At 30.8% G+C, this 125,812-nt stretch overlaps 1 protein-coding gene across 7 annotated transcripts; it reads right to left on the minus strand.

Annotated features, from left to right (window-relative positions):
* Positions 1-46,711: 46,711 nt before the first annotated feature.
* Positions 46,712-120,335, minus strand: LOC119609715. 7 transcript variants are annotated; one of them, XM_037964625.1, is made up of 9 exons: positions 119,983-120,335; positions 119,703-119,854; positions 89,702-90,432; positions 74,543-75,699; positions 74,307-74,474; positions 73,950-74,229; positions 50,367-51,148; positions 50,084-50,313; positions 46,712-50,017 (listed from the first exon to the last, which is right to left on the minus strand). In XM_037964625.1, exons 3-9 carry the CDS (start codon positions 90,420-90,422, stop codon positions 49,534-49,536), a joined length of 3,822 nt encoding a protein of 1,273 aa, XP_037820553.1. In that variant the 5' UTR covers positions 90,423-90,432; positions 119,703-119,854; positions 119,983-120,335; the 3' UTR covers positions 46,712-49,533. The 7 variants fall into 7 exon arrangements, with proteins under 7 accessions (XP_037820553.1, XP_037820560.1, XP_037820546.1 ...); XM_037964632.1 differs by having other exon boundaries at positions 119,703-120,027; positions 120,126-120,334; XM_037964618.1 differs by having other exon boundaries at positions 119,703-120,184; positions 120,286-120,310.
* Between the last annotated feature and the right edge of the window lie 5,477 nt (positions 120,336-125,812).

A 125,812-nucleotide genomic window follows, 5' to 3' on the forward strand; every position in this document is an offset into this window, starting at 1 on the left:
CTAATTCTTAAGTAGTTTTCTTAGAAACTACCCAAGATATTTCCATGAATTTTGCCACACGTTATTTATTTTGCCCAGGGATCAATTATGTTCTATCTCAAAACAATCGGTCCAAAATTTCCCATTGCCCCTATACAATACAAAGGTCCATATTCCCGAAAATGGGTTTATCGTTAATAACTTCGCCAAAAACATCGGTATCACCGCGAAATTTTGCACATGTGTATATAATATGAACATAAATCATATTACTAACATAAATCTGTATCGGTCCATAAATGATCGTAGCTACTATATAAGGTCCACTTCCCAAAATAACTTAAATGCACATAACTAATTAAGAAATATTGGAATAATGCTCGACATAAATATGTTTTGTGTATACATGTATGACTCTACCAAATTTTTTCCGGATCGATCATTAATTGGTCATAGCTACCATATAAATGAATATATTTCATTACTGAATGAAGATATCGGTATAAATTTCGTAATGAATGTGTTTAAAGTAGATATGAACCATACTCAGATAATATTTCATTGATAAATAAAGATACCGGACTCATAAATAAGTTTTTGATATATAGAAATCACTCCTAAATTTTTTCTGGATGGGTCCATAATTTGTCTGGTCTCCGATATACTGTCCACTTCCAAAAATTACTAAGCCGCACATATTTCATTGACAAAAAGAGATATCGCATTAAAAATTGACTTGAGTATTTTTTGTATGTATAAATCATTCTGAAAAATGTTAGGATCTGTCCATAATTGGTCAAAGCTCTCATATAAGATCCATTTCCTTAAGTCACTTTACCACATATATTTCATTAACATGCAATTATATATGGACAAAATCCGATATAGTGTATTTTGTGTATCGATAAATCATTCTGCGAAATTTTGATCATATTGGACATATTTTCCATAACATGTCCATAAACTAATTATAGACTTGATCAAAGTTAGTCCCATAGGTGTATAAAGCAACTGCTAATAAAATTTATTAAAACTATTTAAGCCCCCTTCATACGAACAAGATCATATTACACAAGTAATATGATCTGTCAAAATTTTGTATAGAAGAGAACGGATAGGATCATCTAAACGCAATATGTAATGAAACCATCACACATTGCGAGAAAATACGGATGGAAAATTTGACAGTCGTATGGAAATTAGAAATAAAAAATGTGGAATTTATTTACTAGATACAAGAATTCACAGAAAGAATCAAGATGATAAACCATACATTCATTAGAATATTCGAATCAGAGGTATCATTTAAAAGGAGTTTTAAAGCTGAATCCAATGGTTCCATGATTAGTACACCATTAGAAGCGGATTCAAAAAACCTATTAAATTATTCTCATGTTGTATATTTTTTTTAGAAAAACTACAATTAAAAAAAATACTAAAAAGTGTCTTATTTGTAACCACTCATCGGCCATCGATAGACTCAGAATATTTTGGGAACCATGATAAAACATAACAATTGTCTGTTCTAACGATATTTTCATAAAAACGGTCCAGCTCACAAACGGACAACATTAAACCCAACACAAATCCCAAATATTTTGGATAATATCATAAGCTGCATTTTTGCGAGTCGGTCTATGGTAGTATTCTATTGAAGATCCGTCGAAATCTAGAGGTTTTTGCTTGGCATGTGTCTTAAAGTTAATCCGAAGGCCCTATTTGGAAACAGAATTTGATTAATTTCACAGAACAAGTTCTTGTTGAATTTCATCTTTATTAACATTAAACTGATTTTATGCAAGATGTGTTATTTGTGGGTTAAATTTTTGACCAATTTCGGCTCCTGATTAAGTTGTTTACGTTGAATTTTGTCCCTATTCTCGCAATATTATCTACGTTAAAGCATTTAACTGAAACATATCATCATCGGATTTCCACAAGTCGGCATAAAACTAACTTGAAGTTGGGTATAAAAACGACACAGGAAGACACCTTCTTTACAACGTTATTGCCGTTCGACATGGACATGTTTGACAGCGCAAGATATGTTCATCCCAACATACTCATAAGCGGAACACTCATAAGAACACAAAGAAGAAATTACAAAAATTCATATCTGTTTTACAGAGAATGGCCTGCACTACTTACAAGCAAACTTCCGAATAGTGAAGAACTGTTTTTAACATTTTTATTATTTGAATTTTATGTTGAAGAATATTTGAAATTCAAATTTTGAATTTAGTTTGAAAAATATTTTCTATTTTATATTGAAAGAAAAAAAAAAACATAAATAATAAACAAAAAACTTGTATTTATAAAGTAAATATGGTAACACATAAAAAAATAAATCGCTTAAACGTCAAAAGTTTAATATGGCTACGAAAAGAGAGAACTGTTATACCTTTACTTTTTCTACTATGGTTTCAATTGATTAATAATAAAATTTTTCAGTTAAACTACATAAAATATTTCATTTTTTTGGTATTTTTTCATTAAAGCCAGAGCTCATATAAGTAAAACGCCAGGATATCCCACGTTGGTTCAAAGAAAATACTTAAAATCGGTCTATATCTTCATATAGAAAGCAGGAAACCCTCAAATACTAAGTATATCATGAGTTTTCGATGGTACTCCTCCAGTAAGGTTGAAGAGTTTTAATGGTCTCCACCAGGGTATAAACGGTTTAAGTGTTCTATAGTCTCCACCAGTCAAAACATAAATTCACTTCGAGGTAAAACGACAGCACGAAGCTTATGCAGACAATGTATAACAGTTAGACAAAGTAATGCATCTGTCTCCATTTTAATTTCCAGTCAAGTATTACACCTAAGTACTTAACTTTGTCTGTCACCGGTATCTTCTTGCCCTGGAAGCAAGGTTCAGTATACGTAGAAATTTTTGTCTTTCTTGTGAAAAGACAGATGTCCGTCTTCGCCGGGTTAACATTGATGCCTCTCGGTTGAGCCCAGCTCAAGGCCGTATTCAGAGCCTCCACGGCTCTTCTACACAAGTAATTTGGATCCATTCCCTTTAAAAGCATAGCAGACAGGTCTAAGTCCTTTCTCGGTTAGGGTCCTTAGGAGGCTATTAATCGTGGTAACCCAGAGTAAAGGTGACAAAATGCCACCCTGTGGTATAATGCGAAATACCTTTTTCCTGATATCGTACATCTCGCAGCTTATCCATCTGTTCCTTAGCATGTAGTTGACCCAGTTACGGAGCGCCCGGTCAACATAAAACTGGTCTAGGGATTGGATAAGGGTATCAGTGTGCACGTTATTGAAAGCGCCTTCGATGTCAATGCATACCGCCAGTGTATACAGTTTGCTATCGAAAGATTCACCTATGTAGTGGACGACTTCGTTTAAAGCGGTTTCCACCGATCGCCCCTTTACATAAGCATGCTGCTTATATTTAAGGTCTTTGTATGGTATACTGCTTTTAACCATGCTATCGACTATCCGTTCCAAGGTTTTAAGTAGGAAGGACGTAAGACTTATGTCAAGTATGTACATATGCCTTTTTTGTTCGAAATTTTTAATTCTTTTTGTTCATTAAAGATAAAATTTTAAATTGGAGATCCCCATGGTCCTATTCAGATTTTTGTATATGTTGTCGTTGAGATTATAACCTAATTTTCGAACGAAAAAGTGTAAATAATATTTTTATATCCTTCAGAATTTTCAATATATTTTTCTCCAAAAAATATATGTATCATTATTACTTAAGTCGCTAAAAAATACATATATTATTACTTTAATACAAAAAAAAAATAATTTCTTGTTAGTAAAATACTGGACATTACTTTTTGGACTTAAACAAAACCAAATACTCGTGAAAACAGAGATTACATACAGAAGAACTGGGTACTCAGTTTTCCACTTTTAACATTTAATTAAATGTTTTTATCCTTATATCAATATGGGCATCAAATTAAAGTGAAGGATCTCTGAAAATTAAAAAATATATTGTTTTCATTTTAAAGATTGTAATCGATGTCTTTTAAATATATTATTCCTTCAAATTTCTAAGAATTTTCTAATACATATTTTATATGGTTTTTGTTTCTGTTTATCAGGACGAAAAAAATAATTTTAATTTTTTCTGTTTTCATCCTTTATATGGAAGGATAACATTTTAAAATGATATTGCCATTTTCAGAGACGTCCTACTTAATGTGACGACCATGAACACAAGGATATAAATATTTGAATAAATGAAAAAATAATATATCCTTGAAAATTAAAAGTCCTTCAAAAAGGCAAAGGGATCAGAAAATGGAAAAATGATAATATAGTTCGATCTCTACTTTCACTCGTATTTGGTTTTGTTTGAAGGATGAAATTTTCAAAGGATATTACTTAAAATTTTTCGTTCTTTCATTTGATACCCACACTGACTAAAACTATTCAGTTAATAGGTATATTTTAATAAATTTGTATATCCTAAAACTTGAGGTATGTACTTTAAAAAGGAGAAAATATCAGAAAATTCAAAACTGAAAACGCAGTTTCAGTTTAAATGACCTTTAGTATCATATGTAAGTATATGGTCTCGTTCAATTCCAATAAAAAGCGTAAAATTGTATCACGGTGTAACAATACAATTTTTTAATAGTTTCCAAACTAGAAACGTAACTATAAAAAACCAAGAATAATAAAATCGGATATGTAGTTTAGAAAATATGCGGTATTAAACTTCATTCTTCAAAAATTTGAGAATTTTGGAGAACTTAATGCAAAAAACGTATATTCGAAATTGCATTTTTTGTTCGAAATTTTAAAAAATTACCCATATTGATATAAACATCAGGAAGATTTTCGGAATAGGTTTTTTAATTAATTTCCTAGAACAAATCTTTTTTGTTAAATGTTATCTTTGCCATGTCCTTCTGTTGAAATTTTCTGAAGACCACAGAATTCTTCGGAATCCAAATAATTCAATAATTCTGTCAGACATGCTTTCGAGAAGTTTCCTATTTAAAATCAACAAAATCCGTCCATAAATAACGGAGATATGAGCAAAAATCAGAGACAACCTATAAAAATTTCATCATGATTGCCATTCTTTACAGTATACTTTCAAGGTACAACTTGTCCAAAATTAATGATTGCTTAATTAATATATACATACATGGCTGTTTTGACTGTATTCCGGTGGCCTATTTGGAATTAAATTTCGATATTGTGCTTTTTAAAAATCAAACAGTGCCTATCAGTGGAAAATATTTGTGTCGGACGGACATAAGAGTTTTTCATGAACAAATTTTGGGGAAAATTGTAGGGAATTAAATTTAAAAATGGGTATTTTTTGGGGACAACAAGCTTAAGATTGGGGACATGAGTCAAAATTTTTCTGGCAAAACAGCATACATACAACATACTTGTTTGTTATGGTTGCTGCGTTAATAACGGTTTGTATGTATGTTGTTACGTACAATATTATGTAATGCTTTGGTAGGCTTTGATAAATCCAAATTAAATTCGTTCCAGATTGAATTTTGATAAACTGAAAGCTCCGTTTCGGTAAAATTTAAATAATAAAATTTCAAACACTTTCACTGTAGCACGAACATGTCTGATACAAAAATGTATATCTTTTCTTTGGAAAAATGTGAGAAAAATCATGAAATCCCTAAAAAGAACCTGAGAAACGGTATCTTAGAGTCGTTCCAACGTCTCAGAGGTAGAAATACACATTATATACTCGCTTATCTAAGCGATATTTTGTGGCAGTCAGTGGTGGTGCTTTCATTTATTCTTCCACTTATATTTAACATAAAGTGTCCTAGACTGCCACAACGTTGAGCTCTCGCTTAGAATGTAAGCCACAACATCATTAGGGCAAATTAAAATTTCACTTACATAATGTGTGGAGTTCTATGCGAAGCTAGTGAGACGCCTCCCAGCAAAAATAAAACGAAGTACTTCCAAAAGAATAACATTTATCACCACTTCAAAAGTAGCTCTAAGTGAATTTTTTACCTTCTGTGGATAATTATATTTTTTCAATGATAAAAAATTTTACTTTTGCGCTTTTGTATTAAATGTGTCTATTACCCTTATTAGTGTTTAAGTCAAATTTGTTGTATTCTATAATACTACAATTTCACTTCCGAAAAACCAAAGAATAATAAGAAGTTGGACTATGACATTGTTTTACAACAATAACATTTCCTTCTCTTCACAAACGAGTTCTGTGTAAATTCAACACACTTGTGAGAATTCAATTCTCTCACAATACTTCAAAACTTTTTCGCAAAAATACCGGGATAATAGTACTTGAACGACGTTTTTTCACAAACACATAACTATTTTTTAATTTTTTACACAATTTTATCGCATTTAACAATCCGAAATATTTTTATTTTTCACAAAATAAAAAAATATTTTTTTTGACAACTAATTTTTGTGTGTTGAAATTAAAATTGACAAAACAAAGTTGTATATTTTGGTATTGAAAATGAAAAAATTATTTAAAATAAACTTATTTTTTTTTTGCAAAAAAAGAGATTTTAAGTCCGAAAAATATATTTATTAAATGTTTACTGATTAGATGTGGGCAAAATAAATTAAAAAATCTGCGAATATAGAAATTTAAATGTTATTTATTTTTCCTAAAATTTTTATGTACGATTTTATGCAAGTATGTATGTTTGGAAAGTGTGGTGAAAGTGGTTGGAGCTCCAATACTAATACAAAAATACTACCAATACATACTTAGAGTTAGGTACCGAATGACAACTGCTTTATGTACCAACTGACAAGCCCCAATTTCTTTATATTCTTTGCGAAAAACTTTCAAAAAAAGAGAAATTACTTCTTGAGAATGACTTCAGAACAGGGACGGAAAATTAGATTTTCTTTCAGTATCAAAAAATATTTCTGAGGGCACTTTTTTGGATCTCAGAGTACTAACCATGATAAAAATATGAAGGTAGTGTCATTCCTCTCTCTCGAAAAAACTTTTTGAAGTTTGCATCGTTGCCACATATGAAAAAGGGAAAAATAGTTTCTAAGAAATTTGTGTTGTGATTGTGGAATTTATGTTAATAATTTTCAAAATAATTTAGGTCCAGTGGTAACTGTTGTCGAGCTGTCCCTATTAAAAAAAGGTATTGTTTTAGTTTGTTATTTAAATTGTATACAATGTAGATTATCATTTGAAAGGGTTTTGAAGCAATGTATAATTGTGTCCTCAGGTTTAGGTTAAGAAGGTTTATGTGCCATAAAAAGGACAACATCCACTCGGAGACCATAAGGTTCATTGTAATTCCCTTCAAAGAGACTGAAGATCCAAAGACAGAGAAACAAGAACACAAAAAGAAAACAAGAATGATATAAAATATATAAAAAGGAATGATGAATTGAAACTGGTCCATTCTCATGGCGTTTCAACCCAGAAGATTTACCGAGTCAATTCCCTAATTGAAGCAACGTGAGATAAATTCCAATCGAATGATAACAGCAGTAGACTGCGGGGGTTAAATCCCGCAATTTCTTCATGTTTGTTATGGAACCTATTCCCCAGCCATTTCAACCTAATATTCTGTGTCCATATTAGACAATAAACTGGAAGCAAAGTACATAAAAATTTCGTGAATGATACATTTTTTCACTTGAAGAAAACCGTGTAATCATGGACGGGATGGAGCACTAATTGCAATTGCTTGATACGGACAGCAACAGACATTCAATTTGATATAGGACTTAACAGGAAGTTTATAGTAATGATTGAATTTTTTGTACATTTATTTAAATTTTTATTGAATTTGTACATTTTAATTTTTAGTTTAGTTTAAATTGAATTTTATTTTTGATTTAATTTAAAAATAAACAAACAATAACCGTCCTGTCTATACCCGAGCAAAATTACGTACATCAATACCCAATATACCCGGGTGTGTCATACAATTTATATGGCTATTTCATCTTTTTATACATTTTTAGTATATTATAAGATAATTATTAAAACTAAGATAAGATAATATTATAAGATAATTATTAAAACTAATTTAATAAAACGTCTGTATATATAAATTAAATAGTTTTTGATCATAAACCATTAAATTTAAGCAATTTCTTTTAAAGTTTTCTTATTGCTTTCCTATTAACAAAAATATCAAATGCAAAAAACCAAAGAAAAAGGCCTTCATAACGTATAATGTACATTATGCAGAATTTGACTTTGTAAAATTTTGACTTCAAGAAGCTTTTACTCACTGCACACTGTTCCAGTGTGCCGTGTTTATGGCGAAAACCAAACTGGTGATCAGGTATTATAGAATTTTCCTCTAATATAGGTAATAATCTTCTAAGAAACAATCTTTCAAATATTTTAGAAAATATTGATAGGAGACTTATAGGTCTATAAGATGACACATTATTCTCAGGCTTATACGTTTTGTGTATCATAATAATTTCAGCGCATTTCCATTGAATAGGGAAATGCTGAAGTCTTAAGATAGAATTAAATATCAACGTCAAAAAGATTATTCCTTTTTTAGGTATTTTTTTAATACAAAAGGGTAAATTTTATCATAACCAGCAGGCTTTTGGTTATTTAGCTTCAAAATTTCTTGTGTAACTTCCGAAGGTGAAAAGTGTTTTATTGGCAAATACATTTGGCAAGCAATATCTAAAAAAGACTTAATTTGCGAATCATTTTGATTGAACACGAATGGTTTAAACGTTTCCTCTAAATATTTATATAAAAGTTGTTGCCTTATTTTTATCCGTTCTTTTCCAATGTCCATCCACGTCTTTTATTGGAATGTTTCTTTTAATTGGATGTTTTAAGTATTTAGTTGCACTCCAAAGATTATGCTGACTATTTTATGCATTTATTTTTAATTTGTTAAGATAATTTCCAATCTCTTTATTTTTATGCTCGGATAGTCGCTCTTTTAAAACGTTTATTGCTAAATTTCGGGAACGTTGCCATATACGACGCAGTCTTCTTTTATTTCGGATTAGATCCCTTATCTCTTGGGAAACGTATACGTTTCTCCCATTAGAAACATTTTGTGTTGGAGTTGATAGAAAGGCAGATTCGTGAATTAAATTAGTAAACATTTCAACAGACTTCTCTAGTTCCTCTGATGTTTTAATTGAACTATTTAAATTAAGTTTTTTTTTTTGTATCCAATAACCAAAAGAGTTTAAATCTGTTTTAGATGAGAGTAACTTAACATTTTTATCAACAACTTTAATAGTTGAATTAAGATTTATTATTAACGCTGTATGGTCTGAATCAATCACCATTCACTATATCTAACGATGTTCTTGAAATGCCACTGAATACGGCAAAATCTAAGAGGTCTGGGATTTTGTTGGGGTCAGTTGCCCAGTACGTAGGTCGACCTGCAGATAATGTGGCATTTTGATATACATTTATATAATTCCCGTCCTTTTGGATTTACTAACCTAGAACCCCACCAGGGTTGTTTAGCATTGAAATCTCCCGCCACTAAAAAACGGTAACCGATTTGATTAAAAAAGTTTTCAAAATCTTGACAATATATGTATGTTATGTCTGGGTGGAAGATATATTGAATATATAGAAATTTTGTTGTTGTTGCATTTTATTTTAACACCGGCAGCTTGAATAAATGGTTTTTTTATATCTTCGGATATTTCATAACTAATAGTTGATTTTATTAGTATGGCTGCTCCAGCGTGACATCTGTCATCCGGATGATTTGCTGTAATTAAGTCATATCCCCTTATTTTAAAATGAGATTTTCTGTTCAGATGAGTCTGAGAAATTAAAAATATATTGATATATTTTGTTTTGAGATAAAGTTCTATTTCGTTAAATTTTTGCGAAGTATCGTTGGCATTCCATACTGCTATTCTGAGATTTATTTGCATAATTTGGTTATTAAAAGAGACAACATGCTCATGAGCTGACTAAACATATTTTCTATGTTTTTTATTGCGCTGGATTCACTTTCTTGGGTTTTATTATTGTTCTGCTTTAATACATCAGAATATGTAGAATGTGCGGGAATATTATTGAAATTATTATTTATGACATTAGGTTGGCGACTATTTCTATAATTATTATTTAATCTTTGTCTTAAGGCTTTATAAATTTGACAGCCTTTATAATTAGGCGTATGACTTTGTAAGCAATGAATACATTTCGGTGGAGCATCTTTAGATTTGGTACATTCAGCGGTTGGATGATCCATTCCGCATTTCACACAAACAAATGGTTTTTTACAATATGATTTTGTAAGACCATATTCTTGACAACGGTGGTACTGTACAATGACATTTGTTTTGCGTTGAGGTTCAATTTTAACAACAGCACTATTAATATATCTTACTTCATATATTTTGTTATTGTCAGGAGAAGGATCCAAATCGACGAAGAACATTGGCAATGGTTGCTTTGTTATTTGGCTTCGAATATTGGTAACGCTTCTGACTTTATGACCCAAAGCTAAAAGTTCAGATTTAATATCTACATCCGATGTAGTATGACGAAGTCCTTTGAGAACTACTCTATAAGTTCGTTCATTCTTAAGCTCATAAGTGCGAAAACAAATGTTCTTTTCATCTAAATATTTTATAAGTTTCTTATAAGATTCTATAGTTTTAACTATTTGGCCATCTCGTAATGATTTATAATTAAAATCTGTGTTAGGAATAACATTAGCGAAACATAGTATCATTTTACTTATATTATCTACACACGGAATAAATATTGGCGGTGGTTTTGGGGTATTTTCCTCTGGCGGTTGGGTTTCAGCTTCTTCTCCTTCTTCTTTTTCTTCATCAAGTGCGGAAAATTTGTTGTTGTTGCTTGTGTTAGGTTCTTCTGGTTTTGACTTCTTTTCATTGCTTATGCTTATTGTTTTTTTTACGTTTGCTACTATTCATCACTTGTCAATTCATAACACTGTCTTCACTGTCACTATTACTAGACATTCTTAAGATTTGTTTTTTTTAATCTTGTGTAGAATTGTTATTGTTAACAAAAATTTTTTATTAATGTTTATTGCTTTTGCCTCAAAGAATTTGTTTATTTTTCAATGTGAAAGCCATATAGTAGGTGGATATAGGCGAAACTGAAGGGGTTGTTAAACAAAATTTGTTATTATCTTCACACAGACGAGTTCTGAGAGAATAAAACACTCTTGAGAGAACTAAACGTACTCACAAAACTTTAAATTTTCTTCGCGAAATTGCGAGGATTTTAGCAATTAATGTTTTTTTTATCACTTAAACTCAATATTTATTATTTTTTGCCACACTTTTAATGTATTTAAAAACCCGAAAATAATTTATATTTTACAAGCGAAAAAAAATATTTTTTATTCTTTGACATTTCATTATATTTAAAACTGAAAAAAGAAAAGTTGTAAATATTCGTATTGAAAATGAAAAAAGTATTTCACATACTTTTTTTCTTTTTCTATTAGTGCAGAAAAAAATAACAAAAAGACGTGTTTATAATATGTTTTAAGATGAAATATCTTCTGAAAAAAATTAATTAACTATTATTTTCATTCACTAGTATTTAAATTCCACTAATAACATACAAAGAATAACGTATCAGAAATTCATTTATTATTTAGTACCTTTTGAACAACTGTGTTTATTTTTTTGCTTCTACTAATACATTCTCACCAGTTAGGTTTTTGACAGGGGACTTAGGTCTTTGATAATCCCTTTCGCATATATGCTACTATATGGTGAAAGCACTATGTAATTGTTTTTGTTTTTAATTTTTTTTGTTTTTAATTTTAACTGAGAAAAATAATAAGTGTACAGAACACGTCTGGTCACTTACAGAGATCAATCGTGTTATATTTTAATAAATCCTGTCTTAATGAAATTCAGGCCACATTTGGCCCTACACAGTGATGAATTTAGAAATACAACCCAGGAAAAACTTACATTCAAAAGTAATGAGTTAAAGCTAATAAAACCCCTTTTCACTTCTTCTTCATTAGTATTTTAAGTGATTATTTTAACACGGTGATGTCATAGAAGTACGCTCGCTTACAAATAGGGAGTTAAAGAAGTACTTGCAATTTCTCTTACAAAACAGTTGTTGAGTAAGTTGTTTTGTTTTTTAATAATAAAAAGAGCCAGCTAGAATACGAACCAGGGACTTCGGTTTGTTAGTCACATGTTCTACTCACTGTACCACTGCTTAGCTATTTTATTGCGCGTCGAATAATGGTTTTCACATATGTACGTGGTTAGGTTAGGTTGATAGGAGGATGTATACTACATCAAATCCGAAGAAATACACCTAGGCCACTATCGGGCCTATTGTGCGCTCCTTATCATGAAAAAAAAAAATTTTCACTGAATGAATTATTTTTCAGTGTTCAGAAACTCAGTTTCCTGAACGTAATTCCTAAGAATCTTCCAATCAGTGTTAGTCAGGAATGTTATTTCCGGAATAACATCACTTCCAAGATACTTGGATCTAACTTCGACGAATGCCTGGCAGTGGCAAAGAAAGTGCTCCAGAGTTTCACTGTCCTCTCCACATGCTCTACATTCGTCTGAATCCGCACGTCCAATTTTGCATAGATGTGCTAGTAATCCTGTGTGTCCACTCAGAATACGTACCACCATACTAACTTCAGACTTGCTCATTTTGAGGAGATTTTTCGTCTTGCTCTCATCAGGGTCACCCCATAGGATCTTCGTGGTTCTACCCACTGTTTCATTATTCCAAGAGGCCTTATGGGATTCTCTCACCCATATTTTTAGTTAGATTCAACCAGGGCATTTGTGAACGTTTCTACTTTGGCATCTATATCCTTCTTATTTCGACATTGAAAAGTGTCCTGACCTAAACGGTTCTTTAGTAAGGTCCCGAACATTGTCCAATTAGTTTTAGACTTATTCCGAAACTTTATCGCCTTTGGTGGTGGTCTTAGTATTTTGAATCTTATGTACCGATGTACATACAAATCAAATTTTGTTTTCTTTTTTGTAAAACACAATTCTTAACATGCAATTAAATGAAATGTGCAAACAAAATGACAAAGCCGAAAGTAAAGTACTTTATCAGATTATAAGAAAGTCATTAATAGAATATTTATAAGTAATGCAGACGATAAGTAGTAGTCATTGAAAAGTAAGTGGTTATGGAAGTGCAACCCATTACCGAGTTTTTGCTAGGAACTTAACGCTAAATATTAGTAACGATAGTTTATTGTGAATAAATCTCTTATACTTACATATATGTATGTGTTATTAAATTAAAATATCAATAGTCATATCAAATTCTACACATGAGACCATATATTTACTTGTTCATCCGATTCAGAATATGACATGAAACAATAATTAGCTTTAAAGTCCAAATAATTTTGACCAAAAATTTTATATATTATCTATGGTTGAATTCTTAATTTCAAAACATATCGTTCTATATTAGATAGAAATTCAGTCCTTCGAGCTTCTATCATTTGGAAATAATTAGTTTTAAATCATTGTTGCCCAAAATCGCGATTCCCTATCACGCGAGATAGGGCAAGAATATTCTGCTGACGTTGCGTTGACTCACATACACTATAAGCTTACTTGTGTATTTTCTTAATTGAGCATGTGTTAGTTGATTATCTCTCAACTTGCAAAACAAAATCAACTCAGTTGCTTGCTGATCAGCATTTGTCGAAGTAAGATCTGTATGCAACTTTTTTAAAAACCACACAGAAATACAACAACAAAATTTTTAGAAAGCCGAATTTATGTAGCTAAATGAGAGAGCACAGCTGATAGTTTTTTATATATGAACTTTAATGTACGCTGTCTGTCAAAATCCATAATATCAATTTGACAGTTAAAATATACTTTCTAGTTTGCAGTCATTTTATTAGTACAGTTTTATTTTGGGTTACATTTTGTTCTCTGCTGCTTTACCAATACAAATGAATGTGTAACAGTAAGTGTATGGGCAAAACTGTTTAAAGTCAAATATTTTTTCAAAACTGAAGCAATGGAATTAGATTAATATTCATATAATGTCAATCAAGATAAAAATTCGAAATTCTATTTCGAAATGAGCTGCATCGGTAATTTGCAAAGCATACTTCTTAAATAGTGGCTTTTAAAACTAGATTTCTTTAATTCCGGTACTATAAAAGATAATTCCATTACTCTATAAATTTAGAACTTTTAGTTGATGCATTTTTGATAATTTATGCAAATATGTGGCTAAACATTCTTAGAATTTCAAATTTGAACTTATAAGACTCGGGAGTATCACGGTACTTGTGAACATCAAATAGTATCTAAAAAAGTACCATCGTACCAATTTTCGAACTATAATGCATTATTTTTTCATTACAATGACATTTTCAATTCTTAATATTTTTAACTCCAATACATATAATGTCGCATTTTTTTTCTAATATTAGCCAAGAGTACATAATTTCTGTTATATCCCTTATCACAGCATCACTCTCTGGCCCATAGTGCAATGTCCGTCTATCCGACATTTCCGATGGAGTCACAGGTCACAATTACGATTAATCTAAAAAATCGGGAATATATGTATTTCCACCAAATTTCATTGAAAGCAGACTACGACTTCAACTAGCTCTAATATAGAAAACCGACTTTAATTTGTTTCCAATATTAATAAAAACCAGTGTTTTTACTCTTTTGAAAATTCAAAAATTGTTTCAAAATATTAAAAGATAAGGTATGATTTTAACAAAATTTGGAGGAAATATTAATCTAAATATGTGGATTGTGAACACCAAAAGGTCATAGAGCGAATCTCTGATGAAAAGTATAATAGTGTAATAGCATATATTAACTGCTTATGAATAACGTAAAAATTGTGACTAATTTATTATTAGTACAATCTATATTAATATTTGAAAATATTAGTACAATGAAAAAATAATGCACTATAGCTCGAAAACAACTAATGATACACAAAAATATTCTTCAACCAAAATGTAGGAAATTCAATTCGCAATACAATTTCTAATAACATTAACATGCGTACGCCGCATATGAAGCAAGATATTCGGCAAAAACTAAAAACTTTGACCTCCAATATATCGCTTAGCGCACAAGATACATATTTTCGGTGTTTTTTAATTCCTTACTAATCATTTAGCTATCTAAAATTCTATAGATTGCTCATTTTTTGCCAAATTTTCCTGGGGTATAGTTAATTCAATAAAAATATAATTAAACAATTTTAACGAAAATAAACAAAATGAATCTTAAATTTCTTTTGAAATTTTCGGCCATGTACCTATGAAGTAAATTTACCCTAATTTTTAAATCCGTTCCCGCCATTTATATCATCATAATTATTTAAAATTTTTACAATAAAATATCTTTTTAACAAGACATAACATCACTTACAAAAGATCATATTGTTTTACACTTTTCAACCTTTCGGATTAAGTGAGAACCTATAAATGGAGACATTTTGGTACTTTTTCGTTTTCCAATAGCTACTTTTTGAACTTTCTATAATATAGAACCTTTAAACCACTGAACACTAAGAAGTGAAACGCTGTCATTTTTTTACAACAATAACGTTACGCTCTTCTCACAGATGAGTTCTGTGTAACTCCAACACATATGCAAGAATCTTACTCTCTCTCCAAACTTCAAAACTCTGTCGCGAAAATTCGTGGCTTATAGCACATGAAAATATTTTTTATCACTTAACGTTATATTTTATTATTTTTTTGCACACTTTAAGTATATTTAACAGCCCGAAAAGATTTAATTTTTTACAAACGAAAAAAATATTTTTTTATTTTTTGACATTCAATTTTTGTTGTTGAAATTAAAACTGAAAAAAAAAACAATGTTGTAAATTTTCGTATGGTACAAGAAAAATATATTTCAACTAAACTATTTATTATTTCAATATTGCAGATTAAAAAGCAAAGATACATTAATATATAATGTTTATAGATAAATTATGTTGCAAAATATATAAAGAAATCTTGTAAAATATAGATTTAAATTTAAAATTTTTTTCAATATTTTTAAATCCGATTTTTTGCAACTATGTTGGCTTGAGAATTCTACTAATACATTCTTAGAGTTAGGTACCGACTGACAGTAGACTTAGGTACTTTTTGACAGCGTTTCACTTCTTAGTGTTCAGTGCTATAAACATGAAATTAAGCTTGTAAATCCCGGATTTAGTGATAACACATAAAAGGGACTTTTTGGTACTTTTTCGTTGTACAAAAAGTACTTTTTTTAAATTTCAATAACATTAAACCTAGAAATATGTAATTAAGCATGTAGAGCCCGGATTAAATGAGAAATCATAAAAGGGGACTTTTTGGTACTTTTTAAATTTTCTATAATATTGAACCTAGAAACATGAAATTAAGCATGTAGAGTTCAGATTATCTGAGAATCAGTAAAAGGGAATATTTTGGTACTTTTTTGTTTTACAAAAGGTGCTTTTCGAATTTTCTATAATATTGAAGATAGAAAAATGAAATTAAGTGAACGAGAACATGTAAAAGGGGGCTTTTTAGTACCTTTTTTCTTCTTCATGAACCTAGAAACATAAAATAAAAATCTGCAGGAAAGGACTTTTGATACTATTTCGTTCTATGACTGGTACTTTTTGGCTTTTATGCCCACAGGTAGCACCCAGATTGATTGAAAATCTTTAAAATGAGACTTTCTGGTACTTTTTCATTCGTTGTAATAAAATTCGTACTGGTATATAATAGGTGATAGGTATATAAGATTTGACACAGACGAATATACAACTCTTTTATTAAAAAATATTCGTTGCTTTCTAATCTGCATCTTAGAATTCTAATGTTTGAAGCATTTCGGGTATTAAAATGGGTTTGATTTTGATTAACATTTATTATCGATTCACCTATTCTATGCATATTTTTAAAAATATATTATAAAATCTGGTATTCATGTAAACCAAAAATTGGTAAACCAGTTTTCGCAATATCCTGGTATAGATGTATTGTGAGTATGTTCTGGGTAAATTATGTATGTATATAAAATTTTCAATGCTGTATTTTGGATAAGTTGTAAGGATTTTTGGACAATATTATTTTTATTGAATGCATAAACTTCGATTTCACATTCAGTTTATTTTGAAATTTGTGCAAAATACCAATACACTGAAAAAATTATCCTTCACAATTACAATGAATCGATTTCATTGAAATGAATTTCATTATATCAATGGAATATTTCATTCCGTGAGTGAAATTTCACTGATGCAATGCAAAAAATTCATTAAAACTGCTTCATTAGAATCGAAGGTTACATTAAAAAATTTCATTGAATCAGTGAAATCATTTAAAAAGAATCCTGGTTTAATTATAATATAAAATTTTAATAGATATCAATATAATGACTCTAATCGATTGTGTATAATTGGTGAACATTAAAACATTATGGATAAAAATTAAAAATATTTTTTTTCACAAATACAATGAAATATTTTAATGTAACTATGAAGAAAAAAAAAACATAATTTCCAAAGACTTAAACAGTTATATTTTGAAAATTGTTTATTAATTATTTTAAAAAATTAACAAAATTTAGATTTTATGCCTAAAAATAAAAAGTTTAAGTTAAAAAAATTTTAATGAATTATTTTAATAAAAATATATTTTTTTCACAGTTCCTATGAAACATATTTTTAATGAAAAGAAAGGAAAAATATGTTTATGTTAAAATTTAATTTAAAAATTTCACTATTTTAATGATTTTTTTCATTAAAAAATTTTGTTTTCATAATTCCAGTGAAACAATTTATTATAACACATGAAAAAATATTTAGAATTCATTTTAAATATTTCCTAATATTATTGAATTATTTCATTACCACTTTCATTAGATAAATGACAAAATCCACCCCTATTTTTCAACAGTTAAACAAAAAGCATCCGACAAGAAAAATCTTGTTACTATACAATGTATAGTATACATACAAGCTTAAAAAAGTTAATAACGTTGTTGTTATGGTAGAGATCATCTCTTACGCTCTTTAGAAATAAATGCGTGTAAAAAAGGCAATGTTTTTGTTTTTGTTATTAATTCAACTGCTGCAGTTACACTCTTTAAGAAGAGAATGCATGTAAAATCTATGCTTTTGTTTTTGTTTTCTAACGGTTTGTTAAAGAATATTATAGAACAAACAAGTTTAGCAAAGAAAAAGCAAATTCTTTTTCATTTGCAAAAGTGATTGAAGTGAAGGAAGATCTTATAATTTAATAAAAAAACAAGCTCAACTGTACTAAAAAATTTAAAGTGAAAATATTTAAGTGGAACATATTAAAGATACAAAGTGCCTAATTGTTATTTTAAAATAAAGTGTTTTAAAAAATATTGTATTGAGACGTGTTTTAAATAATTATATGTAAATGGAGTGTTTTAAGTGTAATAAAATGTTTTGTGACAACAAAAAGTATTTTAGGCATCTCAGAACCACCCATTTCCTAAAAATGAATGATTCCTACCGCTGTTGTGGACACAGTTATAAGGATTCATCCACATTTCAAAGACACGTCAAAAAGAAGCATAATTTATCCAACAGTACTGAAATTAACACAATTAATAATATGGAAATGAGTTTCGATTGCCAAATTCCTGAAGAAAATAATGAATTTCATAAATCTAATGAACAAAATAATGATATTCATTCATCGTCATCTAAATCAAATTTGGAAAAAAGTGTAAAATTCGATGAACTTTTCATAAACTTTATGAAATTTCAGACAAATATGCATTCAAAGAATAATTTTTGTAGAAAAGACGTGCATTTTATTAACAAAAATATTATTGATTATGTTTATGAACCACTGTTGGATATATTACGCTCAACAAAACAACAAAAAAAAATTTTTGATCAGGAAGTTGAGCTTCCCACAACTTCAAAATCTATATCGAATTTCGAATTTAGTAAGTAATTTTATTTTACTTCTATATATTTTGAAACTAATTATTCATAAATATGTATATTTAATTGTATAGTTCCAGAAGAAGGAGGACAAATTATTGCTCAAAGTCTTTTTCACGACAACCTCTCTGCAGATGAACACGAGTCAGCATGGAGTGCATGCAGCAACTATAGACTCCAACAAATTTTCAAGTGCGGTAACCTTTGTGAGATTTTTAAAATTTGGCCCCAATACAAAAACCCAAACGGATTCAAATTGGTAAGTAACCACTATCAATACATGTACATTTAATTTAAATATATTTAAATAACTTACATTTTATTGTTTCTTTAGATTCATAAAGACTTTGCTTTTATTTATGGATCTCATGATTCCATTCTAAGCTGGGGAAGTGAAAAAATTATGAAATTGTATATTGGCCTTTCTAAGCTGAATAATGGGAAAAACATTGATAAAAATAAGAATTTGGAAAACATTAATATTGATGATGCTAAAAAAGGTAATTTATTAAAAAAATGTATCTATCTTAAATATTGAAATAAATTTTATTTTTTTAGATCCTGATATGTTTGCCCTTAAAGTGTTATGGGTATTACACTATTGGCTTAGCCCAACTGGAAAATACATGCGGAAAATGTGTTCGGTAAAAAAGAGATGTCACGCTTCACTACCAAAGACTCGCAGGAGACATTTCTTTTCATGGGAAGTACCATGCAAGCAGTGCAAGACCATATTGATTTCATCCAAAAAAGGGGTGAAAGTATACAACCGTTTATATTAGTAATTGGAAATTTCGAAAAAATCAATAATTTTTTTATTTACTTAGATGGTAGTTTATTGCCAATTTCTAATTTTTTAAGATCTTTAGATTTGTGCTTCAAAATTTTTCATTTGTTTAATTTAGAATATCCCAAAGCTTGAAAATCGGTTTGGTCCTTTATCGAAATTTATTTTTATGCTTTAAACTCAAGATGTAAAAAAAATTCAAAAGTTAGCATTCTTTTAGAAGACTTGAAAAAAATGATAATTAGTAATTGAATTTAATTTATCAAATCAAATCAACTTTATTTTATTGTATCAAATTGAAATGTTTTCTATACATTGATTTTCAAAATGCATTTAAATAATTTAAATTAATTTCATTATTATAAGTATTATACAAAATGTAGAAAATGAGTGTAAATACTATAAAATAACTTCTTTATTTTATTATATAATATTGAAAAATTTGTATACATTAATTTTCAAAATGCATTTACATTAATTTATTTATTATAAATGTTATTATATAAAAACGTACTGAAATGTACAAAAATACTATAAATTTTATACAAAAAATGACCTTACTTTAATGTATATATTGAATTTTTTTCTATACATTAATTTTCAAAATTTAATTAATTTAAACTTATCTGGAATATAAATATTCATTAATCTAATGAATTTCTATCGTATATTAAATGAAATTAATTCATTGAAATTTAGAATTTTATCATTAAACTAATTAAATAATTTCATTGTTATTCTGAATATTCATCTTTAAATCAATGTTACATTTCATTGCATTGATGGAAAATAATCATATTTTTTATGAAATACATAACGTTATGGTAATGAAAAATATTCATGAATTTCATGAAACATTTCATCAGTTTTATTTTAATGAAAATATTTCATTGAGCCAACGAAATGTTGCATAGGTTGAGTTTTAATGTAATTTTTCATTAGACCAATGTCAAAATTCACGGAAATCATGAAGAAAATCTTTTCAGTGTAGCCGGAGCTATCTTTTTCTTTACTTCTTTAAAGTGAAGATCCCAAGATATGTTGCCTTGTATTGTTATACCTTTCGCATACGGACGTTCCATCAACGTATGTATACAGAAACAAGTAAGAAAGTATAGTCGGGCGTGGCCGACCATATGATACCCTACACCAGTTATGAATATTAAATGTGATTTATTTTTCATAATAAAGCATTTATCTTCAATATTCCCTTGTTCCGATACTTTTAAGCAATTTATGGATGAAAAACTAATTTTCTGAAAGAGGCTTTATATGGGGGCTAGGGGCAAATATGGACCAAGCCCGATAAAATTTTGTGAATATATTTATATTTACATAATATTTGATTGTGCTGAATTTCAACGCGATATTTGTGTTTATAAGTTAATTTGGGACATTCAAGTAATTTTCTGAAGGGGGCTTTGTATGGGAGCTAGGGTCAAATGGGGCCCGATCTTTATGAAATTTTGCAGGGTCATCAAGACTTCTATAAAACTTAGTTGTGCCGTATTTTATCGATATATCTGTATATTTAACATAAAGTGGTGTATGGTATAAAAATATTGTTAGAACTAGTTGAATGAGGTCTAAAACGAACCAATTTAGTTTTGTTAGAGTTAATTAATAATAATTTATTAATTAGACTAGCTATACCCAGTGTGCTTTGCTGCCCTAAAAGCACTATAAATAAAAAACCCATTTAACGATTTTGAAGATTCTAACTACTATATCTTTCCTGATTTACAATATGTTACATATGAGAGCTGCCAAGCAAGTTATTGCAAGTTCGCCAATTTCTATCTATCTATAAAAATTTGAATAATCTAACAGTTTTTAAGATATACGAAATTTTGTATTTAATTCATATATGTGGTGCCAAGCCCCCCATTGAAAGTCCGCCCGTTATTCTCTAAATGTTCAGATGAATGTCAAAGTCCTTCAAGTAAAATTTGAAGATTCTAGCTCTAATAGTTTCTCAGATATACGATTTTTTTATTATATTCATATGGGAGCTCCTAGCTCTCCAGATGAAAGTCCGCTCTTTTCCTCCAAAATGTTCAGATGAATATTAAAGCAATTTGTGCAAAATTTGAAGAATCTAGTTCTATTATTCTGTTAGTCTCCCAGATAAGCGAAATTTTGTATTTAATTCATATGGGAGAAGCCAAGTCCCCCATTGAAAGTCCGCCGTTATACTCCAACTGTTTAGATGAATGTCGAAGTTCTTCAAGTAAAATTTGAAGATTGTAGCTCTAATAGTTTCTCAGATGTACGAATTTTTCTATTTTATTAATTTGGGGGCACCAAGCCCCCCAGATGAAAGTCCGCTCTTGTTCCTCTGAAATGTTCAGATGAATATTAAAGTTCTTCGTGCAAAATTTTAAGAATTTAGTTCTATTAGTTTCCCAGATAAACGATTTTTTTTGTATTTAATTAATATGGAAGTTGCCGCTCCCCTCATGGGCAGTCTTCCAATTTATTACCCAAAATGTTTACATGGATGTTAAAGTTATTCGTGCAAAATTTTAAGATTCTAACTGTAATAGTTTCTAAAATAAAAGATTTTGTGTATTTAATTTATATGGGAGGTGCCACACCCCCTAATGCTAGTCCTGTAGGACTGTAACTGTTATATTATCTCAAATATACGGATTTAATATTTTCTTAATATGGGCGTGGCTCCTCGCCCACTTCAAATTTAAAAATAAGAAGTAGCCTATTACCTATTCCAGACACACAGGAATACGCTGTGAAAATCAAGAAAATCGGTTCATATATATATATATATATATATATATATATATATATATATATATATATATATATATATATATATATATATATATATATATATATATATATATGAACCGATTTTCTTGATTTTCACAGCGTATTCCTGTGTGTCTGGAATAGGTAATAGGCTACTTCTTATTTTTAAATTTGAATATATATATATATATGAACCGATTTTCTTGATTTTCACAGCGTATTCCTGTGTGTCTGGAATAGGTAATAGGCTACTTCTTATTTTTAAATTTGAAGTGGGCGATTCAATATGATTATTTTGGACCAAAAGTGGGCGGACTAGCATTAGGGGGTCTGGCACCTCCCATATAAATTAAATACACAAAATCTTTTATTTTAGAAACTATTACAGTTAGAATCTTAAAATTTTGCACGAATAACTTTAACATCCATGTAAACATTTTGGGTAATAAATTGGAAGACTGCCCATGAGGGGAGCGGCAACTTCCATATTAATTAAATACAAAAAAAAATCGTTTATCTGGGAAACTAATAGAACTAAATTCTTAAAATTTTGCACGAAGAACTTTAATATTCATCTGAACATTTCAGAGGAACAAGAGCGGACTTTCATCTGGGGGGCTTGGTGCCCCCAAATTAATGAAATAGAAAAATTCGTACATCTGAGAAACTATTAGAGCTACAATCTTCAAATTTTACTTGAAGAACTTCGACATTCATCTAAACAGTTGGAGTATAACGGCGGACTTTCAATGGGGGACTTGGCTTCTCCCATATGAATTAAATACAAAATTTCGCTTATCTGGGAGACTAACAGAATAATAGAACTAGATTCTTCAAATTTTGCACAAATTGCTTTAATATTCATCTGAACATTTTGGAGGAAAAGAGCGGACTTTCATCTGGAGAGCTAGGAGCTCCCATATGAATATAATAAAAAAAATCGTATATCTGAGAAACTATAAGAGCTAGAATCTTCAAATTTTACTTGAAGGACTTTGACATTCATCTGAACATTTAGAGAATAACGGGCGGACTTTCAATGGGGGGCTTGGCACCACATATATGAATTAAATACAAAATTTCGTATATCTTGAAAACTGTTAGATTATTCAAATTTTTATAGATAGATAGAAATTGGCGAACTTGCAATAACTTGCTTGGCAGCTCTCATATGTAACATATTGTAAATCTGGAAAGATATAGTAGTTAGAATCTTCAGAATCGTTAAATGGGTTTTTTATTTATAGTGCTTTTAGGGCAGCAAAGCACACTGGGTATAGCTAGTCTAATTAATAAATTATTATTAATTAACTCTAACAAAACTAAATTGGTTCGTTTTAGACCTCATTCAACTAGTTCTAACAATATTTTTATACCATACACCACTTTATGTTAAATATACAGATATATCGATAAAATACGGCACAACTAAGTTTTATAGAAGTCTTGATGACCCTGCAAAATTTCATAAAGATCGGGCCCCATTTGACCCTAGCTCCCATACAAAGTCCCCTTCAGAAAATTACTTGAATGTCCCAAATTAACTTATAAACACAAATATCGCGTTGAAATTCAGCACAATCAAATATTATGTAAATATAAATATATTCACAAAATTTTATCGGGCTTGGTCCATATTTGCCCCTAGCCCCCATATAAAGCCTCTTTCAGAAAATTAGTTTTTCATCCATAAATTGCTTAAAAGTATCGGAACAAGGGAATATTGAAGATAAATGCTTTATTATGAAAAATAAATCACATTTAATATTCATAACTGGTGTAGGGTATCATATGGTCGGCCACGCCCGACTATACTTTCTTACTTGTTTCTGTATACATACGTTGATGGAACGTCCGTATGCGAAAGGTATAACAATACAAGGCAACATATCTTGGGATCTTCACTTTAAAGAAGTAAAGAAAAAGATAGCTCCGGCTACACTGAAAAGATTTTCTTCATGATTTCCGTGAATTTTGACATTGGTCTAATGAAAAATTACATTAAAACTCAACCTATGCAACATTTCGTTAGCTCAATGAAATATTTTCATTAAAATAAAACTGATGAAATGTTTCATGAAATTCATGAATATTTTTCATTACCATAACGTTATGTATTTCATAAAAAATATGATTATTTTCCATCAATGCAATGAAATGTAACATTGATTTAATGATGAATATTCAGAATAATAATGAAATTATTTAATTAGTTTAATGATAAAATTCTAAATTCCAATGAATTAATTTCATTTAATATACGATAGCAATTCATTAGATTAATGAATATTTATATTCCAGCAATGATAAAAATGCTTAATATTTATGAAATAATTTCGTTATTATAATGATATAATATCATAGTTTTTATGATATTTTTTCATTATTTATATGACTCTTGTTTATCCTCATACTAAAATAAAAATAATAGATTATTTATTTTTTAAAAATACATAAATACATTTTTATTGATAATAAACTTGAATAATAAAATAATTCCAGTGCAATCTTGTACAATAATACACATATTGATGAAATAAGTTTAAATTAATTAAATTTTGAAAATTAATGTATAGAAAAAAATTCAATATATACATTAAAGTAAGGTCATTTTTTGTATAAAATTTATAGTATTTTTGTACATTTCAGTACGTTTTTATATAATAACATTTATAATAAATAAATTAATGTAAATGCATTTTGAAAATTAATGTATACAAATTTTTCAATATTATATAATAAAATAAAGAAGTTATTTTATAGTATTTACACTCATTTTCTACATTTTGTATAATACTTATAATAATGAAATTAATTTAAATTATTTAAATGCATTTTGAAAATCAATGTATAGAAAACATTTCAATTTGATACAATAAAATAAAGTTGATTTGATTTGATAAATTAAATTCAATTACTAATTATCATTTTTTTTTCAAGTCTTCTAAAAGAATGCTAACTTTTGAATTTTTTTTACATCTTGAGTTTAAAGCATAAAAATAAATTTCGATAAAGGACCAAACCGATTCACAAGCTTTGGGATATTCTAAATTAAACAAATGAAAAATTTTGAAGCACAAATCTAAAGATCTTAATAGTTTCTCAGATATACGATTTTTTTTTTATTATATTCATATGGGAGCTCCTAGCTCTCCAGATGAAAGTCCGCTCTTTTCCTCCAAAATGTTCAGATGAATATTAAAGCAATTTGTGCAAAATTTGAAGAATCTAGTTCTATTATTCTGTTAGTCTCCCAGATAAGCGAAATTTTGTATTTAATTCATATGGGAGAAGCCAAGTCCCCCATTGAAAGTCCGCCGTTATACTCCAACTGTTTAGATGAATGTCGAAGTTCTTCAAGTAAAATTTGAAGATTGTAGCTCTAATATTATTTTATTAATTTGGGGGCACCAAGCCCCCCAGATGAAAGTCCGCTCTTGTTCCTCTGAAATGTTCAGATGAATATTATAGTTCTTCGTGCAAAATTTTAAGAATTTAGTTCTATTAGTTTCCCAGATAAACGATTTTTTTTTTGTATTTAATTAATATGGAAGTTGCCGCTCCCCTCATGGGCAGTCTTCCAATTTATTACCCAAAATGTTTACATGGATGTTAAAGTTATTCGTGCAAAATTTTAAGATTCTAACTGTAATAGTTTCTAAAATAAAAGATTTTGTGTATTTAATTTATATGGGAGGTGCCACACCCCCTAATGCTAGTCCGCCCACTTTTTGTCCAAAATAATCATATTGACACTAAAGTGGCTCCGACAAAATTTGAGGACTGTAACTGTTATATTATCTCAAATATACGGATTTAATATTTTCTTAATATGGGCGTGGCTCCTCGCCCACTTCAAATTTAAAAATAAGAAGTAGCCTATTACCTATTCCAGACACACAGGAATACGCTGTGAAAATCAAAAAAATCGGTTCAGCCGTTTAGTAGTCTATAACGTTCTAATATACAAACAAACACACATTCATTTATATATATATATATATATATATATATATATATATATATATATATATATATATATATATATATATATATATATATATATATATATATATATACAAACACACATTCATTTTTATATACACATATATGTAGATTAATTAATAAGATTTAAACGAGCGAATTCAAATATCAAAGCTGAGTCTCTTTCAATATTACTTTTCAAAACTAAATCATTATTAAAAAGACAAGATCAGCAAACATACACAATTGAGCTATTAAATTTCAAATTTTTAAATCATTTAAGTAAATTGAAAAAACTAACGGTCAAGTCCACTTCCTTGTGATAAACCATTGTTAATTTGCACAATTTGCTTTCTATTAATAAAATAATTTTTGAACAAAGACATATCACGACCCTTAACACCATAATATTGCAGCCTTTGAAAAATCAAAAAACATTCCCGCGATTCCTCCGAAACCATCATTCAAACCTTTACAAATACACCTTACAACATTTGATACAGCATCTTGAGTACTAACACATTTTCGAAATCCAAATTGATTTTTGTATAACAGATTATTTCTCTCTAGATAGAGTAGTATACTACTATAGGTTATTACACAATACTTTTTCAAAAATTTTGTCAAAAGTTGAAGTACAGCAATCGGTCGATATTTATCAACTGTAGATGAATTTTAAAAACATCAGAGTATTCTGATATAGTTATCACCTTGTTGAAAATATTAACTAAAATAAGTAAAATTTCACATAAACATTCCTTTAGAATTTTTGTAGAAATGTTATGAAAGCCTTGGTGTTTTATTAATATCCATATATATATATATATATATATATATATATATATATATACAAACACACATTCATTTTTATATACACATATATGTAGATTAATTAATAAGATTTAAACGAGCGAATTCAAATATCAAAGCTGAGTCTCTTTCAATATTACTTTTCAAAACTAAATCATTATTAAAAAGACAAGATCAGCAAACATACACAATTGAGCTATTAAATTTCAAATTTTTAAATCATTTAAGTAAATTGAAAAAACTAACGGTCAAGTCCACTTCCTTGTGATAAACCATTGTTAATTTGCACAATTTGCTTTCTATTAATAAAATAATTTTTGAACAAAGACATATCACGACCCTTAACACCATAATATTCCAGCCTTTGAAAAATCAAAAAACATTCCCGCGATTCCTCCGAAACCATCATTCAAACCTTTACAAATACACCTTACAACATTTGATACAGCATCTTGAGTACTAACACCTTTTCGAAATCCAAATTGATTTTTGTATAACAGATTATTTCTCTCTAGATAGAGTAGTATACTCATCAACTGTAGATGAATTTTAAAAACATCAGAGTATTCTGATATAGTTATCACCTTGTTGAAAATATTAACTAAAATAAGTAAAATTTCACATAAACATTCCTTTAGAATTTTTGTAGAAATGTTATGAAAGCCTTGGTGTTTTATTAATATCCAAGGTTGATACTATATTACTAATACCATTTTCGTTGATTTCATTTAATATAAAATTTGAATGAGTCATTATCTCAACCTCCGATTATCGTTTATCCGGTAGATATAACGCCGGTTAAAATAATTTGTGTATGAAAACTGTCAATTTATCGTTAGGATAAAAATTAATCAGACATTGAGAAAATGGGGGTAATACCCCATTTACACATACACGAAATCTAGTAGATTTTATTTAAAAACTTTTTAAAAATCTAGACCGTTTACACTTACCATTTTTGGCATTAGGAAGATTTAATTTTTTCTAATATTTCTTGAAATTGTGTTTGATATGAAAAATAAGAAGGAAAAATGGGATATTTATTAACATTTGATTTACAATAAAAAATTAGATATTTAAATATAACATTACCTTCTATTTTAAATAAACTTTTCATTCATGTTTTTCAATTTATTAAAATGTTGTTGACATTTGAATTTTTTTGTTTGTTTTGTTTTTCTCGTTTTTCTTGGAGTAGATTTTAAGGAAATCTAGTTACTAGTTCGATTTTGTTTTATATGGGAAATCTTGTTAAAATCAAATAGATTTGGCTCGAAATCTCATAAGTGCTAGATTTCGTGTATGTGTAAATGGGGTATAAGTGTTATTAAATATTTTTATATTTTAAGTCAAAAAGCATAGTTTTTGAGTTAAAATATAAAGGGTTTTCATTTAAACGTTTAAGTTTCATTTGTGCAAGTTTTTTCAACTTGTTTCATGAAACCCCTGTTCAAATTCTGTTCAATTGAAATATTTGTAAACATTTTAAAAAAATGTCAAACGATATTAAAAGATAAAAACAAAATATTTAAATAAATTTTTTTGGAAATAAATTTGGCATTTCTAAACGGCTAGTATGATTGGGATAAAATTTGACACGAAAGTAGCCAAGGAACATAAGTTATGAATGTGGATTACACAAATGCTCCAGGGCCGTCTCCATGGTGGCTCAAAGTAGGGTACCTTCGACATGTACAATTTAGAAAGATCCTAAAAAGGAGATCAACTCCTTCGGCAAAATTCTAAAAAGGACATCAACTCCTTTGGAAAACCCCAATGAAGGAGATCAACTCCTTTGGGGAAAACTTTAAAAAGGAGATCAACTCCTTTAATAGACTAAGTGAAATAATAGTAGGGCTGCGCCATGGTGGCTCAAAGTAGGATACCTTTGACATGTACAATTTAGAAAGATCCTAAAAAGGAGACCATCTTCTTCGGCAAAAAGAAGATCCTAAAAAGGAGATCAACTCCTTTGGAAACCCCCAATAAAGGAGAACAACTCCTTTGGGAAAAACTTTAAAAAGGAGATCAACTCCTTTAATAGACTTAGTGAAAAAATAGTGTTCTTAAAAAAGTATCCTGAAAAATGAAAATAGTATCCTGAAAAAAATAGTATCCTGATGAAAAATAGTGTCCTGAAAAAAAAAATAAATGATAGAGTCCTGAAAAAATAAAGTGTCCTGAAAAAATTGTACCATAAAAAAGTGTCTGGTGTTCTGAAAGAAAAGTGTCCTTAGGAAAAATACTAAAATAAACACAAGTGATGAACAGTTATCAAATTTTTTTTAACTGAATACTTAGAAAAAAAACAAACCATAAATCAAACAACAATTTTAAACAAAGAAAAAAACACTACTACTTACAAAAAAAAAACTCGGGGGAGTTTTCCCGTTTTTCCTACCGAGCGCGTCCCCGGGTGGCGGATAGGGGGTGGTGATGGACCATCTGTCCTCCTCAGTTTTTAGTTTGAATCAAGCTGAGGGAGGGCAGATTGTCCACCACCTGGGAATATTATATTCCCCGCGGACCAAAAACTGGAAAAAAAAACAACATGGAAAATAAAAATAAAAAGATGAAAGTTACGGTGCAGGGCCTAAATAACCCAGTACCGGCGGCAAGTGTTGATCCACTCGCGAGTCACGTGTCGTCGTCATCCTGCAATCGTGCGCAAAATACTACTACGGAGGTGGGTACCTTGGTACCAGTCGAAGCCAAGCCATACTTCACTCAAAGGAACCTCAAGTCAGAATCCTGAGAGTAAGGGTGACAACGCCAAGATAGATATCCCGAAGACGACCACGTCGGCGAAATCAACCTCGTAGGTAAGGGTACCGGAAAAGCGAGGAAAGATAAGCTTGACAGTGGAAAAGGAAAAGAGCCGCCATCTTACGCCAAAGTTGCCAAAAGAAGACACCGGGACGATCTCTGTTATGCAGTTTACGATGCCGGTAATCCGACAGGCAAAATTCCAATAGACCAACAGAGTAAGCTAGAAGATCTGGTGAACAATAAGATAGTGGACCAATAGAGAGCGTGAGCTGCGAGTTCAGAATGGGCGTGATGTTGATGAGGTTGGCATCTCACCAATGTGAGAGCACCCTAAAGAATTTGGTGGAAAGTATCCCTCCTCCCTGGGACGGCGCTAAGTTGGGACTGGCAAAGAAGAGCGAGCTTCCGGTGCTCTTAAAGTCCACTGTCTACATAAAAGGATGGGGCAGTAAACTGGCTAATGAACGTATACTGGAAATTCTTGGTGGTCAAAATGCTGAGCTGGCCGTGGAAAAATAGGACGTCTTTTACAGGAAAGAAGAACCTGAGGGAACTTTATTTGTAATAGGTATCGACCAGAAATCTATGGCTAGTCTTGCCAAGAATAAAGGTAGGGCTTACTTCGCCTCTAAAGCTGTCATATTCAAAATTGGGAAGGTGACGATTGGAAGAGCTGTTACAACAAGCCTCGAAAAGGACACTAAAATACCTAAGACCACAGCATCAGTAGCAACTACTGATAACGTTAAGGAGTCAAATCCTAAATGCGAGGAAGATACCACTAACTCGCCAAAAGAAGGTGCAGCTGCCCTTTCCAAAATTGGGGAGGTGCCGATTGAAAGGGATGTCAAAACCGGCCCCGATATGGACACTAAAACACCTAAGACGGTACCCAAAGCATCATTAGCAAGTACTGGTAATTTTGAGGATTCAAATCCTAAAAGCGAGGGGGAAATCACTCACTTGCCAGAAGACAGAACAGCAGTGCTGTCCAAAATTGGGAAAGTGTCGATTAAAAAGAATGCTCTTCCTATGCCTGATAAGGCCACCGCAGTGCCATCAATGGTACCCACTGCATCAATAGCCACTTCAGGTTACCCGGAGGAGTCAAATCCAACGAGCGGGGATGTGATCACTAGCTCGCTGGAAGACAGTTTAAATGGATGACAATGATTGAGGTTATCCAAATAAACCTCCATTGGAGCGAGACAGCTACCAACGCTCTGATGACTAAAATCAACACAGGTAAAATATATATAGCTTTAATCCAGGAACCTTGGACGATTCGCAACAAGGTTTCTGGATTAAATCACGTAAATTTCCAACTTTTCTATGCTGATACAGGGTCTCGACCGAGAACATGTATCTTATTTCACAAGAATTTATGTTTTGTCCTCTCAACAGGATTATCCACATCGGATGCAACTGTACTGAAGCAAGGTCGTGGCAACATATACCTTGCATCTGTTTACCTGCCTTTCGATTCTCCGACACTACCACCAACGTCGGAGCTGATGAAACTGGTCGAAGAGGCACAAAGGAAAAATAAGAAAATTGTAATAGGTTGTGATGCCAACTCCCACCATGTAACTTGGGGTAGTACAAACACCAATCGCAGGGGTCAAGCCCTTATGGATTTCCTTAATACTAAAGACTTAATCACATCGAACTTAGGTAATAAAGCTACCTTCGTCAATAGAATCAGAGAAGAAGTATTAGATATAACTATATGTTCAGAAGAGCTTATAAACGAAATTCAGGATTGGAGAGTTTCGGACGAGCACTCCTTTTCTGACCATCGGTACATAAGATTCAAAATACTACGGCCGCCGCCAAAGCCGATAAAGTTTCGGAATAAGTCTAAAACTAATTGGACAATGCTCGGTTCCTTACTAAAGAACCGTTTATGTCAGAACACTTTTCAATGTCGAAATAAAGAGGACATAGACGCCAAAGTAGAAATGCTCACAAGTGCCTTGGTTGAATCGTTCGAGGACAGCTGCCCTCTGCGAGAGCGGAGATCTGCCCAGGAGAAACCCTGGGTAACCGGGAAGATCCGGAACCTTGGTAAAACTCTTCGCAAACTATTTAACCGGGCACGGCGTAAAAAGACTGCAGTATACTGGGATCGTATCGTAGTAAACTTGGTGAATATAAGAAAATCGTTCGTAAAGCCAAACGAGACTCCTGGAAACTTTTCTGTGAACAGGTAGACAGCGTAAATGACGTATCGAAGATAAAAAAATTCCTATCCAAAACTCTTGTCCAACCAGAATCTATGGTGGATGATACGGGCAGGAGGTTGGAGGATATGGAGGAGACAATGAAACTCCTAATGGACTCTCATTTTCCACCCGGTATATCGAATAACATAGATGAACCGGAAATTGTAATTACATCTAATATGGTTAAAGGGGCAATCAAGAGCTTCGCTCCCTATAAAGCTGCAGGGCAGGATGGCATTTTCCCGGCACTCTTACAGATGGAGGCGGGTTTCCGTACAACTGTCTCAGATATTTACTGCATGCTTGAAATTCACATATACCCCCATTAAATGGCAGGATGCAAGGGTAATATTTATACCTAAACCAGGGAAACCTAGCTATTCGACACCTAAGTCTTATCGACCGATAAGTCTTACGTCCTTCCTACTTAAAACTTTGGAACGGATAGTTGATAGTATGGTGAAAAGCAGTATACCCGACAATGACCTAAAATTTAAGCAGCATGCTTATGTAAAGGGACGTTCGGTGGAAACCGCTTTAAATGAAGTTGTCCACTACATAGGTTCATCCTTTGATAGCAAACTGTATACACTGGCGGTATGCATTGACATCGAAGGCGCCTTCAATAACGTGCACACTGATACTCTTATCCAATCCCTAGACCAGTTTTATGTTGACCGGGTGCTCCGTAACTGGATCAATCACATGCTAAGGAACAGATGGATACGCTGCGAGATGTACGATATAACTATCAGGAAAAAGGTATTTCGCGGTATACCACAAGGTGGCATTTTGTCACCTTTACTCTGGGTTACCACGATTAATAGTCTCCTCAGGACCCTAACTGAGAAAGGACTTAGAGCTGTCTTCTATGCAGACGATGTCGTAATACTTTTAAAGGGAAAGGATCCAAATTACTTGTGTAGAAGAGCTGAGGTGGCTTTGAATACAGCCTTGAGCTGGGCTCAACCGAGAGGCATAAATGTTAACCCGGCAAAAACGGAAATCTGTCTTTTCACAAGAAAGACAAAAATTTCTACGTATACTGAACCTTGCTTCCTGTGCAAGAAGATACCGGTGACAGACAAAGTTAAGTACTTAGGTGTAATCCTCGACCGGAAATTAAAATGGAGACACCACATAGAGGATAGGATCAACAAGGCACATCGGTGCTGAGCGATATGTAGGAGAACTATAGGCATGAAATGGGGTCTTAGTCCTACTATGACAAATTGGCTTTATAAAAGTGTAATTAGACCAATTCTAGCTTATGCTTCAATAATCTGGTGGACTGTTTTGGACAAAAAGTGTAATAATGTAACTACTACAGGGAGTTCAGCGTACATGCTGCTTGGGTATAAGTGGTATTATGTGTACTACTTCAAACAAGGCTCTGGAAACGTTGCTAGATATTCCACCCATTGAAACATATTTAAGATATGAGGCGGCGCTTACAGCCGAACGGCTCTTTACTTTAGGCGAACTGGCCAAAAACGGTTATAGGACACGTCATCAATGTATACTGGATACATTGGAAGGTTATACACATTCATCGGACGTGCCTGATCGCATACCAGACACAGAATATGTCGGAAACTTTGAAACTCTAATCCCTGATAGAATGTCTTGGTTAAGCGGAACATTGGAGCAAATACCAGTAGGAATCCGTTGCTACACGGATGGCTTTAAATTAGGGGACAAAGTGGGCCTGGGGTTCTATATTCAAGACCCAGAAACAGAAATATACCACCGTTTACCTAATCATAACACAAGCTTCCAGGCAGAAGTACGAGCAATAACGGAATGCGTAAATTGGATTAGAATAAATATGGCGCCCACAGCGCTTAATATATTTACCGACAGCCAGAAGGCAATTAGGGCGATATCAGGAGATAGAACTAAATCTAAGACCGTATTGGATTGTAAGAAAGCTTTAACTGAATACTCTCCCAGAGGTAAGGTTCACATCATATGGGTACCAGCCCACTCGGGTGTAGTCGGTAACGAAAGGGCGAATGTAATAGCTTTAAAGGGAAGGGAGCTCGAGGCAGTTAACCTGACAAACGCAAAACCATTCGACGCAACAAAAGCTGAACAAAAAATATGGGTGAGAGAATCCCATAAGGCCTCTTGGAATAATGAAACAGTGGGTAGAACCACGAAGATCCTATGGGGTGACCCTGATGAGAGCAAGACGAAAAATCTCCTAAAAATGAGCAAGTCTGATGTTAGTATGATGGTACGTATTCTGAGTGGACACACAGGACTATGAGCACATCTATGCGGATTCAGACGAATGTAGAGCATGTGGAGAGGACAGTGAAACTCTTGAGCACTTTCTTTGCCACTGCCAGGCATTCGTCGAAGTTAGATCCAAGTATCTTGGAAGTGATGTTATTCCGGAAATAACATTCCTGACTAACACTGATTGGAAGATTCTTAGGAATTACGTTCAGGAAACTGAGTTTCTGAACACTGAAAAATCATTATTTTTTTTCATGATAAGGAGCGCACAACAGGCCCGATAGTGGCCTAGGTGTATTTCTTCGGATTTGATGTAGTATACATCCTCCTATCGACCTAGCTACCTACCTACCTACCAAAAAAAAACACAAGTGAAAGGTATACCTTATTTATATATACAAAAATGAAACCAACAGAAACTTTACAACAACAACTTAACAATACCTACAGCAACAAAAACAAACAACAACAATACCTATATCAAGAACAACATGTACCAGCATACGTTATATGTGATGTGTATGTAGTATTTTAAGATGAATATATCAGAACATTTTGAAATTGAATAAGAATTAGAAACAATCATTGAATTATTTATACTTAAGGAAGAATATAGGAACATATTGAGAAATTATACCACTAATTAAGATACATACTTATCTTCTAGAAGTAAATATTTAAGCAACAGAAAAACAACATAAAAATATAAGAGTATAAGAAATTTCAAAACGAAAACAAAATATAATATATATATATATATATATATATATATATATATATATATATATATATATATTATTATTATTATTATTATTTTATTTTTATATATTTATTTTTTAATTTTAAGAAAAATATATATTGTAATAAAAACGTTATTTTTGTTTAAAAATGGTGAACCAAAGTCATATCAATGTCAATAGACTTACCATAGACCCTTTTAACTTTTAACTTTCAGACTTTCACGACTCTCGTCGACAAAATACACCCTCATCTTCAGACCTATGACGAACTAGCTCAGATGCTCTTTTTGGACGTAATAAAATCTAAACTTAAGGGTAAGGCAAAACAGGCTATTGAAATATATTGAATATATTAAGGGCATACTCCAAAATAACTTCGGGGACAGACGATCTTGCGATGAGCTTAGGAGTGTGACATTTAAAACAAATAGAGAAGAATTTTATAATGATATTAAAAACAAGTTACATAAGTTGAATAACAAACTAGTTATTATACAAGGAGAGACTGAGGCAAATAAGGAATCCGCGACTAATAACATGCGCGCCACGTTGAATATTTTTAAAAGCAAAATTCCAGAACCAGTGAAGACGATTCTGTTCTGCAGAAATACCACAGTCTTGGAACAGGCTATAGATATTCTGTTTCAGGCAGGGTACTCACATACTGGAGATGATAATCCCCAAACAAAAAGTAACGGCAATAGACAGATAAGGAATAACTCGCACCAAAACAGACGTTTGAATTATAATCCTCAACAGGACTATGAAAAGAACTATCAGAACCAACGAAGAAATGGTATGCAAATAAATCATTAACAGAATAAGCATTACCAACAATCTTTTCAAAATCAGCAAACAGCCTTTCAACAGCCCTTTCAGAGATAATATAGAAACCCCCACTCACCGTTTCAAAACCAAGGAAGTTCCCGTACAACCTTACCACTACCAACTAATCCCGAACTTTAAAAATAACCACTATCAACCAGTTACAGAACAAATGGATATACATAAATACAAATAGAAGAACTGCAAATTTTCGAGACACTGACTCGGGCAGAAATTACTACATATAAAAATAAAAACAGACCTAGGACATATAAGATTAATACTAGATACTGGGGCTCTGTTTTAAGGTATTTGTAACACAAAATGGGCCAAGGAAACTAATCTAATTTTTATCAAAACTTTTCAACGCCAAGTAGTAGCAAAAAAATTAGAAATACCCGTCTTCAGACTAAAAAACAAAATGTTACAGTTTTATATAATAGATATTCATAAACATTATGACGGGTTATTGATAGGGATACTTTAATGATAGGGATGACCTTAGGGATCAGGTCGACGAAAATAACTACATTATGGAGTTACAAAAGAACAGAGTTTATGGAACGAAAATTTCATTTTCAAAGTCAACCTTGTGTCAAACTCTGATTACCTTGATTTCAAATTATTTGAAAAGCAAATCCGTATAGAACATCTTAATTCAGAGGAGAAGGAAAAATGTTGTAGGTTAATAAGAAAATACGAAGACTTATTTTACAATCCTAATTTATAATTAACATTTACTAGCGTTAAGGAATAATAAGGTGATCCGACATTCTACCTCACCTTACTCGACGCCCATCTGGATCGAGCCTTAAAAGGAAGACGCCAGCAGCGGAAAAATGGCGTCTTGTCATTGACTATAGGAAGTTGAATGGGAAAACTGTCGATGACAGGTACCTTATTTCAAATATGGAAGAAATATTAGACAAGCTAGGAAGAAGCATTTATTTTACATCTCTTGACCTGGCTAAAGGCCTTCACCAAGTCGAAATAGACGAGAGAGCACAAAACTGCATGCTCTGTAGAAGGCGGTCATTATGAAATTCTAAGAATACCCTTCGGATTGAAAACAGCACCAGCTACATTTCAGCGATTAATGAACGTGGTCTTGGACGATTTATTAAGTAATATCTGTTTGGTATATCTGGATGACGTAATTATTTTATCCACTTCGCTCGAGGAACATTTGACCTCTCTTAGATTGGTATTAAACCGAATAAAAGAGGCCAACTTGAAGATTCAGCCAGATAAATGTGAATTTTAAAAAAGGGAAACAGAATTTTTATCGTAACCTGCGAAGGGGTGAAACCAAACCCGCGAAGGGGTGCCAACTTAGAAGTAGATCAAACAATCTAGGTCTTAGCAGTTACTTTAGTTCATTAAGGACTACGCTATGATAGGAAAACCTATGAATAAGTTCCTTAAAAAGGATGCTAAACTGGACATAAATGATCCAGAATATCTGCCCAATTTTAGCTTATCCAGATTTCAATAAGAAGTTTGTATTAAACACTGATGCTAGCAATTTTGCAGAATTCTTAACGAGCATGAAGTAATCTACAGTACAATCGAAAAGGAGCGTTTAGCAGTGGTATGGGCCGTGGCATATTTTCGTCCATATTTATTTGGAAGGAAATTTCCTATTTAAACGGACAACCAGCCATTACAGTGGTTGTTCTCAATTAAAGAACCGAGTTCTAAACTCATAAGGTGGAGGCTTAAACTGGAAGAATATGATTACGATATTGTATACAAAAGAGGCATTAATAACGGAAAGCAGATGCTTTATCCCGAATCACTTCCAAAACCCAACAGATCTATTGCTGACATTAGAGAAATATCGCCACCGATAAATTTTTATAAAAATCAAATTATAATATTTAGAATTGGTTCAGGTTCTATCAGAACATGCATTAAGAAGGTGTTTCAGAACGTTAGGAAAACTTTCCATGTTAAGGAATTAGATTGTGTCACAACTGTAACATAAATTAAAATATACTTCAATCCATCCCAGGTTAATGCAGTAATGATTGATGAATACCTATAGTGAAATCTCTGCAGAAACCAACTTAAAAGTATTAAGATGTAAAGTATTGCTTGATGATATAGAATATGATACCAAACTAATGGAAATCATCCAAGCAGAACATCTTAGTAAGAAACATAGGGACATCCAAGCTGTTTATGAATAATTTAAACGAAAATTCTATAACCCTAATATAAACACAAGTTCAAGTTCATAAATAATTGCGAAACTTGCATTTTGGAAAAATATGACCGCAAACCACCGAAGATATCTTTTAAAGTCACTGATCCCAAAAACCCTCGACATTCATGACCTTACAAGTAACAATGGATATGTGCCAATCAAAATCGATGAGGAGGACTTGCAAATATAATAGGAAAATGACTTAAATATATAGCAGGGACAATGGACAGCGAAGACGAAAAATATATATATAACGCACTAAATTCATTTTCAGATCAAGTAGATAATTTAACAATATTTAACAATTTTATATCTTCCCAAATACGGAATATAACGGATCACATAAATAATAGGCTATTACCTAAATAATTTCAAAAATAACATCCAGAATAAAATTTCAGATAAAAAGAATGAAGTGACATTCCTAACTCAAATTTACCAGATAAATAATGACATGTCACTTTTAAAAGACCATGTTGACGATATTGGACAAATAATTTTCTCCAGTAAATAAAAATAATTCCGACAGTCATACTTACCAAGACCGAACTAAACCGTATAACAAATTTTGACAGGGCTGTAGCCCTCCATGATGAGAATATTATAATAGTACTTATGATTCCCCAATATTCGGACAAAATATTGTCAATAATTATATTTGAACCAATACCGAATGGAAACAATAAACCAATCTTAATAAAAAATAACAAAATGTTATTAGATGTAGAAAACATAATATATGACACAAATATTGCAGAAAATTTAAAGAAAAATTTAATTACAATTAATAATAATTTTTAATTTTAATTAACAAGACTTATTTCAGTGGCCACAAAGGCCCACTGTGATAAGCAGGGCAAGGATTTGTATGCAAATGCACGTTTGTAGTCAGTAACTCAAAATTTGTAACTTTTAACTAGTTTTCTTTTCGAATCAAAGAATTTGCAACAAAATGGCATCGATTTGTTGTTGCCTATTTTTGCATATTTTGTTATAAATGCATAAATTGCATATTTTGCTTTAAAATACATATATTTTGCATATTTCTAAAATTTTTATAGCATATTTAGCATATTTTTTTAATTTTTCGAACACAAATTTTGTTTTTTTGTATTGTATATTTTTAAAATTAAAAAAAAAATTTGTAAACAGTAAAGAAATATCTACGGGCAATTTCGTGTCAAGTGACCCAACATTTAAAATTGATGTCTTCCGATTTCGATGAAATTTGCACCAAGGTTAGTACTATTGTATATTGCAAATTTCATCAAAATATATTTTTTGAGTTGAGTCACTTGAAATGAAATTGCCTCTATCTAAGCTCCTTTTAACAATTTTTGCTAGGACCAATAGATAGGTGAAAAGTTACACTCATTTAAAAAACCCTGTATGACCAAAATATCCAACTTTGATTTTGACCCCTCTAACTTCGGCAGTATTTGACCGATGTGTCTGGCATACAATCCATTAGTATTGGTGAAAAGTTCATCCCAATCGATATTTTGAGTTGGGTCACTTGACACGAGATCGTGATTCTGTTAAATCGGTATTAGAGTACATAAAGAGGTAGCTCTGTCATTAAGAACCCATATATTTGTTGTTAAGAACTAAAGTTCTAAATATCTATACAAATTTACTTAAATATGATAAAAGAAAAATTAGTGATAATAAATAAATTTCACAAATTTAAACGCCATTTAAAATCAAATTCGGTCCATAAATAAGGAAGATATGAGCAAAAATCTGAGAGCCCGGATTAAGTGTGAACCTATAAAAGGGGACTTTTTGGTACTTTCTCGTTCTACAGAAGGTATTTTTAGATTTTTCTATAATATTGAACGTACCAACATGAATTTAAGTATGTAGAGCTCGGATTAAGTGATAAAACATAAAAGGGGACTTTTTGGTACTATTTTGTTGTACAAAAGGTACTTTCTTAATTTTCTATAATATTGGACCTAGAAACATGAAATTAAGCACCCGGATTATCTGAGAATCTATAAAAGGTCACTTTTTGGTACTTTTTCGTTGTACAAAAGGTGCTTTTTGAATTTTCTATATTGAACCTAGAAACATGAAATAAAGCATGTAGAGCCCGGATTAAGCGAGAACACATAAGAGGGGACTTTTTGATACTGTTTCTTTCAACTTAAGGTACTTTTTGAATTTTCTATAATATTGAACCTAGAAACATGAAATTAAGCACGTAGAGCCCTGATTAAGTGAGAACCTATAAAGGGGACTTGTTGGTACTTTTTCGTTTTTCAAAAGGTACTGTTTCGGCGTCAATCCGATATGGTTCAGTGTAAATGCACAAAAAGAATAAAACACAAAGAATTATTAGTTTTATAAAAGGAGAAGATTTGTCTTCCTTTATTTATATATTACCTTAAGCATGTATGCACAACAAGAAGTGCTCTTTAAGGCTTCTATATGACGAGTGAAAACAACTACTTATTTCTAAGTATGGAGGCTAACAATGTTTAAATACAGTTAGCGGTTTACTCGTTGAATTAGTAATAGTTTTCCATCAAAGATGTAAACTAAAGTAGTAAATCATTAGGATTTACACTTAGAGGAAAAATACCGCAAATAATATATTTGTACTTAAACATTGCCGGCCCCCTTGCAACACTTAAGGTGTTGTAACTAAATAAATGACGAGTCATTAAGGACTCTCGTGGACTGTTTTTTCCAAATTAAAATGAGCCATGATCAGACTCCAGTTTTTTCTACTTGGGTCATTATGGACCCGTTTGAGCCATGATGAGACTCTGGTTGAGCCATAATGAGACTCTGGTTGAGCCATTAAGAGACTCTGGTTGAGCCATGATGAGACTCCGGTTGAATCACTAAGGACTCTTGCTGAATTAAAATTAATTTAGGAAAAGGTTAGTAAAGTAAATTGATATATAAGTAGTGATCATTTAGGAATTCAAAACAACAAGTCGGCCATACAAAGCGATCAATAGTAAAATTACTTAAAAATTCTTCTTTCCATCTTTTACGTTTCTAGTAATACAGCGTTTGGGATAGACGTAAATCTCGAATTATCTATATTTAAATATTACCTCGTAAAAGGTTACAATAAGTGTTTGCACGTAGTGCCCTGTCGTAGACGAAATGAAAAAATAATGATTTACAAACATTTTAATTAGTAGCGGTTCTATTATAGATTGATAAACTAACTAGTTCCTACATCATTTGGGTTCATTACGATTCCATGTTGGAATGTAGCTATTTTTAGTTGGCCTATATCTTTCCTTCGTAGGAGATGAAATAATACTATTTACAGGACCGGTTAATATCCAACCAAATACTGTATTTTGAGCCAATAATGATCCGAGTACTTTTTTCCTAATTCCGGGTAAAACAAGCTGGGGGTATACATCAGCTCCTAATAATAATTCCACGGGTCTGCTCCCGAAGGGATTCGAATCTGCCAAATGAAGATTTGGCAATTTGTCGGCATTAACCGAAACCGAAGGCAGATTTCCTGAAATGCTTGGCAAAACAGATGCCGAAGTGTTTAATAAAAATGATGAATCAGTACTAGAACCTATCACCAAATTACAAGTCTTCATCGAAATGGCCGAAAATTCTTCATTTACGCCTGAAAACTTCGCTGTTTCGGAAATTGTTGGAAGCTTTAAACTTTTTCTCAACTTTTCAGAAATGATAGTGCATTCTGAAGCAGGGTCAATTAATGCTCTAACTTGATACCTACAGCCATTGTGTATCAAGTCGACTGTTGCTGTACCCAAAAGAACAGAATGATTCCTACGAGTATGGAATACTTGTCGTTCAGTCATGGTGCATGTCGTAGTAGGTCTTCCAGCTGTTGTACCTGACAAAGTGGGCAGATAGTCATTAGGAGTTGGATTAGTGGGTCGTAGAACCACACTAGAATTGTCATCTAATGAAGTAGGAGGTACATTGCTAGTCAGTGTACCCAAAGGAGTAGAATAATTTTGACTAGTATGAAATACTTGCCGTTCAACTATAGTGCCTGACGTAGACGGTCTTTCTACCAATGCAGTTGACGTGTTAGTAGGTCGTTGGTCATTAGGAGTGTGATTGTATGGTCGTAAAACCAAAGAAGAGTTGTCATCTAATGAAGTGCATTTCTAGAGTTTTGCGAAGCTGAAGAATCCCGATGTAGTGAAGTATGGTGCCGCTTATTACAAATAGAACAACGATGTTCACTTAAACAATCATTAACTTCATGTGAGTTAGCTAGACAATTTATGCAGCAATGAAATTTTTTAACCGTTCTAAATCTCTCAGGAATAGACATTCTATCAAACTGACGGCAAAAACGAAGTAAATGACCCGGTTTTTTACATAAAACACAAGCATTCGTAGGACTTGTATTCAAAACATGTGTCTTTTCCTTGCGTTCAATGCCTTCCTTATCAGTATTGGAACTCTTAAGATCGCGTATGCAATCTAACGTTTGGATTCTTTCGGTCAAAAACATGTCCAAATCTTTCCATAAAGATAAGGCAGTTTTGTCCTTAACACTTTGTTCCCATAGTGTCACTGTCTGAGAGGGCAGTCTTTGTATGCAAATAAAAACGATAATTGGATCCCAATTTTGAGTGGGAATCTCATATATCGACATAGCAGTTAAAAATCCATTGATTCCGCGCTGTAACCTTTTCAAAGAGGAACTAGTCTCTTCTGTTATTGTCTCTAAACCAAACAAACACTTTAACTGATTATTAACTAGCATTCGAGGATTTTCGTATGTATCTTTTAAACTTTTCCACGCTATATCAAACCCAGCATTAGTCAACGGACATTTAGATACAATTTCTCTCGCTTCGTTATCTGTTCTTTTCACTAAATAACATAATCGTTCGATATTACTCAGCCGACTGTTATTAATATATAAAGCAGTGAAAAGATCCCTAAATGTAGGCCATGAGAGATAATCGCCGTTGAAGATGTCCGTATCACATGGCGGAAGAGGTAGATTATGACTAACATTATCAAAATTTGAATCATTGTTTGGATGATGGGAAACTTTAGGCTTAGTCTTTGCTTCCAATTCATCAATCTTAATTTTAATCGACTTTGAACATCGCGCATAAACATTAAGGGTACTCTGGAATTTACTTTCAGCCACTTGAATATCTTCTGGCTCAGCGTCTTCAGAAGATTCAAGATCGTCTAAACACTTATCGGAAGTAATTTTCACCTTTTCCCAACACATCTTCAATTCACTTTCCAAAACATCGAAGTAGTACACGTGATGTTCTTCCTCGCGTATATTATTAAAGTTTGCCTCAAATTTTATAACGGCGTCTGAAGCACGAGTGAAACGTTCGAGGGCTGTCAAAGGCATTTTTCACAATTTTAAGATTGGATTTATTTTGGTAAAATACTATAAAAATAGGAAGCAGCTTTCAAAAATCACAAAAAATCGAATTTGTATTGTTACTTTCCAAACAAACTATTAAAAGTCAAATCGACCGACCGTAGGGTAACTAACAATAAATTAGTAAAAGGAGGAAGAAGAAGAATTTTATCTTTCACAACACAATTACTAATATTAAATTTGTGTGAACAAACCTTGCATTAAATGCAGTCACTAATTATTTTGATCACTATTTATTTCACTCAAAAATTAACACCAAAATAATTTTCTTTAAATAGTGAAAAGTTAATTTTTTATTAATTTGCCGAAAAACAAATGCAATTTTTAATTATCAATTATGGCTGTTGTCCAATGTAAACAAACGCAGCCTTGATTAAAAAAGTACCGATCACTATCTGTCAACAGGTACTGTATAAAATATAATCGCGCAAGGATGTATTAAATAGGGATTAAAATTAATTCACAATAAATTATTATAAATTATTAATTCCCTTTTTTTAACAATAGACACTTGTTGTTTTATTTGCTTTTTTCTTTATAAGACACACACACGTATATACATACTATGTATTTATGTATGTTTATATACTTTTCCTTTTGACACAATCACTTTTATATCAATTTACTAACCTTCAAAAAAAAGCGATCTTAAAAACTCTCCAAACAAAAGGGCACGTAAAATTCCTTGGCAAGGGGTCTTCCTTTCATATGCTGGAGGATGAACTTCTTCGTGTTTTATCCGCTTGATTAAGATCAAGATGTGTAGATTATCCTCGATTCGAAGCAACAATTTAATTAATCCGGTTCGAAGCGACCAATGTTTCGGCGTCAATCCGATATGGTTCAGTGTAAATGCACAAAAAGAATAAAACACAAAGAATTATTAGTTTTATAAAAGGAGAAGATTTGTCTTCCTTTATTTATATATTACCTTAAGCATGTATGCACAACAAGAAGTGCTCTTTAAGGCTTCTATATGACGAGTGAAAACAACTACTTATTTCTAAGTATGGAGGCTAACAATGTTTAAATACAGTTAGCGGTTTACTCGTTGAATTAGTAATAGTTTTCCATCAAAGATGTAAACTAAAGTAGTAAATCATTAGGATTTACACTTAGAGGAAAAATACCGCAAATAATAGATTTGTACTTAAACAGGTACCTTTTGAATTTTCAACCATATTGAACATGGAAAAATGAAATTAAGTGAGCGAGAACATAAATGGGGACTTTTTATTACATTTTCCTTCTTCATGAACCTAGAAATATAAAATTAAACATTAAGAGTCCTAAGATAGCGAAAATCTGCAGGAAAGGATTTTTGGTACTATTTCGATCTATGACTGGCACTTTTTGTTTTTATGCCCACAGGTAGCACCCTGATTGGTTGAAAATCTTTAAAATTAGACTTTCTGGTACTTTTTCGTTTTACGACTGGTATTTTTTATTCTTTGTAATAATTTCGAAGTTACTGTTTTTTAACACATCATGGTGAAGTGTATATAAGATTCGGCACAGCCGAATATACAACTATTACTTGTTTTAATTTAATATCAACAGGTTTTTTTTCTAATATCAACTATTCGAAAACCGGATTTGGAAAGTTTCGAATAATCGATTAACCAAGTAGATAATCTTACTAATTTAATTTTATTCGCCAAGCAAGAAATTTGAAAATTTGATTTTCTGGAGATCCCCATGGCCTTATTTCGATTTGTTGTTGCTGATACTAAAAAGTAATTTCAGTGAAGAAATAATGAAAATGGGAGATACCGTTGATACAAGGACATTTTTTGATATCATCATGATAATATAAAGGTTAATAATCCTTATTTTAAAACGATTTTAAATAAAATCGAATAAATATATTACAAAATATACCATATAAAATGTAATGATTTTTAGAAAAACTCTTAAAAATATGAACTTCGATAAAATCAAAACCGTCATAAATTTGTAAATTTTAGAGTACTTAAATTTTATTATGCATAAAAAGAATGTGTGCACCAAATGTTCAAAATTGTTTGAAATTACCCTATAAAATACATATGGGGGATTTCATGTTAAGTGTCACACTTTTGAAACCGATCCACAGTGGTTGCTCCTATACGTCAAAAATAATAAGAATGATACTCAAAAATTAGTCTTTTAAAGAAACAGCCTTTCACTAAAGACATAAAATTTTATTCAGATTTTGTTTTGCCAATTTTAAATAACACTTGTAAAATATGTGCATTCAAAGTGAGAAGTAAAAAAATGAGCAAACATATTTTATTGTTTAACTCGTTTAATTCAAATCTAAATTCTGAAAATAATAGGCGATGGTGAAAATTGGTTGTGTCTTACATATTTTATTTTTTTTGTCGAAATATAAGTCCAATTCACAATCTAGTGTAAATGGTCGTGTATCATTGCATTTACCAATGGTTTAGTATATTTTTATAATACACTAACAAAATATACAGAAATACTCATGCTACGGTTTATAAAATATACTACACTTAAATACGTAGTTTTTATTTACTCAACATTTTGCAATACAAACTAACAGCTCAAAAAATAAAAAAAATTATATAAAAACAAGAAATAAAAAAGCAATAAAAAAATAGTAAATTAAAAAAAAATGGACCAAAGGCGACAAATAGGATTATAATATATATTCTAGAAGCACCGGAGATAGAGGAAAGAACGAAAAGCCAGCAAAAAGCCGTGTATTTTGTGTGTTTGCAATTAGCTGTAAACAAAAGAAGAAAAAATCGTTCACAATTAATAGTAAATATTTACAATACACTAGATCGTGAATTGTGTTTGATATGTTTGTTAAATTGTTTGTCAATCGAATGCAAAGATCAAACATCTATATACATACATATGTGCATTACTGTTATAACACAGCACTATCATATTGCCAATACTGTCATTCTCCCGATAGCCGATTCTACTGGAATGACCCGAAATTATCGAGCAAGGGCTGTCAACCCCAACAACAACTACACAAACAACAACCCTCGTTGCTGACCCCATCGATTGCATTCCAGAGACCTGGGGTGATATCCATATTGCAGTTTAACTGCAATGGCCTCCAGAGTAAATTACCCGAGATAACCAGATTTATGCAGCAAAACAACATCGTGTTCGCTGCGGTCCAATAGCCTAAACTGATGAGTAATTCCAGTCTGCAACGTTCTCCGAAAAGACAGCATCAGAAGCAACGGTTGGCGCATAGCATTCATCATACACAACACAACATCTACACCAGCATAACAACATCGTGGTCGCTGCAGTCCAAGAGACAAAACTGACGAGTAATTCCAGTCTGCAACGTTCTCCGAAAAGACCGCACCAGAAGCAACGGTGGGGGCATAGCATTCATCATACACAACACAGTGCAGTATAGAGCCCCAACACGGATTATGGGTAAATGCGCAAGCTTCCCAGACATAACAATAGCGAGCCCTGGTCTGGCGCAAGGTGGAGAACAGTAGTTTCTCTAGCCTCAGACCACCATAATCGTATGTCTGAATCGTCCCAATGACTTTATCGTTTCTGAACGCCGACACTACATAAACCAAAAGAAAGCAGACTGGCATGGTTTCAGAGAATTTACTGTTCGAATATCCAATGATCTTCCAGCTTCTGGCAACGTACACCAAGCAGAAAGCAAATTCCGCGAAACAGTCATCGCAGCAGCAGCCCGCTTTTTTCCTGCTGGTCGGCTATCAGTAGTGCTGCCGCATTTCCCAGCAGAGGCAGGACCTTCGTGTATACGAAGATATGTGCAGGAACCCTTGGATCGGATTTCGTATACAGCAGCTTTGAACGACATTCATACAGACGTCAATAGTACCGCGGTTTCAGGTTACCGCATGAATGTCGTACTTGGAGGTCGCCCACCGCCTATAGCAGAAATATAAAAGAACCTGCCGCGGAAAACAACAGTTGGTCTGGCACAACTAAGATCGGGATGGAGCAACTTTCTCACCGCCTACTGGTCACGCATAGACCGTGCCGTCCTTAATATATGTGGACCCTATCCACATGATACCAACCTCATATCCAACTGTCCAGCCCACACTACTTTACTTAGCCCAATGGATTTATGGACTAACCCTGTAGAAGTAGCCAATTTATTAGCTTCGACCTTAATACAGAACCCCCGGATTAAAAATTGCATAGTTTAAGCTGTTACAACATCAACAACAATTGCCAATACATACTGTCCTCATAATAAAAATCTATTTTTTAGTCAATTTGGTAAAAAAAAACTTCCCGCACCGACAGCAATTTCCAAATGGTTTTGTTCGTTATTTTTATTAAAATTATTTTAATAAATTTTATATAAATGTTTCATATTATCTTAAATATGCAAAATAATCGCGATTTACTAGAAATTCTTCCAAATGGTTATAAATATTCTCTTTACGATAATCTAACAAAATTGTTGCCCAAAATGTTCACACTCTACAAGGGGTTGCTATGATATTTTTGATATTTGCAAAAATTGCAAAATGTTATAATCCTAATAAAGTGTAACCCTAAGTACATTTGTATAGTTTGCGAATATGTTTGATTTGGCCGAGGCCACTTGCAGATATTTTGGTCATACAGGGTTTTATTCAAATGAGTGTAACTTCTCACCTAATGAAAAATTTCATACAATTTAGGAACTTATTCTTAAATATTATTAACTTAAGGCAATGAAAGCAGTTCATAATATTTATGATGAAACTTTTTTCTGTGTACATATAAATTTTAAAGAAACGTCCAACAACTGAATACTTTTAACACCTTTGTATTTTCAAAATCTTTTGCCTTAAACATGCTTCAAATATTTTTTACAGTAATATATATAAAGTGGGCGTTTGGTGGGAGAGGTCAACATTTTGTAAAATAAGTTATTATAATGTGAGAAAATTTTATATAAGATTTTGGATTTTTTCATACTGATGTACATAAATAAAATGGGTATTATTAGGTGGGCGTGGTTAATATTTAGTGAAATTAATTCTTATACCATCAGGACTATACTTGAGAAGTTTCACGGCAATTTTCCTTTTACTAATACAATGCTATCAGTGTGCAATCACATGCAAAAACTTTGAGACCAATATCTTTTCTGAATTGGGTGCCCCAGTAGACTAGTTGGTAGTGTGCTAGCCTGTCAGTCTGGGGTGTTCGGTTCCCACCACTCTGGTCTGCTGCATTACAACGGGCGTATGGTCATAGCCACACTGATAGGTAAATAAGGTTAGAATATAATTTGTAATTGTATTGTAATGGACAAATAAATAAATAAATCTTTTCTGAATTCAAAAACAAGCGATTTGAATTTAAAAGAACCTTATCTTGAATTACAAAACATATATTTTGATACATATCCCACTGGCATACCACTAAGCGACCAAAAGGCTCTTAGAGGAAAAGATATAAGCTTTCTTTTGAGCCATTATTGAGGTAATTATGTACATAGCTACATAGATAAGAAGAAACACATGTTTTTTCAAGTGTCAAACTTTGACCCACTGTAACTCATAGAGTTTTTGACCGATCTTGTGTCTAAACTACTATCCCGATCGGAAGACATCGGTTGGATCACTTTACATGAAATCCTCTATATATATGGGAAAATTTTCCTGAAAATAGCTAAGTTTAAAATGCCTATAAACAAATAATACAAGCTAACTTTTTAAAAACCGTTGGGGTATTTTGTCTATTGACTGAGCACTATCATTTTCCGTCGATCTCATTCGGGAAAGTTTCGATAACTCCAAATTTGTTGCATAGTGTAATTGAATGAAAGAAAATTTTAAATAAAATTGATCATATTAAAATTATGAAATCAAATAGTCATTAAATTTAGCCGGCATATTTAATATGTAATTATGCTTTCAAATGTTATCTTAGATCACAGAAGTTGAATTTTGATTAGAATAATCGTCGATAGCGGGTGAACTTAAATTTGGTGGTTCAGCATTTTCAACTAAATTTTCGATGGAACGATATACGGATTCGTTCTGTGGATTTATTGATTGCGATATTCTTCTTCTTCCTAGTGTTGAAGATCTGAGAATGGTTATAACATCTTCAGCTGTATATGGACGGTCGTTTAGTGTTCGTGACGATCTACTATTAGAACTAGAACGAGCTGATGTTGGCCTTCCATTTTCCTCCTTCAAACGACGTTTATTTACTATTTGTTTGCGTCCTAAAGACAGGCTGCGACCGTAAAGTAAATTATGTGAAGGTCTATTTTCAATTTCAATGGTTTCACTTGTATTAATTTCATTTGTAGTTTCAGAACGGCTAGACAAGACCGATGGATTAGATTGGCTTTCATCTTGAATTGGGAGTGTTGGCCTGGGTCTTTCGGATTCGCCCAAAATGCTAAAAATTAGAAAAATAAAATAATGTGATATAGCAGTTAATTTAAAGGTATGTATTAACATCTACCGTCTAACACTGCGTCTTAAACTCTGACGTAAAATTTTTGCTAGTCTGGCACCTGTTGCTGTTGTATATGATGGAGGTGGTGTATATTTGGGTGGTGCATCGTCCTGGCATTGCCCAATTACAGAATTTTCATTGTTCTCGTTGCGATATCTTGGATTCATTATATTTCTATTAGTTATAGGTATGCCACCTTCCACTTCATCCAAAGGTCTATAAAGCATCTGAATTCGCTGAAAATACAATGTTATTCGATACAACTGGTTGATATTAATTTCAAACTTACGTCTAAAATGTCGGGAGGTCCCGAAGTTAAATAGCGGTATATTTGTGCAATTGCTGAGATAGGTACTAAAAGTAAAAAACCTATTTGTGTTAAAGCACCCACTTTTCTCGACCAGTAACTAAAATATGATTTCCCACGCCAATAGTATAATTGACTAGTCATTGAAGTTTTATATTCAATTACAGCCAATGTTATAAGGCCGATGGGAAGCAAAACGTTCCACGATAGTGCTAAAAATGCAGACATTGATCCACACATTTTTAAGTCGTTTACAAGGTCATCGCCATTATATGGACGACCGCGAATAAGAAAAACTCCAAAGATTTCAGCAGCCCACAAAACCGGAATGAACCAAGCTCCTCCCAATAAAATATCCATATAGTGAAGTAATGTAATACCTACTTCCGTAGCAAAAGGAATGCTTAACAGAAGACCTGTTACACAACTCAGCAAAACAGCGCTTGTTGAATTTCCCAAAGCACAAGAAATGGGCTTCCACATAACACATAATTGAGATACACCAAATATCAGTAATGTTATGAATATAATTGATGTCCAAATCCATGAAATGTTTTCAGTAGAAATTGCTATTGCGGCTGGTACTAATTCAGTGACAAAGCGTAAAACCTGATAACCACTCACATTTTGGATATCTGAATGACGTCTGTACACTTCTCCGATTAAAGTCGAATAATGTGGTACAAATTTGGTGGGATATGAAACAAGGTCACTATTAGGAGAAGATTTCAAAGAAAATATTGATGAGTAATAATCCGGACTTTCTGAAAAAAAAAAAAAAAATAAATAAATAAATAGTTAAGAAGAGTATTTGTTTAATATGTTTCGAGGGACAATATTATTCAGACATTTATCTACGAAAACAGACATGTATATTAGGGTGGGTCGAAAATACGCTTTTCACTCGGTATTTTAAGGTCAAATAGCAGACTGTAAAATATCAGAATAAGAGCCCGCGTATATGGAAAAAGTTGCACTTTTTAGAGTTTTATCAAAAAATGAGGAATTAATATTAATTTTAGCACCATATTATAGTAAAATCGTAATGTATACAAAATTGTCTTTCCAAAAAGTCAGAATAACTTAATATTGGTTAAAAAATGTTTGAGTTATTAAAACTTTGTGGTTCTGACGATACAAAAAAAAATATATAAGATTCATAAATGTGCAAAAACGATTATTTGTTTAAATCGAATAACTGTGGTCAAAAAGGACCACTATTTTAAACGCATCTTCTAAACTCCATTTTCAAACTTTAATTTTTTTCACTGGATTTAAAAAAATTGAAATTTTCTATATTGGATTTTATAAAGGAGTATATAAGAAAACATTAAAATAATGTACTCAATACCCCTCATAGTTTTGCCGTACCTGCGATGAGAAGTTGAAGGATTTCGGGAAAAAGTAAATTTTTGTCAATAATTAATAAAAATTATTTTATTACAAATTGTTGCATAATTTTGATCAAGAAATTGAGATTATTATTTCTGAGTACATAATAAGATATTGCTGATAATTTTTCTAAAATCGAGAATCGTTAACCCTTTAAAAACCGTGTTCAGAGTCAAGTTTTAGTATATTTGATATTCTTTATTAAAAATAGCATAATATTGTGTACATATTTAATTATGAATACATTATGGCTAGGGATGCCAATCGGGACTGATTTTTAAAAATCCCGGGATTCGGGATTTTTAAATAAATCCTGGAATCCCGATATTGGGATCCCGAAAAATATAAATAAATTTTCAAAAAATCTTAATAAATTGCCGACAAGAATAACATTTTCTATTTTATATTACAATACCCAGCAAAATATTTGCTTACAAATTCACTAGAAAAATCACCAGAATTCATCGAGTAAAGTGCTTACAATTCTACTAGAAAAAGTACTTATTTTTGTTTGAGATGTTCCAAAAGTAAGTCAATATTATTTGGTTGGAAATAAGTTGTTTTTTTAGTAGAGTTATTTATAGAATATTTATGAAAAAATAAAAATAAAAAGTCGACACAGACTGGGGTTGAACTCAATACCTTTCGTCCGCCAGTTGGATGCTCCACTCACTACACCACTGCTTGGCTGTTTTATTGTGCGTCAAATAATAGTTTTCACACACAAATACTATTTTATTTTCTGTTTGTCTAAAAATATATATATATTTGATATCGTGTGCACAAAAAACGGAAAAAAAGAAAAAGTAACTGTTTTATGTTTGTTTGTTTCTTTATTTTGATTTTTTTTAGATTTTACATACAAAGTAAGTCATTAATAAAGTACTTAATGGTAATCATTGTAAGCAAAGATTTTGCTGGGTATGAATACACTTAGTAGGTATGTGTTTACTAATACAGAAAGCTTTCCCATAAGTACTTTGTGAAATTTTTGGAAAACAAATTAATTCAAAGTATTAAAAATAATACAATAGATATTTAAATACAGTACTTTCTAGATACAGCGGTACAAGGGTATACTCGGTCAATTTTTCAATATCAGTTCATAAAATTTCCATCCCAGGTACTGAATAGTAGAATAAAAACCTACTTATGAAGTACCATGCGTCTTGCATGGTTTCCAAATTTACAATTTGTTGAAACCTACAATTTAGGTAGTATGTTTTAAGAGGATTCATACGAGGCTACAGCACCTTAGCAATTGAGCAAGTGTACTCATGTGACCAACCGTCTTGAGCTAAATATCGGATATATGGTTTTTAATGGTCGTAAACATTACATATATCAAGTATAGCCATCGTAGTTCCAGCTTTTGCCAAGGTATGAGCAATCTTTTTGACTCTAGCCCCATACAAAGCCCCCCTTCAAGAAATGACTTTAATGTCCACAATTCGCTTAAAAAGACAAATTTTTTGAAATATGAATGCAATGAAATTCAGCATAAATACATTTTATGTAACCGTAAATTCATCCTCCAAATTTTATGAGGATCGGCTCGGGTAAACCCTCATATAAAGCATATTTCAAAAAATTTGTTTTTTAACCATAAATTGCATAAATATATCGGAGGCGAGGTACAAATCAACTCAAATGCTTTATTATGAAAACTAAATCATAATTTCCTACTTGTTATTTTTAGGTATCCGATAGTATCTATGCCTATTTATTGTCCTTTTTATTTTTGATATTTTAGCTTGTAAGTTAGTAGAGTCATCTTAAGTCTGAAAAATCCCGGGATTTTCGGGAATTCCCGTTTGGCATCCCTAATTATGGCAAACTTCACTAAAATAAATCCGGAGACCTTAGAATCAATCCTTTTTGCGTACTTGGGGTCAATTCAAAACAATTTTTAAACACTTTAAATTTTCTCAAAAAATTAATGGGTATACAGCGATGGACATATAAATGGCACACATTTTAATTAAGAAAAAAATTTATGTTTTGTCAACTAGAAATTTTATAAAATGCTACAATTATCTCTTAAGATTGTTGCTTTAAGAATTTTTGTTTCAGCAGCACTCAAATATTCCGTTTTATTCTGCTAATTATTTACCGTTATTATTTTTTCGTAAACAAAGCTACTTTAAGTGGACATGTAAATGGCACAATTTATTTGAAATAGTTATTACACGTGTAGATATCATTCGGATCACTTGATACTTTGTTAGAGTTAAAAAAACAAAAACAAGTATAAAGAAAATTTTTTTCAAAATGGGATCAGACAAGCATACAACAACCGAGGAGAGGCGGATCATATGGAAAATGCATGAAAATGGGAAAAAAGTGTCAGAAATTGCTAAAGAACTGCAAGTTTCAAGAAAAAAAGTTTACAATGCTATTAAATCATGTGAAGAGAATCCCGATGTATTGATTAAGGGCAAAAGTCGGAAGCCAAGACCTCGAAAAACAAGCTTGCGTACAGATGCAGCAATGGTAAGAATGGCAAAAATTGATCCATTCAAATCTTCACGACAGATAGCGTCTGATATTAATGAATCTTTTGGCTTGGAAATATCCAGCAGGCTTGTCAGAAGACGATTAAACGAGGCAAATTTGTTTGGGCGCATTTCCAGGAAAAAACCATTGCTCTCAAAAAGAAATGTTTCAAAACGTTTAGCCTTCGTCAGAACCCATAAGGACAATCCTATTAATTTTTGGAAAAACGTCTTATGGAGTGATGGGACAAAAATTAATAGAATTGGACCAGATGGCAGAACCTTTGTTCGTCGTCCTAGATACCAAGAATATAATCCTCGGTGCACGCAGAAGACGGTAAAACACGGCGGTGGTAGCATTATGGTTTGGGGTGCATTTTCTTGGCATGGCGTAGGTCCACTTGTAAAAATCAATGGGAAAAATGGACAAATATCAATATTTGGATATTCTAAAAAACCATATAGAACCATTCGCTTTCGATTCTATGCCAATTAAGTGGAAATTCATGCAAGATAATGACCCCAAACACTCGTCAAACCTAGTAAAAAATTGGTTTCGTTCGGAACAGATTCCCGTTTTGGATTGGCCAGCCCAGAGCCCTGACTTAAACCCTATTGAAAACCTGTGGAATGAAGTCAAGGTTGAAATCGCCAAAAAAAGTTATAAAAATATGGACGAATTATGGTCAGCCGTTCAGGAAGCTTGGTATGCCATACCCAAAACAAAATGCCAAAAACTTGTGGAAAGTATGGGTGGTAGATGTGAAGCTGTCATCCAAAACAAAGGTTACAGTACAAAATATTAATGGTAGAGCATTTGTACATACCAAAAAATCAACAAATGCAATATTAAAAGTACTTTTTTAAGTTTGTGCCATTTATGTGTCCAGCTCAATCCAATGTTCTTTTTTATAAATTATGTATATTTTTTGTTAATTAATGAATTTCGACTTAAGTTTATATCATTCATAAATACAAATAATAAACCTTTGGATAAGTCCAAAAATTTGTTTTTGATTAATAGTATTCGCCATACTTTAGCCTAACAAAAAAACTTATTCAAATGTGTGCCATTTATATGTCCATCGCTGTATATCCAGCATTTGTTGAAGAACAGAAAATATTTAAAAAAAAAAAATATTTAATGATTCTTGATTTCGGAAATATGAACAGTGTTCAAGTTCGATTTATGGTTTACACTTGTTTTGATAACATATGCAAATACTATTTTTTGCAACTCCGCTTTATAGCAACTTTGTTGGAAGAATCTAACGAGTAAACCGGTAACGGTACCTAAATCACAAAGTATACAGAGGTGTCACCTTTGACGTTTAAAAAAGTCTAAAATCAGATGATGTTCAGCTTTTGTGAAACTTGTGCATGAATATATATGTATATAAACTACAGCTAAAAAAATAGTGTGGAACTTGTGTTGAAAGAGATAGAAATAGTTTTTTGCTCGGGACGACTTTGTATACCCTGTGACCTAAATATGTATTGTTTGCCACCAATTTACGTTTTATAAATTAACACACTTCTTTTCTGATTGTCATTATAAGCACTACGTGCATTTGGCATTACTTCTAAGAGGTAAAATACAAATTTATATTTATTTGTCTTTTATCTCGTAGAAGAAGATCTACGTCTCATTAAAATTTGAAAATATATTTTGTTTTACTTTCATAAAATCTTGAGAAATTGTGGTAGAGGTGAACAAACTGAAATAACTATTTATGGACTCGGAAATAACAATCTCAATTTATTGATCAATATTAATCAACAATTTGTAATAATCATAACAAAATAAACAGGTATATGCAATCGAACAGCTAATTAGTTATTGTTGTATAGGCTTTCTGCCAAAGTCTTTTATTAGGTGTGTTCGCGTACTTTCCAGTAAAAAATATCCAGTAACTTTATGATAGAGTAATTTTTAATTTACTCTCAATAAAAAAAAATCCAAAAAGGTACGCGAACGCCAATTTGTAAAAAATTGCAAGTTTTTGTTTATAAATAAAGATTAGTAATGCCCTTTTGCTGAAATCTCAATCGCAAACAAAACACAAAAAAAAAACAAACAATTGAATGATTTTTCTTATAAATAAATGGATATTTAAAGTTAACAAAACATGTAATATTATTACAAATATATTATTCTTTAAAACTTCATGTTACAAACATATTAGTAAAATAAAAATTTACACAAAATCGCTAAGAGAAAGACAAACTAAATAGTTTTAAAAACGTTAGATTGACAATATTTGTTATGATTTTTCACAACAAACACATTTCTTTCAAAAAATTTAAAATTTACCAAGTTTTCGTTTTCTTGTTGTTGTTGAACTCCGAGTCGTTCCGGTACGATGAACCGATTTTCATGGAAACGCGCAACAGTCGGTAGTGGGTCCCGGTGTTGATCGCATATTCGGCTCTACATCATCTGAAACAATTTTCTTCTAATATATTTTGTTTTTAGCCGCCCTTTCTTCCCTTCGCTTTCTAAAGTGTGTTTTATACCCTTAGAAGATGGTTTAACAACAACAATCGTATATATTTTAAATCTTGGATACATTTCATTCACAATAATAAACCTTAATCATTTTGTTAAAATAAAAGATTTTTTCCTCATTTAAAAAATCAAAATATTGTTTTTATTTTGATTTTGACATTAAGCTCATACCAGTACAAAAACAAAATAACTTTTGTTTTTGTATTGTTGTAGTGATGCATATACCTGATTAGTGTACCCTGGTAATAATATAATTTTTACTTAATCCTTAAACTTCATGTAAATCATACTACTTGTATCTCAGAGAAGTATCCGATAGGCTAACGGGAAGATCACCATATCTTTAACTTTTAACGTAAACTAGGATTTTTTTAAAATATGAATGAAAAATAAATTCAATGTCATTTTTCATATGAAAAATATTATTAACGGCTAAAATTATGCTACGGTTTTTGTATAATAAAAAATTATATTGTAATAATGAAAATATTTAAAGTTCACTTTATTCCTCACTTTAATTAAAGTTACCTTTTATTATTACGAACATTAAAGGCAAGTTGTAATAATGTCCCTTAATCTATTACATAGTTATTAATCTTACAATACATATTTCATTGGCCATAAGTCTTTCTTTAATTCATATTAATAAATAATTAAAAAATAAAAAATAAATAAATTAGGATAACTTTGAAAATAAATATTGAACTAAAAATAGTGAGGACTTATTTTTCGAAAAATTACCAAGAATGAAATAAATTATGATTTTTATACAACTTCTGTAACAAAATATTAAAAAAAAATCATTAAAAGTTTAATGTACCCAAATTAACTATTTGCCTTTAAATGAACAGAGAAAGTATCAATAGTGAAAATAAGTATGAAAGACCTCTAGTAAAATATTAACAATTATATGGAAAAACATACTTTATAAACATTTTTTCGAATAATATTTCATATTACAATAGTAATAGATTTTAAGGGGTTTTACATTACAATACTTTGTATTAATATCAGAGTTTTATTGTTTTTAATACAAAATCCAATTTATTGTTATAATCAGGGAATCCAAGTCGGAATTGTCATTTATCAGAATTGAAAATAGATTCTGATTCGAATTGATGTCATGAAATCGACTTGATTTTCCTTTAATTCGAAAATAACCAAACCCATATTCGAATCAGATGTTCTGTTTTATTTACATTCTAAACATTTTTTTTGATACATTTTTGCAAAATATTATAAACTAGCATAATCCGCTGTGTTTTGGTACCCTCATCGTGGTTAAATATAATAACCCATCGAACAATTTTAGGAGGTAATTACCAAAATATTAAAAAAAATATTTTTTTGTGTATCAACAATTATATTTAGGAATAATTGTGACTTTTTTTCCTTATGCAAATTTATATGTTTATTTAGGGTGATCGACTCGATTTTTCAACCGGCTTTAAAACCGTTTTTTTTTTTACTTTACCAGTGTCGGTTTTTTCTAATGTTGATTTTTCGAATATCGAATAACCCGTTTTTTTCACTTTTTAAAGACCGGTTTACTTTTATTTGCTTACATAAATAAAATTTTGAAGTAAATAATAATATAGCCCGTCTAAATTTTGAAAATATTCGAGTCGAGGAACTAGAGCATATTTTTCTAAAGTACCTTTGGTTAAACTTTTTTGATTTTCCTAATTAACTAAAAAATGTTATGTGTAAAATTGATTAGAATAACTGTTTGATAAAATTTTATCAATCTTATGGTTATATTCCAATTACAATAATTAATTTGCCGCTGAAATATTATGAAAGTGTTGGAATGCCTCTGAAAATTACCTTATGTTTAACAGACGTTTCCCACTTTTTTTCCTAATTTTTTATATTAAAGAAATAATGTAAATCAGACGACTTAGTTATAATATTTTAAATTGTTAAAAATCAGTTCGGACCATGTTTTATTAATCAATTTTAAACATAAACTTTTATGTCTCTTACATGTGTGCGGAATTAAACAATTACTTTAATAATTCAATTTCATTTATTAAGTCTTAAATTCAATAATACTTTTACAAAACGTGTTTCTTATAGTAACGCGAAGTTATTAACTTACACCAGTGTTGCCCATACACATACACTGTTACACATTAATTTGTATTGGTAAAGTAGCAGAGAACAAAATGTAACCCGAAATAAAACTATACTAATAAAATGACTGCAAACTAAAAAGTATATTCTAACTGTCAAATTGATATTATGGATTTTGACAGACAGCGTACATTAAAGTTCATATATAAAAAACTATCAGCTGTGCTCTCTCATTCATCTACATAAATTCGGCTTTCTCAAAATTTTGTTGTTGTATTTTAAAAAAAGTTGCGTACAGATCTTACTTCGACAAATGCTGATCAGCAAGCAACTGAGTTGATTTTGTTTTGCAAGTTGAGAGATAATCAACTAACACATGCTCAATTAAGAAAATACACAAGTAAGCTTATAGTGTAGGTGAGTAAACGCAACGTCAGCAGAAATTTCTTGCCCTATCTCGCGTGATAGGGAAACGCGATTTTGGGCAACATTGGCTTACAGTATAACAATATTTTAATGGTGCCAATGTGTTTTTTTTAATTAGCGATTTTAGTACACAACATTTCTTCCTGCGCATTGTTTACGGATCCTGGTTGATCTTCTAAGTGTCTGAGGAGTAGTTGATGTTGTGGGTCTACTGGGCGCATCTGGTGGTGACGGGCGTATTTGAACATGGGATGCTGTAGGCGTTGTGCTAATATTCGATGGCTTTGGTAGTGTCTGACGATCTAATGGTGATGTCCTATGAGGATTAGGAGGTGATGAACTTTGAACAATACAGGGTGACGGTACATGAATGTTTGGTAACGGCTGTGGAGTTCCAGTATTCGAGTAGAGTGTTTGGGTTGAACGGGAATTTTGTGTTTCACCTTCTGTTGACATTGTGTTAGTATTATGACTCTCTTGGGATATTGATGTATCTCTGTGAGAGAAATTATATTTTCGCTTTTGGTTTGGATTATATTGATTATTTCTTTCCTTTGAGCAATCTTCTTGTCTCTTTTGCTGGTGAATCTTTATTTGGTCAATATGTCTTTTATATACTTTCCCTTGGAATTCAATTTCGTAATGCAAGTCTCCTATTTTTCTACTCACCACCCCACATAACCACTTATCCATTTTGTAATTGTTTGAGAGGAACCAAATTCTCTGCCCAGCATCGAAAGAACGAAGATTAAAAAATTTTATCTTCAGAAATTGTTTCTCAGTAATTGTTTGTGAAATATTTTGTGGAAATACCAAATCCTGTCGTGAACGGGGAAACCGGCCCAAAAAGAGCTTAGCTGGCAATTGTCCTGTAGTTGAATGAGGAGCGATTTTGTTGTATCCATGGTCTTAAGGGCATTTTTTACGGTTTGCACCGAACGCTCGGCGTGGCCGTTTGTTGACGGGTGGTAGGGAGCTGTCAGTTTATCGAACTGGACACCTACTCTAACCAAAAAATCCTTAAATTCACGTGATGTAAAATTTGTTCCGTTATCCGCAACGAGAGTGACCGGAGCACCATATGCTGCAAATAGTTCGTCTAAAATAGAAATAGTTGCAGAAGACGTTGTAGAATTAGTTTGTTTAACTTCTAACCACTTGCTATACGCATCCGAGATTATGAGAAGCATTGTGCCCGCTACCGGTCCCATGTAGTCAATGTGGACTCTCTCCCATGGACCTTTTGGATAATGCCAGTGGTGTTCCTTACATTCGGGAGGGTTATGTGAGTTCTTTGCACAATTTTCGCAGCTACTTGCCATATTTTCTATGTCGGCATTAATTCTAGGCCAGTATACGAATGCTCGGGCTAATCCTTTCATTTTTACAATACCTAAGTGACCTGCGTGTAAGTCTTTCAGAATCCGGTAACAAAGTGATTCTGGGATAACTACGCGGTGTTCAAATAATAAGCATCCATCCATGAGCTTATAATTAGTTTCTGGTGACTTATAACCCAGTTGGAGATTTTTACCCGCCTCTAAGTGTTTTACAATTGTTCCTAGATGACTATCGATTATACTATCTTTAGCAATTTTTCTCTAATCGGATGTTGTTGTATTTGCTTAACCATGAACATGTCAAATTCATCATGAATCCAAAAATCTGTATCGATCGAAAAATTAAGTTGATTTATGGGATTTCCTTTTAAGGCGCGAGAACAGAAGTCGGCATTAGCATTGGCTTTTGTTGGCTTGAAGCTTACATCGAAATCGAAATTCGCCAAGAAATTTGCATAATTCGCCATTCGACTGATACATAATATTGGCAATGATTTGCGAGGGTGAAGGATTTGTGCTAGTGGTTTGTGGTCGGTTATGAGAGTCCAGTGACGGGCATATAAGTACAGGAAGAACTTTTGCACCGCCCATACTATGGCCAACGCTTCACGATCCATTTGCGGATACTTTTGTTCGGTTGTTGTTAGAGCGCGGCTTGCGTACGCTATTGGCCTTTCCAGGCCGTTCTCCAAACGATGGGAAAGGACGACGCCAAGACCAACTTTGCTTGCATCCGTGGCTAGTAGCAAAGGCAGATTTGGATTGTATGGCATTAAAACCTCTGACGAAATTAGAGCATTTTTCACATCCATATATGCCTTGTCGCCTTGAGGAGTCCATTCAAATGGCTCATTTTTAAGCATTTCCCTTAGGGGCTTATTACGCGTAGACAAGTTTGAAATAAATGAGCTGTAGTAACAAGCCTTTCCAAGGAATCATCAACAGATGAAGGTTTCATCAACAGATGAAGGTTTCGGAGCTTCTTTAATAGCTTCCACATGAAAATCCGATTTGTGAATTCCGTTCGCATCGATTTTATGTCCCAAGAATTCCACAGCGGGAGCGGCAAATATACATTTTGCTTTATTGAGATGCAAGCCGTGTTGCTTGAGTCTGTCCAACGTGTTCTAAAGAGAAATTATAAGTTTTTCAAAATCTGATGCATATATTAATATGTCGTCAAAAAACTACAAACGTCTGTTAGTCCGAGTAAAACGTGTTCCATACGACGTTGCCAAATCGCAGGTATATTTGCGGCACCGTATACTGCTCTTGTTGGCCTTATTAGTCCATGTGTTGGTGTGTTTAAGGTGAAGGCATGTGCGAATTTTTCATCAATTGTAAGATGTGAGTAGGCATCTGTTATGTCTAGGTGACAAAAAAGTTTTGAATCAATCATTTTATTCAATAACATTTCGGCTTTTGGGATGGGGTGTTCGTCGATTATCATGCGGGGATTTAGGGTTGGTTTATAGTTACCTGTGATACGAATTTTTCCGTTCTTTTTAGCTACTACGTGTGTTGGCGACGCGCATTCGGAATAGTCAACTTTTTTGTATAATCCCGACTTAATTTTCGCGTCAATTTCTGCTGAATATGCCTCTCTAAGTGCTAAGGGAATTTCTCTCGCTTTAGTAAAAATTGGTGTCGCGTCAGGTTTAAGATGAAGTTTAGCAGGGGGCCTTCCAATATACCGGCTCTTTCACTAAACATATCCTGATATTTTAATAACATTTCTTGCAACTTTTGCTGTTGATCGGCACTCAGTGCGGGTGATGACATTTTTATCGATTTGATTTGATTGCAGGGTGAAAATAATTCAGACCAATTTATTTCATTTACGAAGTGTGCTATCCACTCTCTTCCGAATAAGGGATCAAACTCCCCATCCATTACATACAGGTTAAGTTTATGTACTGTTTGACCCAATTTCACTAATACGGGTATTCGACCCAAACAAGGGATTGGATGTCCCGTGTAACTGGAAAATGCCGTTGTGTTTCTCGGATCCCATTGTGTTTTATATTCTGCAGGTATTTTTTCCCAATGATCCCACAAGGCGCGCCTGTGTCCAACTCCATTTTTATTTCGATTCCGTTTATGAACGTGTCAACCATTTTCTTCTTCGCGTTTTTAGTTTTCACTACACTTATAACGTTGTGATCATCCACGGAATCGCAGTCACTGCCCAGTGGCTCTTCTATAATCTGATTAGTTTTTGATAGGCAGATTTTTGAAATATGGCCTTTTTTCCGCAAGCAAAACACCGCAGGTGTTTTCCTCCGCATCCGGGACACTCCTTAGTATTTTCAAATTTATGTTGGTTGCGGGTAAAATTTGTATTAAACGTTTTTTTCTTTACTTCTACCGGTGTATAACCTAACTTATTCGTTTGCTCCACATAATCATCCGGTGCCGTTTTCACTGTAGATGTGTGTGCGATTTCATATGCCTCCCAAATGTACCGGGGTTTTTTTAAATAATTTCATCACAAAATAATCGAGACTCTATACCAAATATTAATTGTTCGATGAGCATACGGTCTATAAACTCTCCGTACTCACAATATACAGCAGCTTGCTTCAATCGAAGTGAAAAATTAGCAATAGATTCATCCCTGTGATGTGTTACTTGCCTAAATTTTACACTTTCAGCATATTTATTTCTTTTTTTTTCCAAAATGTCCAATTAAAATTTTCTTAATTTCCTCATACGTACAAGTTTCAGGTTCTTTGGGGTGAATAAGAAATTTTAAAGCTAGGTGCATACCCATATAAACACGTGCATATCTATGGTGGTCGCTGTTTGGTATTTTACTGAGGTTAAGTGCCAAGTCAAAACGCTCGAAGTAACTCTCAACTGATGACGTTTCTGTTTGGTTGTATTCACCAATATTGAAAGGCGGGGGTTTTGGTGATATATCTGTCGAGTCTGTGTTTCCATCTCTAGGTTGTTGCATTTGTTTTATAGCCGAGACAGCTGCCTGTGTAGCCTGTGAGACAGCCTGCCGTAAGGCATCGGCAAACATTAACGTGATTACTTTTTTCTCGTCTTGGTCCAGCGGCATTTTGAAACACACAAGAAAATCACTTCTGACACCACTTTTAAGTCTCTTACATGTGTGCGGAATTAAACAATTACTTTAATAATTCAATTTCATTTATTAATTCTTAAATTCAATAATACTTTTACAAAACGAGTTTCTTATAGTAACGCGAAGTTATAGTACACAACATAAACATTAATTTTTTCAAATTAAAATAGATTTTTTATTTATAATAAAAAAACCGGTTAACCGTTTTTTTATGAATTTGAAAAATATCAAATGTCAACTATTCGAAAACCGGATTTTGGAAAATATCGAATAATCGATCATCCTATTAGGAGCTGACATACACCTTACCCTCTTTTAACGCTGAAAATAACATCTTGTAAAAAGAGGATGAAGTGTACTTCAAAGTAAAAATTTGGAATAAAATAAATAAATAAGGTAATATCTATACAAATAATTTTTCTGGAAAGATTTTCTCAATGATTATGACATATTTTCAAAAGTCTTTAGTTTTATTTTGGAATAATCGAAGAATTAATTACATCTGAAACTAATTTAGCTCAATTTGATTATAATTATTTTTGTTTATGTTCTGATCTTAATTTAAATGCGTTTAAAAAAATTACTAAAAAATACACTATGGCAACTCTGGATTCATAAATTTCGGCGTATTACTAATTTCTAGCAATAAATAAGAGTCGAAGCTACAAAATGTATTTAAATGAATTTTACAAATTCTTGTAATACCGTGATTTTACAATTACAAATTTGATCCCGTTTTTACATAAATGTCTTTTTTTTCATGATAAATTATTAAGAAACTGAATTTAATTATTTTTTAGTTAGAATTTTTCTCCGACTTTAACTTCCGCCTAAGGGTAGAAAGTAATGTCCAGGAAAAAACTAATAACGGGGCTGCATGGAGAAAAATGTCAGCTTTCCAGCAAAAGTTGTTGAACATCATTGAAACTCACTATGTATTTAAGGAATAAGTTATTTTGCGAGTTATTTCTATGCTTTCTCCTATTTGTGTTAAAGAAATTTGTGTTATATATTATTATTTCTTGATATTTCATTTTTGACAATGCATACATATATGGCAGGGGAGCCAAATCATCTTTTCCAATATAAGTTATTTTCGTTTTGACAATTTTTGTTTGTCACGGGCTTGTACAATAATTCTCCTACAAAATTTGTTCAACAAGATCTGATAAATTCTTATGAGTATGACAGTACATACTTACATATATCTAATGATTACCGCAATTTATTTTGTATTATAATAATATGAATTAATCTATTACATAGTTATTAATCATACAAAACATATTTTATTGGCCATGAAGGATTTCTTTGTATTGATATTAAATATAAATAAAAAAATAAAAAATAAGAACATCTTTGTCTTTTATATTTATAAAAATTAATTTAACTTTAAATTCTATTTAACCATATAAAACAAAACAAACAATATACAAAACTGACACCTGCCAACTGATCAGATTATTTCTGACAAAAAATCAGACCTGGGCGATTTCCATTAATTTTGCATTAACATTAAATTAAAAAAAATTAATTTAATGTAAAAAATATTGCATTAACATTAAATTTGTAAAATTTAATGCATTAAATTTCCATTAACATTAAATATTTTTGAATTTAATGCATTAATTTTACATTAACATTAAATATTTTTGAAATTAATGCATTAATTTTGCATTAACATTAAATATATCTGAATTTAGTGCATTAATTTTACATTAACATTAAGCAATAAAATTAATGCATTAATATTCCATTAACATTAATATATATAAAAATTGATAAACATAAATAAAAATACAGCACAAAAGACCTGGATCTAACTAAATACAACTAAAATTAAATAGGTTAAAGTCCTTTCTAATAACTCCTATATTCCATTCAAACTTGTGTGTTTTAAATATCATATTTATATAAGATTCCAGAGACAAAATAAACTAAAAAAGGAATATCTGGGAAGTGATACTATTCTTCTAATATGTATTATCGAGTATAGGACTTATTAAAAAGGATTTTAACAAAATAAACTAAAAAAGGAATATCTGGGAAGTGATACTATTCTTCTAATATGTATTATCGAGTATAGGACTTATTAGAAAGGACTTTAACACATTCAATTTTACTTGAATTTAGTTAGACCGAGGTCTTTAGCACTGTATTCTTATTTGTATAAATTATTTTATACATTAATGTTAATGGAAAATTAATGCATTAATTTTATTATTTATTATTTAATGTAAATGGAAAATTAATGCATTAAATTCAAAAATATTTAATGTTAATGCAAAATTAATGCATTAATTTCACAAATATTTAATGTTAATGTAAAATTAATGCATTAAATTTAAAAATATTTAATGTTAATGCAAATTTAATGCATTAAATGTAACCATGTTAATGTTAATGCAATAAACTTGCATTAACATTAATTTTTTTAATGTAGAAAAAATTGTTATTGCATTAACACATTTAATGCATTTATCCCAGGTCTGCAAAAAAACAATAAAAACAGATTCTGTGACACGAAATTCTGACAACAATTCTGATTCGAACATAAAACTGATAACTTCTGTGCCTCGTTTCTGTAACTCTCGCATCGAGAAGTTTCTCAGTGAAATTGAAGAAAAAACAATGTGAATTGAAACAAAATATCATTTCTCACATGCAGGTGTTTCTGTAAGAAAATTTTGTGAGAACTATCTGTCATTTATATTTTTTGACGTAAGTTATTGGAAATTTCTGAGTAAAAGTGTTTCTGTAAGAAAATTTTGTGAGAAGTTTCTCACATGAACTGTCAAAAAACTCACATTTTAAAACGGTGCGGAAAGTAAAATTTTAAGGAAAAAAAGTTTAATTTAAACATAAATTCTATAAAATAATGAAAAAGTAATGAAATTTTTATAATTAATTAACATTAAAATTAATATTGTCCACTAATTTTTAGAAAATTGGAGGAATTTTCGATATACAGAAGCAAAAGCAGAAAAAGTATGTGGGAATAAACTTAGAATTGGCTAGGGGAGAATTTATTGGGATAATTTTTTGAACACATTTTATTTAATTCCTATATTTTTTGTTAATTTAATCATTGTTTATAAATTTGTCTGGCAATTTTTGTTTTCTTCTTTTTATTTTTATGTTTTTGACAGCTGTTTTATTGGAAATATCCAATAAAAACGTAATTCGTGTTGCCTCTTCTCACTTTAAGTTACAGAAACACTTTTTACTCCCAAATCGAGAAACGATGGAATTTTTTGTTTCACACTTCTCGATGTGAGAACTTCTCACTAAAAGTTACAGAAACGGGGTACAGATATTAAGATTCCTCAAAGCATATAGTAGCATATAGGCGAAAGAGATTGTGAAAGACCTAAGTCCCCTGTCAAAAACCTAACTGGTGAGAATGTATTAGTAGAAGCACACAAATAAACACAGTTGTTTAAAAGGTACTAAATAATAAATGTATTTCTGATACGTTATTTTTTGTATGTTATTACTGGGATTTTATATACTAGTGAACGAAAATAATAGTTAATTAATTTTTTCAGAAGTTATTTTCATCTTAAAACATATTATATACCCGTCTTTTTATTTTTTCAGCACTAATGGAAAAAGAAAAAAAGTATGTGAAATACTTTTTTCATTTTCAATACGAAAATGTACAACTTTTCTTTTTTCAGTTTTAATTAAAATGAAATGTCAAAGAATAAAAAATATTTTTTTTTGTTTGTAAAATATAAATTATTTTCGGGGTTTTAAATACAATAAAAGTGTCGCAAAAAATAATAAATATTAAGATTAAGTGATAAGAAAAACTATTAAGTGCTAATATCCTCGTAATTTCACGAAGAAAATTTGAAGTTTTGTGAGTGCGTTTAGTTCTCTCAAGTGTGTTTTATTCTCTCAGAACTCGTCTGTGTGAAGAGAATAACAAATTTTGTTTGACAACCCCTTCAGTTTCGCCTGTTGTGAGAGAATAAAACACACTTGAGAGAACTAAATGCACTCACAAAACTTCAAATTTTCTTCGCGAAATTGCGAGGATATTAGCACTTAATAGTTTTTCTTATCACTTAAACTTAATATTTAATTTTTCTTCGACACTTTTATTGTACCCCGAAACCCCGAAAATAATTTATATTTTACAAATGAAAAAAAAAATATATTTTTCATTCTTTGACATTTCATTTTAATTAAAACTGTACCCCGCACAGTGGTATAGGAAAAAAAAAAGAGGGAAATAATTCGGTAACTTCTAAACGGTTAATCCGATTTTAATGAAATTTGGTATGCACAAAGAGGAGGTGTTGTCGAGTTTAGGTTTTGAATTTGGACCTTATAGGCCAACCAGGGGCCCGGCGGGGGGTCCTCAAATTAGGACACCTCGGCTATGTTAAATTTTTAAAACGATCCTATTTCTTCATTTGAGTTCCGATTTAAAAAAAATTTCGTATATAGAATCTCCTCATCGAGCACTATAAAAATGTAGCAGTAAATTATCTCTTATAGTTTAGGAGATATTCGCATTTGAATATTAAAATTTTAAAATTTTTACCGTCCTTACTTTAGTTTTTTTGATAATAGCAGGTCCAAATATTTCCGATTTTCGCCATTTTTTTTTATTTGCTTAACAACAAGTTTATATACCAAGCAGTGAAAGAATTATGTAAAAATCATGACTGAGTCCAAAGTTATAGGCATTTAAATTTAAAAAATTAAAAAAAGGCGATTTTTTGTCATTTTTTTGGGAAAAAAGTATCTTTTTCTTTTTAAGTTATCTAAAAAGTTTCTAAGAAGATGTATATAGAATTTATACTTTTTGGAAAGCTGACTTTACATAAAATACGATAAATGAAACAAAACCTAAAAATTTTTGATACCGAGGGGACCAGGTCCATCCAAAAAAACCCTATTTTTTATGGAAAATTAAATTTTGAGCAAAAATTCTCAAATCGCATAGTCGATATCAAATTATAGTGACCTGTTTTATATGACCCAATAAGTTCTTAATCATTTTGTAACGGGTTTCGATAACCCCGCCCCTGGTATGGATATAATAGGCAAAAAACCAAAAAATCCCATTTTTGGGATTTTTTCTGTAACTCTCGCATCGAGATGTTTCTCGCATGAAACAGTGAAATTGAAGAAAAAACAATATAAATTGAAACAAAATATCATTTCTCACATGCAAGTGTTTCTGTAAGAAAATTTTGTGAGAACTATCTGTCATTTATGTTTTTTGAAGTAAGTTATTGGAAATTTGTGAGTAAAAGTGATTCTGTAAGAAAATTTTGTGAGAAGTTTCTCACATGAACTGCCAAAAAAACTCACATTTTAAAACGGTGCGGAAAGTAAAATTTTAATTAAAAAAAAATTAATTTAAACACGAATTCTATGAAATAATGAAAAAGTAATGTTATATATATAATTAATTAAGATTAAAATAAATATTGTTCACTAATTTTTAGAAAATACGAGGAATTTCGGATATACAGAAGCATTGGCAAGGGCGAATTTAGTGGGATAATTTTTCGAACAATTTTCATTTAATTTCTACACAGAAAAAATTTATTTTAAAAAATTTTTAATTAAACGATTAATCGAAAATTTTAAAAGGGTTCAATTCACTTTGTATTTGAATCATAAAAATGTATAATCAAATACGTATTTAACAACAACAAAAATATAAAAAAATAAAAAATTTTTATACGAAATCAATTCGTGTAGCCTCTTCTCACTTTAAGTTACAGAAACACTTTACTCACAAATCGAAAAACGATGGAATTTTTTGTTTCACACTTCTCGATGTGAGAACTTCTCACTAAAAGTTACAGAAACGGGGTACAGATTAATTTAAGTCAAACAGAGTTACAACAACTTTTGTCCCCAAAAACGTGACCTGTACCCCGTTTCTGTAACTTTTAGTGAGAAGTTCTCACATCGAGAAGTGTGAAACAAAAAATTCCATCGTTTCTCGATTTGTGAGTAAAAAGTGTTTCTGTAACTTAAAGTGAGAAGAGGCAACACGAATTACGCTTTTATTGGAAATTTCCAATAAAACAGCTGTCAAAAATATAAAAATTAAAAGAAGAAAACGAACAAATTTATAATCGAAGAATAAATAAACAAAAAATATAGAAATTAAATGAAAATTGTTCGAAAAATTACCCTACTAAATTCGCCCTTGCCAAATTCTAAGTTTACGCCCACGTACTTTTTTAGCATTTGCTTCCGTACATACGAAATTCCTCGTATTTTCTAAAAATTAGTGAACAATATTTATTTTAATTAATTATAAATATAACATTACTTTATCATTATTTCATAGAATTCATGTTTAAATAAATTTTTTTTTTAATTAAAATTTTACTTTCCGCACCGTTTTAAAATGTGAGTTTTTTTGACAGTTCATGTGAGAAACTTCTCACAAAATTTTCTTACAGAAACACTTTTACTCACAAATTTCCAATAACTTACTTCAAAAAACATAAATGACAGATAGTTCTCACAAAATTTTCTTACAGAAACACTTGCATGTGAGAAATGATATTTTGTTTCAATTTATATTGTTTTTTCTTCAATTTCACTGTTTCATGCGAGAAACTTCTCGATGCGAGAGTTGCAGAAACGAGGCACTGGTCACGGTAGGAGCATACTTCGTATATTTTGATATTATGTGATAAATGTTGCTATTAAAGTTGCCTACACACTATGAGAGAAGTCGTTACATTTTTATTTCATACTGCCAAAACAAAATAAAATGAAAATTGGTATGATTATCAAAAAAATAAAATAGAAAATATATTTTGTTTTTACACTATCAGATTTTGAAATAAAATGAAACTTCAATTTGAAAAAATTCAAAGAAAAAACATACATTTTAATATTGTCTCTATTTTAATTTGAAATATGTTTCTATTTTTATTTTTTTCTTTGTTTAAATAAAAATAAAACTCAAATAAAACGAAAAAATCCAATCGTTTTGATATTTTTCAAAAAATGTAAAAAAATCATACGATTTTCAATTTTCCATCAGTATTTTCAGTAAGTTTTATTGTATCTACTAGGGTGATCGATTATTCGACATTTTTCAAAAACCGGTTTTCAAATAGTTCGAATAGTTGACATTTAAAAAAAAAACCGGTTGATATTTTTCAAATTCAGAAAAAACCGGTTAACCGGTTTTTCATTATAAATAAAAAAAATATATTTTAATTTGAAAAACTTAATGTTTATGTTTAAATTTGATTAATAAAACATGGCCCGAAATGATTTTTAACAGTTTAAAAGATTATAACTTTAAATCTAGTCGTCTGATTTACATTATTTCTTTAATATAAAAAAATTAGGAAAGAAGTGGGACACTTCTGTTAAACATAAGGTACTATGTAATCCTAGCTTATTTTAAAAGCCCTGTTTAGGAAATTTGCATAGGCATTCCAACACTTCCATAAAATTTCAGCCGTAAATTAATTATTGTAATTGGAATATAATCTTAAGATTGATAAAATTTTATCAAACAGTTATCAATTTTACAAATATTTTTTTTTAATTAATTAGAAAAATCAAAAAAGTTTAACCAAATGAGCTGTAGAAAAATATACGCTAGTTCCTCGACTCGAATATTTTTAAAATTTAGACGGGCTGTATTATTATTTACTTAAAAATTTAATTTAAATAATCTTTGAATACAAAGCAAATAAAAGTATTTGAAACCGGTTTTTAAAAAGTGAAAAAACCGGGTTATTCGATATTCGAAAAATCAACATCAAGAAAAAACCGACACTGGTGAAGCAGAAAAAACCGGTTTTAAAACCGGTTGAAAAATCGAGTCGATCACCCTAGTATCTACACTATAATATTTTTAATTTTATTTGAAAAATTTGACATGTCGTTTTACTGAATATTTGGTGTGTAGCCAACTTAAGTAAATATTTTTACATATTATTGTTGAAGAATCTTAATGTACATAGATTTAGTATTTCAAAAAGATATAAAACACAAAATTTGTTTGAAAAATGTAAAAGTTATTAAAAATTCCCCAAGTCATTAACGTGTCTCAGAGCACTTGATTACGGAATGTCGAAAAAATTTAACTTATTTTGAAAAATATTCCAATAAAATTATTTTATTACATAAAATATATCTATATTTACTCAAATATAAGTTTTTGTCCGTAAAAACTTATATTTGTTTCAAAACTCCATTATCAGTTTTTTTAAAACTTTGTTAAACAAATGTTAAAAATTTGGAATCTTACCGGCGGATTTATGGTGAATAGATTAGGGAATAATTACTTATTTGTTTGTGATATTTACTAAAATTACAGGAATTTATTTATTTTTTTTAAATTAACCCTTTATTTTTTGAAATTATGTAGAGCATTATTTAAATTGATTTACTGAACTTTAGGGTTATATTGGACCCAAGTGCTTTAAAGGATTAATTTTATTTGTTTTCATGTTATTTTAAATATAATATTCTGTAAATATTTTTTAAATGTATAACAGTAAGAATTAAGACTTATTTATTTTCTAAAATATTACAAAAAAAAAAAAAAGTTTTTCGCGAAATTCGCAGAATTCAAATCTTAGGTACAGCTAAACTATAAGAGGCATTGGCCTAATTTTTTCACCGTTTTATCCCCTAATCTATTAACAAAGTTTAAAATAACTGAAAATTGAGTTTTAAAACTGCCGTGTAATAAATTATTTTTTTTATCATAGCTCAGAACATATGTATCCACGTTGTCTTTTAAGGACAAAAACGTATGCTTATTTTGTATAATAACTACTCAGTTTTTGTTAATGCTTTTCATACAAAATTTTAAATATTAAATAAAAATAAATAATTCGAGTAAATATAGATATATTATATGTACCCAGAACTTGTTCTAAAACCAACTAGTTTTAGAACGAGTGCAAATAGAACCACTTCAGATTCTTAAACAACAACCTAGGAACTAATGATGTCGCCATTAGTTCTGGAACACGTTCTTCGAAACATTGTTTTGGTTCTAAAATACTTCTAAAGAGTTTTAAAGAACAAGTTCATTCTTCTAGTTCCAGAACCGTTCCAAAGAATGAGTGTCGACTCTATAACGCTTTCTCAGAACCAGTTCCAAAGGTGACAATTTCGAACAGAAATCATTGGTCTCAACGCCAAAGTAGAATAAAATAGTTTTATTGGAATATTTTTCAAAATAAGTTAAATTTTTTTCCACATTCCTTAATCAAGTGCTCTGAGACAAGTCAATGACCTTTTGTGTTTTATATCTTTTTGAAATATTAAATATATGTACATTATGATTCTTCAACAATAATATGTAAAAATATTTACTTAATACAACATTTATTACATAATATCAAAATATACGAAGTATGCTCCTACCGCGACTAGGTCACGTTTTTGGGGACAAAAGCTGTTGTAACTCTGTTTGACTTAAAGTAATCAGAATTTTGTATAAGTCACCTCGATTTTCTCTCGAATTTTCAAAATGGTATTACATATGTCGATTTTCTTTAGAAATATGACTAAGCCATTGGCCCGTAGCTCAAATTTGCTGAAATTTGGAAGTTATGAGTACACCAGAGGAACATAAAATATAATGTTCGAATATTCGAAAAAATTGTTTATGGCTTTAAAATACTCTCTAAATCATAAAAACCAAAAAAGAAAATCTGAATATTCGAACATATGTTCAAAAACGTTTTGAGTATACTTAAATCTGTTCCTGTAGTCCAAATTGACAAAAATTTGTTAATTATGATTACTATGGTGGCAATATAGTATTGTGTTCGAAATTATGTTCGAAACACGTTTAATGGTTTTAAAATAATCTTTGAATAATAAAAAAATAAAAAAATTTCGAAAATTCGAACTTATGTTCGAAAATGATCTATTAAAATTAGTTCCTGTAGTCCAAATGGACTGGCGAAGGCATTACAATATTATGTTCGAATATCCGAAATTAACTTCAAATGATTTTAAAATATAATCTATGGATTAAAACCATTATTTAATTTCGAAAATTCGAACTTTTGTTCGAAATAAAAAAAAAAAAAATAATGTTGGATAATAATTTAAGCTATTAAGGTCATAAAAAACTATTAATGGTTTTTATTAATTCAATGCGCTAATATATAAAGGTAAAAAACTAATAAAAATACAATACTTAACATTTTCAAAAAAGTACTGAAAAACATATTTAAATTTATTATTTTATATATTTACCATATGAACCAGGAACATAAATGTATCCGAATTCGTTAACAATTTGGATGGAGCAAAGACCAACTAATGCTGATAGACATAATCCAATTAATGTAACTAAAACAACTAAAATAGCATCACTCCGTAGCGTTAATTTAGAACACTTCTTATGTGTTCGACTTGATATTGCTATAATGGATGTTCCTAAGAGACCCCAAGTTAAAAAAGCTTCTTGTGCTGCAGCTGCCCACGATTTTGAATTGACCAGAAATTCATCGAACTCAGTAGAACTAAACATTTTCTAAAAGAAAAACAAATTATTATTTAGAATTGCAAAATGTACACATTATTGGTTGTACATTTTTAAATAAAACTTACCTGTAGCTTCGCAAAATCAACAACAAATAATAGTTTTACTGCAATCACTGCTAACAAAATAATTGGCAGTATTCCAAGTAATAATATAACTTTACCAAAAGATTTTAGACCTTTACTTAGTATCAAAAATACTGCTGCCCAAAGTATGACCAAATAAAAAGCAACCTGCTTGAATTGCAAAGTTATGTAAAAAAGTGATTTCAAACTTATAAAGAATTTATTTTTTGATCTCTTACGCGATCGCTTATGTGAAGGCGCACTCCATTTACGTCATTCATTTTTAATATTTGCAGTCTTTGTAAAACATTGACATTAAAGTAATCTGGAATACTTTCTGTTAGATTTGTGTAAATATGTGTGGATTGTCGCGGAATTATAGGATGAACGAACTCCGACCAGGGATATGACGAGTGATGTATGAATATATCTCGAATATACACTAAAAGCCATACAACTACAACCGATGAATAAATTGTAATAAAATATTGCACAAGAACTAAAGATATTCCAATACCAACACATATGGGGCTTATTTTCCACATAGATATTGGACCTGCTTTAATTTTTGCTCCTAAGCTCATCTGCAGCCACAAGAATGGAATTCCAAATAGAATTGAAAGTATTAAGAACTGAAGTAAAAAATTTCCACCATAATTTATGGTAAGCACGGCAAACCGACATATGTTAAATAATCCAAGTGTGCAAGAAATTAGAGCCAAAGTTCGGCTATAGTTGTGAGGCCAATAAGAGTTGAAACCGGACTTTAAAGATTCATCCACATTTTCAGATTCCATAGGTGGTGCTCTCTGTCGATTAGTGTCCTCACTCACATTAATATTAGGTTCAACTGTAGTATCCGTTATTTCTAAAGATTCGCCAGAATCTGTGCTGGATTCGATTGAAACCGGACTTGTATTACGTGAGGTTCGTGTCGTACTACCATCAGAAACAATATACAAAATCTCCGGTATGTTCGAACAGGTTGAAGCGGGGGCACTCATAGGTCTCAGGTTATCAAAATTAACATGTTCACAATTTTGATTTGAATTATTAATAGTTGCTGATAATGTGGCGAATCGCTCTGCACGTCGGCCAAACTGTCTGGGCCTATCGTTTTCTATGTTGTGCAATAATGTTTCTTGTTGATCAATCAGGTTTTGAAATATTTGATCATCTGTTAAAACTTGCAAACCACGATTAAATACCAATTTGTTGGCGTTTTCGTTTTCTGAATTATTATCACTTTGGGAGTATTCCGATTTATCTATTTGGGTTGAACATTGCGGCGTTTCTCTTTCAATCAAATTTGTATCCTCAATTTTTGCTAGTTTCTGACTTTCACATTTTAATGTTTGTTTATTCCATGTTAAATAAATTGGAGTGACTTCATGTTCTAGTAATAAAAATTTAAAATAAAAACATTTTTAAATTTACACTAAACTAATTTAATAAAATTTATCAATCAATTAAAATAGTAATTAAATATATAATATTTTTGTTGTTTTAACTTCAATAAATAAAACTGAAAACGAGATTTTGAAACTGAAATCACATTTCAGCTTGAATTGAATTAAACGATTATTCAAGAATTTTTAATGTGTTAAATTAAATTTTTATTTCAAACAATCACATTTCTTCGTTTGTGGTCCAAAAAGTGTACAATATGTACTTGAAAAATTAACATTACAACATCAAAAAATGCCTATTTTTTCATTCTTATTTGCAAGTGTTTACAGTAGTCGCACCACTTAGAACTCCACTTATTACGTAAAGCTGTAGGCTCACACCTCGAGTTTTACGCCATCTCACATTCTAGGCGTCGGTCAAAAGTTACAATTACAAAATATTAGGATGCTTGAATGCGTAGAATGCTTAAAGCAGATCTACTTTCTCCTTTTATTATTATTATTATTTTTTCTAACTTGCAAATTTAATGGCGATGTGTACAACACACAATTTGCCAGGTTGTCCCACTGTACATGATGTACACGAAGTTAACAGTCCCATATTTTAATGGGATTTTGTAGAAACCTTTGGGAGTTGAAAAACACCTACTTCCACAGACTACTTATGCAAAAGTAGACGGTTGTGTTCTAAATAATTTAAAAAAATTATGGTAATTTCATTCATGTAATTTAACTTAAGCGTACTTAATTTTAAATTAAAATTAAAAACAAACCGAAATAAAATTAATTTAAAACTCAAATAAAATTTTAAATCAAAAAATAAAAAAAAAAAAAACAAAAATCAATAAAAAAAAATAAAAAACAAAATCAAAATCAATTATAAAATAAAAATTTAAAACCAAAATAACAATTAAAAATAAAATTTGAAATTATAACCAAAACAAAATTATGAAATGAAAAACAAAATTACAATCTTGATTAAAGTAGCGTATCAATGTTACGCTCTTTAATAAATTTAATTAATTCATGAAAATCTTTTTTTTTCATAGTTTGTTTCCTACAACTGGCATGTTTAAAGAGGCCATGAAAAGCTTTGCGCCCTATAAAGCTGCAGGGCCGGATGGCATTTTCCCGGCACTTTTGCAGAAGGAGGCGAGACTGATTTCCGTACATCTGTGAAAGATTTTCACTGCATGCTTGAAATTAACATATACCCCCATTTAGTGGCAGGATGCAAGGGTAATATTTATACCCAAACCAGGAAAACCTAGCTATGCGACACCTATGTAAGTCCTATCGACCGATAAGTCTTACGTCCTTCCTGTTTAAAACCTTAGAATGGATAGTCGATAGTATGGTTAAAAGCAGTATACCAGACTGAGATCTCCCCTTTACTCTGGGTAACCACGATAAATAGCCTCCTAAGGACCCTAACCGAGAAAGAACGTAATACTTCTAAGGGGAAAGGATCCAAATTACTTGTGTAGATGGGTTGAAGAGGCTCTGAACACGGCCTTGAGCTGGGCTCAACCTAGAGGCAGGCCTCAATGTTAACCCGGCGAAGGCAGAAATATGTCTTTTCACAAGAAAGATAAACATTTCTGAGTATATTGAACACTGTTTCCTGGGCAAGAAGATACCTGTGACAGACAGAGTTAAGTACTTCGGTTTAAATGTAATTTCAAACTACTACAGTAAGTTCAGCGTACATGCTGTTTGAGTATAAGCTGAGCCATGAGCACTACGTCAACCAATGTTCTGGAAAGAATGCTAGATATTCCACACATTGAAGCATATATAAGATATGAGGCGGCACTTAAAGCCGAACGGCTGATAACTTTAGGCGAACTGACCAAAAGCGGTTATACACTGAAAATAATCCATGCCTAATATACACGAAAAATGTTGTACATTGTACAAAATGCTTCGTGGTTTCGCACCACGAAATTCTTTCGTAATATATACGAAAATGTACGAAATATTTTAGTAAAATGCAAAATAATTTTATATAATTTTAGAAAAAAAATTATTCATTTTACGTTTTTTTTAAAGACTTAAATATTTTAGTTCTTTTAAAATAATTATTGTAAATTTAGAAAAAGATTGCGAATTAAAAAAACAAATTTTTTATGTTTTTTAAAAAAAACATAAAAAATTTTACAGGAAACTAGGCAGCTAATTTCCTGTAAATTAAAAATTACGTTTAATTTAACTCCCTTAAAATTACGAAAATAACAAAAAAAAAAAACAATAATTTTTTTGTGAAATCAAAAATAATTCTAGTATATTACTAAATAATCTTGTTACGAAAAAAATTCGTTACTTTCGTTAAATATTACATGCCTTAACGAAATTATTTTTGTAAAAGAAAACAAAGTTTCTTAATATATACGAAAAAAGATATTACGACAGGTTTTCGTACTTTCGTAAAATTAGAAAAGGGGTTGATTAAACAATATTTCGTATTATACACGAAATTTTCGTATATATTACGAAAAAAGTAGTTACGAATTTTTTTTTCGTAAAGTTAAGCATAGATTATTTTCAGGGTAGGGCACGTCATCAATGTATACTGGACACATTGGAAGGTTATATACATACCAGAGACAAAATATGTCGGAAACTTTGAAACGCTGATCCCAGATAGAATGTCTTGGCCAAGCGGAACTTTAGAGCAAATACCAGTAGGAATCCGTTGCTACGCGGATGGCTCTAAATTGGGAGACAAAGTGGGCACACCTATACAAAATTGGACGTGCGGATTCAGACGAATTAGACCATGTAGAGAGGACAGTGAAACTCTGGAGCACTTTCTTTGCCATTTTCAGGCTTTCGCTGTAATTAGATCCAAATGTCATGGGATGATATTATTCGGGATATAATATTCCTCGACAGGATCCAATGAAAATCCTCTGATCTGGTTAAAGGAAAAGTAAAAATTACCCTTGCTCTGAGATATCTCAGCGTAAGAGTGATTCCACTCATCCTTTAGTTCAATACAAATGAGTCTCAATGCCCACTTTACCGAGTAATCCACCTGAAGAGAAGCCCCGCAATCAAGAGCTATTTTCGTCAATTCATTTTATTTGACTTTTATTAATAGGAATACCCATATGACTTGGAACCCAAATCAAGTCCTATATTAGAATTTGCAACAATCTGGATAATCTCCGATACAATAAAGTTTTCCCATTTACTGTCCCTAATAGAAATAATCTCATTCCTAATGTCAGTGAAAATAGCAACCCGTTCATACACATCTGTAGCCGCAATTATTAATGCATCCCGAATTGTAATCAGTTCAGTAATTAGAGACGACAACCGACAACAAAATAACCAAGAAAAAACGATCAATGTGTTCCAGAAAAATAGCACATCCTGCTGCCGATTCGGAAAGAGAGCCATCAGTGGCCATATTCTTAAAGCCATTCTCCTTGTATTCTCCAAGAAGATGACTATAGTAAGCCGTAGTGCTTTCCCTAGAAGCATTGTGTTTACCACCAAATGGATTATCAACCTTAAAAGTAACCTTCAGAGATATACTCGATCTAACACATTTCCCTATCCTGTCAAAAATATGACCAAATTTAGAGAAGACAAATGAATAACTGTTGTTCAGTCCACGATACGTCGCAATCAATCTAAATAGGGCAGGATTGTATATGAAAATTCGATCAACTCTTTAGCCGTCAAATATATGGCCCTCAAATTCGAAGGAAGTTCACATGCCAGAGCATAAATTATGTGAACCGGTGTTGATGGTGTAAGACCAACCATCTTCTAAGAGTCGAATTTTGAAACAACCGAATCTTATTATCAATATTTGTAAGTTGGAGAATGAGCCGAGGTAGTCCTGGCCAGCGTTGCCACTTTGCTCCAATTGGACCAAAATTGGTAGTTTCAAATCTCTGCAATGACTTTTGGTAGTTTGGTTGGTTGGTTTAAATTTTGGTCCAAATTTGGTAGGATGAGATAATTTTGATCTCATGCATATGAATTTATAAACATTTCTGACCTTGTAATAAGAATTTCAATAAATACGTCAATCTTAAGTTTATCCTTGTTAAGTTTATATTGTTTGTTCTAAGAAAATATTAAGTTTCAATGTATTTCAACATTTCTGATTCATGAATGTTAGTAAGTTAGTTAGTTTGAAATGAGGATGTTACATAAAATCCGAAGGAATACTTCTAGGTCTGCATCGGTCCCGTTGTGAACTTCCTAACCAATGCCTCAGCTATAACATAAACCACTAACCTGCTGGAGGCCACACTAATTCATTTTTTTCTAAGAAGCCAGATTCATTAATGAATATATAATTTGGTGGGTCTACTACCTTACAAACGGAATCACAAAATTAATATACCCCAATCTTTTTTGATGGGTATAAAAATATTAGGGTATATTGATTTTGTGATTCCGTTTGTAAGTACATATTTTTTCTAGGTTCTTATTAGATTCTAATTGCTGTCGAAAACAGCAATTATGTATTTCATAACTAATTACGTAAAATTAAACCATTGTCTCTTTGGAACAAATCATTGTATGATATTACATATTATTTTTAAAAATAATGAAACTCTAAACAGAAGCAATTGTCCCTAAGGAAAAATTTAGAAGTTTTTGGAACGTTTTGGTAGTTTTTTGTCGGAACTTTGGTAAGAAAAATAAATTATGAGTGGCAACGCTGGTCCTGGCATATTCAAATTTGCTCCTAATAAAACAACTGTAAAATTTCAATAACACATCGGGCATATGACCACCCCTAATACTTGTCAGGCATTTCACCGCAAATTATAATTTCCTAAGCCATAATTGTAATGCTTCTTAGCCGATAATCTATTCTTTATGTTCCTCCCCAAAAAGGTCAGCGAAGACACTTGCTTAATTGCACATCCATTGACAGAGATTTGCACCTGACGACGACCTCCTTTTGCAAAGTAAGCTACCTTTGTTTTCCGAATATTAAAAGATAGATTGAGGAAGTTGCAATCTGCAAACTCAAAAAATTGGTCAAAGGACAATATCATAAAATCGACGGCAAGCTGAAATACGAGAGTATTATCATCCTCAATTCCATGTAGTGAAGCCGAAAAATGATTAAATAGAATAGTAGACAAACGACTACCCTGTGGAAACCCATTAAATACCCTAATAGAACTGCGTGTAATGTTGTCAGATCTCCCATCGGACGCGTCCCAGGTGGCGGATAGGGGGAGCTATGCATGGTCTTTTTCGTTACATTTTTGACAAATGGTCTAACAAGCCTTTCTAGATGAGTGCATGATTCCGGATAATCTTTTTATCATACACCAGTAGATACATTTTTCACAAATGATCTATTGGAGATGAAAAGATGATAGATTGCTGCTGATATATGATACATCTGATAACAGACGGTCATATATGATAGCAAGATTCTTCCAGGGTACGGATCGATTGTAGTACTTAGCCTAGCCCACGTACGCCGTCCCTGCGTGGGTCGTCCAACCCATTACGCGCCTACTCGTGGGAATCACATGGAAAACACAAATACAAACAACAAAAAACCCGCGGAAAACCAGTTGGGGAAACCTAAGCTGGTGGACTGCAAACACCCTACTATCCAACCTTCTGGTGATAGCATGGCTGAACGCAGCGATGAAATCTTGCCCGTCGTGGCAAGCATCTCATCAGCTGCACAAGCCTTAGCTGCTACGCCAGCAAACACCCCTGCCTCGGGCAATGCGGACCAAGCAGTGACCCCTGCGACTTCTGGAAAAGTTGGATCGTCGAACTCGATGTCGGGTCCAACTAATGCTCCCTCAACCGCCATCACGGCTAACGAAAACCCACCAAAGATCCATCTAGGAAGGGTTTTGTTCAAAGGCGTGCCGCCTTGCGTCTAGTCGAGCGGCTTGGAATTAAGTCGATCGTCACACTCACCACGGACGAAAAATCGTCCCTTGATTGGGCTAAAGCCCTACTGGCTCAGGATTTTTCAGTTTTTAGGACACGATGTGACAAAAAAATTGGATTCAGATTAAGCGATGCTCAATAATTCAGAAAAGTAAACTTTGGTCTCTGGGTTTCTCTTTCAAATTTTGTCGTCCAGTGTAATTTTCTAGGAAAGGATTAAGATGCTTATTTCTTGTGCTTTACATTCCATTGATTTAATTTCTAAAATAAAATTTTATATTTGAAAGACAAACAAGTAACATACACCAGTGAGTAGGTTAATATTTAAACAATTTGTAGACAAAAAAATCGTCCCCAGATTGGGCTAAAGCCCTACTGGCTCAGGATTTTTCAGTTTTTAGGACACGATGTGACAAAAAAATTGGATTCAGATTAAGCGATGCTCAATAATTCAGAAAAGTAAACTTTGGTCTCTGGGTTTCTCTTTCAAATTTTGTCGTCCAGTGTAATTTTCTAGGAAAGGATTAAGATGCTTATTTCTTGTGCTTTACATTCCATTGATTTAATTTCTAAAATAAAATTTTATATTTGAAAGACAAACAAGTAACCTACACCAGTGAGTGGGTTAATATTTAAGTGATTTTCTGAAGGAGGGTTATACGGGGGCAAGGGTAAATATGGGCCTATCCTTATAAATGTTGGTAGAGGGATTTACGTTTATATTAAAGATATTTATGCAGAATTTTATCGTGATACTAGTGAATTATTGACTTTCAAGACCTTTTCTGATGGGGACTTTGTATGGGGGCAAGGATGAAATGAGGCCCGATCATTACGACAATGGTCAGTAACATTTAGACTTATACGCAACTAAGTTTTGCCGATTTTTGTAGAGATACTGAAACATTTAACATAATTTTGAGCTCGAGTGACCAATTCGAGGGGTACGGTTGTAGATCGATTTCAATCATTTTAAACAAGCTTCATTCGTATGTCATCAAAAATTAATTTTACTTTATGAATTTATTTTAGGGAATGGGTTTAAAATTTTATTTACCCCATTATTACAACATGGCAATAACTAAAGGTAGGATTTTATGATGCAGATAATTCATTACTAGTCATTTGAATTGTACTTTAGTTAAAGGACATCGGTAAAACACACGGAGACCTTTCCGCCAGCTTACCTTCGCGTATACATATAATAACGAGATACAAATTATCGGGGTTATAAAATCCTATCTTTAGTTATTGCCAAGTTATAATAATAGGCCTTAAACTTTTAATTTCTAATAAAATATAATAAAAAATTTAAAAACATTTTCTATTCATTAATTTCCCAAAAAAAAATGTTTCAATCTGTTTTTATTTAAAAACAAAATTATAAAAAATTCGAAAAAGTTAGGTGTAAAGAACGAAATGTGCAATAAAAAATGCGATTATGAGTAAAATATGCGATAATATGCTGTAAAATTTCAAATATGCAAAAATATGCTGTAAAGAACAAAATATGCAAAAAAAATGCTCTTACAAATCGATGCCAAAATTCGTTTAATTGTCTGAAATTAATAAATAGCCAACTCGCGTGTCCATACGACGCGCAGCAAAAAATATGATATTGCATATTTTTGGTTGCCCTGTTAATAAGGAATCGTTGCCGTTACTCCGAGAGAAGCAAGGCAATGTATACTACGGATTTGATAGTATCAAGCTGCGCGTCTACCGGGGTGACGACAAACTAGACCCTAAACCGGTAAGCACGGACGGAGGAAAGGTAGACGATGCCACTAACTCTGACGACCAAATGGACGCTCAATCAAGCACAAAATACGCTGTAAAGAACAAAATATGCTCTTACAAATCGATGCCAAAATTCGTTAAATTGTATGAAATGGATAAATAGCCAACTCGCGTGTCCATACGACGCGCAGCAAAAAATATGATACTGCATATTTTTGGTTGCCCCGTTAATAAGGAATCGTTGCCGTTACTCCGAGAGAAGCAAAGCAAGGTACACTACGGATTTGATAGTATCAAGCTGCGCGGCTACCGGGGTGACGACAAACTAGACCCCAAACCGGTAAGCACGGACGGAGGAAAGGTAGACGATGCCACTAACTCTGACGACCAAATGGACGCCCAATCAAGCACAAACTTGCTTGGGAATCTATTTGATAGTCAGGGCGAAGTGATTAACGAAGACTGAAAACCGACCCAGAAGACGTCCATCTGATCTGCAATATAACGCAGAATTGATTATACCATGGCTACTGAGGATATTTCAAGCCTGTCCTACATGGTCCTACGTACCGGATCAATGGACCAAATGCAATGTGACGTTTATCCCCAAAGGAGGGAAAAAGAAGGAAAAGAAGGACTTGGTATTGATACATCATCGATTAGGTTCATAAAAGACCTTTTCTAATACAGGATTATTCGTTCTAACATTGGAATGGCATGTATGCAAAGAATGGCAATTAGGGGTACACCTCAAGGTGGAGTCCTATCACCACTTTTATGGAATGAAGTCATAAACAGCCTACTCAGGAAATTGGACACCCAAAGATATTAGACTGTTGCATACGCGGATGACGTTGCAGTAGCAGTATCAGGAATGTAGCCATAAACAGCCTATTCAGGAAATTGGACACCCAAAGATATAAGACTGTTGCATACGCGGATGACGTTGCAGTAGCAGTATCAGGGTTCCATCTGAATACGATATCACAAAGACTCGAAACAGCACACAATTTACAAAACCGAACTGGTACTCTATACTATACTAGGAAATACAAGATCGATAATTTTGACATTCCCTGACCAAATTGGCTTTGGTACTACAGAATATCATACAGAGATATTCAAATTTGTACCGATAGCCAAGCTGCAATCAAATCCCTGATTGGTGTATATACTACATCCAAACTAGTCCAGGAATGCGGGGCATCCTTAAACAGGATGGCGAGACATTCAACAATCGTGCTTAAATGGGTACGGGGACACGGGGACATGATTGGCAACTGTATTGCTGATGAATTAGCGAAAACATACATCTTTTGGGGCATACCGCTAAAACCTTGCAAAAATCAAATAGATGAAAAGTTCTATGAACTCTCCCAGGCAAGATGGCCTAATGAACCAACTTGTATCAGCACCAGGAAGATATGGCCAAGTTTGGACTGTAATCGCACGTCGCCATATCTTTTGCAACTAAACCGTCCTCACATCAGCGAACTTGTCGCTGTCATCACGGGACATAGCTCATTTGGAAACCATGCAAGAAGACTTGGTATACCCCACGACATCTGTAGAAGTTGTCAAAATGATGAGGAGGAAGAATCAATTGAACATCTTCTCTGTCAATGACCTGCGCTAGCAGACATTCGATTCATATATCCAGGAAAGCGACTATTTGACGATTTGTCAGAACTTCTTCTTTACTCTCAGTATTTCATTCTATGCTTACTCTACACCTCTTTTATGACTCAACCCTAAAACTATCCCCTTTCATTCTTTTTTATCTATATTATCTTTACAGGTATCACAAAGGAACCAACAGGACCCAAGTGTGCGTCTTTGCAGCCGGAATACCTAACCTAACCTAATAGAACTCTTACCTAAACAAAAATTTATATCCGATAGGAAATTAACAACGCAGTCAACAATGTTAAAAGGAATATCATTAGCTACCATGATACCACATAGGGGGCCAACGTTCACACAATCGTAACCACTCGTTATATCTATCACACAGGCATCAACCTTAAAACCTTGGGATTCAATAGAGTAACCCTAAAGAGTAGCTCATTGATACAAATGGGTGCAGATAAATTTTTTCTATACGCAAATGATCTTATCGGGAGCATACAATTTTCCTCTATAAATGATATAAGACGATTTTTCACTATCAGATGATTGTCTTAAGAAACGCCGATATTAAGGCAATCAGGCGAAAATGCACATAATTCTCCAAGTACTTATCCCTTTTAGGAATAGGTACAATTCTTATATCCTTCCATGAAGATCTGATCTCACAATTGCAAATGTAGACATTAAAAGCCATGCAATAGGGAATCTCTGGATTGTGTCGATAGGGCTTCTAACATGTCATAATTGACACGATCACATCATCCAGCCGATCTTGACTTTCTGCTTTCCAAAATGTCATCCAGTTCAAATCTAGTTAGAGGAGAAGAGGGACCAATCTGCATCCTAGAAAACTCAATCAGTGCGTTATCCGGAACCTGTGCCCTCAGATGTTCAAGATGTGGTAAATTATCACTTTCATCCCATAAATACCGTCGAGAATTTGTTGAATTCTTGACACCATTTACGAATCTCAAAGCACTACAAGTATTTGGCTGAGCGTTTAGCTCATCCGACCTACGATGAATAGAGTCCGATTTAACCTTCATCACTGCATCCTTCCAATTGCGGAAAGCCGGCCTTTTTTCTTGCAGCTACATGCAGCCGAAAAAGAGCACATAATTCCGAATTCCACCAGTACTTAGGAGTGTGAACACCGGAAATCCTGTAAGTAGCAGAAGAAATATCGGACGAAAACGTCTCCTCCGTCACATAAAAATCAGAAGAAAGCAGAAGTAGAGCCTGGGCTAGACATCTCAAATTCTATTATAATAGGACATTGGTGAGTTTTTTCAGGAAATAGCAAAATCACAATTTGAGAAGCTCAAATCTAGAACCGTGCCATTGGGATTATCAAGAAGAAGTGTGGATGATCCGTCATTCAAACAAGTGAAAACAGAGTTAGAAATTAAACGATGGACAAGGTTACCCCTAGGGGAATCAGAATAATCTCCCCAATGAGTGGAGCGGGCAATGAAGTCACCAGCGATAATGATATTCGAAAATTTACCAACAAAATCAAGTAGTCTTCTAAACTTTGTAAAACAGACATTTAAGGGAAGACGGTTGGAACGATTTGGGAAAGATAGACAGATACTAATACAAGATTGGTCCTAATTTTCAGGGTTTTCAGTATTGACAGCTATAGCACATCCACCATAGCCATCATCCCTGAGTTTACAAAATGTATCAAAATTCAAAAGTCAACCCGAGGAGCTGGTATCATCAAAATTAAAAATTTCAGAGAAAAAACATATATCATCAGAATTATTATTAATGTAAAACTCAATTGAGATTTTGTTAGAAACTAAACTTTGTACATTGTACTGCAGTAATTTCATTGCGTTAAACTGGTCAACGCAGTCTGAGACCGAGCATTTACTTTAAAATCGTCCAAAACTCTAACATACGAACTCTCACACTTCTCAGAAAAGTAATCCTTCATAACTTTCGTCATTTCAGATATCAGCTTTTCAAAATGAGTAACTTTATCCAACTTCCGGTAAATTACCGGCGTAGTCGGATTCGTGCTGACCGGTTGTAGTTGTGGAATAGGTTTATTCAGTTTAGGAGGAGGCCTAGTCTTAACACTACGACTGAATTTTCATGCCGTTAGTATTTTATTTATCTCACCGTCCCTGTCCAAAATATTCCCAACCATCTTCATATTCCTTAAAGACATCATACCCATACATCGGAAAGGTGTTTAGAACCTGCTTTCACGATAGTCTCTATTTCCTAGGTCCATTTTGGACATTTCGATTTTCGAAAACGTTCAACAGTTATAATGGGAACTGAAGAAATAATATTTTCCTTCATAAATTCATCGGTGTAAAAAGAGGGAATGCCTCTTATGTCACCATAGGAATAAACGAAAGAGTTAGGAATAAATGCCCTATATCCCATGGACGAAAAATCATATAAGACAAAAAAATTGGCAGCAGAAGCCGATTCAAATTTAATTCTAAAAAGAGTCTTCCCAATATGGGATATTAAAGAAATACCCTCAAATTTTTAATTTTTTATACTTTCATAAAAGAAAAGGGAGTTACGTCAATCTGATTTTTAGTGAGTTAATCTCGGTATGTTCACGTAGCCTTATGGTTGTCAAGCCTGATAATCAATCTTTGCCTCGGCGAAGTCTGTCAGTCTCATACCGTTGCCGGTGTTTTCCCGGTGGAGGCTGAATTTACCAACAGTAGGGCCAAAGATACCCTCCCTACCTATTAAAGTCACCCAAGATTATTTTAATATTATGGGGAGGGCAAAAGTGAAATGTCAGTTCAAGGCGCTCGTAAGAAGTATCCTTCGTATGTTCGTCCTTGTCATCAAATATGACATTGTTTGATCGGTAGAAGTATTCTAAAATATTTTTTGAAAAATGTACTTTTTAAAACCTTGAAGTTCTTAAAAAGGACACAGGATCACGAAATTAAATTTATAGTTTCAGACGTATATTATCCGGTTCGTGTCTGACGATTTTTTTCTCATTTTGTCGGACAGTGTTATTTTTTTAGACAGACAGACGGACGGACATAGTTAATTCGACTCAGAATTTTATAAGGGAACGAAATATATTATTTGTTGAGTCTCAAATTAATATATGGAGGATAAAAAACAAGCTTACGTTTTAAGTTTTCGGGTTAAATTTAATAAAATAAGATGAACTTGAATTTATCGTATCTCAAACAAGTGCTTGTCTCATATTTTCGACCATATTTTTTAAATTTCCGTATGAATTATTAATTCTTAATTTTAATTGGAATTTTCTCAATTAAAATTTTAAATTTCATTTCGAATTTCCTCAATAAAAAATATAAAGAATCGGGGCTTGTCAGTTGCTAAAGGAGTTGTCAATCGGTACCTAGCTCTTAGAATGTATTGGTAGTATTTTCCTATAAGTATTGGAGCTCCGACAACTTTCACCACACTTTCCAAACCTACATAGTTGCATAATCGTACATAAACATTTTTAGGAAAAATATATAACATTTAAGTTTCTACTTTCGTAGTTTTTTTGTTTTTTTAGCCAAAATCTGATCAGAAAATATTTAATAAACATATTTGTCGGACTTTAAATACCTTTTTTGAAACAAATTAAGTTTATTTAAAATATTTTTTCATACTCAATACCAACATTTACTTTTACCAGTAAATTGCTATCATTTGGCACACACTCTTAAAAATAAAAATATTTTGGGTTGTTAAATGCGATAAGAGAGTGTAAAAAATTTGAAATTGTTATGTGCCTGTGAAAAAATGTCTTGCAAGTCCTATTATTCTGATATTTTCGCGGAAGTATTGTGAGAGAAGTAAGTTCTCACAAGTGCGTTAAATTTACACAGAACTCATATGTGAAGAGAAGGAAATGTTATTATTGTAAAACAATGTCATAGTCCAACTATTTTAGAGTAGAAATGCAATATTGCGGCTCCGCGATTATTTTTTTTGTATTGAGTTTTGACAACTTAAATCGTAGAAGAAATCCGCATCAAATTAAAATTTATTTTAATTTGTTTACGAATTTTTTCTCTCTCACATTTAGAGTTGCCATGTCATTCGTACTTCTATGAACGAAAATCATGTGTTGAATAAATAAACAATAAAATACAAAAACAAAAAATAATAAAATGGCTACAAATCCCAAATCCCAGCCGCCGAAAATACAACCGCATCCGCAGGTTTCTATTTCTACTCTTATATTCTTTGTTTCTCAACATCAATTTGAAATTCTCAAATTTACTTGGACTTTTCACAATTTGAAATTAAAATTCTCAGTTTTATTTGGAATTTTCTCAATTTCAATTGTAATTGTCTTAATGGAAATTCTCAATTTCATCCTGAAAATTGCGACCTGTACCTTGCGCACAAGTTTTACATAGATAGCCAGCCAGACGGACCGACGAACATAGCTTAATCGACTCAGGACGAATATTTTTGTATGTTACAAACATCAGCACATATTCTCCCCACTAAAGTGGTGTAGGGTATAATGATGTAAAACTTCTGTATTATGTACTGTTAAGCAGTTTGTGAACGATAGTCATTATCTGAAGAGGACCTTAATGTGGCCATATCCCTATTATAGATTTTGGTTCTTACAAATTTTTTCACTTGTCTTAGTATCAAATATGGACCCAGAATAAATTTTGTAGGTCTACGACCAATATTTCAATATGTTATGTCCTTTTAATAGTTGATACAAAAATACCATAATTTACTTACCAATCTTTGTGTTGTTTAAAATACTGCTAATAGTATTCCTTTGCTTGGAATTACGTTCAAAATGAGTATTTGTTTTGGAAGAATTACTTTTATGGGTTATTGGTGAATTGCTTTTTGAAATGATTACAGATTTATTTGTATTAAAATCACATCCAGCGTCTTGAATGCAACCCTCATCCATTTTTTCAAGGTAGTCATCTAAGTCTAATAAACATTCTTCGATGATCTCCTGCTCGCTCTCGGATGTGGTTTTATTAACATTACAAGGAACGTTTTGCACAACTAATTCCTCATTGTCTTTTACAGCATCAATGTAGTTTAAAAAATTGTTTTCGCAAAGTGGACTTTCCAGAGAATTTTTCCTTTTTCTTTCCAAATTGGCATTTTTATTGGGATTTCTATAACGGATGTTTTTAAAAACTGATGGAGTACTCTGAATTTCTATTAAATCATTGTCACTTAACTCATCATCATCAAAAGATTCACAGACATTTTGTACTGTGTCATTCGAACAAGTTTTAGATAGACCAGATAATTCATCAGTTGATGTATAAAAAGGAAATTGGTCCAAACTAATAGATGATCCCAAAATATTTCTTAAAGATTTTGTTTTGCACTCCGACATTTTAAGACCTAGCCCATTATCGCCGTATATATTCGATGAATGATGTACATTTCTTGTGGACTTCTGGCTCTCTTCACACTGAGAAGTTTTATCCATTTTAGTTTATCTGTAAAGATCGAAATACTACAATAATCAAGTAATGTCTTATAATAATTGGGAAAAGGAGTTTAGATGTACAATTTATTTAGAAAAATTACAATTTAATTTTTTTCTTAATTATTTTTTAAATATTTAACTAGTAAAAAATAGGAAATCGTTAAACGTGAATGTCACGTAAAACAGAAATTGGTGCTTGTCAGTTGATACCTAAAGGTGTTGTCATTCGGTACCTAACTATTGGAGCTCCAACCACTTTTACCACTGTTTCCAAACAAACATATATACAGCTGTGGTCAGCTAATTGGAAACGCTCTCTTTATATTACAGCTTGACATGATTTGTATAATATTATGAAAATATTATGTTAGATTTTCAGTTCGAAACTCATGTATTTTATAAATTGATGTTGTTATAATAAAATGAAATGCATTTTGTTGTGGAACATTTCTTAATTCCTTTTCAATTTTGAATTTGGTGAAAATCGCCCAAAGATACATCAAAGAAATTGCGACAACTAATTGGAAACGACCATTTTTTATTAAAATTTGTTTAAGTTAAATCTAATTTTGATAAAAAATTTAATTGTACTTTGGTAAATATTATTATTAATTTAATTTATAAGAAATTTTACATCATTATTTTTAGGACTAATAATGAAAATAGAACAAAGAAATATTCCTTCCCTGGGTAGATCCATTTTTGAACTTAATCTCTAAAGCTGGCCCAAAGGAATCATCCACGGGCATCCAGCGGTAAATTTGAGAAAAATTAGATATAACGTTATCTTAGCCAACTATTTCACGATGTTTGGTGGAATCGGGGCATATTGGAAGAGAATCGCGAAGGAAACCTTTAGCAGCTAAAGTTTAAAGAATTTGCCATATCTCATTCGAAAATCTGCCACACCTTTTACCATTTATTGTACCTTGTATATTGAGGTATAATACGATTAATCTCTGTTTCAAAGCTCCGAAGTAAATAATTCCACTGATTAACCGTCTAATTTTGATAAGATCAGGTCAATTCAACACGATATTTCATATACAAGAGATATTGCAAATTCTTTGAATTTTAGTTGGAAAAGGTTTCTTCCGCCCTTTCTCAAGATGCCCCGATTCCGTCAAAAATCGCGAAATAGTTGGCTTAGATAACGTTATATCTAATTTTTCTCAAATTTACCGCTGGATGCCCGTGGATGATTCCTTTGGGCCAGCTTTAGAGATTTGTCTTATTATCCGGTTTGGGATGGGCTGATATTTTTTCGGAAAATTTTTCACGTGGAGCGTTAGTATCAGTGTCATATTTCTTAAAATGCTATAAACGATTAAAAATATATTTTTTTGAACAATAGGGCTCTTCTCCTATATCCTTTTAAGATTTACAAGCTTTATGATGTTCAAAAATAGATCTACCCAAGGAAAGAGAATTTCTTTGGCCTATTTTCATTCTTAGCCTAAAAATAATGATGTAAAATTTCTTATAAATTAGAAACAATATATACCCAAATGCAATTACATTTTTTATCAAAATTAGATTTAACTTAAAAAAAATTTTAATAAAATATGGCCGTTTCCAATTAGTTGTCGCAATTTCTTTGATTTAGCTTTGGGCGATTTTCACCAAATTTAAAATTGAAAAGTAAATAAGAAATGTTCCACAACAAAATGCATTCCATTTTATTATAACAACAGCAATTTATAAAATACATGTGTTTCGAACAAAAAATCTAACGTAATATTTTCATAATTTTATACAAATCACGTCAAGCAGTAATATAACGAGAGCGTTTCCAATTAGCTGACCACAGCTGTATGTAGTTATACAAAGTTGTATGAAAAATATATAACATTTAAATTTCTACATTCGCCGATTTTTCAATTTGTTTAAGCCTACATCTGTACCGCAATTATCTAACTATTTAACGAAAATATTGTCGTTATGTAGTAAAATTTCATAAGTAAACGATAATTGTCGTTAAGAGGTATTCTGAATTATTTTTTAACGGTATTTTCGTTGCAAAATGCCGATAGTTAACAAAAAGCATCGGTAAAGTAACGACAACTAAAAAGTAACAATAACACAGGACAACGAAATAAAGGTTTGTAAAAACTTTTGAAGCCAATTAGTCCATTATCAATGTATTTTAGCTGCTGAAACCAATCTGTTTTTTCTATTACCTATCATTTTCTCGCAAAAAGGCATCGAATATTTGTTCATATGTATATTACGGACGTTTTATATAATTATAAAAATATATTTACGTTTAAGGGTTAATTTGAATTTTTATATTTTTATTTCATCTATATTCGTTCGTTAATATCATAGAGTACATAGAGGGAAAACTCTGCAGTCAAGGAACTAAGTCTGTTGTCAAAAATCTAAGTCGTCTGAATGTAGTAGTAGAAAAACTTATGGTAGTATTAGAGCATTCCCCACAGTCGAAATAACCCAACAAACACAAAATCGAACGTTTGAAAAATCTTATTAATTTTATTTAATACAAAATATTAACGGTTCTTAAAAAAGAGTAATGTATTTTTAGATTTCGAGTTAAAAATTAAAAAAAACATGATTTACGTGAACCCTGGGCTGGGTAACGACAATTTAGTTTATTAATCTGACATGTTCACCACAGTAATTTTCTTATTTATTTTTATTTTCAAAATTTTACCCAAAATCGCGGGAAGAGAATCACGCTAAAGTCTATAATTCGGAATAAGTACCGACCCGCTGAGACATCAGATACCCCGCATAGGAGTGACTGTGGGGCATTGGAAATGAGTTGTTGTTATCAATGAGTGTCGGTTAAATGAGAAGTGTGCTGGGTTGAATTGCGATGGATGAATTTTCCTTCCATTATAGGGTATGTTCAGAGTTCAGTCCATACCTGGCGCTGGTTCAGAAAACTAAAGAAACAGGGTTGATGGGAGATCTTTTTGGCAATCTGAAGGTGGCGGAGGACGAGGATAGTTCGAGGGATTTTTATCCTGAGGACGTCGACGTAACTGTCGTGTACGATCCTGACCATGGAGATTGTGAAGGTAACACAGATTAACCTTCACCACTCCGGGCGCTGATGGTATTATCCCTTCGGATCTTCTATATAACATAGATCTTGTCGTTCATTAACTACGGAACTTATACATAGCCTGTCTTTTGTTTGGCCCTATATTCTTGTTCAATGGACCAAATGCAATGTGATATGTAGCTTTGAATGTGCTTAGTGTAAATCCAAGTAAGACGAAACTTGTCCTAGTCTCTGGAAAATACAAGACCCCTCTTTTTCCTCTTCCTCGGCTAAACGGCGAGGTATTAAAGCTTTTGGATATCGCAAAATACTTGGACGTTATCCTAGATAAGAAGCTATGTTGAAGCACTAATGTGCTCTCCACAACATCTAAAGCCATTACGGCGTTATATGTTTGTAGGGAGGCCATTGGCACATGCTGGGGAGTTAATTTGAGAAATGTTCATTGGTTATTTGAGGCTGTCATCAAACCGATAATGCTGTATGGGGTAGTTGTCTGGTGGTACGTGCTTGAAAAAGCGTCACACAGGCAACATCTGGAAAAGGTTGTAAGATCTTCTGCACTACTCATCACCAGTGCCCTACATATAACTCCCTCAAAGGCGTTGTTCAATATGCTCAATTGGCTACCAGTTGGCCTTCTAGTCAAAGAAATGGCTATGTGCACTGCAGTCAAACTGAATTTAACTGGCAAATAAAACGACGGATTATAGACAAATTTCACTCTATTGCTCAGGACCGATGGTCGAGCTAGGATTACTGCATCAGGATAAGGAAATATGATGCTCCCAGGATTTTAAATACCATCTCTGAAGTTTCATAGATTCTAAGCATGGATATTTTTGCTGCACAGGAGGAACTGATCATTATCTAGAACAGACACCTTTAAAGTAATGTTATAAGTTGTTCAGGATTGGCCGCTCCCGTTATAGGATTTAGATCCAATAAAACATATTTTTAATTCTAACAACAGAAAAGATTTACCAAAAATCTGGATAAACCTCTAATAAACGCTCTTGGGTTGTCAATCGAATACAAATTATCCGATTAATCGAGGAAAAAATTTTGTTTTTCTTCGAACGAATAAAAAAATTTCCAATTTAGAATAAAGAATAATTCGAACAATTTTTGTTGATTAATCGAATAACATTTGAAAGTTAAACATAGCATTGAAATTATGTTAATATTTTGTAAAACAAATCCAAATAAAAATATATGTTATAATTGCAACAAAACTTTAACAACTTTTTTTAGTTTATAAAAATCTATGTTTAGCAATGTAAAAAATAAAATGGGGCTAGTTTTAAAAGTGATTCTCTTAATTTTTTTTAATATTTGCAATAAGTGAAACAGGCAAGAAGATATTGATAGACAGGGTGTAACCCCCTTCACCGAAAATTAAGATGGAGAAACCACATGGAGGATAGGATCAAAAAAGAATATCGATGCTGGGCGATATGTAGGAGAACCGGGGTATGAAATGGGGTCTTTAGTGGTTTTATAAAAGTGTAATTGGAGTAATTCTAGCCAGGAAACTGAGGAAACTGAGTTTCAGAACATTGAAAGATAATACATTCAGTGGACACTATGTTGTTTTTTAACAACAAACATTTTTCTTCAATGAAAAGCAGCGCACAACAGGCCCGATAGTGGCCTGTTTCTAATACATTAATAAGTAGTAGGATTTTCTTATATAAAAAAGTCTGCAAAACAGGTAGACAGGTTAAAGTATTAATGTACGAAAACCGTTTTTACCAGTATCTTAAGGTGTTTGGCAAGTTTTATTTATATTTTATTAAATTGTTCGAATAAAAACTTGTATCGTTCGAAAAATCGAATAATTTTTAAAATTTAATCGACTACTCGAATGAAAAAATATAGTACATTTTTATTCGAATAATTTTAAACACGAATAAATGACAACCCTAGTGCGCTCCCTTGAGTCATTGAAAAGTATTGACCCAATAACGTTTACTTATCTCGAGAACAATATAAAAATAAAAATATTTAAAACTGCATTTCAAAATTATACGAAATATTTAAAATTCAAATAAGTAAAATATGGATCATTAATGTAAACTAGGTGAACAAATCTGAATAAAACCATGATACAATCATAACCATGTAAAATCAATAGGGAGAGTCATCAATTTTCATTGAAAGAAAATATGGAAAAGAAAAACTTCGAAATATCCAAATTAAAATTCACGAAAAATACCATGAAATATTTCTTAAATTGCACCCGTAAGCAGCATTCCACACTTTTATATTATCTTTTTGGTTTTTAATGGGTTTTAGCTCTTTTTGTTAAAAATTAGTTTAAATTATTTTTTTACAATTTGTTATGGTTATATTACGAATAAAACTAAAAAAAATCCATTTTCATATAATATTAATTATTTTGTGAACAATTTGTCCCTAACTGTACTTATTATTTTGAACAACATTTTATTATAATCACTTCTTTGGACATTATTTAACATCACAGTGATAATGTAATTATTTTGGAAATACTCGTGTCTTGTTACGTTTATCAATAAACATTGGATCAGAATCCAGTTGAACTGGTAACAATTCAACAAATTTTTACAAATTATATAAATTGACACCTTACAACATGGTACTAGAACTAAAACAACATCTGTTAATAAAATTATCATTTATTCCATGTTTCAAATAAATTTTTGTACAATGTGATTGTCAATACGTAATTTGTTAATACATTTTTCACATGCTGTTCATATAAAGGTAATTTCCATATTATAGCTAAACAATATGACCTTTATTATATCTATATAGTGCAATAATGTTACAGTTAACATTGACAATATTAACAAAACTAGACGAAAATATGAAGGTATTGCAGAATAATCGAAACAACAATTTAAAATTTTAATACATCAACAATAGTCCTAAATTCGACTAAGCCGAATAATAAAGCTAATTAACTACAAGACTGGCATAATCCAAAAAAGTAGTTTCGAGATAAATGGCTTGGAATGTTTAATCAAATTTTACTATTTTTTAAATATCTTTTAAACAAATCAATAGATTTAAAAAATTAAACCAGATTCATATACCCAGTAAAAAATACTGCTTTCCTGGAAGCAATTTTGTAAGGGATAATATAATCAACTATCACTTACTGTTGCGCACTAAAAGTGATGATTTTTGTTTGATGATGAGCCACTTAGAAGCAATAGGATTTGAACCAAAAAAACGTCTGTTAATGAGATAAGTTAATGATAATAATATCCGTATTTAACAACGAAACTATTGTATATTAGTAAATAAGTACATTGTGCATGCGCTTCATAAATGCTCACATATAAGGTATTTTTGAATGCAAGGATTTAGTAACGTGTAAATACGTTACTAAATCCCTGCCACCGTGCGACAGCTATTGTTGGACCTAAACTAGTCATGATACTGGAGGTTTTATAAAGTTTTTAATTTTCTGATCTTTTCTCCTCTTTAAAGGACTTTAAAGTTTTAATGATATAAAAATTATTCAATGATATAAAAAAATATTTCTACTAAATAGTTTTCGTCAATATGGTATCAAATGAAAGAGGACAATCTCCGGAAATAAAAAAGTGTGTTTTTTCTTTTAAGGACGAAAAAGTATAAATAATGTCCTTTGAATTTCCAATATATTTTTTTTAAATATATGTTGAAACCTTATGTATTCTTTACCGCAAACACACTATTTATCAAGACGAAAAAAATAATTTATTTTTTTTTTGTCTTGATAAATAAACAAAAATTATCAATTTGATAATTTCATCCTTTATAACATTTTAACATTTTAAAAGGATATTTCCATTTTCACAGACTGTCCTACTTAATTTCACGCCCAGTAACAAACAGTAATGATACATATATTTGAATAAATTTAAAAAAAAATTGTTATATCCTTTAAATTTTAAAATGGATCAGAAAATTTAATATTGAGTCACCTAAAACGCAAACGGCCCTATCTAACATTTTTAAAATTTTACAGGAGAAGCAAAAACCTATTTAAATTGGAAATTTGTTTCAATCAACGCGATATACTTGTAGCAAATAAACAAATTGTTTAAGAGTGAAATCTATCATTTGTTATGATAGTTGACAATGACGTATATAAAAATGGATAAATTGGACTTTTTACCTTTAAAATTAAAATGTTTTTGTAGATAGGGCCTTTTGTTTTTTGTCAATAATATCGATAATTATTTTCGGAGGAGTCCAAATTTTAGTGTGGACATTTGTATTGATGCAATACATAAGAATCGACAATAAAATCGATTTCGAATTTTTGGTTAGTTAGGGCCGTTTGCGTTTCAGGTGACGATATACAGTTTTTCGGTATACAATATCTACTTTCACTCGTATTTAGTTTCGTTCAAGTCCAAATATTTTACTCACATAGATTTCCTTATTTTTCAAGAAATTAATTTTTTCATATTAGAGTAATAATACAATTTTTTCTAGCGACTTAACTAAAAAAGCTATAGGAAAAATTTTAAGTATGTATGTATGTGGTAAATAATACATAAGATTTCAATATATATTTTTTAAGAAATAAATAATTGAAATTCTCAATAATATGAAAGGTTGAAATTTTTAAAGGACTTTATTTAAATATTGTTGTCCTGAAAAATTAGAACAAATTAATTTGATACCCATATTGACAAAAACTATTCAGAAACAATAGTTAAGTAAATTTCTATATTTATAAACTTAAAGTCCTTTAAAAAGGAGAAAAGATCAGAGAATTAAAAACAGAAAACACAGTTTTACTTTAAATTACCTCGTTCACTTTAAATTACCTTGGTCTCGTTCAAGTCCAATTAGAAATGAAAAATTGTATCACGGTGTAATGCATTATTTTATGCAATGCAAATATTTTTTGTTTAAAAAAGAAGAGCGATAAAGATAATAAATAATATAGTACTTTTTAAAACAGAAAAAATAAAAATCTTTTATTTTCTATGATTTTTGACATTCAATTTGTAATTACACCATTTCCAGTTGTATTTTAGAAAATTCCAATTGTATTTTAGAAATTTCAAAATGTTTTCCAAAAGATACCAATTGCAATTGGTATGTATTCAAAACTTTGAAATAGTTAAAATAATAAATCATTTTACTCACTTGTGGTACGTACAATAACTACGGAGTGAGCACGAAAAACATGGTGCATACGGTGGTTATTTTTAATTCATTTACGCGCAGAATTTATCAGTGTTATTATAGTTTCTACATTCGTCACAACCTTCAGAAATGTTTTGCCAAATTTCATCTTAATTGTATTCTAATTTGTCTAATAATAGAGAATTTGTAAAGCTAACGAAAATGGGTTTTTGAAATTTTGTAAAAATTTTAATATTTTCACTCTAAGAAAATTAATGTGATATCAAGGATGTTCCTCGAAATAATCTTTTTTGTATTGTGTGAAAGGAATAGTTGACTATTGAAAATTTTATTTTTTACGCCGTAGAAATGATTTTTTTTCAAAAATCAAAATTCAGATGCTACATTTCTCAGCAGCTTTGTTCAAAAACTAATAAGTGAACCGAAAAAAAAATATTTGCAAAATCAACTAAATGTAAAAAGTAACAAAATTTAATTTTACGTTAAAAATTGGTACAAATCAACAAAAGTTCTAAGATATTTGTTGGTAAACCGATTCACTTTTTAGTTTCAATTTTATTACAATAAACACATGCACCAACTTTTTCGTGCGCACTCCTTAGTTCCAACATTTTACTCCGATATTATTTAATTCTAACTACAAATAAACCGAAAACACAAATAAATGTTTACAACAACATACGTTCTCATTTTAATTTTTACGTCAGCACTCACTTTTCACTTCAAGATCAAATCTACAACTGAATTTGTTTTATCTATTGCATCTTTAAAACGCCTGCATATTCGTAATTTAGTGCATACATACTATAATTTCAAGCGAGTTTTTGAGCAAGTAACAACATCTCCCTCACTTTAATGATTTTTAAAAGCGCCTTAAAGTTGAACACGCTTACATGTGTTGGTTATCTCTTTTGCTTTAAGAGATATTTAGGTTTACATTTTTTTATTCTTAAATTTTCCCGATCTATTTTTAGTTTTTTAAATGTGGCGGGCCTACGGAGGGTCGTAATTTTTTTTTTTAATATCCTCTAGATTTCTGACAAAATTCTAAAAAAAACAAAAAACTCCTCACAACGATCCCATATATACATATATAGCCACATATGTTCTTTAAATATATACAAAGTATTTCTACTATCACACGGTAAATAACGTCACAGTAGGCACTTTTATCAAAAAACTCATTTTTTGGAATACATTTTTTTCGCTTTAGGAATTTTGGTATTTGTATATAAAAAATGAGATAACTGGTAACGGTGTTTTTTTAGAAAGATTTTGATCTATAAATGTCCAAAATATTGTTCCGATATCTTTATCCGTTAAAATTTTATATTAACTCAAATTTTATATTTGTAATTTTAAAAAATCTCTATATTATGAGGACCCTCCGTAGGCCCGCCACATTTAAAAAACTGATCGGGAAAGCGTATTTATTTGTAGATCTTCTCAAATAGTAGTTATATTTTAAATTTAAGCTCATTCATTGACGATTTATACAAAAATAATACCCGAGGTGATCAACTTTGGCCCCCATTCCGACCTTAATCATCTACAACTGTCAAACAACTCGAAAACACCCAGCTCCAAACATGTGAAATGTCATTGCGATATATCCAATAGGTTCAGAGACACCGAATTATTTCCAAAAATTAAAGTTTCTAAACCACTGTGCAACGGACGATGGAACCCTAGTAATTATGAATATTATTTTTATTCTAATATTATCTTATAACCTTTTTATCGTTCACAACATTAACTATTTTGATTTTATATATTTAAAGCTTACAACTCTTACCTGTAGTGTTCATTTACGACTTGTTACAATCGTCAAAAGCTTCATAGCAGCACGATTTTCACGATTTTTTTCGGAGCAGTTCTATATACTTTATAAAAAATCAAATAGCAGATGAAAAAAGAGAGATAATTACACAAAATCCACACAACACCTAGATTTGGTTAATTACAATTGTATGTTGTGTTGTAACCGTAGACAACACTATTTTTTTGGAAAAAGACAGAGTAGACACTAACATTTGACCTCCAAACTTCGGCAGAAACTATAGCTAATGCAGGAACGGATTATTCACTGCCTTTAGGAGAATGTTAAATTTATAGATTCAACTTAGAAAGAACTTTAGTAACAACTATTTTATTTAATTAAAAAATATATCGATACTCTATTTTCAATAATTGACAACTCAAAAAAGTCTAGTTTTCAGGAGAAAATATACGTAAAATAAATAAAGAATAAAAATCATAACACCTTGTAAGTAATCGTACTAATTTCCTACGTACGTATGTACTTTTTTAAAATAGCACTTTTTGGTGTGAAATACTGTGAGAATGAATTTTCATGATTAGGAGAATTTTTTAACTTTAAAATTTTTTCGAATCAAATAAGTTCGATTTTTTTCATAATCTTCAAGAAACGTGTGGTTTGGAGATTATTAGAAGGTTTACTTTTTTTAATATTTTTTTCTATTTCAATTTTCGAAAATAACATTCCCTTCTGATACCTTCATGTAAAATTTTGACATATTTAGGTTCAGGAAACTGTTTCAAAATTCAGTTAAAAATTTTTGCGTCTGCGAAGGCGGTTATTTTTTTATAGAGTTTTGACCACTTAAATCGTAGAAGAAATAACATAGAAAGTTAAATAAAAGCTTGTAGGGAGTATCAACTTTTTTTGAATAATACTCCTTTATTTGCATATTGACAACTATTAAAGTTAACAATGGTTTACTAATCTTTTTGCATACGATAGTTTAATTGTATAAAAATTATAAATGGCTTGAAGAATTATTTAAAATTTCCTGAAAAAATTATAAAAATGCCCAAACCTATGGATATATGTACATTAGGGATATAAATTTTGCGAAATTTTAGGCATACCACCACGTGATGGCCAATGTTGTATATGTAATGAATATAATTTTTTTGGACCATTTGGAATCAAAAACATCACGCACCAACACCAATTTCTTCAATAAACCAAAAATTACCCCTTTTTTACCCATTTCATCCCCTAAACGTTCGAATTTTCAAAAATCCTTTCACAATGGATCTATGCATTGTCAAAGAAACCTAGTACCAAAAATTCATGATTCTAGCTTTAACGGCTGAGCGATGATAAATCAGTCATTATACAGATAATTGCAACTTTTTTTGCAAGTGTGAGGTATACTTCCCTTATTTAAATTTTTATTTTGAAGTATGCCCGCAGTTATTATTAATCATAAAAACAACTTAACGAAATAATAAAATATATTCTTCCTAAATAATTGAAATATGTAATGAAAAACTTTATTTCGTTTGGTGCGTGAAATTTTTTAACAATCGCGAAAAAATAATACAGTGGTTTTTCATATTTTTTAATGCTTTATTCCACTTTGCCATGCCAATTCTCATATTTGCAACAAATGTTTATAGTTATATCCCTAATGTACATATCTTAAAAAATTATAATTCCATTTCTTAACTTTTGTAAGTTTTGTATTCAGAATTTCTATTATGTTAATATATGATAAGAATTTGATATATGTAAATTAGTTCTGTAAGTTAAGTTTGTTAGCACTTACACACCAGAGCTGTAAATGAATCATTAATTTTTTTATTTTAATTCGTTACGAATTAGTTAGTCAATAGATTCGAGTGAGATTTTAGAGAAAGATGGTCTGATTTCATTTGAATCATTAGAACTAAACAATCGTTTTTAGTTTTTTTTTTTTTTGTGAAACAGTCCATATGCTAGTCTAATAGATTGGACTACAGTTTAGTCAAGAGTTCAAAATTAAATATAAAATCATTAATTATTTTAATAAAAATAATTTAAAAAAATCCCTCATTTAGAAGAGTGTGTTTTCGTTATCAGTTTGTAGCGAAAATGAATAATTGAATAAATCTCCTAATAATAAATTACACATTATTCATCAAAAACTCTCGGAATTCTCGAGAAAAATTGTCAAAATTTCTGTTTCAAAAATTGCACTTTTATTTAAATTATGAAAATTTATATTTATATTTATATTTTTAATAACTATATATATTTGTTGTCCTTATCTCCTGCCCAAAACATAAAATCTTTCGTTCCGGCATACTTTTTTGATTAATTATGGATATATTCTGTCTGAACACTAAATTTGCACAATAAGCTCGTTTGTATTTATTATTTGACTTTCCACAACTTTCCACAATTATTAACGCTGGTATTTTAATATTAATAAATAAAAATTTAAATATTTCCACAAAATTCACATTTTTATTTTATTTATTTGATATTTTTTATTTTCCGTACACACAATTTGTTTGACAGTTTGGCATATTTTACAAAAACAAAATGCATGTTTGTTGTATTTGTTGTAGGGACGAGACAACCTTGTTAATGAGCCTTGCTTACGATAGATATCTTACATTTTTTGTGTAAAAAACAAGAAACTTTAAAAAATCGTAAAAAATGGTAAATCTAGTAAAAAATAGTTTGTAAACGAACAGACTTATTATGTTCAAATATTCCGAATTAACTTGAAAAATTATCAAAATCATAGGTATTTACGAAAAAATGATATTAGTTTGTTTAGAGATCATTAGATATTTGCTATCAATAATTCTAATCGACAAAACTTGAGTTGTCACATTTTCAATATAAAGTCTCTATATGTTTGTTAGTCTGGTTCGTATCGTTGTTATAGTAACGTGTAAAACGCAGTGAACCATCATACCTAAACAAAAGCGTTGAGCCCATATCGGTTGTAAAACATGACAATTTTTACAATAAATAAAAACAGTCTCTCAACTTCCACCCAAATTGCAAAAATTTGGTATTTTATCTACGCTTTTAGAGTTGACAAAAAAGAATTTTTATGTAATGTAATGAATGTTTTAGCAAAAAATAGTTACATCCAAAATTTGTCGAAATTAAAGAATTTTTTTTCGAAAATCATCAATAGAATAAATCTGGCAAAGAAATAAATTCAATGTCAAAATCATAAACGAGTCATTCAAAAAAGTTAATTTCAATATTTGCTCACGTGATTTGTTCCATAGACAAAAATATTATCGAGAGAAAAATTTAAAATTTTAGATTTTTCTGAAAGTTTACAAAATTTCCTTGTACAGATTATATTTTTGTAATACTAGAGGACTCTGAAATCAAGAAATATTTACCAAAAAAAAATATTTTTTTAATATGTTTCTTAAGGTCAGACACTAAAATAATTCTCTAAAATTAGCAGTAGCATGATTTAGCCTGGCTCTTGCATTATAAAATATATTTTTTATTTTCTTGTATAAACCGGTAGTAAATGATTTGAAAATGGTGTTCAAATTGTTACAAACATTACTAGAATAAAATTTTTATTATAAAAATGACAAAATATCACCAATTTTGTTGATTTTTTTATGTAAGACTGTGTGCCAAACGGCAGCAAAGTTCTATGGTAAAATAAAACTTTCTTATGGTGGAAAATATTATCACTTTTGCTGTGCCAAACGAAATCTTTTTTTAATACATTAAATTTTGACAATTGTCACTAATTGCACAAAAAAATCTGCATTTGTTTTAATAAAAGAAGCACTTTTATTGATTTTTTATTATTCAAATAAATGTCTACAATCACAAATGTATTATAAACTGAAATTATAAAATATTTTATTTTTTGTATTTTCAAATTTTTCTTTTCATTTGTCAAAAATTTATGTAGCCCTATGAGCAGTAAAATTTTATTCACCTCATTTCTATCAAAAATTTTCATTCATTTTCAAGTAAATTGTTACCGATTGGCACACACTCTAAGTAAATATTTTTTAAATTTGTTTACTCATTATTGAAGACCAGTAGGTTGTTAATTGGAAACAAGAGAAAAAACAATCAAAAACTTTTGCATTCGTTTTGCAAAATCTTAAATTTTCCAATAGCGTTCATATTGTGAACATGTTTTAAAATATTTTTTTTTAAATTGCTTTTTTCTAACAAATTATGATATCAATGATTCCTCATGATATACTTAACATATACAATGTTATAATTTAATATTTTTTGAATTTCCTTTTAATTCAAATTGATTTTATACTAGAAATATTCTGAGCAGAGACAGAAATTATTATCCTTGAAATTTTTCCTTGAAAAAATCAGTATGAAAGAGACCTCCTAGAAATGTTTTGAATGCTCCAAAATATTTCCCAGACCTTTTTTCATCGATTTCTTCAGAAAACTTTTTTTTCTGGATTTTTATAATAAAAATTATTTTTGATTTTTATTCTATTTGTTTCAATAAAAAATGATTTGTGTTTTTTTTAATAATACTCACTCAATAAGTAATAAAAATCACAACTTTTAATTTTTATAATAAAATAAAAATCACACAATAAGATTTCATTTGGTACCTATAACATAGTGTTAACGCTTTAAATACCGAAAATATATTTTTTTTTATAGAAATCGATAATTTAGGTCTATTAGCATCATCTCTGTAAATTTCGTAGCTATAGATCCAATGGTTTCAACTTTACAAGAAAAAGAAAAAAGACGTAAGTACACATTTATTTCTGTTTATGAATTTTGTAATAGCAAGGTGCCAAGGTCTAAATATTCTTTTAAAATATATTAAATTTATAGAAAAATTTTGAACAAATTAACATATTAAATTTGTTTGTGAATGAAATGCCACATATCTGATTATAATTTATTCATCTAATTATCACTATGCCATTGCAATTTATGTGCTAAAATTTATAATTTTCTATAACTTTTTATGAATTTAGTTTATTCTAATTACTAATTGCATTTATATTATTACCATTTAACCAACTCTTATATTTGGTTGTAAATTTGTGGATTTCGGAAGGCGTACCTGTATATGGACTCTTAATGAATCAATAGTACCAGAATTTACTTATTTATTCGATATATGGCGAATTGTACTCCCATGTATGGATATTAATGTGGACATCAGGGTGATTTTCAGAATACGGCCTGTAATGAGGGATTTGGTCAATTGTGGACCGAGGTCTATAGAATTTAAACGCGTGATTAGTTTTGAAAACAAATGTTTTTTGTAGAATTTCATCATACTTTCTTAATTTTTGAAAGATTTATTAACTGTAAACTTATTTTCTGTATGAGGGGCATAAGAACCCATCCTAAAACATCATCATACATCAAATTTTGTTGCTATACTGATATTTTTAAGACAACTATGGTCAAATATTGCCTGACATCTGTCATACTTCTCAACATAATTTACAGTTATATATAACTGACTTCTGCAAAATTTTATAGCGATTGCTACATAAACAACATACTTATATGGAGGCTAAGTGAAATCATGAACCGTTTTTGCCCATTATTAACACAAAACGATATTTGTCATCAATAAGCATTTTTGGAGAATTTCATCACTCTAGCTCATAACGTTCGGAACCTATCCGGTTTTCAACAAAAAGACTGACATACAGACATTGCTAGATGATTTTAAAATATTATAAAAATATTTATTAAACTCTTAAAATTTCAGATTTATACAAATTATATAAAGATACACAAAAAATTATTTTTTTAGACACAGAATTTAGACGTAACCGCCTCAACATTGTTTATATCATAAAAATTTGTGTCGGCAAAAAGGACGTAAGCGACAAAAAAAATCGGATATAGCGTCAATATAAAATCGAAACAAACTGCATCGCATATTTTAGATGTAATAATATTTATTAACGGAGTTTTGGAGTAATGCTATGTCCCACTTCGAAAATAATTACAAAAATGCTCTCCTGTAAAATTTAGTTTTTGTCGGTTACGTCTCTTGTGCGAAAAGGGCTCGATATGTACATAGTTGAATATAATTATATTTACAAAAAATTATTAAATGATAATAACTTTTAAGTGTTTTTTTTTTTTTTTTTTTCAAAAAAGTAGTTTTCTAAATGTTATATAAACGAATTACAGTAAAAAAAATAAGCATTGAAATAAACATGATAATGAAAAACGTTCAATAGAATAAAATGTGTGTTATTTATAAAATTTTCAAATTTGTGTTTTTATTGAACTTAGGAAATTTTCTTTCAAAACTTAAATTATTTTACTTAAATTATTTGCTGTTGAAAAAAAAATAATTTTCTACAGCAAGGGAGCGAAAAACGCTAAATATTGGAGAAATAATCGGTGATATAAATAAACAAGTAAGAAAGTATTGTCGGGCGTGGCCGACCATATGATACCCAACACCAGTTATGAATATTAAATGTGATTTATTTTTCATAATAAAACATTTATCTTCAATATTCCCTTGTTCCGATACATTTAAGCAATTTATGGATGAAAAACTAATTTTCTGAAAGAGGCTTTATATGGGGGCTAGGGGCAAATATGGACCAAGCCCGATAAAATTTTGCGAATATATTTATATTTACATAATATTTGATTGTGCTGAATTTCAACGCGATATTTGTGTTTATAAGTTAATTTGGGACATTCAAGTAATTTTCTGAAGGGGACTTTGTATGGGAGCTAGGGTCAAATGGGGCCCGATCAAGACTTCTATAAAACTTAGTTGTGCCGTAATTTATCGATATATCTGTATATTTAACATAATTATGAGCTCAGAAGCCCTTTTCGGGGGGTTCTGTTCTATGGGGGCTAGGTGAAATAATGGACCGATTAACCATTTCATTAGGCTTTGTCCTTGGGTCAAATAAAACGTGCGTGCCAAATTTCATCCAATTATCTTGAAAATTGCGACCTGTACCTTGCGTACAAGGTTTACATGGACAGCCAGCCAGCCTCCCCACTAAAGTGGTGTAGGGTATAAAAATAGGCTAGAATTAATGTATGAATGTTTTATTTTCAGCTGATATAGAAATATACATATATGAATTTTGCAATAGTTAGCATTATAATTCTAGCTTATGCTTCAATAATCTGGTGGACTGCTTTGGACAAAAAGTGCAATATCAAACAACTACAGAGAGTTCAGCGTACATGCTGCTATTACACTTTCTGTTTATAGTTTTGGTAGGTCTTTAAAAAAACTGTAACAAAAAATTTGTATGTTATATATTAAAGAAAAAATTTAAAAAAATATTCATATTATTCAAAATTTCATTGGTCAAAACATTAGCACCCCCTTAAAAATAATTTTTTAAATCGGATTTTTCGATTATTTCTTTACAAAATTTTAATTAGAAATTACATTTTAAATATAAAAATATCCTTTTTACTTTATTCTTTAATGTTAAAATTTGTTTTTTTTAAAAATTTTATTGGCCGTATAGCACCAAACAGCTGAATCGGAGGTGCCACTTTCAAAATTTCTTAAATAAGATTAAGAAACAATGAAAAAAATGTCTTCAAAATGTTAAATTATCTATAAAATTAATTTTTGAGAAGATTTTGAGATGAAAAAGTTTTATATTTGTCTACTGATAATGGTAATAAATTAAAAGGAATGTTGATGAACAGATAGAATAATGCTTAAATAAGTTAAATTTAATATTAAAAGTTCAACAAATATCAAAATTTTTAAAATTCAGAACTCCGCAGGGATATTACAGATGAAGGAATTAAACCTAGTACAAAAATGGTATCAAAATTTCACATACAATTTTTGTATTAAAATAACTTGCCAACACGCCCGACGATACCTATTGAACGAGTTTGACACCACAATCAACGATAACCATGTCGACAAGCTACTTTCCTTAGTTAATCATATCATAGCATACTGAGACGGGATTTTTCTCATGCTTCTTAAAGTAGATTCACAACAAGTGTTGTTGAAACTAATCTTACAACTCGGCCATCCTGTTTTATCACTGTCCGCAGTGATAACACAGTATAACGCATTATAAACAATTCACAATCAAACATTGAACCACAAACATATCAACAACTGGGAAATCACACTTACCACGGAACCAACAACATCTCGCTCAACGTGGGAAATCACACTCACCACGGAACTCACGAAACTCGTGCACAACTTTAAGAATCGTCATCAAAATTTACTCAACTAACAATTTTAAAATATTAATCACACACTTACCTACTAATTGAACTTCTTTAATCATAACCATTCTAAATTTGTATATTTCATAACATAAATATTTACTAATTTATAATAGCTCCAATTAGTTTAATATATTCATAGTTCTAATCTTCATTCTCTGATGAATTTACATCATCTCTCCCCTCCTCTTGAACCTTTATAAATTCGAATAGATTGCACCAAGGTTTTATTTTATCTGCAGCTTGGACAGACTCAAATTTTCGATGATTTACTTGTGAAGTAGCCGTGTCCGATATTAAATAGCGATCATTACCGAAAACTTTTTTAATAACATATGGACCTTTAAATCTCGCCAATAGCTTTCTTGATTGAGCAGTAGATGCATGTTCGACTTTAATCAATACCAAATCACCCTCGGAATATTTATTTGGTGATCTATGTTTTCTATTAAATATTTCAGAAACTTTCTTTCCTTCATTATCAATGCGACTTTTCACAATCTTCCTTAATTCATCCAAAGGAATGTCTTCTTCATCAACATCAATGTCTTCATGCAAATCAACACTTAATTGATTCCCCAAATAATTACGTGGAGTAAAAAGCAATCGTTGTGGTTCGTGCTCTTGATCTGGATCATAAATAACCAAAACCGGCTTTTCAGACATTCTTCCTTTCAATTCTTGAAACGGATTTTCTTCATCTTCACCCAACACAAAGGGACCGCAATTAGGTGGACCCATGTGAGCCACTCATCCTTGATTGAATGGCTGCCCTTCTTACCTCACCCCATACAAACTCAGTATTATTTTTGAGTAATTAGTTTAAAGGAAATGCAATTCTGGCATAATTTTCAATAAATTTTCTAAAGTTAGACCTAAAAACTGCTTAACTTCTCGCACATTTGAAGGCTTACGGTAATTTATAATTAATTATGTGTCCGAGATATACAATTTTATTTACAAAAAAATCACTCACTTCTTAAGTATATATATGCAATAATATTTTTTATCTTTACACTTCTTATCAAATAATCAACTAGTCTCATAAATACAGCAGGAGCATTAGTTAGACCAAATGGCATTCTTTTATATTGATAATGCCCAATAGGTGTTACAAAACCGGTTAGATGTCTACATGTTTTGTTGATCGGAATTTGCTGATACCCATTCATCATATCGAGAACTATAAAAATTTTGTTATTACGAATTTGATTTATATTTTTATTTTCTTCAATATTTGCCATTGGGAATACTTCACGAACCGTTATTTTAGTTGTAACAGGTTATATTCATTCTAGAATTTTGCAGTTGATTACGAACCACGTTCCGTTCGATTTGGGTTGAAGAACCATAATTTCTGTTTAAAAATATTTCCCGATTACGTTGCTGATCCATTATACACAAATGAGCCTTTATTTAACATAGAAGTTCCTGTAAGGTTTTGCATTGAGGTATGTAACCAGTAACTGCATTTATCAATTGTTTATCCTTTAAGCCCGAAACAATATAGTTTTTGGCACATTCATCGCTAAATCCTGCATTCCTGGCGAGAGCTAACACGTCATAGAAATATTTTTCGACACTTTCACGGCACATTAATTTTAAATAAATATCTGATTCGTCGTTTGCACAAGGAAAAGCTTCTTATTAACTCTTTAAAAAAAAATCTACATTTGGAACATCTTCCACAGTTGTGGATTCAGAAGTATTATCGCGCATAATTATATTTTTTTCCTGCGACATTTTACACAAATTTTTAAATTATATTTTAATTTGTAAAATAATTTTCAAAATTTCAAGTGTCAATCGAAAAATATCCAACTTCTGATTTTTTGTATTAAAATAACTTGCCAACACGATACCTATTGAACGAGTTTGACACCACAATCAACGATAACCATGTCGACAAGCTACTTTCCTTAGTTAATCATATCATAGCATACTGAGACGGGATTTTTCTCATGATTCTTAAAGTAGATTCACAAACAGTGTTGTTGAAACTAATCTTACACAATCTTCACTTTTATTAATTTTTCACAAAATAAATGAATATTTCTGCAGAAAAGGATAATAAAATAAAAAACATAAATTTTACTTCCTATTATTAGAATTTTATGTTATGTTTTTTGCAATAAATCGTACAATTTCCCTATTAGTATAAATTACCAAACAGTAATTTACGTACGACATTCTGAATTTTCAAAAAATGTTAATTTTGTGAACTTTTTGTGTTAAATTTAACTTAGTTTAGCATTATTCTATCAATTCATCACGATTCCATGATTTTTAAGTCCCTTTTTAACTTCCGCGGACGGCTTGAGTTGCCAAATATGAAAATTTTGCTCGAAATTTGGTCCAAAGATCGGTATATTATCGTTATCAATAGATGGATTTAAAACTTTTTCAGTTCAAAATCTTCTTAAAACTTAATTCTATAGATAATTTAACATTTTGAAGATTTTTTTTTACATTGTTTCTTAATTTTATTTAAGAAACAATGAAAGTAGTACCTCCGATTTAGATGTTTGGTGCTATACGGCCAATAAAGTGACGAAAAAATTAATTTTAACATTAAAAAACAAAGCAAAAAGGATAAAACCGGTTAAGATTCAACTAATTTATTGACTTATAAGTGCTTAAAGGTCCAAAAACCGGATTTTACCCTATATCAAGATTTTGGAGGTGTTTGGCAAATTTCAAAAATTGATTCTTGTTCTACTCGGATCTACCTTTCAGAAAAATAGTATCACTTCCAAAGTATTTCAATTTTCGTTTATTTTGTCTCACTGTGTAATCGTTTAAAAATTTTCTGGTATATATTTTATTTACAAATTTGTAAACGCTAAAATTATATTTTTTTTATATTATATTTTAAAAGAAAACATAATTAATTTTCGCTATGAACCTAAAATTAACGTAAATCTTTAATGGACTAATTTTTGAAATTAATAGAGTTAATAAAAAAAATTGATTTTCGAGGTTTAAATTGTCAACTATGTATATTAAAAACCATGGGTTTATATGTTCCTGGAAAATGCGTTAGTTAACTTATTGTCCAAAAGATCTGATATGATCTTATAACTTACATCTGTTAAAATTGTTTGTCAAAATTAAACTGTTATTGGGACATTTCAAAAAATATCGAACAGGTTTTGTACCTTACCCTGTCCGATTTTGATGAAACTTGGTACACAATTCTTTGTATAAATATGATGTTCAAGTTCTCCAAAATTTCTAAATTCGTTAGGGTTTAGATTTTATAAAGGTTCAAAGTTAACATTTTTAATATTGTTTTCAGCAAGCATTAAATTTAACATCGTATATTTTCTAAACTACATATTTATCCGATTTAATCGTTTTAGTCCTTAATTAAAGCCTATGTCTTGTAGTTTGACAGTATTTTATTTAAAGTAATATAGCTTTAACGTAAGGATAATGACATCAAGAATCGTCCTTTGGTCAAGGGTATTTAAAAAAAGGTACCTCCCATTTTCTTTATTCATATAAGATAGCTTATAGTGTATTCAACAATATATAAAAAATTCAGAATGGGACAATGAGGGGATCTCAAATAATCCAACCTTTAGTAAAATAATCTACACAAATTTAAAAATTTATAATTTTTTTCTTAATGAACACAATAAAGGATGTGTGTGAAGTTAAATTCGAATTTAACTAGCAGAGACACAAACCACATTTTTTAACATTGCTCTTTTTGCAGCTAACAGAGCACTGTTAAGCATTTAACAGAAAGTACATGAAAAATTAAAAATAAACACTTTAAAATTTTCAGAAAATGAAAAACGAAAATTTCAGAACTTAAAAAAATATGAAAAATAAAAAAAATATTTTTTGAAAAAAATCAATATTTTAATAAAAAAGATTAAAAATTCTCTAAAAAATCAATATTTCAATAAGAAAAATGTTAAAAATTCTCTAAAGGATTGGTGTCCAATTTGGACAAATATGGAAATGCACACGTATACCACTATATAGGAGTAGTAGCCTAAAGGGTCCTTAACAGGATTCCGGTAGTCATATGTCTGGAATAGTTTTGGAAGTTTTTTAAAAAAATTTTGAAAAAATCAATATTTCAATAAGAAAAATGTTAAAAATTCTCTAAAGGATTGGTGTCCAATTTGGACAAATATGGAAATGCACACGTATACCACTATATAGGAGTAGTAGCCTAAAGGGTCCTTAACAGGATTCCGGTAGTCATATGTCTGGAATAGTTTTGGAAGTTTTTTAAAAAATTTTTGAAAAAATCAATATTTCAATAAGAAAAATGTTAAAAATTCTCTAAAGGATTGGTGTCCAATTTGGACAAATATGGAAATGCACACGTATACCACTATATAGGAGTAGTAGTCTAAAGGGTCCTTAACAGGATTCCGGGAGTCATATTTCTGGAATAATTTTGGAAGTTTTTTAAAAAATTTTTGAAAAAATCAATATTTCAATAAGAAAAATGTTAAAAATTCTCTAAAGGATTGGTGTCCAATTTGGACAAATATGGAAATGCACACGTATACCACTATATAGGAGTAGTAGTCTAAAGGGTCCTTAACAGGATTCTGGTAGTCATATGTCTGGAATAGTTTTGGAAGTTTTTTAAAAAAATTTTGAAAAAATCAATATTTCAATAAGAAAAATGTTAAAAATTCTCTAAAGGATTGGTGTCCAATTTGGACAAATATGGAAATGCACACGTATACCACTATATAGGAGTAGTAGCCTAAAGGGTCCTTAACAGGATTCCGGTAGTCATATGTCTGGAATAGTTTTGGAAGTTTTTTAAAAAATTTTTGAAAAAATCAATATTTCAATAAGAAAAATGTTAAAAATTCTCTAAAGGATTAGTGTCCAATTTGGACAAATATGGAAATGCACACGTATACCACTATATAGGAGTAGTAGTCTAAAGGGTCCTTAACAGGATTCCGGGAGTCATATTTCTGGAATAATTTTGGAAGTTTTTTAAAAAATTTTTGAAAAAATCAATATTTCAATAAGAAAAATGTTAAAAATTCTCTAAAGGATTGGTGTCCAATTTGGACAAATATGGAAATGCACACGTATACCACTATATAGGAGTAGTAGTCTAAAGGGTCCTTAACAGGATTCTGGTAGTCATATGTCTGGAATAGTTTTGGAAGTTTTTTAAAAAATTTTTGAAAAAATCAATATTTCAATAAGAAAAATGTTAAAATTCTCTAAAGGATTGGTGTCCAATTTGGACAAATATGGAAATGCACACGTATACCGCTATATAGGAGTTGTAGTCTAAAGGGTCCCTAACAGGATTCCGGGAGTCATATGTCTGGAATAATTTTGGAAGTTTTTTAAAAAATTTTTTAAATATCAATATATTTAAACAAGTAATACAAAAAATTCTCTAAAGGATTGGTGTCCAATTTGGACAAATATGGAAATGCACACGTATACCACTATATAGGAGTAGTAGTCTAAAGGGTCCTTAACAGGATTCTGGTAGTCATATGTCTGGAATAGTTTTGGAAGTTATTTAAAAAATTTTTGAAAAAATCAATATTTCAATAAGAAAAATGTTAAAGTTCTCTAAAGGATTGGTGTCCAATTTGGACAAATATGGAAATGCACACGTATACCGCTATTTAGGAGTAGTAGTCTAAAGGGTCCCTAACAGGATTCTGGTAGTCATATGTCTGGAATAATTTTGGAAGTTTTTTAAAAAATTTTTGAAAGAATCAATATTTCAATAAGAAAAATGTTAAAAATTCTCTAAAGGATTGGTGTCCAATTTGGACAAATATGGAAATGCACACGTATACCACTATATAGGAGTAGTAGTCTAAAGGGTCCCTAACAGGATTCTGGTAGTCATATGTCTGGAATAGTTTTGGAAGTTTTTTAAAAAATTTTTGAAACAATCAATATTTCAATAAGAAAAATGTTAAAAATTCTCTAAAGGATTGGTGTCCAATTTGGACAAATATGGAAATGCACACGTATACCACTATATAGGAGTATTAGCCTAAAGGGTCCTTAACAGGATTCCGGTAGTCATATGTCTGGAATAGTTTTGGAAGTTTTTTAAAAAATTTTTGAAAAAATCAATATTTCAATAAGAAAAATGTTAAAAATTCTCTAAAGTATTGGTGTCCAATTTGGACAAATATGGAAATGCACACGTATACCACTATATAGGAGTAGTAGTCTAAAGGGTCCTTAACAGGATTCCGGGAGTCATATTTCTGGAATAATTTTGGAAGTTTTTTAAAAAATTTTTGAAAAAATCAATATTTCAATAAGAAAAATGTTAAAAATTCTCTAAAGGATTGATGTCCAATTTGGACAAATATAGAAATGCACACGTATACCACTATATAGGAGTAGTAGCCTAAAGGGTTCTTAACAGGATTCAGAATTTTTAACATTTTTCTTATTGAAATATTGATTTTTTCAAAAATTTTTTAAAAAACTTCCAAAACTATTCCAGACATATGACTACCGGAATCCTGGTAAGGACCCTTTAGGCTACTACTCCTATATAGTGGTATACGTGTGCATTTCCATATTTGTCCAAATTGGACACCAATCCTTTAGAGAATTTTTAACATTTTTCTTATTGAAATATTGATTTTTTAGAGAATTTTTAATCTTTTTTATTAAAATATTGATTTTTTTCAAAAAATATTTTTTTTATTTTTCATATTTTTTTAAGTTCTGAAATTTTCGTTTTTCATTTTCTGAAAATTTTAAAGTGTTTATTTTTAATTTTTCATGTACTTTCTGTTAAATGCTTAACAGTGCTCTGTTAGCTGCAAAAAGAGCAATGTTAAAAAATGTGGTTTGTGTCTCTGCTAGTTAAATTCGAATTTAACTTCACACACATTGATTCCTTAGATAATACGACCTTTTTTGATCCTAGTCCCCATACAAACCCTCCTTCAGCAAATGAATTTAATTCCATAATTATCTTATTAATATTAATATCACAATAAAATTCAGCTTTAATAACATTTATATAATCCTTGCACCAAATTGTATGAGGATCGTTCCATACTTAGCCCTATACCGCATATTTCAGAAACTAAGTTTTAGAACAATTTTGTAAGAAGAAAAACCTGAAAGAGAGATTCACAAATCGGCGTAAAACTAACTTGAAGGTACACAAATTACACAGGAAGACACCTCCTTTAGAATGTTACTGCCGCTCGAAGATTCACATAATTTTCTTACTTCCCATCCGAGAATAAATAAAAAATAAATAAATCGCTTAAATGTCAGAAGTTTAACACAAAGTATATACCCCACGAAGTATACAGAGGTGTCACTTTTGACGATTAAAAAAGTCTAAAATTAGATGTTGTCTAGCTTTTGTGAAACTTGTGCATGAAACTACTACAGCTAAAAAAATAGTGTGAAACTTGTGTTGAAATACAGAGGCATCACGAGCAAAAAAATGTTTCGCGAAAGAGAGGGAATTAGTTTTTCATATAATTTTTCGATTTCAACGATTTTTTTAGGTGTATTTTATATACCTCTTCCCACCACACAATTTCAAAATCAAAAAACAAAAGCTAATTTTAGAGTTTTTTCAATGTCAAAATTGACACCTCTATATACTTTGTGCCTGTGAGTTTAATATAGATACGAAAAGAGAGAACGGCATAGACTATCATAGACTGGAATCAGCTGATTTTAGCAATATGGCCGAGGCAAACAAAAAAATTTTACGAAAAATCAACAAAAGAAATCAACCACGGGAAATTTAAAAGAGGGACAATTACATAAAGATATATTTCCATCTCTTTTCACCTTATACTTAATGTTTTTCAAATGTAAAAAAAACAATATATTATAGTCAAACCCCTTTATAACTATTTCTTAAATAATTCTTGGTAAAAAGGAATTATTATTTAGTCCCATGAATAAAATTTCATACAATTATCCATTTTCATATGGAACTTCAAAAATTATGTGTTGAAAACAAATATACGGGTTTTACTGTACATTTGGGTGATCGACTCGGTTTTACAACCGGTTTCAAAACCGTTTTTTTTTTAACCTGTTTCAAATAATGTTATTTGCTTTGTATTCAATGATTACTTAAATTAAATTTTGAAGTAAATAATAATACATCCCATCTAAATTTTAAAAATATTCGATTCGAGGAATTGGAGTATATTTTTCTAAAGCGCCTTTGGTTAACCTTTTTGATTTTTCTAATTAATTAAAAAATTGATTGGAATAACTGTTAGATAAAATTTTATCAATCTTATTCCATTACAATAATTAATTTGCGGCTGAAATATTATGGAAGTGTTGGAATGCTCCTAAACATGGACTTTAGAATAAGCTAGAATTACATAGTACCTTATGTTTCACAGTAGTGTCCCACTTTTTTTCTAATTTTTTTACATTAAAGAAATAATATCAGACGACTAGACCTAAAGTTATCATATTTTAAACCGTTAAAAATCAGTTCGGGCTATGTTTTATTAATCGAATTTAAACATAAACCTTAATTTTTTTCAAATTCAAATAGATTTTTTTATTTATAATAACAAACCGGTTTTTTCTGAATTTGAAAAATATCAACCGGTTTTTTTTCAAATGTCAACTATTCGAACTATTCGAAAACCGGTGTTGACAGTGCATTGAAAAGTTTTTTGAAATGAAAAAACATTAAAAAACAAATCCAATACACTTTTAATTAGAATCTAAGCAAAAATTTAATAAAATAATGTTTTCCTTTTAATTTTCTTTTTTTTTTTGCAATTCTTCTTCACATACAATTTCTTCAATGTTTACATTTTTTTCTGTTTTTTTTTTCAAACGAGCGATGAAAACAATCATACAGCTCATTTCACACACTAAACGATTTTTTTAATACATTTTGTTTTAAATTTTGCTCTAAAATTTTACCTAATGGCGGAATTCAAAAAATTTAAACAAACCACACGGTTCTAATTTACTTTTTTAACAGCTGTCAATGGTTTCTTATACATATGTTATCTGTGGAGAACGGTTATACCTTTATTTTACCTACTATGCCTTTTTCTATAAAATTTTCAATATTTCCCCTCAAAAATATATTGATTATAATTAATATACCATGATTTCCCCATTGTCCTTAAAGCGATAGAATTTATGACAATATTTGTAATATTGTCGTCCATGGACGAGAAAGAAAGTGGACGATATTGTCGCTTATATTTTCGTTGGCAAAGCTGAGGGCATTGTTATACATGTAATCGTTGACGATAAAATGGTTGTCCTCTATAATGACGTGCGTGAATATATCAGACCTGGGATAAATGCATTAAATGTGTTAATGCATTAACAATTTATTCTACATTAAAAAAATTAATGTTAATGCAAGTTTATTGCATTAACATGGGTACATTTAATGCATTAAATTTGCATTAACATTAAATATTTTTAAATTTAATGCATTAATTTTACATTAACATTAAATATTTGTGAAATTAATGCATTCATTTTGCATTAACATTAAATATTTTTGAATTTAATGCATTAATTTTCCATTAACATTAAATAATAAAATTAATGCATTAATTTTCCATTAACATTAATGTATAAAATAATTTATAAAAATAGGAATACAGCGCTAAAGACCTCGGTCGAACTAAATTCAAGTAAAATTGAATGTGTTAAAGTCCTTTCTAATAAGTCCTATACTCGATAATACATATTAGAAGAATAGTATCACTTCCCATATATTCCTTTTTTAGTTTATTTTGTTAAAGTCCTTTCTAATATGTACTATACTCGATAATACATATTAGAAGAATAGTATCACTTCCCAGATATTCCTTTTTTAGTTTATTTGGTCTGTGGAATCTCATATAAATATCATATTTAAAACACACAAGTTTGAATGGAATATAGGAGTTATTAGAAAGGACTTTAACCTTTTTAATTTTAGTTGTATTTAGTTAGATCGAGGTCTTTTGTGCTGTATTTTTATTTATGTGTATCAATTTTTATATATATTAATGTTAATGGAATATTAATGCATTAATTTTATTGCTTATTTAATGTTAATGTAAAATTAATGCACTAAATTCAGATATATTTAATGTTAATGCAAAATTAATGCATTAATTTCAAAAATATTTAATGTTAATGTAAAATTAATGCATTAAATTCAAAAATATTTAATGTTAATGGAAATTTAATGCATTAAATTTTACAAATTTAATGTTAATGCAATATTTTTTACATTAAATTAATTTTTTTTAATTTAATGTTAATGCAAAATTAATGGAAATCGCCCAGGTCTGGAATATATAGCCGTAGTTTTTACTGTTATTGTCTGAACGACAAACTAAGCGACGACCGTCTCTCGTTAAGTCATTCAAGATTTTCGCGACATTTGTTCGAAAAAGCCAACAAAACTAAAAATCCAGTTTTTCTCCATTAAATTTATAGTTTCAGATGTATATCATCCGGTTTGAGTTTAATTTTGAGTGTCGGATGGTGTAACATAACAATAGTGATTGTATTTTTACTTATCATATATGTATATACATATTTTATGAAAAAACAAGTTTTATACCCCGTTCACATGATACAATTATTCGTAATTCACGCTCTCATTCATCATTTAACCCCCAATTTCATACTGAAAGACATGATTAGGCATACAAAATTTCAGCTGCGAATTACACAAGCTGTACGTAATTCAGTTTGAATTACGTACGAATTACGAATGAATGAGTGTCATCTCTAATTTTTGTCGGGTACTTATCATAATCAACTGTTTGTTTTCATTGGTTGGAGACAAATAAAAAATAAAATCACAAAAAAATGCAAATAAATAGAAAATATATAACTTAAACTATATGAACGATTTTAAAACGGTCCATATTTTGAACTCGAATTTTGATTTATACTGATAGAAAATTAACGATATGTATAAACCTGAATACATACATAAATTCCTTTAGATACTAAGATTTTTCGTCGGCCAACAAATTTTTCTAAAAATATATGTAAACAATATATGTACATGTATATGTGACATCCATTGTTTCATAGTATTTATAATTTTATTTAAATACATATTTTTTTGGAAAATATTACAAAAAATACTTGCTTTTATCTTTCAAATTCTATACTCCGTTTTTTAGCATCATAGAATGTTTGTAACCAAACTTATTTCTGTTCCTCTTAAAAAGTATTAACTGTCCAATACTTTACGGGTTGACATACCACATAACAAAATTAAACTTATAGTGTAAACACGGACTTTATTTGGAAATAAAATTTCAATATATTTTACAAAATAACAAAGTTGATACGATATGTTTTTAAATTAATTTATTTATTTATTTTGTGTGTATTTTTATTTAATATGCTTTTGTGAACGTATTTACTATTGCAGAGAAAGATCTCTCACTTCAATTTAATCCACTTTCGTACTAGTAGTAGAATATGAAACACATCAATATATGTACATACATATGTATCTACATGTGAATTTGTATCTTAACTATTATTCCAAGGTATTAAAATTTACACTTTTATTTGCTTATTTTGTTCAATTATAATCGTTTTATAAAGTATAACAAATAAATTCTGTGAATAATTTTGTTTACAATAATGTAATATGTTGTTTACACGTATGTATGTATGGTTGCAGGTAGATTTAAAATTTAAAACCACTAGCAACCTCATACCAGTAACAACAAACACGATCTTTCCATGTAAACGAACGAATAATAAACTTCAAATAGTGATTGCTTCCAACCAGGGATGGCAAAATTGATACGATCGTACCAAGGCGAATTCACATAAGGTGATGTTATTCTTCTTCACTCGACTTGTACCATGGCGAAACCAATAAGGTTAAGTCAATTCAACAGCTGATGTTTTTTTGTCCATGGAACAAGATTTATTAATTATAAGATAGTGTCGTCGGCGAATTCAGAAATACAGAGCGAATTCATTTTATTTTTTATACAGAATTTGGCAGTATGCGTACACTTAAAGGTGGAAGTACAAAACAACGCTTTGTACGCGGCAACGCGTTATAGGCTTCTGTCAAAAAATTTTCATTTAACAAGTTACACACTGTAGTTTGTAACGCGTCTGCCGCGAAAAGTTCAGCAACTTTCAACTTTTGACGCGTCGGCAGCTTATCTGGGTTGTATTTTGTTTTGTGTAGAATAAGAATAAACTAATATGAAATAAATTTCATCAACAATGAAAGAAAAAATTTAAAAAATAAACAAAAACTTATAATTTTGATTTTTAAAACAGTAATAGTCTTAAAAAAACATTAAAAGAAAGATCAAATGACGCGTGGTGTATAACCTGCAGCTTGTAAAGCGCGAAAAGTTTGAAAAGCGTAAAACCAAGTTCTATACTAACCTTGATGACCCTCATGATTTTTTTAATTATAGGGTCTCATTTGACCAAAGCCCCCTTCAAAATTCGACTTAAATGTCCACAATTTTATTCAAAATAAAATTTCAACTTAAATGCTTTATTATGAAAACTAAATCACATTTTTTTTTTATCAGGTGTAGGGTATTATATGGTCTGCCTCGCCCGACTATAATTTCTTACTTGTTAAATATAAAAATGAAAACAATAACAAACTCTAACATCAGTGCGTACCAGACAAGTGAAGAAAAAAATAATCAGCTGAATAAATTATGCGAATTCGCCTTGATAACAGCCCTGTTTTTCGCAATTTTGCAAGATTTTTAGCAAAATATTATAAACCAAAGTATATTAATAAAGTAGCGACATCTCTTGTTGTACAACAACATCTACAACAACCACATGTATTTTGTTTTTGGAATAATTTAAGATTGTGTCAAAATAAAATTTCCTTGAACAACAATGTGAACAAAACATAAATAAAAAATATTACTTTTACGTTAAAAATATTAACGATTTAATTATATTATTACATATTATACAATTTATTACACTTTAAAACCACTTTTAATTCACTTTTTCAACTTTTCACAAATTTTAACAAATAGCAAAACACAATTTAAAAATGGCGACGTAAACAATGTTACAATTTTCAAAACAAACTTTGACAAATTGCTTCATTTATATAGTTTAAAAAAATAGTCAGCTGTTCAAGTGATGCTACTTTATTAATTTACTTTGTTATAAACGCTACAACATAAAAATGAGAGAACAATGAGAGGATCGACAGAGCACAAAGCAAGGCGAATTCAGATATGGTGGTGGCCAAGGCGAATAGACTATAAGGTAATGTCCAAGGCGAATTCAGATAAGGTGGTGGCCATGGCGAAACTAATAAGGTGAAGTCATTTCAACAGCTGATTGTTTTTTTTGTCCATGGAAATTTAGCCCGAAGCTGTCAAACTCCATATAAAAAAAATTCTCTCTCAAATCCGACGCTGTCAAACTACATATATAAAAAATTTCATGAATTCGCCGCAAAATGAAATGACTTCACCTTATAGTCTATTCGCCTTGGTGGTGGCAGTTCTGCAACAACAACATTTTACATGTATTTTGTTTTTGCATTTGGTTTACGTAGATGTCAAAAACCATAAGTACGGCGAATTCATTTCATGAAAAATTTTTGTAAAATTCTTATATTTTATTAAATATAAAGATATTAAAATTTGTGAAGAAAATATATTCTGAATTGAATAATGTTTGTTTCAAACGAAAAATTCTATTCCGGCAAATTAATTTGCAAAATTTAAGTGAGTGCCTGAAGTTCAGTAAAACTTAATTTTTTTTTGAAAAATAAACATAAAAAGGTACATATTCATGAAAATATTATATTACGAATGAATGAATATTTGTTGCGAATGGACAATTCTACTCCGGCGGAGTAATTTTCAATATTTGGCCACAATGTAGCAGCCGCCGGACGGGTAAATACTTCATATGGGTTTTGTTATATAAAGCGTTCCGGAACCGACTTTTTTTAGTTAATCTCTTTATCTACATAGTGTATGTATAAAACAATATTGTTTAATTTGTTAACATTTAATAGATTTCAAAATTAAGCCATATGTAAAAGTAAGCTGCCGCTGTTCGGCTAAATACTTCATATGTGTTTCTTTATATAAAGTGTTCCGGAAGAGATTTTTTTTAGTTAATCACGTTATCTACACAATGTTAATATAAAACAATATTGTTTAATATGTTAACATTTAATAGAAACTAATATTTTTCCTAAATAAGATATTTGTATACATACCAATTATGCCATTATTTAAATAAAATGATATTATGCTTGGTATTTTTAGATTTTTTACATAAATAATTCAAAATATTAACGAAGTTTTTCACAGTTTAGCGGAAATTTTTAAATATAAAAATGTAAACAATAAAAAACTTTGACAGCTTCGTAAACCAGGCGAATTCAGAATTATCAGCTGATTGAATAACACCACCTTATCTGAATTCGCCTTGGTGAAGTCATTTCATTTTGCGGCGAATTCATTAAATTTTTTATATATGTATGTTGTTTGACAGCGTCGGGTTTTAGAGAGATTTTTTTATATGGAGTTGGACAGCTTCGGGCAAAATTTCCATGGACAAAAAAACAATCAGCTGTTGAAATGACTTCACCTTATTAGTTTCGCCATGGTGGTGGCCAAGGCGAATAGACTATAAGGTGATGTCATTTCATTTTGCGGCGAATTCATTAAATTTTTATATATGTAGTTTGACAGCGTCGGGTTTGAGATTTTTTTATATGGAGTTGGACAGCTTCGGGCTAAATTTCCATGGACAAAAAAACAATCAGCTGTTGAAATGACTTCACCTTATTAGTTTCTCCATGGTGGTAGCAGTTCTGAAACAACAACAATTTACATGTATTTTGTTTTTGCATTTGGTTTACGTCAGGGATCGGCAGACATATACTACCATATTTTGCACTTGTATAAGTGTAAGAGCGAAAAAAACAAGAAATGAGAAATAGTTGTACTCTCATCTTCACAACAAGGCAGGCTTGGAAAACTGAAATTTAGAAATAATAGTAATCTAAAACAAAACTAATATTTTTTTTTTAGTTTAAGAGTAGCACATATTATTTCTGGGCTTATTTGCACATATTTATTTTAAATATTGAAATAGAAATATGAGCTTTTTAAATAAGTTTTTAATAAAATATATACATATAAAATTTAAAGATTTAACATAATTACATGTATATATTGGTAAATTATTGTAATTTGCTACTTAAGTTGTAAGAAAAAACATTTAAAAAAGTTTATAATTCTAAAAACTACATAATATGTAGTGTAGATGCTAAAAAATTACAACAATAATTAGATTTATCCATCCCAGCATTAATATATTTTCGTTCATTTTCATTGCAAAAGCAAGAAACGAGCGACAACACAACCTCCTTCAATGACAGCTCATATGAGACCACAGGGTATACAGAGGCACAAAGTATACAGAGGTGTCACTTTTGACATTTAAAAAAGTCTAAAATCAGCTTTTGTTTGATTTTGAAATTGTTTGGTGCAAAGTAAATTAATAAAGTAGCGACACGAGTTGTTGTACAACAAACGTCTACAAAAACCATAGGCAATTTGTTTTTGTTCGAAATACTTGTCAAAATTTGTTTACAAAAATGAACCAATAATTAATGGAAAATATGGCATTATTGTTGTACTTTCCAAAAATATGTTGTTATTTATATTAAAAGTCACAGAGTTATCTTTATTTTTTAAAAATTAGAACATTTTTAAAAATATTATACACTTAAAATACACTTTTTCACATTAAATACAACAAATTACTAAGAAATTTGTACAAAAGTAAGCGTTAAAATGAAAACAAATATGGCAACATAAACATTTTTGACAAGTAAGTCCACAAATAGCAAGTTTAAAAAAAATAGTCAGCTGTTCAAATGAGTCTACTTTATAAATTTACTTTGGTTTGGTGAGAAGAGGTATATAAAATACAGCTAAAAAAATGATTGAATTCGTTTTGTGCGAAAGAGAGGGAAATAGTTTTTTGCTCGTGACGCCTCTGTATACCCTGTGATGCTGTCAAGCAACTAAATAAAATATTTGTATCAAAATAAATTAATAAAGTAGCGACACGAGTTGTTGTACAACAAACGTCTACAAAAACCACAGGCAATTTGTTTTTGTTCGAAATACTCAACTGTCAAAATTTGTTTACAAAATTGAACCAATAATTAATGGAAAATATGGCATTATTGGTGTGCTTTCCAAAAATATGTTGTTATTTATATTAAAAGTCACAGAGTTTTCTTCATTTTTTAAAAATTAGAACGTTTTTAAAAATATTATACACTTAAAGTGTATTTTACATTTCACATTAAATACAACAAATTACTCAGAAATTTGTGCAAAAGCACGCGTTAAAATTAAAACAAATATGGTAACTTAAACATTTTTGACAAGTAAGTCTACAAATAGCAAGTTTAAAAAGATTTATATTGGAAATAGGTTTAACCGGAAAAAATCAGAATTAAATGTCTACCCAAACACAAGCAACAAGAAATTACTCACACTGTAATTCAAAATAATGCAAAAAGATTCATGAAGATAAATAACTTAAAATTACGCCAATACAAGTGAATACTTTAAAATGTTGTATTCTAAAATATTTTTCTGGAACCCAATGCTTTTTTAAATTATGACGGTTAATTAACAAATTTTATTTTTTCCTATACGAAATAAAGAGGTTTTAATTTTTATCATCCTTCAGGAGTTCTTGTTAATTTATTGAAAATAAGTATTGAAAAAAATCAATAATATATAATTAAGACCTTCTCATCCTACTTTCTGTTCTTTTTATTTTTACCAAATTTTTAGTAATTTTGTTGTCACGTTTTTTTTTTTTAATTAAAAAAATACGTAAATTTCGAAAATATTATTGACAATTTATTCCACAATTACAAACTTACGGATTTGAATATATCTCTCAATTCATTTCATACATTCTCATATATATTTTTCCGAAAAAATCTTGGAAGTATGAGTTATAAACCTGACATCTATTCACCGAAATTTAAAATTATTTCACCATTTTTAAAGTGTTTTGAGGAAGACAAATAAAATTGTTTATATAAAAAAAAGTAAAACTAGAAATATTATACTTTTCCTTCCGAAAACACATATAGGTTTTATACCATGAGCAACTAGTGTAATTAATAGAGTTTTAATGTAATTTTTCCATTCAGAAATATTTTAAAGTTAAAGACATTAC

This window comes from Lucilia sericata, unplaced genomic scaffold (genome assembly GCF_015586225.1).
Source record: "Lucilia sericata isolate MDLA Ls3-8-SP2 unplaced genomic scaffold, ASM1558622v1 Contig000025F_arrow, whole genome shotgun sequence".
In the NCBI taxonomy this organism is placed as follows: Eukaryota; Metazoa; Arthropoda; class Insecta; order Diptera; family Calliphoridae; genus Lucilia; species Lucilia sericata.

Bases quoted from the DNA above. Each gene is read 5' to 3' on its own strand.
- LOC119609715 (XM_037964625.1), bottom strand. From the start codon at position 90,422: ATGGATAAAACTTCTCAGTGTGAAGAGAGCCAGAAGTCCACAAGAAAT. The intron at 74,475-74,542 runs GTAAGAGATCAA...TTGCAATTCAAG, and splicing joins GCCTTCACATAAGCGATCGC to CAGGTTGCTTTTTATTTGGT. The intron at 74,230-74,306 runs GTAAGTTTTATT...TTTTTCTTTTAG, and splicing joins TTGATTTTGCGAAGCTACAG to AAAATGTTTAGTTCTACTGA.